This window comes from Canis lupus, chromosome 1 (assembly GCF_003254725.2).
Source record: "Canis lupus dingo isolate Sandy chromosome 1, ASM325472v2, whole genome shotgun sequence".
NCBI classification, from domain to species: Eukaryota; Metazoa; Chordata; class Mammalia; order Carnivora; family Canidae; genus Canis; species Canis lupus.
The window spans coordinates 101,912,195-102,053,749 of NC_064243.1; the positions used below are offsets into that span (position 1 = coordinate 101,912,195).

The following is a 141,555-nucleotide window of genomic DNA, read 5'->3' on the forward strand; positions in this document are numbered from 1 at the left end:
GGGTTTGAACTGTGCCTTGCAGGATGCTGAGCTGCAGTAGCCCTGTGCTCTGTCCATCAGATGCCAGCAGCAACCCCTGGTTCTGACAACCAGAAATGTCTTCACACAGTGCCCAATTGTCCCCTGGGGGGCACATTGCCCTAGTTGATAAACTTCATAAGCCGGGCTTATTTTATTTTTATTTTTTTCAAGTAGGCATGCCCAGCAGGGAGCCCAATGTGGGGCCTGAATTCATGACCCTGAGATCAAGACCTGAGCTGAGATGAAGGGTTGAGTTGTAAACTTAACCGACTGAGCCACCCAGGTGCCCAGGGCCTGGTTTATTTTTGTACATATTATTTACTACCGTTATGCATATTATGCATTTACTTGCTTATTTCCTTATTGCTGGTATCCTTCTAGTATTCACTTCAAGCTCGGTAAGATTGGTGCTATTTCCATTTACTCTGTCAGTGCTTAGGACCATGCTTGGGACGCAGAGCAGAGTTTGCACAGTAGATGCTCCAGATATAAATACTGATAAATAGATTGGATAGAACATAGTTAGGAATATAGGTAGATATATACATACATATACACACAGGTGACACAACCATGGTTCTGTGCTGTTTCTTAAGATCTTCTAATCTTGGGATGCCTGGGTGGCTCAGTGGTTGAGCATCTGCCTTCGGCTCAGGTCATGATCCCAGGATGCTGGGATCGAGTTCCACATCGGGCTCCCCTCAGGGAGCCTGCTTCTCCCTCTGCCTATGTATCTGCCTCTCTCATGAATAAATAAAGTCTTTAAAAAAAAGAAAAAGATCTTCTAATTTTTTAAGTGGCTATAAATGACCACATATAGTTGAGAATCTACTTTTCATACATCATCCACTGAGACGAATATTTGCTTGAATAGAAAATTATAGATTTACATTGTTTTCCTTCATCTCCTGAAAAGCATTTGCCTCACTGTCATCCAAACCCAGGGCTGCCACCGGAAAGCCATTTAAGCCTTCCCATGGAAATGGTTTGGATTTTTCTTTCTTTCAGGCATTTTTGGAATTCAATCTTTCGTGACCAGGTGTAGATTTTTCTTCTTCAGCCTTAAGAACACTACCGGTCTGAGAGTTCTTTCATCTTTAACATATGAAATTTATCTTTACCATTTCTTACAAATATTTCCTCCTCATGTTCACCTCAGTTGGTCCTGGATTCTTTATACCTTCTCACTGCTGGGAGAGTCTCCAATGTTTTGTTCATCTTCTCTAATTTGTTTCTGTGTTGTGTCCATCCTGCCATATGTTCCACCTGGTGTGTTCTTTCAGCTATTGTGTATTTTTTTCCTAATTAATATTCACTGCATTTTTAAAAATATTTTTTAAAAATTTATTTGAGATAGAACAAGCGAGAAGAGAGCACAAGAGGTGGGGAGGGGCAGAGAGAGAAGCAGACTCCCCTGCAGAGTAGGGATCCCCATGCAGGACTCAATCCCAAGACCCCAGGATCACGACTTGAGCCAGAAGGTAGACACTTAACCATTGAGCCACCCCGGTGCCCCTAAAAAAATATCTTCATTCTTATTTCATGTTGCTGACTTTTTTTTTATGTTTCTTATGTTTACTTATATTTCTTGGATGACAATTCTAATACCCCATTTCTGAAAGTATCAGCAATCCAGCTTTTATATTCTTAGCTGTGTCCTTATTTGGCCCCATGAATCAGTATCCTTTAGGATAGGATAATTTCTCAGTTCAGGTTGGCTTTGCCCCAGGTGAACATCCAATAATGTCTGGAAATGCCACTACTGTCTTGTATGTAGAGACCACTACGCTGTTCAACAACCTATGATGCACAGGACGGCCCCACAAGAAGAATGATCCTAACCAAAATTCAGTAAGTACCAAGGCTGAGAAGTCCTGGAACAGGGTTATTGACTTTAGCTGATAAACCTGACAGAGTCCAGAAAGCCAGAGACTAACCAGTCCCCAGCTCCAATGCCCTCAGTGACAGATTAATCCACAGTTAACGCTCCCTTTAGGATAATCCTACCAAGCAAAACCCCAGATAGATTGGGGCCTCATATTTACCCCCTGCCCCATGAAAACCAGCAGTGGAAGGAAGCATTCCTTCACCTGAGGTTCTCCGCCAGAGTTCACCAGGAACATACAGGACAAACAGGATGACCCGTGGCTTTGCCCCACCCTTGATTCATTTGGTCTGATTTACTTTAGGGTGGGGCTTAAACAGGATTTTTTTTAAGCACCCAAGAGATATGGAATATTATTCAGCATTACAAGGAAGAAAATCCTATCACACCGCACAACAGAGATGAAGCTTGAGGACACTATGCTAAGTGAGATAATCCAGACACAAAAGGACAGATGGTATGATTTAAGATAGAAAGCACAGTGGTGCCAGGGGCAAGGCCAGGATTCCCGGGAGTGGTCCTTTATTGGGGGCAGAGTTTCGGTTTTGCAAGACAAAAAGGGCTCTGCAGATGGTGGTGATGGTTGTACAAGCGTCAATGTCAATGTCCTTTATGCCAGTGAACTGGCCACTTAAACACAGTTTAGGTGGTAAATTTCAGGGGCATCTGGGTGGCTCAGTCGGTTAAGTGTCTGACTCTTAGCTCAGATCCTGATCTCAGGGTCCTGGGACTGAGCTACCCATCTGGTTCTGCACTCACTGGGGGAGTCTGCTTCTCTCTCTCTGCCCCTCCCCTTGCTCGTGTGCTGTCTCTCTCTCAAATAAATAAATAAATCTTAAAAAACAAAAAAAGAGGGATGCCTAGGTGGCTCAGCATTGAGTATCTGCCTTTGGCTCAGGGCGTGATCCTGTAGTCCAGGGATCGAGTCCCACATCAGGCTCCCTGCATGCAGCCTGCTTCTCCCTCTGCCAGTGTCTCTGCTTCTCTCTGTGTGTCTCTCATGAATAAATAAAAAAATCTTAAAAAAAAAAAAGATGGTAAATTTCATGTTACATGTATTTGCCACAACTTAAAGTTTTTAAAATTAAATTTTAAAAAAGATTTTATTTATTTATTCATGAGAGACACAGAAAGAGGCAGAGACATAGGTAGAAGGAGTAGCAGGCTCCCTGTGGGGAGTTCGTTGTAGGACTCGATCTCAGGACCCTGGGATCATACCCTGAGCCAAAAGCAGATGCTCAACCGCTGAGCCACCTGGGTGCCCCAGCTATGTTTAATCATCATATAAATTTATAAGTTTTATAAGTTTCTGGAGGAGTCTTTTTTATCATTTTATGATGCCTCCCTTTATTCTTGTCAATGCCTTTTGCTTTTGGACCTATCTAGAGGGTCACGTTTCTGGTACCTCAATGACTGTGGGTAGGAGGCTGGGTTCAGTTGGGACAGTTGACTGAGTGTCTCCATGGTAGTCAGGGCTTTGCCTTATTATCTGGGACATTCATCAAGCCAAGCTGCCATAACAAAGAGCTCCCCAAATGCAGTAACACAAACAAGATACATATTTATTCTGCGTTCACAGAATGGTCCAGAAGAAGGCAGTCTGGGGCTGGCAGGATGGCTCTGCTGTCTTCAGCCATGAAATTTCCTCTCTAGGTCCAAGGGGATGTCTCACCACCTCCGTGAGAAAGGAGGCCGGGGAAGGGGCGGCTAAGGGAGGGGGCACACTCAATTCTTCCAAAGAAAAGCCTTTGGGAGGACCTGGGTGGCTCAGTGGTTGAATGTCTGCCTTTGGCTCAGGTCTTGATCTCAGGGTCCTGGGATCAAGTCCCCCATCAGGCTCCTTCCGATGTACCTTATTCTCCCTCTGCCTGTGTCTGTGCCTCTCTCTGTGTGTCTCTCATAAATAAATAAAATGTAAAAAAAAAAGCTTCAAAATATGTAAATGTTTTAAAATGAATGAACTAATGAACAGAGAGTAGGTCAGGTATCCAGATATGGACAGCTGGTGGAACTGGAATTGTAACTGGGCCTTCTCATGAGGTCATCCGAGATCCACTGCCTCCAACAGGATATATTCCCCCAACCCCACACCTGACACTCTCAGCTTTGAACTTGCCGCCACCAAGAATTCTCATGCCAAATAACACGAGAAATCATGGATTATTTGAAATGTTTTATTCTCTCCACTCTGCTCTGGAGAACCTCTGCCCCTTCCCAGCTGGAGAGGCTCAGCTGAGGTGGGGGAATGAGGGAAGGCGAGCCCGCTACTTTGCACAATCTATTTGAGTCAAAACATCATAGACTCTCAGAGGCAAATGGGATATTCATATGCTGTTAGTCAATAGCTCATGCTATAATTGGGATGATTCCAAAAGAATATAATTACTTTACACAGGCTGAAATATTCCCTTACTTCCCCGAATCTTCTAAATGCTCCAGAATTATTCTTGAATTTGTTAACACTTTATACTTATTCCAAGGATAAATCAGTGAAACCCAAGACAGTATGGCAATACTACAAAGTTTCTGCATGGAATTTGGGGACTTAATTTCAGGATCTTAGTCTCAGTGGAGGAAGCTAGACATGGGTTCAGAAGGAGATGGAGAGAAGGATGTGGAACAGAGGTTTGGAGATGTCTAGGACCACAGGGCTTCTCCCCCCTTGAAGGCTTTCTTGCTGAGCTTGCCAGGATCTGTAGGAGGGAAAGAGGTGAATTTTGAATGGTTCTGCTCACTGCCACCACCCAAACCAGTCCAGGCTGGGAATGAAACCAGTGACAAAGATGGCTTTGGCTCATCCCATATGCAATTGCCTTCCCTGTTCTCTCTCCCTCTTTCCTTCTTGCTCTACCTTCCTTTCTTGCATTTACCCACACATCTCTCTTTTCTACCCCATTTCAATGGCACATGGTAGTGGTGGGCGTTTTCAAGAGCCAGAGGGAAGCCAAGGTAGGCATGGGGATCAGAACTCAGGAGATGTGTTACATCCAACAACCGATAGATGTCCAATCAGTGTTTTTCAGATGGATTAGTAGAGCTGGAATGAAGCATGGTGCTCATTTCCAAAAACGGAGTTAGGGTTGAAAGAGTTAGAGTCAAGACCCAGCTGGAGGAAAGATGTAGCTGGGGCTTGACCGCTGACTTAGGTCACGGTTGGGTGGGAAGATGGTACTTGGAGAGTTTAAATCATGCCTTTAGCAAATATTTTCCAGGCACCTACTATGCGTCATCCATTGTGCATAGGCAGTGAGCAAGACAGAAAGGTCCCTATAACGTGGAGCTTGGATTTTATTGGTAGAAGACAGAGAACAAGGAAATAATTGCACCATGTAAAGAAGATGCACATACTGACAAATATCACTACGAAAATTAGACGGGATGGCAAGAATAGAGGAAAAGTAGATTTATGTCAGATAAATGGTCAGGGGGAGACTCCAAGGTGGGGGATCTGGATGAAATGACCTCTGGATGACATGAAGGATCTCGACATGCAAAGCTCTAGAAAGAGAACATTCCAGACTGAGGTATCTACTGGTGCCAAGATCCTCCCTCCAGTAAAAGGGACCCCATGTTCTAAGAAAACCAGAATTCAGTGGGAGTAGAAGATGCTCGAGCATGAGTAGAGGTGAGCACAGGGTCCAGGGGGCATTTAAGTACAGGGGTCTGACTTGAAAGTGAGGGCTTGAAGTCAGTGTTGTAGCTAAAGCCTGGGGGTGGGCTGATATAAGGGAGATCAAGGTTTGGGAGCGAGGTTATCACTGCAGTGCAGTGCCACCTTGTCAAAGAAACCTTGATGTCAAATAGCAGAGGTTAGCGTATCCAACCTCTTTAGGGGAGAATGGGTGAGGTAGAAAGTGTTCTTTCTGGATCTGGATCCAGTGCTCTGGATCATGTGGAAGGCCAGCATAGTAAATGTAGTTCAATCGGGGGCAGGAGGGTTGTGAGGAAATATCTGGGATGGGATGGGAAATTTGTGTTGGGCTGTGATGTGAAGGAGGGGAGCGGAAGTGAGCCCACACAGCAGGCATGGGAGTTCACAGGTGACCCTAACTACCCCACTGTTTCTCCTGTCCCGGTCTCCTCTCGGATCTGTTTCCTCCATGTTTCCCGTGCTTACCTGCAGTCTCTGCTTTGGCAAAGGGCTCCCTCGGGCTCCTCTGGGAGGCCTGCTGAGGCTGGGGATAGGGGAGCCCATCTGGGAACAAAACCCAAAAACCAATGACCCTCCAGGCCATTTGGTTCAGTGCATGGCTGTAGTTCCCATATTTCCTTGGCATTCGTGGTGCAAAGCAGTTCTCATCCTGGGTCATTTTGCCCCTCACCTCCCCTCCGTCACCTGGGGATATTTGGTAACGTGCAGCCTCTTAGGGTGTGGGGGCCAGGGATGCAGCTAAACATCCTGCACACACAACACAGAGTTCTGGGCACCAAGTGATGACAGTGCAAGGGTGAGACATCAGCCTCAGATACACTGGATTGCCTGGGAGGCAACAGCAGCAGGTAGATTCGGTTCAGGTCACATGCTGCATTCACCATGTGCCTACCCCAGAGTCTGAACCCTGCGTGCCCTGCGATTCTTTCCCTTGAGATGTGGATGGGAAGGAAGGGGGATCTCAGACCTGTTATGGGGCCAGGAACTGTCTTGTGCAACCTCCCCCGACCAGCAAGTGACAGAGTGAGGGATGGACCCCACATCTGCCAGGCAGTGGGTGGAGGAGGAGGGTGATGGAGATGACTCCTACTTGCTCACTCCCACTCACTCACCAATGGCCTTCCACAGGTCTAGGACATCCAGGACTGTCTTCTTCCCGCTGTGGTCTGCACTCTGGGGAAGGTGGAGCACTGAGGAGAGGGGGGGACAACAGGACCATGGTCTGTGAGGTGGCAACAGTAACAGGGAATCCAGCAATCCTGTGACACTATTCACTACACGGAGCACTGTGACCAAGTCCATGGGACAGTGGGCCTTCCGAGCATCCTTCCAGCCAAGTGAGGAGGCTATGGCTCTGAGAAGTCAAGTCATTCACCCCAAGTTACCCCATGGCTAAGTGGCAGCACTGGAGCCTGAAATCACCCACATCTGGATCCAAACCTCAAGTCCTTGCTGCCACATATTCCCAGGAGCCCAGGCTTTCCTGAATTGATGAGTCGTCCCTGCCTTGAGCATCACAGACATGTACAGCTTTATTTGCCACATACACAAGTGTACCATGAAGATGCCCAGGTATTACTCTAACTCACCCTGCATTAGGCAGGGCCATCACTGTACCCATCTTCAAGGATGAGGGAAATAGGGCGTGGACACCAAGTAGGTGGCAGAGCTGGGATCTGAACACAAGGCTGTGGCCCCAGGACCTCACTCGCCTGTCACTCTGAGAGACTAACTCTCAAGATGGCTCTGGAATTAAAACCCATGGACCTTGAGGAATCTGAGGGTCTCTACAGGCTCCCACCGCCAGCGACAACACTAGAGCAGGCATACTCACCCGGACCTAGCAGATAGCCCACGCTGTTGAGGGTCCAGCCTCCTCGCCCCTGGACAGAGACCAAGAGATCAGACTCAGACAGGCAGAAAGGGTGGCAGTCATCCCACAGGCCCGGGGTCATGTGTGCCAGCTGCCACCTTCTCATGAGCCTGGTAAGTGGGTTCACTTAATCCATATTTCACCAGTGAGGAAACAGAAGGCTTCCTAAAATATAGCAGCTTGGAATGAAGAGAGGGCTTTATTTTGTTTTTTTTAAAGATTTTTAAAAAAAGATTTTATTTATTTATTCATGAGAGAGAGAGCGAGGCAGAGACACAGGCAAAGGGAGAAGCAGGCTCCATGCTGGGAGCCTGACGTGGGACTCGATCCTGGGTCTCCAGGATCACGCCCTGGGCTGAAGGCAGTGTTAAACCGCTGAGCCACCAGGGCTTCCTATTTTTAAAGATTTTATTTATTTATTCATAAGAGACATAGAGACAGGCAGAGACACAGGCAGAGGGAGAAACAAGCTCCCCACTCCGCACGGGGAGCCTGATGTGGGACTTGATCCCTGGATCCCGGGATCACGACCTGAGCCCAAGGCAAAGGCAGATGCTCAACCACTGAGCCACCCAGGTGCCCCAAGAAGGCTTTAAAATACCACTCCTACAAGCCTTTTACATATCATCACAAATCTCTCTCTCTCTCTCTCTCTCACACACACACACACGCACGGGTACATGGCTGGATGACTTTAGGCAAGCTGCTGTGTTCCTTTGATGATCGCAGCAGCTAATATTCACTGTGGGTTTACTACATGCCAGCATGTGTCCTAAGCAGGACTGGCAACCTAATTTAGGGGGCCCAGAGCAAAATGAAAATATGGGGCCCCATGCTCAAACATGATTAAAGGTTTCAAGATGGCAACAGTGGAGCACAAAACCCAGCACAGGTGCCTTCTAGGTGTGCGATCCCAGAGTCCGTGCAGGGCTGCGCATCCAAAGCCCAGCTCCGGCTCCAGGTTCTGGCAGGCTCAGAGAAACTTAACTGGCCTGCAGAGGACCCTGGCGGCATGGTAGGTAGCTAGCACCAAAACCCAGGGTGGCAGAGTGCCAGGCCTGGGTCCTCTGGATTGGGGAATTCGCCAGCTAATTAACCTGGCATGGAGGAACTCAGTTAACCCTCACAGTGCTGTGAATTTTTAAAGAACTTGGAGGGCCAGAGACATTAATTAGGCAACTTGCCGGGAGTCACGCAGCTAAAAAGGGACAGAACCGGGATTCCAAACTCAGCGGCCTCCACAGCCCGTGCTCCCAATCAGAGACTCTCTGAATATGACCCTGGGGTCAGGAGCATCAGCTGGCCTCCACAGAAACCCTTGGGGCAGGGCCACCCCTTGGTGACCAAGCAACTTAGAATGAATGACCAAGAACTCATTGAAGGCATCTTGTTGTACCCTCTGGGCAATGCTAATCCTTAGCAAGTTTTTGCTTCCCGACTTTCATGTCCTGTGGCTACTCCATGCCTGCGCCTTCCCGGGGCCAAGGAACTCACAGCCCATGGTTCCTGGCTCCTGACTCAGCCAGGAGAATTAGAAAGCTCTTCTAGGGGCACCTGCATGATTCAGTAGGTTGGGCATATGCCTCTGGCTCAAGTCATGATCTCAGGGCCCTGGGATCAAGCCCCGTGTCCAGCTCCCTGCTCAGTGGGGGGAGTCTGCTGTCTCTCTCTCTCTCAAATAAATAAATAAAATCTTAAAAGAAAAAAAAAAGAAAGGGAAGGGAAGGGAAGGGAAGGGAAGGGAAGGGAAGGGAAGGGAAGGAAAGGAAAGGAAAGGAAAGGAAAGGAAAGGAAAGGAAAGGAAAGGAAAGGAAAGCTCTTCTAGGAGGGCAGTGACTGGGGATGCCAGGGGTGGGGAGGGCTGCAGGGAAGTCTCACCTGGTGGACAGGTACTGAGGCAGGAGTCTCCGCCAGGCTGAGCAAGAGGGCTAGAAGCAGGACCAGTGGGACGGCAGGAGCCATCTGGTGGCCAGAAGGGTGGGCGCTTGGAGCTAGAGGACACTGCCAAGAGAGGGCAGCGAGTGCATTTATTTATTTATAGGGTCATTAAGTATAATTGTTATTCTTTGCATGCATTGAACATACACCTCTGGATGAATTTGGACACATGCATACACCCAAGATTCTACCACTGTCATCAGGACAGTTGGCATATCCATCACCTTCAAATATTTCCTTGCAATTTTTCGTTTTGTGAACATCAGATCAGTCCTCCTGACATATTTTTTCTTCTAGTTTTATGGAGATACAGTGGACATCTAGCACCATGTAAGTCAAGGTGTGCAGCATAACTTAACGTGTATATTGGAAAAAGGATCTCCTCAGTAAGCTTCATTAACCTCTGTCACCTCGTATGGTTACACAAAAAACTACTTTCTCTTTGTGTTGAGAGCTTTTGGGATCTTCTCTCTCTCTCTCTCTCTCTCTCTCTCTCTCTCTCTCTCTCTCGGCATCTCAAAGATACCACAGGGCAGCGGCAGCTACGGTCCCAGTGGTCCCAGTCTCGGTGCCGTCCTCGCATCCCCAGTACTTCCTCGCCTTACACCTGAGTGCTCCTACCAGGTGCCCTGCCTCTGGTGCCCCACCCACCTGATCTCTTTCCCTCCACATTCCACACAAACGTGAGATCGTACACTGCCTGACTCTTAAACTGTAAAGTCCCCAATCTGTACTATGGAACAAAGGTTAACTTCGTGTCTTTCCGCCTCAAATATATGACAGACAATAAACAATAAAGTGAACTCTTCTGAGTTTATTGCCGATTTTGGGGAGCTCCATTTTTTTTTTTTTATTTTTATTTTTTATTTATGATAGTCACAGAGAGAGAGAGAGAGGCAGAGACACAGGCAGAGGGAGAAGCAGGCTCCATGCACTGGGAGCCCGATGTGGGATTCGATCCCAGGTCTCCAGGATCGCGCCCTGGGCCAAAGGCAGGCGCCAAACCGCTGCGCCACCCAGGGATCCCGGGGAGCTCCATTTTGGAACATATTTATTTCTGTAAGACGAGAGTTGGTTGAGGAAAGCCCCAAAGGAAGTAGGTGAGCGATAGGATACCAGATAGGTAAAATAGGGCCCCTCAAAACCCCAGCCTTGAGTGAGCAAGTGTCAAGAATCACAGAGACATTAACCCCTCTCCATCCTCCCGGCCCCGGTGCCCGGTGCCGGTTCTGCCGTCCCCACCAGCATGCCCCGTTTCTCCTGGTCCTCCCAACCCTCACTCGCCCTCCCACCTCATCCATCCTCTCACCTCTCCGGAGTTGGCAGCTCTCTCCAGCTCTCTGGGGGTCCAGCTCCTCCACTGCAGCTTTTATGCCTCCAGAGGATAAAGGAGGCAGAAAGAGTAGGGGGAGAGGCCGTGGTCAGCAATTAGGGGGAAGATGGGAGAGAGGATGGAGGTGGGAGTAATCGCTGGCTCACTGGAGGGCTTTCATGACCTGGCCTGTGAGGTCAGAACCAGGACGCTCCCCGCTCCCGCTCCCCGCTCCCGCTCCCCGCTCCCGCTCCCCGCAGGGAAGGGTTTCTCTACTTCACCTGGATTTCCCCCTACAGGAGCTCTGATCTGAAATGTGCGCCGCCCCTCCTCCTCCCTTTCTGTGCCTCTTTATGTGTTCCAGGCTCTGCGTTTAGTTAAGGATCCCCCAGCCTGGGTCTGCGAGTGTCTGGGGCCCCGCGTACCCCATTTCTATCCACACCCCCTTTCTCTCTGTCCCTGCAGCGCTGGGTTCTCTCTAGTCTCTCCACTTCTGCACTGTGTCCCTTGCTGCTGTTCTGCATGATACATCTGCTCCTGTTTGTGGAGTATCTCCCCCTCCCTGGAAAAGAGGCTCAGCAAGGGGCAGCAATGCTTCTTGCTCCTCAAAATGCCTAGAGCCCAGAGGTGCTCAACCACGGAACCATGATGGTTTTGTTCCTTGGGAGACATTTGGCCACGCCCAGAGACCTTTTAAAAAAGATTTTATTTATTTATTCATGAGAGACTCACAGAGAGGCAGAGACATAAGCAGAGGGAGAAGCAGGCTCCCTGTGGAGAGCCCGATGTGGGACACCATCCAGGACCCCGGGATCATGCCCTGAGCCTAAGGCCAACGCTCAACTGCTGAGCCACCCAGGTGCCCCACCCGGAGACATTTTTGCTCATCATAACTTGGGGGTGCTTCTGGCATCCAGGGAGAAGAGGCCAGGGATGCTGCTCCACATCTTGCAGCACACAGGATGGCCCAACAGCAGAGAATGACCTAACCCCAGACATCAGTAGCACCAAGGCTGAGAAACTTTGCAGTGGTACCTAAGACAGTGTGAATCAGTATTAGTTGGATGAAGAAAAGCTTTCTGTGTGGGTGATCTCCCTCTCTGTTTCTGTTTTTTTATTTATCTGTGTCTTTGTTTCTTTCCATCTTGGCCCTTCCTCTGGAAGCTCCATCAACAATTTTCCAGAGGAAGGAACTCTGGTATCAAGGAAGGGCATGTACATCTGGTGTTGCCCTTTGCTTCCTAAAAGTCCTGGTCCTCATCAGACAAGACGTCCTCATTGGACACAGCATCCCCTTCCAACATAGTGTCCCTATCGGACACAGCATCCTCAGCCTATATGCTGTCACCATCCAACACAGCTTCCTTATCTGACATGGAGCCCCATTGGACATGGCATCCTCTTCCAACATTGTATCCCCATTGGACATGGCGTCCCCATTGGACATGGCATCTTCATCCAACATGGTGTCTGCATCTGACACTGTGTCCCCATCTCTACCCTGCAGAGCCTGTGGCTCATCCATACCTTTGTTCCATCTGCACGTCTCTAACCCACCCCTGCGGAAGGGAGCCATCTCATCTCAATTATAAAACAAAGGCCCTGGGATGGGGGCAGAGTGAGAGCAAGAAACAGGACCACAAAGACCCTTGTTTGCTCTCATCTTCATTTCCAGTCATCATCATTTCTCCTCTGGAGGAGGAGTAGAAAATGACAGGAAGGTGTAAATGGCTTTGCTGGGAAAGAGGATGAAGGAGGAGGGGTGGTGCTCCCTGGGCAGAGGAATGGAGGACAGACAATGCTGGAAGCCCAGAGGTGGTTACCTGGAGACCGATAGAGAGTCAGAGGAAAGAGAATCATAAGATCTTGCTTCCCCATTTAACCAGTTCTGGAAAAATAAATGAAGGGAGCCCAATGTCATGCAAAAACAAAACCAACAAACGAAAACAAACAAACAAAAATTAAGGTATGCAAGAAATGCTACTTCCTTCACATTTCTTTTTTTATTTTTTTTTAGATTTTTAAAATATATTTATTCATGAGAGACACAGAGAGAGGCAGAGACATAGGTGGAGGGAGAAGCAGGCTCCCTGTGGGGATCCTGATGCAGGACTCAATTCCAGGATCTCTTGATCAGGCCCTGAGCAGAAGGCAGACACCCAATCACTGAGCCACCCAGTCGTCCCTTTCTTCACATTTCTGTAACTGGGCCCATTGTCTTTCTTGGGCCTGTGTCTCTCATTTGGAAAAGTCATTTGGAAAAGTGGAAATGAAGACCCTTTCTTGGGGTGGACACTGCAGTTTCCTGTCCAACATTATGACCTCTCACCCTTAAATTCTTCCACGCAGCTTCCTAAATGCAAAGATGTTCTCTAACATGACCACCGCAAGATTATCAAAGTTGTAAGATGAACATTGGCATTGTATAAATATCTAAGGTGACCTTCTTAAAATTTCACTAATTGTCCCAATAATGCCTTTTATAGGAAAAAGAAAAAAAAAAGAAGAAAAAGAAAAACACCTCCACTCCATGTCTCTTTAGTTCTCTTTACAACTAGAAGATGGTCTTGACTTATCTTTCATGACCTTGACGTTTTTCTTGACATTTTTGTGAGCTGTTTTGTGGAATGCTTCTCAATTTGGGTTTGTCTGACACTTTCTCATGATTAGATCTGGATTATGCATGTTGGACAGGGAAGCCACAGAAGTGATCAGAGTGGTGTTGGTATAAATTACGTCCTTCTTGGTAGTATGTTCCACCACAGGAGCTCAGCATATCAGTTCATCCTGCCCCTGGTGATGTGAACTTTAATTGCCCGGCTAAGGTGATGTTGGCCAGGAGTCTCCATGGCAATATTGCTTTTGTCCCTCTGTAATTGAGAAGTGTCTTGTATGAAGATACTTTAAGACTCCATGAGTGTGTTTCTTCAGTCTTTTGAGACAGTTCCTGGAAGCACGTCTCTAGATAGATATGCATTCCTCAGTATGTCTTCCTTAAAAAGAAGCCCAAAGCCCCAGGAGATGTTCTGTCACCCTGCCACCATAAGGAGGAGCAAAAAGCGGGATTGACCCTGAAGCACAGAAGGCAGGATGGGAAGACAGAGAAACCACATCAGGATAACACAGAGCCACCGAGTCACACATATCTGAAAGCCCATCCTGTTTCTGCACTTCCAACTATCTACTCCTATGCTGTCATTAAGCCAACCTGAGTTGGATTCTTATTTTTTTTAAAAAATATTTTGTTTATTTATTTGACAGAGAGAGAGAGAGAGAAAGAGCACAAGCAGGGGGAGGAGAAAGGGAGAAGGAGAAGCAGGCTCCTTGCTCAGCAGGGAGCTCGATGTGGGGCTCCATCCCAGGACCCTGGGATCATGACCTGAGCTGAAGGCAGACACTTAACCAACTGGGCCATTTCAGGCGCCCAGTGAGTTAGATTTTTGGAAGAACAGCTTTGTTGAGGTACAACGGCTGTACAAAGTACTGTGTTTACTGATGAGTTTAGACTTGGGCAAACACCCACAGCATCATCACCACATTCCAGGTAACAGACATACTCAGCACCCCTCAAGTCTCCTGTGTTCCTTTGTTTTGTTTTGTTTTGTTTTCATTTACTTATGATAGTCACACACAGAGAGAGAGAGAGGCAGAGACACAGGCAGAGGGAGAAGCAGGCTCCATGCACCGGGAGTCTGACGTGGGATTCGATCCCGGGTCTCCAGGATCGCGCCCTGGGCCAAAGGCAGGCGCTAAACCGCTGCGCCACCCAGGGATCCCTCCTGTGTTCCTTTGTATTGGGTTGGGTGCACACGGGTGCACATACATGCGCAAGTGTGTGTGTGTGTGTGTGTTTGTGTGTGTAAGGACACTTAACATGAAATCTGCTCCCTTTACAAACTTTTTTTTTTAAAGATTTTATTTATTTATTCATGAGAGAGACAGAGAGAGAGATAGAGACATAGGCAGAGGGAGAAGCAGGTTTCCTGCAGGGAGCCTGATGCAGGACTTGATTTAGGACCCCTGCCTTTGAGCCAGAGGCAGATGCTCAACCGCTGAGCGACCCAGGTGTCCCTCCCTTAACAAACCTTGATGTAGGCAAAGCTTTGGTACAGCTTATCTGCAGAACACAGCATCTAGTGCAACTAGATGTCTTCCCCGACCACAAGGGTGTGGAATTAGATAAAACTGGAGAGTTCACAAACATGTGGAAATGAAGCAACAGGTAGTCTACAGCCAACAGGTCAGAGAAGAAATCCAAAGGGAAATCAGAAAATGTCTTCTGAGTTAGACTAGGTGAGTCAGATTTCTATAACTTACACTGAACACTTCCTGAGAAACTACACCTCCCACCTCCACTGTTCCATGCCCAGTTGTCACTGGATGGGTTTGTATGGCCAGGGTACCAAAGGTGGTGGTCCTCAGTGCTCTTATCTGAGCACTGGGGGAGCAGAACACCCATTTCGGTGATTATGATCTGCAGGCACTTGAAAAAGAGCAAATGTGGAGAGAGGCTCTCCCCACCCCCACTCCTGCTCTCCCCAACTAATAATATATTTAACTGTCTAAAGGATGATGATACTAAACTGAGAGACAGAGTTGAGAAAAAATAGAGAATTAGAGAAGATAGATGATAGATAGATATAACTGATAGATGATAGAGGCAATTGATAGATGATAGATAGATAGATAGATAGATAGATAGATAGATAGATAGATATAAATGAAGATAATTGGGGCGCCTGGTGGCTCAGTTGGTTAAGCATCGACCTTCAGCTCAGGTCATGATCCCAGGGTCCTGGGATCAAGTCCTATGTGGGGTTCCCTATTCAGCGGGGAGTCTGCTTCTCCCTCTCCCACTACCCCTGCTTGTGCTCTCTCACTCTCTGTCTGTGTGTGTCAAGTAAATAAATAAAATCTTTTTAAAAAAGATAATTGAAATCTATCTCAATAAGTAACAATATAGGGCGTTAATTGTAACTTCCTCACAGAGTTTTGTAAAGATTAAATGACTTAATATTTAAAGTAGTTAGAACAGTGCCTGCTACTTAGGGTGTGCTCAAAAATAGGAGATATGGCTAGGTAGCTACATGGATGGCTGGACGGATAAAACAGAGAGCCAGAAAAAGACACAGGGGTCAGAGAGAATACTTTTTAAATACTCTGCATTTAAGATTAGATTCATGCTGCTCCTCAGAGTTCAGGGAATGGAACAGACATTTGCAGAGCAATGCTAAACAAATGATAAAAATGATAGCTTCTATATCAGACCTTCACTCTATGCCAGGGACTGTGCTAGCATCTTTATATGGATTATTTTATTTAATCTGAGAAATAGCCCTATAAAATGGATACTATTATGATCTCATGTTAGCGGGGGAAATGTAGGTTCTAAGAGTTGAAATAAGATGCCCAAGATTACACAACTCCTAGGGCACAGGGGCAAGCTTCAACCACAGACTGGCTGGCTCTTTCAGCAACCATAACCATTGGATTAGGTATGCATTCAATTAAGTGAAATAAGCAATGAACTTTGCAGCACGTAAATATTCCTATCACTGTCTGATTCCTCTTTTCTAAATCTATTTTTGAAGAGAATCTTGAGTAGACTCCCTGCTGAGTGCAGAGCCTGATTCGAGGCTTGATCCCACAACCCCGAATTATAACCTGAGCCAAAATCAAGAGTCAGACGCTCAACTGACTGAACCACTAAAGCAACCCATGTCTGATTAATTCTTTAGTCTCAAATCCTAGAAGAAAGATAATTCAGTCAAAAGCTATACACATTTTGAAGTTCTTTTTTCCCTTGTATATATTTTTTTGAGTTCAATTTGCCAACATATAGCATAACACCCAGTGCTCATCCCGTCAAGTGACCCCTTAGTGCCCATCACCCAGTCACCCCAACCCCCCACCCACCTCCCTTGCCACCACCCCTTGTTCATTTCCCAGAGTTAGGTGGCTTTCATGTTTTGTTACCCTGATATTTCCCACTCATTTTCTCTCCTTTCCCTTTTATTCCCTTTCACTATTTTTTATATTCCCTAAATGAATAAGACCATATAATGTTTGTCATTCTCTGATTGACTTACTTCACTCAGCATAATACCCTCCAGTTCCATCCATGTCGAAGCAAATGGTGGGTATTTGTCATTTCTAATGGCTAATATCCCATTGCATATATAGACCACAATTCTTTATCCATTCATCTGTCAATGGACACGGAGGCTCCTTCCACAGTTTGGCTATTGTGGATATTGCTGCTATAAACATTGAGGTGCAGGTGTGCCGGCGTTTCACTGCATCTGTATCTTTGGGGTAAATCCCCAGCAGTGCAATTGCTGGGTCATAGGGCAATTCTATTTTTAACTATTTGAGGAACACAGTTTTCCAGAGTGGCTGTACCAGTGCACATTCCCCACCAACAGTGCAAGAAGATTCCCCTTTCTTCACATCCTCTCCAACATTTGTTTCCTGTCTTGTTAATTTTTCCCATTCTCACTGGTGTGAGGTGGTATCTCATTGTGGTTTTGATTTGTACTTCCCTGGTGGCAAGTGATGTGGAGCATTTTCTCATGTGCTTGTTGGCCATGTCTATGTCTTCCTCTGTGAAATTTCTGTTCATGTCTTTTGCCCATTTCATGACTGGATTGTTTGTTTCTTTGCTGTTGAGTTTAATAATTTCTTTACAGATCTTGGGTACTAGCCCTTTATCTGATATGTCATTTGCAAATATCTTCTCCCATTCTGTAGGTTGTCTTTTAGTTTTGTTGATTGTTTCTTTTGCTGTGCAGAAGCTTTTTATCTTGATGAAGTCCCAATAGTTCATTTTTGCTTTTGTTTCCCTTGCCTTGATAGATGTATCTTGCAAGAAGTTGCTGTGGCCAAGTTCAAAAGGGGTGTTGCCTATGTTCTCCTCTAGGATTTTGATGGATTCTTGTCTCACATTTAGTCTTTCATCCATTTTGAGTTTATCTTTGTGTATGGTTTAAGAGAATGGTCTAGTTTCATTCTTCTGCATGTAGGTGTCCAATTTTCCCAGCACTGTTTATTTATTTATTTTTTTAATTTTTATTTATTTATGATAGTCACAGAGAGAGAGAGAGGCAGAGACACAGGCAGAGGGAGAAGCAGGCTCCATGCACCGGGAGCCTGACGTGGGATTCGATCCCGGGTCTCCAGGATCGCGCCCTGGGGCAAAGGCAGGCGCTAAACCGCTGCGCCACCCAGGGATCTCCGCAGCACTGTTTATTGAAGAGACTGTCCTTTTTCCAGTGGATAGTCTTTCCTGCTTTGTCGAATATTAGTTGACCATAGAGTTGAGGGCCCATTTCTGGATTCTCTATTCTGTTCCATTGATCCATGTGTCTGTTTTTGTGCCAGCACCACACTGCCTTGATGATCACAGCTTTGTAGAACAACCTGAAATCTGGCATTGTGATACCCCCGGCTCTGGTTTTCTTTTTCAATATTCCCCTAGCTATTCAGGGTCTTTTCTGATTCCATACAAATCTTAAGATAATTTGTTCCAGCCCTCTGAAGAAAGTCCTTGGTATTTTGATAAGGATTGCATTAACTGTGTAAATTGCCCCGGGTAGCATTGGCATTTTCACAATATTAATTCTTCCAGTCCATGAGCATAGAATATTTTTCCATCTCTTTGTGTCTTCCTCAATTTCTTTCAGAGGTGTTCTGTACTTTTTAGGGTATAGATTCTTTATCACTTTGGTTAGGTTCATTCCTAGGTATTTTATACTTTTGGGTGCAATTGTAAATGGGATTGACTCCTTAATTTCTCTTTCTTCAGTCTCATTGTTAGTGTATAGAAATGCCACTAATTTCTGGGCATTGATATTGTATCCTGCCACACTGCCGATTTGCTGTATGAGTTCTAGCAATCTTGGCCGGGGGGGGGGGTGTCTTTTGGGTTTTCTATGTACAGTATCATGTCATCTGCAAAGAGGGAGAGTTTGACTTCTTCTTTGCCAATTTGAATGCCTTTTATTTCTTTTTGTTGCCTGATTGCTGAGGCTAGGACTTCAAGTACTATGTTCAATAGCAGTGGTGAAAGTGGACATCCTTATGGTGTTCCTGATCTTAGGGGAAAGGCTCCCAGTGCTTCCCCATTGAGAATGGTATTTGCTGTAGGCTTTTCATAGATGGCTTTTAAGATGCTGAGGAATGTTCCCTCTATCCCTACACTCAAGAGTTTTAATCAGGAATGGATGCTGCATTTTGTCAAATGCTTTCTCTGCATCTATTGAGAGGATCATATGGTTCTTGTTTTTTCTCTTGTTGATATGATCTATCACGTTGGTTGCTTTACGAGTGTGGAACCAGCCTTGCATCCCGGGGATAAATCCCACTTGGTCATGGTGAATAATCTTCTTAATGTACTGTTGGATCCTATTGGCTAGTATCTTGTTGAGCTTTTTCATCAGAGATATTGGTCTATAATTCTCCTTTTTGATGGGGTCTTTGGTTTTAGAATTAAGGTGATGCTGGCCTCAAAGAACGAGTTTGGAAGTATTCCATTCCTTTCTATCTTTTGGAACAGCTTTAGTAGAATAGGTATTGTTTCTTCTTTAAACGTTTGATAGAATTCCCCTGGGAAGCCATCTGGCCCTGGACTTTTGTGTCTTGGGAGGTTTTTGATGACTGCTTCAATTTCCTCCCTGGTTATTGGCCTGTTCAGGTTTTCTATTTCTTCCTGTTCCGGTTTTGATAGTTTGTGGTTTTCCAAAAATTTGTCCATTTCTTCTAGATTGCCTAATTTATTGGCTATAGCTGCTTATAATATGTTTTTAAAATCATTTGCATTTCCTTGGTATTGGTTGTGATCTCTCCTTTTTCATTCGTGATTTTATTAATTGGAGTCTTTTCTCTTTTGTTTTTAATAAGGCTGGTCAATGGTTTATCTATCTTATTAATTCTTTCAAAGAACCAGCTCCTGGTTTTGTTGATCTGCTCCACAGTTCTTCTGGTCTCTATTTCATTGAGTTCTGTTCAAATCTTTTTTAACTCTCTTATTCCACTGGGTGTAGGTTTTATTTGCTGTTTTTTCTCCAGTTCCTTTAGGTGCAAGATTAGCTTGAGTATTTGAGTTTTTTTCCAGTTTTTTGAGGGATGCTTGTATTGCGATGTATTTCCTTCTCGGAACTGCTTTTGCTGTATCCTAAAGATTTTGAATGGTTGTATCTTCATTCTCATTAGTTTCCATGAATCTTTTTAATTCTTCTCTAATTTCCTGGTCGACCCATTCATCTTTTAACAGGATGGTCTTTAACCTCCACGTGTTTGAATTTCTTCCAAATTTCTTCTTGTGATTGAGTTCAAATTTCAAAGCATTATGGTCTGAAAATATGCAGGGGACAATCCCAATCTTTTTGTATGGGTTAAGGCCTGATTTGTGATCCAGTATTTGTTCTATTCTGGAGAAAGTTCCATGCGCACTTGAGAAGAATGTGTATTCAGTTGTGTTTGGATGTAAAGTTCTGTAAATATCTATGAAGTCCATCTTAAGCCCATTCACGTTCAGAGTTACTATTGAAAGATATGAATTTAGTGTCATCATAATACCTATTCAGTCCCTATTTTTGTGGCTTATTTCTTTGGGCTTCCTCTTTCTTTTACAAAGTCCCCCCTTAATATTTATTGCACAGCTGGTTTGGTGGTTTCATATTCTTTCAGTGTCTGCCTATCTTGGAAGCTCTTTATCTCTCCTTCTATTCTGAATGAGAGCCTTGCTGGATAGAGTATTCTTGGCTGCAGGTTCTTCTCATTTAGGACGCTGAATATATCCTGCCAGCCCTTTCTGGCCTGCCAGGTCTCTGTGGAGAGGTCTGCTGTTAAACTAATATTTCTCCCCATATAAGTTAGGGATCTCTTGTCTCTTGCTGCTTTAAGGATTTTCTCTTTATCTTTGGAATTTGCAAGTTTCACTATTAAATGTCAGGTGTTGAGTGGTTTTTATTTATTTTAGGGGGGGAAATCTCTCTCTCTTGGATCTGAATGCCTGTTTCCCTCCCCAGGTTAGAGAAGTTCTCAGCTATGATTTTTCAAATATGATTTCTGGTCCTCTGATCCTTTTGGCGCCCTCTGGAACCCCAATTAAACATAGATTTTTCCTTCTGAGGCTGTCATTTATTTCCCTTAACCTTTCCTCATGGTCTTTTAATTGTTTTTTTCTTTTTTTCTCAGTTTCCTTCCTTGCCATCAACTTGTCTTCTATGTCACTCACTCTTTCTTCTACCTCATCAACCCTCGTCATTAGGACCTCCAGCTTGGATTGCATCTCATTTATTTGATTTTTAACTTCGGCCTGATTAGATCTAAATTCTGCAGTCATGAAGTCTCTTGAATCCTTTATGCTTTTTTCCAGAGCCACCAGTTTGAAATGGGCAAAAGACATGAACAGAAATTTCACAGAGGAAGACATAGACATGGCCAACAAGCACATGAGAAAATGCTCCACATCACTTGCCATCAGAGAAATACAAATCAAAACCACAATGAGATACCACCTCACACCAGTGAGAATGGGGAAAATTAACAAGACAGGAAACAAATGTTGGAGAGGATGTGAAGAAAGGGGAATCTTCTTGCACTGTTGGTGGGGAATGTGAACTGGTACAGCCACTCTGGAAAACTGGTGCTTCTGAATTGGCTTTCTGACATCGAATTGTAATCCAAATTCTGTAACTCTGTCGCAGAGAGTACTGTTTCTGAATCTTACTTTTGTGGTGAGTTCTTCTTTCTAGTCATTTTGCTCAGTACAGAGTGGCTAAAAATGAGTTGTACTGGAAAAAGGAAGAAAAAAAAGAAAAAACAAAACAAAAACAAGGAGAGGTATCCTCTGCTTCTACATACTGTAAATCCCTTGACTTCCCCTGGAGCTTTCCAGCGCTGCACGGTCAAGAACTTGCTCTTCCCCTGTCCTTCCAGCTGGTTTTCTGGGGGAGGGCCCTGCTGTGCTGATTCTCAGGTGTGTGCACCTGGGGATCTGCCCCACCCCCTGCCAGGTGCACGGCTCAGTGGGAGCTCTTTTTTTTTTTTAATTTATTTTATTTTATTTTATTTTTTATTTATGATAGGCACACAGTGAGAGAGAGAGAGAGGCAGAGACACAGGCAGAGGGAGAAGCAGGCTCCATGCACCGGGAGCCCGACGTGGGATTCAATCCCGGGTCTCCAGGATCACGCCCTGGGCCAAAGGCAGGCGCTAAACCGCTGCGCCACCCAGGGATCCCTCAGTGGGAGCTCTTTATCCAGTGAGGCCCCTGTTCTCTGGCGGTCCCACTCCATCCCAGGCACAAAGTGACACCAGGAGGGACAACAACACTGGCCTTGGCCAGCTCTCCAGCTCTGGAGTCAGCTCCCACAGTAACTACCACAGTCTCCCAGTCTGTAGTGGCCTGGATGCTCCCGGGGCGGGGGACGCTGATCTGCACAGCTTGGACTTGCTGTCCTGTGCCCTCCTTGCCTCCATCTGTCCCCAGGGGAGTACAGGATCATGGGCTGTGTCTGCCTGGCACCCTGGGATCTGGGGCCTGTGCTGCTGGAATCGTGCTCCCAGGGCCGCGGCAAAGGCGGTAGGGTGCAGCCCCCTCTGCGTGGAGCTGCCACCTGAGTTTCTCTCAAGGCCCCACTGGGTGCACTCCAGCCCTTTACCAAGCTTGGCCGGAGGTCTGTGGCGCACTCTCTCCCAGGCGCACTTCCTCTGTTAGTGACCCCAGGAACCTGGAGGCTCCACTGCCCCTCCTGCGGTTCTGCCTGGTTTCCCTGCTAAGCGCCTTTCTGTCTGGGAAGAATCCGATGTGGATTTTTAAAGTTCCTGCTTCTCCGGGGCTGGGCTTTCCTGTCCTGGAGGCTCTCACCACCTGGTCTTAGCCTGGCTCCTCACAGGGCCCCTCTCCCACTCGATTCTTTTTTATTTTATTTTATTTTCCTTCTTCCTACCTTGTTAGAAGCGCAAACTCTTCTCTCTGTAGTGTTCCAGCTGTTCTCTCTTTAAATCTCAGGTCAAATTCATAGGTTTTCAGGATGATTTGAAAGTTATCTAGGTAAGTTGGTGAGGACAGGTGACTTAGGGACCCTACTCCTCCACCATATTGCCCTGCCCCGTCCCATTTTGAGGTTCTTGACGTATTAATTCATTCTTGATGTTGTCTTTCGGCAAGAACACACCAGTTTCCCATTCCACAAGTACCAGAGAAAGCACCCATTTCATCCGAGAGTTACAATTGTTGGGGAAGGTTAGCCAGAAGGTTGGGAAGCACGGGACAGTGATAGTGCAGGAGAAAAACCTACCTGAATTACTGATCCAGAATTCACTGAATGCTCAAATTTTCAAAGGGGGTTGGGCTGCTGAGGCTGGAATTGTGATATGAGAAGGATAAAGATGCTGAAGGGACAGGATACGAATCTATGGTCAGGAAGAGGAATTTCAGAGTGGACTCCCCAAAGAATGTTTCTGTGCAAAGCTGAGGAGAACCAGACTAGAGTTTGGGCCAGTCACTGTCACCTTGTCAGCAGAGGGTGCAAGCCACCGCTGATGACCACACAGGCACAGGCTCTGGCGGTGTGGTAACTCGTGCATGGGCCAGATCACCAGAGGTGACCGACAAAGGCAGGGATGGGGAAAAGTGGAAAAGCATGTCGTAGGCTTTAAAAGGTGAGTCGATATCAAATTGAGAAAAATTTTAGAAGTGCATAAGATGTGACAGCATCCCTTGATTCAGAATCAGAGGGCATGTGGAAAATGGTATAGAGGTGGTTAAAATAAAATGAGCCAAAAGATGATAAAGAGAAGATGGGGCAAGACTGACATGGCCTTGGCAGGCTGTGCCTTTCCTGTTAATAACTCTGGTAACCATGATGGTTTGAGAAGGGTTGTAATGCAGAGGGATTATTACCAGTTACCACGGAGAAAGGGACTTCTTTCTAGATATACATGTGAACATCTTAAAATTTTACCCCCTTTGAGCTGGGCAGGCTCTACAAGTCAATGCTCACCTCCTTTGTCCAGAAATTTGGCATTCATAATACTCTCCTAAAGTCTAAAAACTTAGACCCACATTTGTCTTTTTTTAAAGATATTTATTTATGTATTTATTTACTTATTTATTCATTCATTCATTCATTCATTCATGAGAGACAGAGAGAGAGACAGAGACATAGGCAGAGGGAGAAGCAGGCTCCCTGCGGGGAGCCTGATGCAGGACTCAATCCCGGGACCCCAGTATCACACCCTGATCCAAAGGCAGACGCTCAACCACTGAGCCACCCTCATGTAGGTGCCCCTACATTTGTCTTTTCAATCTTACTAAAGAAATTCCTTCACATATGCACAATAAAGCAGAGAAAGGGAGGCCCTTGTACAGCTAAAAATGGTTTTGCATGAATGCTTACTCCTCCTCCCCATCTGAGAAAGGAGATAAAAATGGGTATGGGGGAGTCCAGTGGTATGCATCCTTCCTTCTGGTCTTTCAGCTTTGAGCAACCACCTCTGTCCATTGTGCTGAATATTCAAAGTATCCCTCAACCAGTTCTCTTGCACCAAAATTAAGGGATTACAATTAATCCTCTAAAGGACATAGGCATACTATCATTTGTGGTTGGTAGCTTTATTTTTAAGGTTTTATTTTTATTTGAGAGAGAGCAAGCGGGTGCATGCACATGTGAGCAGGGGGAGAGGCAGAGGGAGAGGAAGAAACAGACTCCCCACTGAGTGCAAAGCCTGATGCAGGGGTCGATCTCAGGACCCTAAGATAATGACCCAAACCAAAACGAAGAGTTGGACATCCAACTGGTAGAGCCACCCAGGTGCCCCATGGGGTTGGGAACTTGGTTAGGATTAAGACCTCACTCCCTTTCCTGCCCATAACCCAAAGATCAGTGTTGTTCCAATACCTTTGGGTTCTCCACCTCTGTGTCCACCACTTCACCCCACCCCTACACTCCCGAAAGGAAGGACTCGGCTAGTCGTCCTCTCTCCGACATCCTCACATCTCACTGGCCTGCCATGCAGTTGTGGGAGAGACACAACAGATCTTTGGATCTCCATTGCTTCACTGGTAAACTGAGGAATCATGTCAGATGTTGCAAAGAGGTAGCCCTGACCAGACCGTTGGGCATGCTTTGGGTGTGTTAGCTTGTTTGCTTTATGTTTTCTTTTCATCTGTTTTTGCTTCCTCTGTGGTGTTTTTGAAGAATTGCAGGCTGAGTCACCAGCATGTAGAGTTCAGGAATTTCACATAACGATCTGGATCTCTGGCTTCCCTCAATGTGTCAGAGGTCTGTAAACACTGGGTCCACCTGCCAGGGCTGAGGAGCAGATAGAGTGTGTTCTTTCTGGATCACCACAGACCTCACCAGGCCCTATTGTACACCCCTCTAGCTCCTTCACCTGTCTCTGCAGCTTCTTTAGCCCCTGTTACATCACTTGGAACCCCTGCCTTAGAAACCCTCTGATGCTCAAGATTAAAGGATGAACCTGAAACTTCCCCTTGGGTTCTGTGATGGGGGCGAGGGGATAGTCAGTGGCTTGTAACTGGCTCCCCACCCTGGAATTCAGCACCTTTACATGCCTTATTGTCCTGGCATCTCTCATTCCCTAGGCTGCTCTGTGTCTTCGGTGTGCAAGAAAGGGACATTGAAAAGAGAGCTCCAGGGACCCCTGGGTAGCTCAGTGGTTGAGCATCTGCCTTCGGCTCAGGTTGTGATCCCAGGGTCCAGGGATCGAGTTCTACATCAGGCTCCCCATGGTGAGCCTGCTTCTCCCTCTGCCTGTGTCTCTGCCTCTCTCTCTTTCTCATGAATGAATAAATTAAAAATTAAAAAAAAAAAAAAAAAAGGAAAGAGAGCTCCAGAACCAGTGAATCCCGGCTTTGCCACTTCCTAGGTAGCCAACTGTTGATTTCCTTATTTTTAGAAATGATTTTAAAAAAATAATAAATATCTTCACGGAGTTGTCATGAGAATAATTAAGTATTGAGACTCTGCCTATACAGCAGGGGGAAGGGACCCACTGTGAAAAGGTGCCTTTATCCAATATCATAATTGTATTTATAGTAATCGTAGGCACTAATTGGGCTCCAAGTGATGTGCTAAAGACGTTGTGCACCTGAACTCACTGAATTCTCCTGATAACTGTATGGGGTAGATATCACTCTTGTGGAACCAATGACAAGCATGGAGACTCAGAGAGGTTAAGTAACTTTTCCAAAATTGCACAGATAGCAAATAACCAGATCCAAATCCAGGTATTTGGACTCTGGAGCCTATTTGCTTAATCATGCAGCCATGCCCCAATGTACTACTCATCTTCCTGTTTGCATGATCAGAGACTAGGGGACATGGTTGGATCCAAGGTCATGAGTGAGGACATGGAGGACACTGTTCTTTTCCCAGAAGGGATTCACCCTCACCTGCATCTTATCAACTCTGAGCAGGACATGCCTCTGAATGTCCTGCTTTCATCCTCTTCCCGCCCCTCCACCTCCATCACCTGTTTGCCATATGGCAGCCAAAACGTTGCTCTTAAAATACAAACAGAATAATGCAGTGCCTTCCCAAAACCTTCCAGCGGCTTCCCAGAGTCCTGAAAATATAGTTAACCTCTCCTGTCAGCCCAGGCGTTCATTACTCATCTTCCCCTCCCTCCTCGCTCCAGGCACACTGGCCTCCTCCCAACACCAGGCTCTCTCTGCCCCCCAGGCCTTGGATCTGGTTGTTCCCTCTCTGGTCTTCCCCAGGCCTCACCCAAGCCTGTCCTCCGACCTTCCCGACTCCCCGGTCTCCACCATCTGCCTCCAAACATGCCCTGGGCGGTTAGAGTGTCAGCCAGACAGGGACTTCTTGATTCACAGCTGTTTCCATGGGCCACTTGACACGATACCTGTCTACAGCAGGTACTTCTTAAAGATTTCTGAACAAATGGGACAGGATTTACCAGAGGGGTTGCACATCCAACCATTTGCAACATGACTCTACGACTCCCTCATCAGGAATTGGGGGCTTGGATGCGGAGTGGCCTTGCAATTTGCTTTGGCTAAGAAAATATGGTGGAGGTGAATTGCGCTGGCTTCACACATCTCTGTTCTCAGCTCTTCCTCATACCCCAGTGCCGTCCCTGGAGCCAAGAAGTAGGTTTTAAGCAGGTAGGTGACAAAGATGAAGAAGGATGTAGCTGAAGGGTGTATCTTGGAAGTGAGATCAGAATGGATTCAAGGGACCAGTGAGCAGGCACCCACCGCACGGACCCCGATGAGGAAGGACCCGGGCACTCCTGCTATTCACCCCTTCACAAGCAAGTAAGGAGCGGAGTTGGGGTTTGCACCTGATCACGGTGGCAACTGCGGGGCATGTTGCTGGTTTACCTGCTTACTGCTTTTCGCATGCAGAGTCTGTGATCTCCATATCTTCATTCTTGCCTCCCCATCACTACCATAGCCTGTGCAGAGCCCTGTTTTGTTTAGCTCACTTACAGCCGACCAGAATGCCAGACCTCGCCAGGAAGAGGAATGCAAGAAGTGGGACCATCTGGCTGGCGGGAGAGTGTGGCTGCTGCATGCAAACTGGTGAACGCCCTGCAGGACAGGAAACCCTAACACCTGGGGGTAGCTTGTCTATCAGAGTGAACAAAAACAGACACCTGAACCGGCTTTATGCAGGTTAACCTGGGACTTGGCAGGAGTGGTAAATGACGGCTTCTAAACAATTGTTAGTTAAATGGTTTCATCTACAACGTGACCCTCAGACAGGACTTGTTAATGCTCTAGCAATATTTCATAAGGAGGCACCCCTCAATGTTACTTTCGAGTTCGGGGCTCTTCCTAATGGGGGTGCACCCCTTCTTCCCCACTCTCCCGGAGATGGACATTTAGGAGGCTCCTACTCACTGCCCCCCAAGCAACATGGAGATGGACACTGGTGCCTGTGGTGAGTTGGGGGTGGGATGGAGAACCACCATGAGGTCCTGTCTGCACCACTCTGCACCCCCACCAGCTGGCACAACGTTTGCTCGTGGCCTTGCAAAGGGGCCTTCTGTTTCAGCCATCCAGCATCTCCTTCCTTTTGAGGGGCTGCTCCCAAGTCTTGGAGACATGTCATTCTGGGATGTGGAAGCTGATCGGATGGACACACCCCCGGGTGGGTACCAAGGGGGTGAACACCCCAGTGCCCACTTCTGCATCTCCTTAGCTGTCTTGGTTCCCCAATCCTAACCAGGACCTGGGCTCATGGGGACTTTGCTTTCTGAGTGACACAAGGGGGAGCAGGGCTAACACGCCCTCATCAGCAGTCCACACTGATAGGAGGCATGTATGTCAAAGGGCTCCCCTGAGGAAATCAGGGCCTAGGGGAGCTCATCAGAAGGTGTAGAGCCTGAACAGCCAAAGGAGTGCTGGCACTGGTGATAGAGGTGGGGAGCCCTGAGTGAGCTGGAGCTGGGGGCATGAGGAGCAGGGGCCAGTGCAGTGGAGTCGGACCACCCACTTCAGATCCATGACCACGGCCAGCCACTTACCCTTCCCATGCCTCTGTTTCCCCATCTGTGTAACGTGACTACTTCACTGGACTGTAGTGATAAATCAGATGGTAGATTTCAACACTTGATACGGGACCTGCCCCACAGCCAGTGGCAGTTTATCCTGCCATCTATCACTGGAACTCCATCCTCAGACCTCACCCCACCCCTGCATGCTCCCCCCAGTATCCTCCTGAGATCTTGCAGCAGCAGACGCAGAGGCTTCTCCACACTGGTTTCCTCTGCTGGATAGTGGGTGCAGTGATGCAGTGCTGTGATGAACGTGCCTGTGGGTGTTCGTGTTGGCAAGCAATGTGTTTGTCTACACACTGCCCCCCTGGACCTCCTACCCACCCTTCCCACCCCCACCCCATGGTGCTTGTTGACACCTAGGGGCTGGACCAGGGCACCCTGGCAGACACATGGCATTCCTTGAGACTGCTTGGTGCCCAAACCTCCCCCAGCTGTTTGAGGACTGTCCTGCCTCACAGGTCATTGAAGTGGGGTGCCAGCCTCTAGCTACAGATGTCTGACAGTCTAGTTATTTGCCCTCCCAGACTCCCTTATGCTAGGGGATGGGCCATGGCCTGGGTTTAACTGGTCAGGTGCATCAGCATCTTGCTAAAGAGAAAACACCAGGGTTTGGACCTCAGGATTGTCCTGAACCAAGGAGGGGGAGGTGGGGGGCTGGGGGGGGGAGCTAGGTAGGGGTGTGGACTGATGAGGCTGGCCAGGGGAGGCTTTGCATTCAACAGTGAGCCACCCTCCCAAGTCCCCCACCACCCCCTCTCGGGGTCCCAGACCCCTGGCCCCCAAGCTCATTCCCCAGTGGATTCTTCTCTTGGCAAAGTAGGTGACCCAAAACCTACTGATACCGGTATTTTGGGCCCCCGTGAATAGGTGGCATCCCCCAGTGAAGACTCCAGCCATGGACATGGGAATCACTGTTTACAGATGTGCACATGGAGGCCCAGAGCAACTATGACCTAGGCTATGACCTAAGCTCCTGCAGCCAGGAAGCCACAGGTGGAGATTAGAACCCAGTTGGGTCTGGCACCAGGCCGGTCCCTTCCATTGATGAAACCCACTCCTGCAGCTCCTCTCCAGGCTCAAGGAGAGGAACTGGGGATCCGAGGTGGGGCCCGCCCACACAGAACTAGAACTCCATCCACACCTCTCATCAATAACTTTATTACTCTCCAGATGCTGGTGAATTGTCTCCGCGGCGCTTCCCAGGAACAGGCATCTCTGTCCATCACATGCCTTCCCAACCGCAGAGAGGGGCAAGATCAAGGAGCTCACTAGCAGAGCCTGGTCCACCCTGTCAAAGGCGTCGCCCCTTCCCCTTGCCCTCCCCCGCTGGAGAGGGGTCACCTTCCTTCGGTCTCCTCTGGATCCAGGGCCTGCCCGCTGCCCCTGCCCTGTGCTCTGCTCCTGGGCTCCCAGGCAGCAGTGAAGAGGGAAGAGGGAGGCGGGGCTTATGGACGCACCTGAACGGAATGGGAGGGGCTGGGAGGCTGCGAGAACCCAACAGGGAAGCGTGGACCAGGACAGAAAGAGCAGAGGAAACAGAAGGTGAGAGCGCCTGCCAGTTCAGACAGGAGCCAGCGTAGGAGGAGGGCTGTGGGCCAAGAGGGGCCGGCGGGCGGTGGCTACCCCAGGGGCCAGGCCGGGAAGGGGGCCCCGCTCCCAGGCCCGGGCGCCGCGCCCACACCGCCCGCCGCCCGGCCGTGGATGCGCTGGTGGCGCAGCACGTGCTCACGGCGCCCGAAGCCCTTGCCGCACTGCCAGCAGGCGAATGGCCGCGCCCCCGAGTGCGTCTTGCGGTGGCGCACCAGGTGCTCGCGCCAGTAGAAGGTCTTGCCACACTCGCAGCAGGCGTGCGGCTTCTCACGCGCGGGCAGCGGGCGCAGGGCCGGCCCAGGGCCGCCAGGGTGCGTGCCGCGGTGGCGCCGCAGGTGCTCTTTGCGCCGGAAGGCCTTGCCGCACTCGGGGCAGGCGTGCGGCTTCTCACCCGAATGGCTCTGCCGGTGGCGCAGCAGGTGGGCGGGCTTCAGGGCAGACTTGCCGCACTCGGGGCAGGAGGTAGTGCCCGGGGCAGCCAGGAAGGCAGGCAGGCCGGGCGCAGGGGGCGCCGCGGGGGCCGGTGGAGGACTGCCTGGCTCCTGCTTGTAGGGGCGCAGGGCCTGGGCGTCCCCCGTTGCCAGCACCTCAACCCCGGAGGCCGCATCTCCTGTCAGGCAAAGGCACAGAGTGAGGGCAGGTGGCTCTGCACTCCGCAGGGCGGTGCAGGGCACAGCTGGCTGGAGAAGCTCCGGGATTATGGTCCGTGTCAGGGTTGGCGGGGAAAGCTCAGTGCCGGGAAACCATGGCTGGGGAGGAGGACTGACTGGGGGCTTACCATCCCTGTGTCCCTGGGACCCAGCACAGTGCTCAGTACACAGTGCAGAGTCAGCCTAATAAATAGATGCATGTGTGGATGCATGGATGCGAGCTTGATGCATGAAGGCAGGTCAGTAGGTGGTAGGTGGATGGGGGAGGAGATGGAAGAGGGTACGGATAGTTGGCTGGAGGATGGATGGATGGATGAAGGAGTGGGCCAGTGAGTGGGCAGGTGGATGGATAGATGGATGGAGGAGGGGGACAGTGGGGAGATAGGCCAATGGATGAGCAAGGAGCCAGAGATGGGCAATAGTGGGTGAGGGGATGGATGATGGACAGATGGGTGGGTGGACAGTAGGTGGAGAGGTGTGTAGAGTGCATGGGGTGGGGGGATGGATGGATGAGAGAGAGGGGACAAAGGGGAGACAGATAAATGAATGAGCAGGGATGGGTAAATGGTATCTAGGTGGGTGGTGGGTTGACTGCATGATGTGTGAGGGGAGTGGGCATCAGGGTAGACAAATGGAGGGGTGAGTAAGTCAGTTGGTTAAATGAACCTCACATTTCCTTTTTCCAAGTTTTTAAACTGCTCTAGGGAATTCCAGGGAGATAAGCAATGGGCTTCTGTCTGATTTACTTCACAAGACCCAGCTCATGATTCAATCTACAAAAAACAGTAATAGGGCAACAAAAAAGTGTGAACCTCCTGCCCCCCACCCACACAATTTCTCCACACCAACCACCAGGTCCCAAGCCTCGGCATCCTGGCCTGTGTGGTGGGTGTAGAGACACTACTATTGGGTAGAAGCCACCATCCCCACCCTCACTCTGGCCTTGACTTGCTGTGTGGCCTTAGGCAAGCTGCTTAAGCTCTCGGGACCTTGGGTTTCTACTGTTAGACATCAGCTTACAGAAAGCAGAGTGTACCAGTGGGCCAGCCAAAGGAGGTGCTGGCTTGGTGCATAACAGCATATTTAGAAATGTAAAAAATGGGGGCACCTACGTGGCTCAGTGGTTGAGTGTCTACCTTTGGCTCAGGTCGTGATCCCAGGGTCCCAGGATGGAGTCTCACATCGGGCTCCCTGCAGGGAGACTGCTTCTCCCTCTGCCTACGTCTCTGCCTCTCATGAATAAATAAATAAAATATTAAAAAAAAAAAGACCATCTTTGTTAAAAAAAAAAATTGTAAAAAACGTTGGAAAATCATGCAGTGTCATAAAAATCCAAACTTCTGTCTTTTCTTGAGAAAAAAATGTTTATGTATGGGCCCCTTCCCATGTGGCAACATAGGTAGCAGGGGAGCTGGCAGAATGGTACCTGGCACATGCCAACAGCTGACTGCACTGCTGAGTGCGCTATCCTGTCTGACCCCGCTGTGCCCTCCACAGCAGGGACAAAGGAATGTTCACTGAGCAAATGCATGATGGGCAGGCAGGAGGGGGACCCTCTCAGGGTGGGAGAGAAAATGAGCTACTCACCTAAGGGCACCATCCCACCATCATCTTTTCCAACGCTCACCCTGGAGCCTTCTGCCACATCCTGAGGTGCCCTCACCGCTGGTCCCTGAAATGAGAGATACCACACTCAGAAATGAGAAAAACCACAGCAACAGCCTATAATTTTTCTCCCCCACAACCCCTACTACATTTAGACAGTCATCAAGTCCTATCATGTACTCCCAGCGAAGCAGTCACCAGGCCTCTTGCCAGTCACCATGGAAGGAACCATTTGGGGAGCAGACCCTCCAGCCCCCAGGTGACTCCCTCATAAGAGACCCTGAGTCAGATCAGCCCCAAATTCCTGACCCAGAGAAACTAAGACAACAAATGTTTATTGTTGCAAGCCTCTAAGTTTGGGGTGGTCTGTTATGTAACAACAGAAAACTGATAAAACTGCTTTAAATCTTACCTTAGCTTCTTACTGCCCTCTGGATAAAGTGCAAACTTCTTGACAAAATACACAAGAAAAACACATTAGCTACCTCTAACTCAGGAAAAAAAAAATAAAGTAAGCTCAGGAATGGAATTCTTACCAGCTCAAACAGTGGCCCACTTCTGAGCAGGATGGTGCCAGGTAGGAACACCAAAGGTTACTGAAAATGTTTCAGGCTATTTTAGGTGTCTTTATGCTATTGTCATTGTTTCTGAAGACTTTGTCCCCAAGGGACAGATGAGAATCCTGCTGCCGATAAAGGAGAGTTGACTCCTGAGTTCCACACATCCAATGCTCTTCTCATATTTTACTTCTTTCAATTGCAGTGATTAGGATGGAAGTCAGTTAATGCCTAAAAATCTAACAAATAGCAAGAAGATTCTACAGGGAGCTTCTAGAGCCTTTCCCAAACGTGCACCATTTGAGATCTGTGAAGGCCCATGTTTGGTGGTGGCAGGATGAATATTTTACGTGGTCATCTTTTTGCTCTAGCAGACTGTAAACTGGCTCCTGACCACTCATGCAGCTCAGGATGTTAGGGTGCCACAGATACTGACCCGCTGCTTGCTTCTGCTGTGGCCCACAGGCTAGAGTTCCCTGGCCCCACACCCTCCTGCAGCCCCACCTCTGGCCAGGTCCCTGCCTGGAAGTCCACAGCAGAAAGCTAATTGTGCCTTGAGCATGCCAGGTTCTCTCAAAGCTCCACTCTTTGGCACATTCTGTTCCCTCTACCTGGAACTCCCTCTTCCATCCCCCTTTCCCTATCTCCTATATGTCCTTCAGGACTTGACTGAAGCCCCATCCCTGCCACCACCCACAGGTTTATGACTCCATGTGATTTAGCAACAGCCCCTATATCCTGGTGCCTATCACACTGCACTTTTCAACAGCTTTATTGAGGTTATAATGGATGGACAATAAATGCATACATTTAAAGCATACAGAAAGCAGAGTGTATACTTATGAAACCACCATCATGTATACTTATGAAATATATTTCATGTATACTTATGAAATTTCAACATGTATACTTAAGAAACCACCATCACAGCCAAGATGGTGACCCTATCTATCAGCCCCTGAAAGTTTCCTTATGTACATTTGTGGTGTCTCTGCCTCCCCACCATTACAAGACAGCAAATGCTGACACGCTTTCCATTGCTAAAGGGCTGTTTCCATATTCTAGAACTTTATATAGAACCACAGAGTAAAGAGGTACTCTTACGGGGGAGGTTGGGGGGGGCAGGGGTGTCTTTCATGCAACATAATTATTTTGAGATTAAGGATATCGGCCTATAGTTTTCTTTTCTCACAGTGTCTTTGGTTTTGCTCACAGATGGAGCTGGGAAGTATACCTTCTTCAATTTTTGGAAAGTTTGTCTGAGTTGGTATCTCTTGTTCCTGAAATGTTCGGGAGACCTTCCCAACAGAGCCAACTGAACTGTCATATTGTATTTTTATGCCTGTGCTTGCCTATCTCCTCCTATAGACTGTGGGCCCCAGGAGGTCAGGGACTGGCCTGCCTTCCGTGGTATCCCTAGTGCCAATTCTTTTAATACCAGCTATACTGAGACATAATTTATCTACTGCAGAATTTCCCCACTGGAAGTAAAATCAGTGGACTTTAGCATATTCAAAGTTGTGCAACCATCCCCATTTTTGGAATATTTTCATCACCTGCACCTAAATCTCAAACCCAATAGCAGCCACTTCCCTTCCCTGCCCCAACCTCTGGGAACCCCCAGGTCTTTTGTGTGTGTGGAATTGCCTGTTCTGGATGTTGCAGTAATGGAATCTTGTAGTCTGCATTTCCTTCCAACTGGCTCCTTCCCCCTTTCTATGTCACATCTTTGACGGTCACTCCAGCAGGGCATCAGTGCTTCAGTCCCTCACGTGGCTGAATAATGTTCCCTTGTGAGGCTGGACCACATTCTGTTTATCTATTCCGCCAGCAGACACATGGGTTATTTCTACTTTTTGCCTTAAATTAGGGAGGCTGCTGCCCTACTGCCATTCACCTCGTATCAGGCACAAGTTTTGTGTGGACATGCATCAAGGAGTGGAACTGCTAGCTCACACATTTCCCTTGGGGCTGCTCCATTTCACATTCCCACCACCATGGAGAGGGTTCCAATTCCTGTGCCTCTTACGACAGTCCTCAGATACCAAGCAAGTGAACAATGGATGGGTAAAAGGGTCAAACTGCCTTTGCTCTGATGAAGAAACATTCCCTGAGGGCAGCCCCGGTGGCACAGCAGTTTAGGCACAGCCCCGGTGGCACAGCAGTTTAGATCACACCTGCAACCCAGGGTGTGATCCTGGAGACCCGGGATCGAGTCCCACGTCCGGCTCCCTGCATGGAGCCTGCATGGAACCTGCTTCTCCCTCTGCCTGTGTCTCTGCCTCTCTCTCTCTCTCTCTGAATGAATAAATAAATAAATCTTAAAAACAAAAAGAAAAGAAAAGAAACATTCCCTGAAAAGGGTGTTAAGGGGGTCCCGAAGCATAGAGTCAGGGTTTGGCACAAGGCCAACTAGATCCATAGATGTCTCCAGCCACAGAGCTGCCGCTGCCTGTGGGACCCTGAGCAAGGCACTTCCCGCCCTGGGGTCAGTGCCGAGGGGCTGAGGTGGTACTCGGTCTCACCCTGAGTCCTGACACAGGCTGGCAGATGCTGAGGGCACAGCATAGGAACCCCCCAGCTCCCTGACCCTCAGTGGGGCTCCTGTAACCCACTGGTGACATCTTCCCAGGTGCAGCAGGGCAGGAGCAGGACGTGTGGCAGATGCCCGCCATTCCTGGCCTCTGCTGCAGCTAGGTCGGCACACCCGTGAACAGAACCTGGGAAGCAGTAGTGCAAGCAGGTTCTCCAGGAGATTCTTTTTTTTTTTTTTTTTAGCTGTTTTATTTATTCATTCATTCATTCATTTATTTATTTATTTATTTATTTATTTATTTATTTATTTATGATAGTCACACAGAGAGAGAGAGAGGCAGAGACATAGGCAGAGGGAGAAGCAGGCTCCATGCACCAGGAGCCCGACGTGGGATTCGATCCCGGGTCTCCAGGATCGCGCCCTGGGCTAAAGGCAGGCGCCAAACTGCTGTGCCACCCAGGGATCCCTCTCCAGGAGATTCTAGGGTACATATAAGTTGGAAACCTTCCCTCCTCTGAATGTCCTGGGGTCTTTGGTTTGGGGTCCCAGACATGGGTTGCTAGACTGCAGAGACCAAATACCATCCACAAGAAGATATCCAGGCAGAGTGGCCACAGGGATGAGGTCGGGGCCCTGAGGCAGGCACTGAGGGCTCAAATGTGGCACACAGCAGAGGTTCAAAGCAGAATCTAAAGCCAGGGTCTGTGGGTTATACTCCTCCCACTGCCCCGACTAGCCCTGTGACCTCAAGCAAGTTGCTTGCCTTCTCTGGGACTCACACCATCATCTGGCAGACAGAGGCTAACAATATGCAGTACTGGCCCCCCAGGGCTGTGTGGAGACAGGCAGGCTGTGCTAACAGTGGGATTTATGGCGGGGGGGGGTGTTTAGCCTCCAGAGGAGCTGGAGGCTAGCGTCAGCCATGGTGCAGTCAGCAGTGTTTATACAGCTGACCCCAAATAAAAACCCTGGACACCAGGCTCAGGAGCCTCCATGGTCAGCATGGGCAACACTACTTGGTGCTGTTCCCATGGTGCCGCCTGGAGAGGGTGTCTCCTGCATCCTGCCCTGAGTGCCACTCTCCTCAGTTCATTGTACTCTGCATCCCTTCACGGAAACAAATCTGAATTGTGAGCACACCAGCTCTCATTAAGTCCTGAGTCCTTCGCATGAATTCCTGAACCCAGGCTGGTCCTGGGGACCCCTGAACTTGCAGGTGGTATCAAAGCAAGGTGTCCTTGGGGGAACCCCTGAGCGTGACACACTGAGCTGCCTGGTAGCCAGCAGAAAGCATCTGTGGCACCTAGGACACAAGTTCAGGTGTGAACTTCCTACCTGGGAGCTCGGTCACATATTTATTCCAGCTCCACCAGGCTGGGGGGAGGAAGAGTGGGGAGGAGTGGGGGAGTGAAGGCAGGAGGCCAGACCACGGCCCTGGCAGGCCATGGTGAGTCAGCAGGATGTTTCTGCCCCGTAGATGCAGGGTCTGGCCCAAGTCCTGCAGACCACCTGGCTTCATCACTGCAGCAAGCTCTGCCGGATACCCGGAACCCCGAGCAGGCTGCCCACCTTCACCACTCCAGGCACGCTGCCCCCCTCACCTTCCGGTGTACTAGCCCTGCCAGTTCCACCAACCTTGGCTTTCACATGTGACAGCTGAACCGTGCTCCCTTCCTATGCTGCGGCCTGCCCTCACAGCCCCAGGAGACCCCCAAGTGCTGACCTCAGAGGTGCAGACCAGTGAGCGTTTCCTGTTGTGCTGACCAGACAGAGTTCTTCCAGCACCCCCTGCCTGCCTGCCCACCAGCTTGCCTTTGGGTTTCTTGGGCCAGCAGACAGGCGACCCCTTGGCTATTGTGTGCCTGAGAACGAATGCAGGTCACTGACCACAGCCAGGTTGGTCCTGCCCCGTCCATCTCCCCGCACCTCCTTCCCTCACCTGTGGAACAGACCAGGCTCTCCCTCCACTGCACACTCCCTGCCTGAATCAAACCTCTTCTCTAAGGGTGGGATGAAGAGAGGCCTGGTAGGCTACTCACTGCTCCCTGGCAAGCACTTTTTTGAGCACCTACTATATATCAGGTACTACCGAAAGGACCAAGTACACATTGGAGAACAAGAAAGACATGGCCTCGGAGCCTGAGAGCCTACGTGCTAGTCACTGCTAGACACACCATGAAAAAGTAACGAGTTCCATGAGGCCAGCTCAGCCATGGAGGGATTCTCTTGGCCCCTTGGAATCTGAGGAGCCAAGAAGAGCCCTTAGAACTGTGGAAGCTCACACACTGCTGGGGTGGGGGACAGATGCCACAGCCCCTTCAGGAAGCAGTTTGGCAGTTTCTCCTAAAACCACACACACCTGCTATAAAACTCAACCACTGCACTCCAGGCGATCCACTCTGGAAAAAAGAAAACTCGTGTTCACACAAAGATGCACACCCAGGTATTTAAAGCAGTTGTATTCAACATCACCCAACACTGGAGACCACCTTTGAGCCTTTCAATGAGAGGAGGACAGAGAAATTAGTGTGCCCACACCACGAGATTCTATTGGCATGAAAAAGGAATCAACTACTGACCCATTCAACCACCCGTGTCAATCTCACAGGCATCCTGCTGAACCAAAGACCAGCCCTCAAAGCTCGCACACTGTGGGTCCTTTATGTACTTCCCTAGAAGACGGACTGTGGACTGGTGGCACATGGGACCCAGGGGTGAGGAGCCTGTGAGGGTGGCATGCAGGGTTCTGGGGTGAGGGAGTCCCATGAGGGTAACACGCAGGGCCCACAGTGAGAGCATAGCACTGTATCCTGACTGTGGCAGTGGCTACAATTAGCTACCATGTATTGACATGGCAAAAAACTGTACACCCCCCCCTGACAAAACAGTTAAAAATACACTGAAACCATGGCCACTCGTACCTGGTAACAAGAGACTAAGCACCTGAGTATGAGACCCTGCCACAGTGTCCCTCAAGGTTCCCACATGTTCCAAGTAGCCAGGGTCTGGAGCCACAGCCTGACACCAGCACATACAAAACGCATCAGGGAAGGCTCTGCCGAGCATAGGCAAGAACCCACACACCAGAGACACCCTCGTCCTGAGGCGTTTGTCAGACTCCAGCTTTACAGGTCCTTCTGCCAGAGTCTGAGTGCAATAGCCTAACACCCAGGCTACGGTCACTCTTCACGCCTTTTGCTTTAAACAGCAGCAGAAGGGGATCCCTGGGTGGCTCAGCGGTTTGGCGCCTGCCTTCGGCCCAGGGCGTGATCCTGGAGTTCCGGGATCGAGTCCCGTGTCGGGATCCCTGCATGGAGCCTGCTTCTCCCTCTGCCTGTGTCTCTGCCTCTCTCTCTCTCTGTCTCTCATGAATAAATAAATAAAATCTTAAAAAAAAAAAACAAAAAAACAGCAGCAGAGGTGTCACCAACAGTTCTGTGCGATCATGTAGGACAGCACCATCCTGGTCCACCGCTCCTGTGGACAGCTCCAAGCCTGAGAGTGCTCTCTTACCAGAGAGGGAGAGAACAACGCCCTGGTGTGCAGGGTCATTTTCTCTTGAAGCAGTTGGAAAATCACTGGGAACCACGATCCCGTGAGACTCTGACACCATGCTCCCACACCACTTCCAACTCCTCTGCAGCAAGCACGGACGGTGCCCTGAGGGTGTCCACATCCTGATCCCAGAGCTCCTGACTCTGTGACCTCTGTAACCTCATGTGGCAAAGGGCTGGGACTCTGCAGGTGTGACTGAATTAGGCTCCTGATACTAGGCCCAGTACCATTGTGAGGGTCAGGGTCAGGAGAAGATGTGACCTTGGAAGCGGGGACAAATTCTTCCCTGGAGCCTCCAGAAGGAACAGCCCTGCCCACACCTAGGTTTCAGGCGGACCCGAGTCAGACTCCTGGCCTCCAGAACTCCAAGTGAGTCTGGGTCATCTTTAAGGGGCAGCGTCAGTGGTGATGTGTTAAGGTGGTGTCTGGTGGCGACAGGGAACAATGACCCAGAGAAGAGCCGCAAGGGGAGGACACAGAGGGGTGAAGCTCATCCCAGGAAGTGGGGGAGAGTGTATCAGCCGGAGCTGGACCAGAAAAGAGAAAGGGGCCAACAAGACCACGGCTGCGTCCCTAGCACCTAACATGGGTGCCATAGGCACTCACAGTGGATGTTCTGCCCTCTTTCTGACTCCTCACCCCCCTCCCCACCGTCCCCTGGCCTCCAACCTCATGCTGTGCACACATCCATGCCCGCCAACCTCTCCACCACCTTGAAGCCCATGCACTGGCTGCTCCCTCAGCCTGGTCACCCTCCTCCTGGCTGTCTGCACGCCTGGCTACCGCTCACCGCACGGACACATGTGGCTGCTGAGCACTCACAAAGGTGACAAATACCGCCTGCTGAGATCGCAACAGCTTGGCTACCCTGAGTTCAATAAATTAAATCCCCTTCTTCCTTTTCACTCTTTCTAAAGATCCGCTGGAACGTTCAGGGTTACTGACAGGGCTCACATCCTGTTTCTCACTGGACAACGTGGCTCTAAAAGGAATCAGTGGACTGTTCCTACAACAGACCAAGAGTAAAGGTTTTTAGTTTTACAGGCCATCTGTCTACTTCCACACTGTCCCACTCAGTCCTTGTGAAAAAAGAGCCACAGGCACTGTGTGAACACATGGGCCGGGCTGTGCACCTGTGAGGTTCTGTCACACTCCATAAGAATGGCCAGGGGACATTCAGGCTCCGGTCAGGTGACCCCTTCTCTTCAGTAAAGCGTTTAGCCTTGTCCAAGGAGAAGACTGGCCTCTGCCCTCAACCACCAAGAGGTGACCTCTAAGCCCCTGGAGCATTCTACCTGACAGGATGTTTGTGTGGGGGCCTCAGGCCACACTGGACAGTCCAACAGCATAGGTTATGACGGAGACTTTCAGACGCCCAGTATCTGCTCGGCCTCCAGGGGAGTTTGAGGCCAAGGGGTCATGCTGGCAACCATGGAGCTCCAACAAAATACTCACAGCACCAAAGCTCAAGAAGCCACCCCAGCTGGCATTATTGCATGCACATGCTGCAGCCAGGCCTCAAGGCTATCCACATCGCTGTGAGAGGACAGCTGGAGGCTGTGCACAGGGCTGTCCTGGAGCCCTGCACCTCCACCCTTGGCTGACCAAATCTGCGTCCTTCTGCCATGAAAACTCTGACTGTGAGCAAGATGGCTTTCAGACAGTTCTGGGTCCTTCTCCTGAATCATTGAACAGGAGGGCAGTTTCAGGGACCCCAAACTTGCTGGGAGAGTCAGGGGGGTCTCAAGGACCACCCCTTTGCACTGTGCTCCCAGCTAGATGTTCACACAGCCCCAAAGCCTCCCCACCCTCATCAGTTTGCTTACAGGGACCAGCAGCCCTCTGGAGAGCAGAGGCAAGGCGGTGATGGGGGAGGCCAGCATCCAGCCAGGCAAGGTGGCAGCAGAGGGACCTGGGCAGGAGCAGCACCCCCAACCACCTCCCCATCCCCTGCCAACCCTGCACTCACCCAGAGCTCCTCCAGCAGGGCCACAGCCTCCTCCCCACTCTGGGGCTGCCGGCTGCACACCCAGGCCTGGATGTCAGCAGGGAGGGCGCTCAGGAACTGCTCCAGCACCAGTAGCTCCAGCATCTGCTCCTTGGTGTGCACCTCAGGCCGCAGCCAGTCTCGGCACAGGGCGCGCAGCAGGCCCAGGGCTTCACGGGGGCCTGGTGCGTCACCCAGATGGAAGTGGCGAAAGCGGTGCCATGGTGAGTCCAGGGTCAGGCCCTCGGCAGTTTGGCCTTCCTGCTTCACAGGCTGGGGAGACAGGACTTCCATGGGGTCCGTAAGCCCCACAGGGACAGCAGCGCCTGTGGGGAAGGAGGTTCAGCGCTGTGAGAGCCTGGCTCAGTGATTTAGAGACCACAGCCTCCTGCCGGGTGCATCCCTAGCAATGCCCACTAGGAGCCGAGTGACCTGGCTTAAGTGCTGGTGCCTCTCTGTGCCTCAGTGCCCCCTTGTAGTTGAAGTGCTCCCCTACCTTGTACAGCCAAGGCAGGAGTGCCTGAGAAGGAAGGTGCCCTACACACAGCAAGTGCCAAAGGAGGGGAGATTCAGATCCCCGTCCTGGAATGAAATGGGCTCAGATCCTGGCCTTGCGCTTCCCTGGGAGTGACTGTGGGTCCCACTATTCCTCAGTCTCTTCTCGGCTTCATGTGAGAAGTGAGCATACAAAGAGCTAGGAACAGAGTGCAGCACCAGCCAGAGCTCAAAAGTCCCAGAGCTCTCATCAGAGCCACTGTCATCGTAACTGCTCACCCCACATCCCCAGCGTCCCCGGCAGCAGATGCTTCAGGATGCCAGGTCCAAAGCCACCTGAACCGCTTCCTGATTTGCGATCCCCCAAATCCATATGGAGTTCTAACCCCAGCACGACGGTATTTGGAGGTGGGCTCTGGGAGGTGACTAGGAGCACTCGATGTTGGGTGAAGCAGGTAAAAGCTTTGGTTAGAGCACAAGGACGCTGTGGGGAATCTAATGCACGGCATGGTGGCTGGGGTTCATGAGACTGTGCTGTCTGCCCGAATGCTGCCAGGGGACTGAACTTATGAGTTCTCCTCACAAGAAGAAACAAGTGTGACTGTGCGAGTTGACAGACGTGACCTGAACTCACCACGGCGACTGCGTCACAATGTACTCAAGTCCGATTGTCATGTGTAACTTAACACAACGCCGTAGGCCAATCCCATCTCAGTGAAATGGGGAAAAGAGACTAAGGGAAGCCATAGGGATGAGGCCTGAAAGGGATGGGATTGATGCCCTTAGGGGAACAGAAATCCTCCGTGAGACACAGGCTGGATGCCTGTGGTTCTGTGCCTATGGTTCTGACACCGAATCTGCCTACATTTGCCCTTGGACTCTGGTTCCAGAGCTAAGACATAAATGCCTGTTGCTGAAGCCCTTGTCTGTGGTATTCCCATGGCTCCCTATGCTGACCCATACACCAATGGCCCCTGATCACATCTGGGGAAGGGGAAACATGGTGGACTGCAGGGCTTCACCTACACCCATTCTCCCCTTCCTCCTTGGTGGAATCCCTCTACCCAAGAGGCTGTATGAACACAGGCTCAATGCAGAAGCAGATGTGAAACCCCACAGTCCTTTTTTAAGTCATACATTAGAGAGATTTGCAGAAAAATGTCACATTTCCAATTTTTTGTTTTAAAAACATGGCTATTTTCCATTTAAAATGTTATTTGTGGGCAGCCCCCGTGGCCCAGCGGTTTAGCGCCGCCTTCAGCCCAGGGCATGATCCTGCAGTTCCGGGATCGAGTCCCATGTCGGGCTTCCTGCATGGAGCCTGCTCCTCCCTCTGCCTGTGTCTCTGCCTGTGTCTCTCTCTTTGTGTCTCTCATGAATAGATAAATAAAATCTTTAAAAAAATAAAAATAAAAAAATAAAATTTTATGCCCATATATGAAAAATTCTTTCTATTTCTGAATGCATTAACAAACACTTAAAAATTCCTTTGGCCTTACTCTTTAATATGATACGGACTCAGATACAACTGCTATAATTAAAAATACTTTGGGGGCCCTCTCTTCCCCGGCGCCACCTGCAGAAGTGGCAGCCATTGATTGCTGGGCATCATGGCTGCCCTCAGACCTCTGGTGAAGCCCAAGATCGTTAAAAAGAGGACCAAGAGGTTCATCCAGCACCAGTCAGACCGGTATGTCAAAATTAAGTGCAACTGGCGGAAACCAGTTGCATTGACAATAGATTACGCAGAAGATTCAAAGGCCAGATCTTGATGCCCAACGTTGGTTACGGGAGCAACAAGAAAACAAAGCACATGCTGCTCAGTGGCTTCCAGAAGTTCCTAGTCCACAACTCAAGGAGCGTGATGTGCTGCTGATGTGCAACAAATCTTATTGTGCAAAGATTCTCACAATATATCCTCCGAGAACCACAAAGCCATTGTGGAAAGAGCAGCCCAGCTGGCCATCAGAGTCACCAATCCCAATGCCAGGCTGCGTAGTGAAGAAAATGAATAGATAGCTTATGTACGTGTCATATTTGTGTTAATAAAACCATAAAACTGTAAAAAAAAAAACAACTTTGGGGGATGCCTGGGTGACTCAGTGGTTGAGCATCTGTCTGCCTTCAGCTCAGGTCCTGATCCTGGGGTTCCAGGTTCGAGTCCCACATCAGGCTCCCTGCAGGGAGCCTGCTTCTCCCTCTGCCTATGTCTCCGCCTCTCTCTTTCTGTAAATAAATAAATAAATAAAATCTTAAAAAAATAAAAATAGGGCAGCCCGCGTGGCTCAGAGGTTTAGTGCCGCCTTCAGTCCAGGGCGTGATCCTGGAGACCCCAGATCGAGTTCCGCGTTGGGCTCCCTGCATGGAGACTGCTTCTCCCTCTGCCTGTGTCTCAGCCTCTCTCTCTCTGTGTCTCTCATGAATAAATAAATAAAATCTTTAAAAAATAAAATAAAAATGCTTTGGTATCTTCAATAATTTTTAAGAATATGAAAAGGTCCTGAGTTCAAAATCAAAGAGCCATCCATGGGCCAAATCTGGCCTGCAGCCTGTTTTCTGTTTTTTTTTTTTTTTAGTTTTATGACCGGGGCCAGAGCTAAGTCTCCCAAGATGTACAGAAGCCTACCCTGCTATGAGAAAGCTCCCTCCTGGATGAGATGGGAATCTGACCTGAGGGAGCTAGGCCTCAGGCATCAAGCTGAAGGGCCCTGCAGTCTCAAGGTGGGTCATGGAGGTTCAGGGATAGCCATCAGCTGCCAGTGAGTCCCTAGGAGCTGGGCCAGTTGGACCCTTTTATGGATCCTGGGGTCAATACCCTGAGAAACCACACACTAAGTGCTAAGTAAGGTCATTCTACCACGTGAACCAATCCTTATCGTCCACTGAGGTCCAGTGCCACATGCTACCTCCACTAAAGCATCTCTACCACTGCTGTGTCCAGCCCAACCAGGCATCCTGGAGGCTTCAGGGACAGCTGCCGAGTGGCATCTGTCTCACACTGCGGGCACACACACACACACACCCCGGAACTGTCCCAACAGCTCTGTGCATTGGGCACCACTGTGAGGAGGAACGCACACTCAAAGGCAGGATTCAAACCTGGAATCGCGTGACTCCAGAGCCCACGTAGGTTGCAACCAGCACTTCTGCAGGGCGCCTTCAGGTAATTAAATGGTTAAGAGGTGGGCTCTGGACCTTGGCTGCCTGGCTTCTACTTTCAGCTCTGCCATTTATCCACTGTGTGACCTTGACATGACCTGCCCCTGTGTGGGCTGAATTTCTCCACCTGTAATACAGGACTGGTAACTGCTCTTCCCCACTAGGGGTTGCTAGGAATATGAATTAGAAGTGGCCTGTCATACAGCAAGCGCTCAATGAAGACTTGCATGTCCACTGTCCGGTTTGCAAACCTCTGCACAACCCACATGTGGGGCTGGATACCTCCGTACTGTGGCAGCTGCCCCATGGCGTGTGAAAGGTTTATCAGCATCCCTGGCCACTTTCCACCAGATGCCAGCAGCTATCTCCCCGACTGTGATATCCAAATAGGTTTCCAGATATTGCCACGTATCCCCTAGGAGGCAAAATTGCCCCTGGGCTGAGAGCCACTGGTCCACAGGACAAATATTTTCTCATGGCACAGAGTTTTGGAGCAAATCCCAGTTCTGCCGCCTACCAGTTATTTGTCCTTGGCCTAGGTACAACATCACCTTTTACACGCGGGCTCTCCGCTTTCCTAGGCTGTAAAATGGGGAGAAAAACCCTCCATGCAAAAGTCACAGTTGAGTTCAAGACGAGGAAAACAGTTCCTGGCGCTAAGCAGGCGCTCAACCTGAGTCGGGGCTGCACTTAACTGCTGCTCCGGGACGTGCTGGGGGACAGGGCACCCACGGAAATCTAAACCAGCATCAGAATAGGGGATCAGCACTCCAACGGGGGACACTGAGGCTCAGAGACTGACTGGAGGGGGAGCTTTGGGAGGCGAACCCAGCCCCATGGCACAGTACACCTGCCGGCCAACCGCCTCCCGTGCACCGGGCTCCCGACGCCGGCGCTCTGCACCCAGAGAGGAGCGCGGCGGGCAGCCCCACGCTCGGACTCCCCGAATCCCGCCCCCTAGGACCGCCGCATCCCCGACCCCCCGGCGTGGGTCCCGGCGCACACGCCCGCTTCCCGCCCGACCCCACCCCGGCTCCTCCCCCTCCCGGGCCCTCCCTGCACCCCGCCCCCGGTTTTCCAGTCTCCCGCGTTCTCCACCGCAAAGGGCCGCAGCCCCCTCCCACTTCCCGACCCTCCCCCAGCCCCTCCCCCTCCCGTTCCCTCTCCCATCCCCCTCGCCTGCCTCCCGCTTCGCTTGGCCCCCTTCTTCTCTCCTCCCCCCCGCCCCCCCATCCCACCGCCCTCCGGCCTCCAGCCCCCTCTCCCCAAAGCGCGTCCAACCGCCCCCCAACCCCCCTTCCCCCCTCGCTCACCTCACTCTCCCAAACGAGGCCCCCCAAGCCCCCCCTCCTCACCTCGTCGCACATGCGCACAAAGCTCACCGAGACTCCATGCCCCGGCAGGCTTTGCGCCAAACTCATCCTTTCCCCTCCCCCAGGCCTCAGACACCAAGTCCGTTCCGCGCCCCCTCCCCGCACCGACCTCACCCAGAACTACATTTCCCAGGAAGCACCGCGGCAAAAGGACGCTTCCCACTGACCGCTCGCCGTGACGAACCTCGCTTGCCTGTCTTCCAGTAACTCTGAACTACACTTTCAAAGGTGCTTCGAGCGCGGCCAGCGGCCTATTTGCCCAAGCAAACAAGGCCTCTCAAGGTGCCAGGCTTCGAACTACATTTCCCAGAATGCATATAGAGCTTCCCATTGGCTCGCGCCCGGGCTCGGACATGCGTAGACGTGCCAACGGGGAGGCCGAGGGAGGGAGCAGGAGGGGTCATGGCGGCGTTGTCTTGAGGCAGGTGGAAGTTGGAGATGGGCTGTCTGGGCGGGCAGGCGAGGAAGAGCGGCCCCACCGGAGTTCTGCGCCAGTCAGGCTTTCCGGGCGCGTTTCCGTGACGACGGGTCGCGATTCGTCCGCTTCCCCGCCCCGACGGCGCTGACAGGGCCCGAGTTGGCGCGCGTTGGGACGGGCGCGGCCGGGCCGACCTGGGCTCCCGGGTTGGCTCCCCCCGCGTGAGCCTGGCGCACAGCTTCTGGCCTCAGTGCCCCCCCCCCCCCCGACTCCTACGTGCATCGGGAGAGGGTGCTCCGGGCACACGTCTTCGCCGTGCTCCCATCGGACAGGGCACCTGCCTCAGTTTCCCCATCTCGGAGACGGGAAGATGGGGTTTTCAGAAATCTTAGGAGATGGGCCGAAGCTCTGTGTGCAGGTGGACCCAGGGCCGACGCCGACTCACAGGCCGCGTGGGCCGCGGCGCAGCGTTGGACGTAGGGCGTCCCCACCTCCTTGATCCTGTTGTGAAGACCCTTTGGTTAAACCGAGTAACACCACCACCACCCCCGGTTTACCAGCGGCTAGGGGCTGGATCGGAACTTCCTGCTGGGCCCACCTCTCTGCCCCCACCCCCCTTACTATTGCCTCGTGAGTTCCAGCCAGAGAGGCCTTTCTGCTCCAGGAACACGCCGGCTTGTTCCCACTCACATCCCATCGCCCACTTGACTCAAAGCAGAGGTAGGCAGGAGCTATCGCTCCCTACTCCCAGCAGAGAAGCGCTTCTTCAATTCTACTTGCCTCGGCCTCTGAGAAGGTGAACCTGGCGTGGGCCCAGATGTCCAGGCCTGACATGGAAGGGTCACTCTTGGTTCTCCTGTTCCATCACCCCCCAACGTCCAGTCTAGTCTATTCAGCAGGCCCTGTTGGCGCTGCCTTTAAAGTGCTCACATTTTGTCCACTTTCCCGCTGCTGTCACCTGGCCCAAGTTCCCTTGACGTCTCACCTGGACAACAGCATCAGCCTCCCCAGAGTGTCCTGCTTCTGCTCCAGCCTTCTCCCATCCCTGTACACATGCACACGTCCCTTCACACAGCAGCCAGAGGAATCATTTTTGCATGTGATAGGATACATGTAAAATTTACCATTTTAACCACGTTTAAGTATACAGTTCAGTGGCTTTAAGTACATTCACGTTGTTATGCAACTATCACCACTGTCCATCTCCAGAACTCTTGCAAAACAAAGTCTGAGGGTACCTGGGTGGCGTGATCCTGGGATCCTGGGATGGAGTCTTGCATCCCTGCAGAGAACCTGCTTCTCCCTCTGCCTATGTCTATGCCTCTCAAGAATAAATAAAATTTTAAACAAAATTGAAAGTCTGTTCATTAAACAACTCCCCATTCTTCCTCTCCTAGGGCCTTGTACCCCATGTAAGTGGAATTATACAGTATTTGTCTTCGTGGGACTGATTTCATGTAGCATAATGACCTCTGGATTCATCCATGATGTGACATGAATTCCCTTCCTTTTTAGGGTTGATTAATAATTCATTATATATATGCATATTACATTTTGTTTTTCCATTCATCAGGGGACTCGTAAATCTTAAATAGGAACATGTCATTCTTTTGCTTAAAACTCTCCAGTGCAAACCCTTGACTGGCCACTTAATTGAACCCCTTCAGATCCACAATTCCTCTGGCTTATATGGTGCTTTGATGCAAAGCAGAAAAGGTGCCTTCAAGGACTTCAAGGAGCACCAGGGTGGCTCAGGGCATGATCCTGGAGTCCCGGGATCGAGTCCCACATTGGGCTCCCCGCGTGGAGCCTGCTTCTCCCTCTGCCTATGTCTCTGCCTCTCTGTGTGTCTCTCATGAATAAGTAAAAACTTAAAAAAAAAAAGGAAAAAAGAAAAGGTACCCTCAAAAGGACTGTGGGCCTGAGCCAGGGCATGGGTGCGCAAATAGATGGAGAGCAGCCACCTTGTCCCACAAGGCCAGGCCCTCAGCCCAATACCACTTTCCTTCAGGCATGATCACTGCTCCACCACAATGGTCCAAGGGTGCTGAGTCAGGTCCCAGACCAACCACAGGGCACCACCTGGGTGCTTATTAGAAATGCAAATTTTTGGCCCCCACCTCAGACCCACTGAATCAGAAACTGGTGGTGGGCCCCAGCACCTTGTTTTAACAAGAACTTCAGGGGATTGTGATGTACTCCCCAGCATCCATAGGTCTGGCACTCAGCAGCACATTAGAATAGTAACCCCTTCACAGGATCCTGATGTGGTTTCATGGATGAATACACACAAAGCACTTAGATCATTGTCTGGTAGAGTAAGGAGTTGGTAAACAGCTATTTTTTTACTCTACCTACAGTTAACTGATAAATGCAAGCCCATCCTAGATGCAACGATGAACACGACGCTTGCCCTCTTCTGTTTACATGAAATAAGTCCACTCAACCCTTTCCAAGTCAAGTTGTCTATTCAAAAGTGACAGAAGTCACACAAACATATCCGGGGCCAGATTCATGAGATTGCAACCTGTATAGTTGCACAGGGTCCCATGCTCAGAATGCCCATGCTAGAAACAAATGCTGGTGAGGATGTGGAGGAAAGGAAGCCTCTTACACAGTTGGTGGGAATGCAAAGTAGTGCAGCCATTCTGGAAAACACAGTATGGAGGTTTCTAAAAAAATTTAAAATAGAATTATTCTATGATCCAGAAATTGCACTACTGGGTATTTACCCCCAAAATACAAAGATACTAATTCAAAGGGATACATACACCCCTATGTTTATAGAAGCATTATCAACAATAGCCAAACTATGAAAAGAGACCAAATGTGCATGGACTACTGCTGGTTAAAGAAGATGTGTTATATATACAATGTAATACTACTCAGCCATCAAGAAGAATGACATCTGGCCATTTGCAACGACATGGATAGAAGTAGAGGGTATTAAGCTAAGCAAGATAAGTCGGAAAAATACATACCATATGATTTCACTCATGTGGATTTTAAGAAACAAAACAAACGAGCAAAGGAAAAAAAAAGACAAACCAAGAAACAGACTCTTAACTATAAGAACAAACTGATAGTTACCAGAGGGGAGGCGGGGGGCGGGGATGCAGATTAAGGAGTGCACTTGTCATGATGAAAAATAAATAAAATGATTAAAAAAAAAAAAAAGAAGCCCCCCCCCCCCCACCTGCTTAGTGGGGCCCTCCTGGTCCATCTTGGGATTCTTAACCTCCTTTTTAAATTTAACTTTTAAAAAATATTTATTTATTGGGGGGAAGGAGGGCAGAGGGAGACAGAGACTCCTGAAGTAGACTGCCCACTGAACGCAGAACCTGATGTGGGGCTCATGACCTTCAGATCATGAGTGAGGAAAAAAAAAAGGAGGGGGGCAGCTCAGGTGGCTCAGTGGTTTAGCGCCGCCTTCAGCCCAGGGCGCGACCCTGGAGGCCGGGATCGAGTCCCGTGGTGGGCTCCCTGCATGGAGCCTGCTTCTTCTCCCTTTGCCTGTGTCTCTGCATCTCTCTCTCTCTTTCATGAATAAATAAATAAAATCTAAATCTAAAAAAAAAAAAAAAAGAATCATGAGTGAGCCAAAATCAAGGGTCGGCTGCTTAACCAACTGAGCCACCCAGGTACACAACCCCCTTTTAATTTTATTTTAAATTTTTAAAAGATTTTATTTATTTGTTCATAATAGAGAGAGAGAGAGAGAGAGAGGCAGAGACACAGGCAGAGGGAGAAACGGGCTCCATGTCGGGAGCCCGGTAAGGGACTCGATCCCGGAACTCCAGGATCGCGCCCTGGGCCAAAGGCAGGCGCCAAACCGTTGACCCACCCAGGGATCCCCCCAACCCTCTTTTTAAAACATGGGGCCCTGCATTTTCATTCTGCACTGGGCCTCACAAATTAAGTAGCGATTCATGTCAGTGTCCACACACACAGCTGTTTCTCCAGCATTCGAGTGTACCATAAATATTGCTGAGGAATAGAAAGAAGGAATGACTCCCAAGATGTCTTCCTTCCAATTCTTCACCTGGTAACATCCTACACTCCTCAGCAATCCATTCAGTTGCTTCCTCCTCCAGGAAGCCTTCCCAGACCACTCCCACCCCAATAAATCTGGGTGAAGTGCCTCATCTGAGCTTCTACATCCAACCCCCTCACCTCCCCCCACCCCCCACCCCTGGCCTCTCCATCTTGTGCTTGGACTACTTTTTGTATCTGCCCTGTTCATGCTCTGGTGAGCAGCTCAGGAACAGACACCCAGCTGTTGCCAGCTCCCAGCTTGGGGCCTGCCTGTGAATGAGTAAATAAACATTGAAGGAAAGTGGTTCTTACCTTACTTCCCAGGCCTGAGGGCAAAAATTCTTTTGGCAGCAAATTTGGCCCATATCCTACCAAAGCTTCTGGGCTCCTTGTAGCACTGCTATAATTATTGCTTAAAATAATAATTAACATTTTCTCCTTTGTATGGTGCTTTAAAGCAGGGAGATCCTCCAGGGTGGGGAGGGGATTTGGTTCATCCCTAGGTGTCCAGTCCCTGGCACCCGGAGGCTCAGGTAATGTTTATTGGATAAACGGGTGATGGATGAGTGAGTACAGAGTGAGCCAGTCAGTCTGGAACCCCACAACAAGGGCTTTTGGGGGCTGGATTGTGAGTGTGAGTCACCTTCCCCAGGCCTCAGGAAGCACTTGGGAATGAATAGTTAAATTATGAATGAATTGCTTAATGACGGGCACACACTGCCTATTATGTTATTCTGCACTATGCCCTCTCTGTGGGACTGCAGAGCAGATCAAAGCATCAGCCTATTTTACAGCTGGGACAAGTGAGGCCTTTCCCCAAGAGACAGAGTGAGAGAGAGGCATGAGACGGAAGTTTCACAACCAGCACTGGTGTGGTGAGACTCTTTTCCATTTCATGGTCCTTGGTGGCCCAGGTGACATGTCTTCCACTGGCCGAGAGAGGTTGGAAGTGAAAACTGCCTTCCCTGCCTCCCTGCGGCCAGGGCTCTGGGGTGAAGTCAGTTAGATGTACTGGGACATGGGTTGGAAAGCTGATCAACGCCACCAGAACCGTCTTCATTTGAAGATTGAATGTTCTGGGGAACTGGTCCCAGAGAAGGTTAGTGCAGGGCAGGGTGGTCAGGGAGTCATTCATGCTGAGGGGGAATGCACAATTTCTGCTGTCATGGTGCATTGGTCTGCTGGAGCTGCCACAGCAAGATAGTGCAGACCTGGGGGCTTAAGCAGCAGAGATTTATTTCCTTTCAGTGCTGGCAGCTGGAAGTCCAAGATCAGGGTGTCAGCAGGGTCTCACAAGCACTGATTTGGAGGTAACACATTTTCACAAATAGGCAAATCCTCAGGTACAAAATCCATATAGAATGAGGATCGACATTTTTTTGGAAATAATTATTAGTTTCATTTTTTCAAGAGAGAATTACAACCAAGCTTGAAAATAACATTCTTGTATAAATATGAAATGCAGGTTGCTGTGTGATGTGGTCTTTCCCCAATGCCACTCACCCTGGAGTGCTGAGGGCCTCGTGTGCTGTTCTGTGCCATTCTGCAGAGGCCTGTGGAGGTTGAAAGGCCCTCTCTAACACGTCTGCAGCCTCAAGGGGAGGGCTGAAGTTTCGGTCCAGAGGCAGTCTGGGGGGGGGGCAGTGCTCCTCATCTTCAGAAACTAGGCCCCGCCTACCTCTGGCCCCAGGAAGATGTGAGATCAAATGTGGAACCAGCAACTCAAAACATTTGATGTTCTGTAATAATACCAGGAAAAACTGCCCCATATAAATACACCGTTACTTAAAACATGAATCCTGCAGCAACACAAAGTGTTTCTCATAAGCTTATGCACTTGGTATTTATGATGAACTTTTATGGCTCTCAGAACAATTCGCAGCCAGGAGAGGAAAGTGAACAGGTTTTACAGTTGTTTACACCAAGTGATACCACTCATCACCCCTTGTTAATTTTCTCTTCAAGCAGGTTTTACCTGAAATGGATGAAACCTAGAGGATCATAATATCTTTTTCTTATTAAAATAAGGTCACCACACATTTTAAAAATCAAGTTTATTAAAGCTTTTTGGCTTTATGGAGGTCTTCATGTTTTTATTTGGTTTGTGTGTGTGTGTGTGTGTGTGTGTGTGTGTGTGTTGTGTTTTGTTTTGGTCATCTTTTTCCTCTCTGGGTGTCAAGAGTTTTAGGAAAACAAAGCACGGTGTAAAGCCAGTTCCACTTCAGCGAGTGTGAGGGGAGGCTGGAGGCTGGGAGGACAGGACAGAGCCTGGAGTAGAGGTCCAGGAGCTAAGGAAGGGCTCAGCAGCTGCTCTCAGATCCCAGTTCCCACCTGCCACGTGCTCTTGATCACATTATTCGACATCTCTGAGTCCCAGCTTCTTTGTCTGGAGCTCAGACAAGAATCTCTCCTACCCCCTTCAAGCAGCACTGTGAGTTTGAAAATGAACGTCTTTGAACACATGAAAGTCTAGAGCACCTCCATTAGCACAGCACTTCCCCAAACTAGGTGAACAGGGAAACAGCTACCAGCATGGCCTTGGGAGTCAGACAAAGCTAGAATTAGTAAGGCAGCAGGGTGGCTTTGGGCATGCCAGCTCCCCTCCTGTCACCACGTTTTTCCTGCATGAAATGGAAGTAATGATAGTTTCTATCTCTCTTAGATGAGATGTGTCCAGCTAACGTCCTGGAAACTTGATTCCAACTTGCCTAAATGCAAGGGATGATTTATCAGCCAGCAGGAAAGTCCTGAGGAGACCAGTTGCAGGGTCACTTTGATTCAGTCACTTAAAACTGTCATGAGGGGCTTGTCTTCTTTTCTATTCTCTGCTCTGCTGCCTGTGGTGTTGACTTGTCCTCAAACTGGTATCCCTTGATGTGGGGCCATGAGTGAATGGTCAAGAGAGAATTCTTGAGATGTTTTTGGCTCAAGAGGATGTTTTTATTCCAGCACAAGATCAGGAACCATGGGCAGAAGAACTGAACGTTGGCTGCATGAAGCTGGTGGTTATAAGCTCAACTAAGAGGGGATGTAGGGAGAATCTGATTGTAGATGTCTCCTTCAAATTTCTACTCATAAAACTACCTTCACGAGGTTTCTCCAGTGCTTATCATTCAGTCTGATATTTACTACCAGTGAGATGTACAGACAGTCATGAGACCCTTTAAGAACATAGCAAGTAGCACGTACTTGATCCTTATGGGAACCATGCAGGCATTAGGTCAACCTTCTGGGCTAAAGGTGAACATTTTTCTGCCTCTATCTCTCATCATCCCTCATTCCAAGCATCACATCCTGTATTCTGCCATCCAGGAAGAGAGCCTGGGTAAACTTATTTGTTATCACACTGGCCCATGTTGGGCTACATCCTACCCAAAAGATAGAGGCCACAGGATAGGAATTTGCTTTGATTAGCTTGGACCTAAGGCCAGTGTTACTTCCACTTTTTAAAATCCAGGGGTGGAGCTGTTCCCCTGCTTTCCATGCACATTCCTGCACCCCAGCACCTGAGATGCAGGAGGAGGTGTGGAAATCTGGGGAAACCCTCAGTGAGGAAGGTGTCTGCTGTTATAAAAGCACCTACAGTATTCTCTATGCAGGTCCACCAGATTCAGCAAATAAAAATATAGTATGCACAGTTCCATTTGTATTTAAGATAAACCATAAATAGGGGGATCCCTGGGTGGCTCAGTGGTTTAGTGCCTGCCTTTGGCCCAGGGCGTGATCCTGGAGTCCCGGGGATCAAGTCCCACATCAGGCTCCCTGCATTGAGCCTGTTCCTCCCTCTGCCTGTGTCTCTGCCTCTCTCTCTGTGTCTCTCATGAATAAATAAATAAAATCTTAAAAAAAAAACATAAATAGGGGTACCTGGGTGGCTCAGTGGTTGAGCATCTGCCTTTGGCTCAGGTTGTGATCCTGGGGTCCTGGGATCGAGTCCAACATCAGACCCCCACAGGGAACCTGCTTCTCCCTCTGCCTGTGTCTCAGCCTCTCTCTGCATCTCTCATGAATAAATAAGCACAATCTTTAAAGAAAAAGGATAGCTATAAATAATTTTTTTGGATAAGTATCAGCACACTTTTAGTATACTAAAAAATAACATCGTTTACCTGGAATTCAAATTTAATTGGGTGTCCTGTGTTTTATTTGGGACTAAGTCTTTGCAAACTTTCTTGTGGGTGAGAATTGCTCATGGACCAGGTTAAAATGCACATTCTGCTTCGGTGAGTGGGAGCAAGGCCTGGGATTCTGCATTTCTCACAGGGCCTCCAGGGATGTAGTGTGGAACCCTGAGGCCCACACTTTGAGGACACTGCACTACCTCAGGGGGATGAGATGAAGAAGAAGCACAGGGGATTGGAACAAAGCACTCCAGCCCAGGAAGAAGACTCTAGAAGGTTGCTCATCATCATAACAATGAGCAACGTAGAAGTGTGACTGTGTGTGTGTGTGTTTCTGTGACTCGGGCTCCTCAGTGATTGTACAAAACTGCAAACTCTGTCCACTCTGCACGCTGCAGCTGTTCTGACCACTCCGCGGTGGAGGAGGATCATCAGGGGAACTCAGGCGGAGGTGTGAGGGGCCCCAGAGTGGCAGCTGGTGTTGGGCTCCTGCACCCCAACATTTCTGCAAGCACAATGGTGTCACCTCGTCCTGCCCGCCTTCATTCTCTCATTCCAACCCCCGAGTGAGGCTTGTGTGTGCATCGTGTTCAGTCACAGCAACACAAACTCAAGTGGCCAAAATGGGGATTTCCTGGAAGGAGTCTGGAGGGACTCAGTGGAAGGCAGAGCTGAACAACCACAGGTCAGGAAGGTTAGGCGGTCCTGGGAGCAACTGACTTCAGTCAGCTCCTTCCATCCCCACCTCTCATCTCTCAGGGTAGGGTATTTTCTCCTTCTGCAGACCGGCTTCCTCCACATGGTGGGAAGCAAGGCTGCCAGATCCATCTGAGAGAAGACTCCCAAGTTAGGGCATGGATTGGCCACTGTCTGTTTCCTTCTCTGCAAGCATGCCCTGTTCTCTCTCTTTCTCCCCTCCCGCACCACCTGATTCAGTACAGTGCCTTTTAATTCCATCTAGATGCTGAGGCATCCCTGAGGAGGAGCACTGGCTGACATCTGAAGGCCCCATGCTGGTTAGGGTTGTGGAACCTTCCATAAGAAAGAAACACATGGTTTGGTCTGTAATATATATGGTGACTAGGGATGCTTATGAACTTTGGAAAGTTATCGCTCACAGTTCTGGAGGCTGTGAGGTCCAAGATCTAGGCACCAGCATGGTCACCTTGGTCCCTTCCTGGTTCATAGTTGGCTTCTCACTGCATTGTCATGTGGTGGAAAGGGTTAGAGATCTCTCTGGAGTCTCTTCTAAGGGCGATAATCTTGTTCATGAGGGCTCCATCCTTGTGATCTAATTCTATCCCAAAGGCACCATCTGTTAACAATATCCTAATATTGATATCCTGATATCATTTTGGGGGGCTACACCTCGACATGAATTCTGGGGAACATAAATATCCAGGCTACAGCTGGGTACATTATGATGGCACTTCCTATTAGGCACTTCTTTTTTCTTTACTTGAAAAAAAAGTTTTTTTTAAAGATTCTATTTATTGGGCAGCCCGGGTGGCTCAAGCGGTTTAGTGCCGCCTTTGGCCCAGGGCCTGATCCTGGAGACCCGGGATCGAGTCCCACGTCAGGCTCCTTGCATGGAGCCTGCTTCTCCCTCTGCCTGTGTCTCTGCTTCTCTCTCTCTCCTCTCTGTGTATTCTCAGAAATAAACAAATAAAATCTTAAAAAAAAAGATTCTATTTATTTATTTTAGAGAGAGAGAGAGAGAGAGAGAATGAGCGGGGGGAGGGGCAAAGGGAAAGGGAGAAGCAGACTCCCCACTCAGCAGGGAGTCCAACATGGGACTCAATCCCAGGACCCTGAGATCATGATGTGAGCCAAAGGCAGATGCCCAACCCACTTAGCCACCCAGGTGCCCCTACTCAGAAAATTTTTAAGTGTGATACAAAATACATAGCATAAAATTTACCATTTCAACCATTCTTTGGTTCCCATTGTTGTGCAACTATCGCTATTCATTTCCAGAACTCTTTTCATCTTGCAAAGCTCAATCTCCATACTCGTGAAACTAACTCCATCTTCCCCCTTGCTTCTAGCCCCTGGAAATCACCATTCTATTTTTAAATTTAATTTATTTATTTGAGAGGCAGAGTACAGAGAGAGAACAAGCAGGGGGAGAGGCAGAGACAGAGGGAGAAGTAGACTCCCCGCTGAGTAGAGAGCCCAATGCAGAACTTGAGCCAAGGACCCTGGGATCGCTACCAGAACCGAAGGCAGACGCTCAGCCATGTGAGCCACCCACGTGCCCCATCATGCTTATTTTCTGTCTCTGTGAACTTGACTACTCTAGGTACTTCATAGAAGTGGAATTATTATTTTTTTTAAATTTTTTTTGTATTTATTTATGATAGTCACACAGAGAGAGAGAGGCAGAGGCACAGGCAGAGGGAGAAGCAGGCTCCATGCACCGGGAGCCCGACGTGGGATTCGATCCCCGGTGTCGAGGATTGCGCCTTGGGCCAAAGGCAGGCGCTAAACCGCTGCGCCACCCAGGGATCCCCTAGAAGTGGAATTATACAGCATTTGTCTTATTTCACTTGGCATAACATCCTCAAGGCTCATCCATATTGTAGTGTGTGTCACAATTTCCTTCCTCTCTAAGGCTGAATAATATTTCACTGAATGTATAAACCACATTTGTTTTATTTGTCAGCCACTTGTTTTCATGTTTTGTGACTAATGCTGCTATAAACACGGGTGTACAAATGAGATATTGGCTTCTTGATGATAGAACAATCTTGGGTGGGTATTGGGCACTGGGTGAAATGGCTGCTGAGGGACCTGGTTTTCTTGGGGCTCTACCATGCCCTAGGACCTAGTTATATTCTGTATCCAGTCAGCAGGAGGGAAGAGAGCACAGAGCGGTGCCTCAGAAATGGTCTGTGTTCCTCTGCCCCCATCCTAGTGATAAGAACCAATCACGAGGCCACACTCAGATACCAAGACTGGGACCTGCAGTCCCTGGACAGGAAGAAGCATTCCAGGGGTAATTCTATACTTTGAAAGGGAAGGACAGGTTTCTGTGATTAATTAGCCATCTCTACTGCAACCTCATCATATGTTTTGGGAATATCCCATGATTGGTTTGGCTGTCTTCAGAGAGACTCAGAATTATCAATGGTTTCAATCAGAGAGAAGGTAGTTTTTCTCACATAATAGCTCAGCTGGCACAGAACCTGTTTTACACAAAGTGTGAAAAGTGTCTGTCTTGCCCCTCCTAGCTTGTTGCTCCACCATCCTCAAGAGGATTCTTTGGTCTGGTGATCCAAGATAGCTGCTCCAGATCTCACCAATTTGGCCAGCTGGGAGGGCTGAAAGGGGAGAGGGAGGAAGCTCTACCAGGCCATTGCAGACACACGCTAGCTCACTCGCTCACTGAATGATCGGAGTCAGAGGAGCATAGATGCGTCTTACACTCAGGGTTCATGATGCAAAGTTTATACCTATAATAATAATAATTAGTTTCAAAAATTTACCTTTGTGATATTTCTGAAGGGGAGACGCAGGCATATCTTAGTATTTACATGTACACTTTATATTTATATTTACATGTACACTTTTACTTTTTTCTGTTGTTGTTAAATATTTTATTTATTCATGAGTGACACAGAGAGGCAGAGACACAGGCAGAGAAAGAAGCAGGCTCTCTATGGGGAGCCTGAGGCGATACTCGATCCCAGGGCCCTGAAGGCAGATGCTCAACCACTGAGCCACCTAGGTGCCCCGTTTTTTTTTTTTTTTTTCCTGAAAGGATATTATTAGATCAACAATGCACATCTCATGATGGATGCAGACTGAGATGTGAGTGTATACAGCAGTCAGAGCAGAAGTAATAACACTAATAAGTCGTACTAATTACTAGCACTTTTATTGAGACCTTCCTAGAAGTCAGGTCCTGAATGAATCAAATTTGCACAGATTATCTTACTAAATTGAAGGTTGAGAGGTGTCATTCAACAAGTGAATTGTACATCCCATCATCCTGACTCCCAAACTCGGTGACTATTCTTTTTTTAATGCATCGTTTATATTTATTATTGGTGACCGTTTCAATGAGGACGATAATAAAACGGTGATGAATAATCAGGGTAAGTTATCTGCCACTTACCTGAGAGCCAGTCACCTGCACAGGGGCAATGACTGGAGGGACTTAACCTTTCAGGTCACTATGGTGTAAATAACAATTATATCTACTTTCTATGAGAACACTGAAATAAAAGCTAACATTCCAGGAGTGCTTCCCAGGTGCCTGCCTCACAGGAGGGAAGCAGGTGAATCCCCAGCTGCTAGGATCAGTGGTCTCGGATGGGGGGCAGTGGCCAAATACAGGACTCGGGAGGGAGCCACCGCTTGGAGTCCAGGCTCTGCGTTCTGGGCGTGTGACTTTCGGCAAGGGCTGAGCTTTCTGTACCTTGTTATCTGCAAACCGGGAATGTGTTATTAATGGGACCTCGAGCATGCAAAGCCCTCGCAAGTGCACAAAATGCTACTACCTGCTGAAAAAGGAGAGCACTGAGGCCGAGAGTCAGTGCCCGAGGTGCACTCGCTCTGTTCGGGGCCCGGGGACAGGGAGCCTTCCCAGCTCCAGGGCTGGCTTTGACCCTCTCCGACTTAGAGGGAAGGGACCCAGGGCAGGAGGGGGCTGGCCGTTCGGCAGGGCAGGTGGCAGGTGCAGCAGGCTAGGGCACTTGTGGGGCTTGCCTCGGGGGCGGCAGGATCCCCGTCCTCAAAGTTCACTCCGGGACCCGGCAGGGCTCCTCGGGGCTGTGCCCCGGAGTCGCCTCTGAGCGCGGAAGCCGCACCCACCACGGGCCCCGGCACCGAAGGGGTTATGGTGATAGAGACGACCGGAGGACCTGAGGTGGCACGAGCGGCGCTCGCCGCCACTCTCCCCCACACCTTTCCGCCTCAGGCTGGCGCGGAGCGTTGACCGCGCAGGCGCGAGCGCCGGGCGCCGGGCGCGGGGTGGGGGACTTCTCGAGACACCCGGAAGTCTCCGCCTAACGGGCCGGGCCCGCGCCTCCTGTCCTGGAAGGGGGCGGGGCCCGAAGCCCCTCGGCGCGCGGCGCCATAGAGCGGGCACGGAGGACCTATGTCCTAGAGGCGTCCGGAAGTAGCTCCCAGGGGCGCCCGCTCCGCACCATAGAGCTGGGGGGGCGGTGGCTAGGGGGTCGCCGGGCTTGCCGTCCTAGAGCGGCGAGGACGGGGTGGAGGCTGGCCGGGGGGCTGTGAGAAGGGGAGGGGGGAGCAGCGCGGGCGGAAGCGGCCAGGAAGGTCACTTCCGGCCTGGGCGCCCGTCCCCCTGACCCCAGGGTCTGAGTCGCCGCTGCCGCCGCTGCCACCATCCGCGAGGGAGGAAAGAGGAGGAGTGCGGCGCGGCGGCCCCGGGGCCGAGGAGGTGAGGGGAGGGCGCGGAGGCGGGGGGGCGTGAACACGGGGCCGGGGTGGGTGCGCGCCTCGGGGAGCCCGGCTGCGGGCGGGGGGCGGGCGGGGAGGCGGGCGGGCGAGCGCGACTGGGCGGGCGAGTGCGCGTGCGCGTGCTGGGGGGGCGTGAGTGGGCGCGCGGCCGGTGACGCGGGCGGGCGAGGGCGCGCCAGGCGGAGTCGCGGGGAGCGCGCGTGCGCGGCGCCGCGGCGCGGCCGCGCCAGGGAGGGAGCGCGCGTGCGCAGCGCTGGGGCTCGGGCCAGGGGCTCGGGGGTGGGGCCGCCGCAGTCTTCTGGCAGGTCGTGGCCGGAAGTGGTGGCGATTCCCGGGGGAAGTTGAGGCCCCAGTGGGGGAAAGGGACAGGCGGGCAGGGCTGGCTTGGCCGGAAACGGCGGCCTGGGGGGCGCGTCTGGTTTCCTGGCCTGCTCCCCCTAACCTTAGCGCTCCTTCCCCTTTCCAGAGGAGCCCGGGTTCCGCTGCCGTCCCGGGCGGGCTGCGTGCGGCCTTTCATCCGGCCGCCGAGGACTGGCTTTGGGTCGGCGGGAGGCTCATTCATTCGCCGCGGCGCGGGCTGCGGGCAGGAAGCGCGTGCGCCGGGCGGGGCTGGGGGAGAAGGGAGGAGTGACTCGGCCAAGGTCGGACACCGCTTGGCCCGAGGCCGCGGGGGGCGGGGGGGGTACGGGACGGCGACGGCGGACGGGCCCCAAGGCCACCTGAGGCTGCTCCCATTCCTGGCCGCCAGGGGGGGACCCCCCAGTTCGTGTAGATGGGGGTCAGGCAGGCTCCGGATGGTGGCTTCGCAGGCTCTCCCTGTGCCCCGCCCGTGAGCAGAGTCCCGGAGCAGGCGCGCAGAGATGCGGACCCAGACACTAGAGCCCCTCCCCTCCCCCAGAGCCCTTGTGCAGAGGTCAGGAAACTGTGGGAGCCCAAGAAAGACATCCCTACACAGCCCAGTCCAGAGGGCTTCAGACGCGGGTCCAGTTGGGAAGGAGCTGGCCTCCTCCCTGGGGAAGCACAGTTGCTGTTGATCCGGGCTTATCTCCTCTCTGAGAGTGTAAGCCTCTTTGGCTGAGTACAGCTGGCATTCAGCTGCCCTTGCTGCACCCTACTCTGGTCTTCCTGCTTCTGCCTCAGCCCCCAGAGCGTTCAGATCAGATTCCTATTTCATTGTTTCTTGTCATAGTTTTTTTCCCCCTTAGAGGCCTTCCAGATCTAACTCCCACCCCAACCCCAGTTGAGCTAAGGAGCCACAGAACTCTAAGGGCTATTCTCCATGCTGCCCCATGAGCAGCACTGTGGTGTGTTAGTGTGGAGTGTCTGGGGTCAGACAGAATCGAATTCAGATCCAAGCTCCATACCTGGTACTTTGTGATCTTACAGCACAAATGAGCATGATATCTCCGTTTTTGCCTGGGTAAAATGGAACAATATGATAGTTTTGACTTGGTAGGGAAACTCTTAATGCTTTGCTTTTAAAGCCAGACCATGTCTCAGAGAGGTGAGCAAAGGTATATGGGAAGGGCTCTGTAGCCAAGCATTCCTAGGCCAGGCCTTGCCTCCTGTCTCTTCCAGCATGGTGACCTTGGACTTGTCACTTCCCCTTTTCCTCCTCAGTCTCCTAAGGTGGAGAGCACAGCCAGCATTCCCTACCATGTGCTGGGCCCACAGGCTCAGTTCCCTGCCATGGGGTGTGAGAGGAGGGTCTCTTGACACATGTTTCTTGAGGCTCCTCTGGGCCAGACTCAGAGCTGGGCAACACTGGGTGGCAGTTCCTATCCTGCAGCAGCTTGGAGGGCTGTTGGGGAGATACACACAGAAGCACCAGGCAGAGGGCTGGGGGGATTTCCAGAACAGCCTCCGGGGACTATAGGAGCCCGGAAGCATGTCCCTGGGTGTGTGTGTGTGTGTGTGTCCTGAGTCTTAAAGGACAGGGAAGGATTGGCTAAGAGGACCCTGGGCCTAGGTGGGGGAGGATGAGGGTGACTCGCAGTTCTGGCCCGTGGCCTCCAGCAATGGTCTGGCTGGCCCAAGATCCTTAGGAGTCACTGCTGGGCACACAGCTCTCAGGGCACCTGTGGTCAGACACGTCTCAGCCCCCAGACCTCGCTCAGTTGTTCTCTGTGCTGCCCAAAGCCTTGCATGACTCTGAGAGTCAGCTGTGGCTCTGGCCTCTTGGTGGTGACAGACTAGATTTTTTTTTAAGACTTCTTCTTCTTGGGCAGCCCCGGTGGCGCAGCGGTTTAGCGCTGCCTGCAGCCCGGGGTGTGATCCTGGAGATCCAGGATCGAGTCCCACGTCGGGCTCCCTGCATGGAGCCTGCTTCTCCTTCTGCCTGTGTCTCTGCCTCTGTGTGTCTCTCATGAATAAATAAATAAATAATCTTAAAAAAAAAAAAGACTTTTTCTTCTTCTTTTTTTTAATTCATTCATGAGAGACACAGAGAGAGCAGAGACACAGGCAGAGGGAAAAGCAGGCTCCCTGTGGGGAGCGTGATGTGGGACTCAATCTTGACTCCAGGATCATGCCCTGGGCCAAAGGCAGGCACCCAACTGCTGAGCCACCCAGGCGTTCTTACAGACTATAAATTTGATGGCATTTGCTTCCTGAGCACTTGGTCCTGTGCCTGGTCTTCACTGTCCTGAGCTCTCAGAGGTCCTGGGATCGGGGTGGTTACCCCCCAGTTCAGGGGCATGGCATTGAGCCCCAGAACCCATAGCTGTACAGAGGACACGGGCCTGCATGTGATTTCAGAGCTTGGCCCTTTGCCATAATGCCACAGTCTCTGTTGACTTCTTTCTTTTGGTCAAGGCCAGGGGTGGGGAGGAGATGGGAATTATTGTGAAGGCCTCTTTGGTGTCTGTCATTGGGTTTGGGACTTGGAGCCCCCCCCACCCCCGGCTTGGGGTGCATTGTCATGAAGGGTCATTGGTTTGGGGTGCTCTAAGACCCAGCCTTTCATTTCAGGTGTGACTCGTGCTAATAGTGTCAGTAGCTTTGTTGTAGTGCAGAGAGCTCTGACCTCATAATCACAGAGCAGCCAGCCGAGCAGGGCCTGGGTGGGTGGATCAGGGCCCTGTGCTGCTCCACCCAGCCCCTGGGGCTGCAGGACTGGTCTGTAATGATGGCAGTTAGGGTGCCAGTGCCAGCATCCTAAGAGAGGAGGAAAGAAACGACCTTGGAGACTGGCCGACCTGGCTGGAGGCTCTGCTCATCTACTGGGTGGCTTTGTGATGTTGGGTCAGCCACCGAACTTGTCAGAGCCCCAGCTTTGACAGTCCTCATCAGGGGTCACCAGGCCTGTTCTGGGTGCCTGGCTTCTGCTGGACACACGCGCTGGCCCTTTGATCGTGACGCCAGACCCGTGAGGGTGAAGAGACACCAAGGCCAGAGCACCTTGTCCAAAGTCACATGGCTGCTGGGTGGTGGGGCTGAGTTGGGCTCTGGCAGCCTGCCCAGAGAGCTTGTCCTCTCTTCTCTGGCGGAGGTTGTGGGGGTGTGGATTATGAAGCCATGGCACCCTATGCGTGGGGCTGAGATGTAGCCTGTGCTTGATGAATGGGATCTGTTACTAATTTGAAAAGAGGACAGTTGAGCTGAGGGAAGGGAGAAGTCGGGAAGGCTTCCTAGGGGAAGTGCTACTTTCACTGGGCCCTGGCAGCAAGTCTACAGGGAGAATGGGCAAGGTGGAAGGATGGGAACACACCTACCATTGAATGAGGGTCTGGCCCGTTGATCTGATTGAGGGGTGACCTGTAGATGGCCTGTAGGAGTTCTTTCATCTGTTTTTTTTTTTTGGCCTGGAGGATATTTTTGCTTGTTGAAGCAATTTTCGGTTACTTGCCAAGACTTAAGAATTGGGAGTTTTCACAGACATCTCTGAAGATCTGGACACTGGGTGTTTCTGGATGGTGGCAGGTGGTCTTCCCGCTGTCCACCATGCCTTAGCCATAACAGTATAGGGAGGTTCCAGGAATTATAGAAACTGGCTTCTCTTGGAGATGGCAGGGAGTGGGGTCTAAGGTTTGCCACCTCCTGGGCTCTGGAGGAGGGCAGTGCCCCTGAGGCTAGGGTGAGGGTGGCTGAGGCATGCCTGGCCAGGTGGGAGGCAGCCAGAAGAGTGAAAGTTAGGAAGTAGGCTTACTTTGAGGCAGCCTAGTCAAGGAAAAGAGGAAGAAAAGTGGGGTTGGGGGCACAGGGAAGCAGGATCATAAGGGACTGCTTTGCTCAGCTTTTTCAGTGCACTGGAAAATCTGAGTGAGGCATAGGTTGCATTCTGGGGAGGTATGACCCACCCACCTGACTCCCAGTAAGATGGAAAAGATCTGAACACACTATCATTATGGAAGACGTGAGATAAGTTGACAAAGGGCTCCCCTTCCCCCCTGAGAAAGGGCTTAAGCTTCCAATGGCGTTGCAGACTGGCCCTCAGTGTCGAAAGCACAGGTGAGAGCTGGCAGGACCAGCTGTGGGTGCGGGACATGGTCTGGGTGGGGAGCAGAGCAAGGAACGGATGGGTGTTCAGGCCTGGAGCAAGGGATGAAGCCATCCACAGAAAGGGAAGTGGGTAGAAGCTGCTGAGGAGGGGGCGGGTGTCTGCCTGCAACCCCGGTGGGCCAAAGAAGGGTCTGAGGTCTAAGTGGCCCCTGTCCAGTCAAGCCTGCAGGCACCAGGCTGCTTCCCTTTAGTGAGCTGTGGGTGCTGGGTGGCAATATGTGCTGGGGAGGAAGGAAGCTGGGCCATTGAGGTGATAGGTGAGTGTGATAGGTAAGTGGACCCTTGACAGGTGAGAAAGTGCTACTAGGCAGCTGGAGGATAGGCCGCAGGTCAGAAGTGGGCAGTGGGATTGAGGGCCTGGACAAGTTATAAGAGTGGGTGTGGATTTGGGGTTCAGCAGGGTGGTGGTGTGAGTCCCCTAGCCTACAGCACCCCCTTCAGAGTGCATGTGGAGCTGTGGTTGATGTGCTCAAAGAATATTGGCAGCACCCCCAGAATAGACTGCACCCACTGCCCTTCCCTGCCCCTAGCCCCTGGGAGTCACTCATCTATATTTCGTTTCTGTGGCTTTGCCGTTCTGAATATTTCATGCAGAGTCATGCTTGATGCGGTCTCTGTCTCTGTCTGATTTCATGCAGTGTGATGTTCTCAGGGCTTGTCCACCATGTGGCATGAGTCCATGTTTCATCCCCTGTGTGACAGAGTAACATTCTGTCCGATGATCGGGCCAATGTATATGTCTGTCCATTTGATAGGCATTTGGGTTGTCTCCAGTTTCTGGCTATGGTGATTTACGCCTCTGAACGTGTGTACAGATATCTGCGCGGGCATGTGTTCATTTGTCTTGGGTACACAGCCACAAGTGGAGTTGTTGGGTCCCACGATGATTCTGTACTTGACCTTCTGGGGAGCTGCCATCTCTCTTGCACAGTGGCCACCCCACTTCACATCCCCACCAGCAGTACATGGGTGTTTCACTTTCTCCACATCCTTGCCAGTGCTGTTTCGTATTTTCTGTTATATGCGTCCTGATACCCTGGATCTCATTGTGGTTTTGACGTACATTTCCCTGATGGCAGATGAGGTCAAGAAACTTGGTACATGCTTATCAGCTTTTCTTTAGAGAAATGTCTGTTCTGATCCTTTGCCCATCTTTAGTTGGGCTGTTTAAATTGAGTGACTTGAGATGAGTTGGTCTGCGATGTGGGGAACAGACTTTACAGAGGTTGTTGGGAGGGGGTGGGCACAGGAAGGCAGAGTAAGGGTGGGCGGGGAGGGGAGTGTGTGCTGGACTCTACTCCTGCCAGCATTAAAGACCCCTGGGTGATCAAGAGCTTGATGGGGGGAGTTGGAGCCTGGGTGGGAGGTAAGGGCAGGAGGTGGAAGGCACAGGCTCAGCTCTGAGGGAAGAGGACAGGACAGGACACGACGGTGAAGTTAGGCAGAGCAGAGAGAGCGTGGAGGGGTGTCCTAGAGGGAAGGGCCTAGGGCAGGGGCTCAGGAGAGGCCTTTGTTCTGCAGGAGTTGTTGGAGCATCTGGCTGCTGGTGCGGGGGAGGGGAGGCAGTGAGATTGGCAGCAGAAGAAAGAGGGGCTAATTGGTGGGCTGGCATCCAGAGGAGGTGGGCGGGATCTAATAACAACAATAATAACAATAATTTGTCTCCAGCTTAATAGCAGCCGGGCCTTGTCAGCTCCTCTGCTAATTGGATCGCTCAAGGGCCTGGCTGGGGTGGGCTGAGGGAGGCCTGCCCTTCATCTCGGGGTCTGGAGGTCAGAGCTGGGTGAGGTGGGGGGGAGGGTGGGGAGGAGCCAGGAGGGAAGATGGGGGGAGGTAGGGCCTCTGAATGTGTAGGATGGAAAGTCAGGCTTGGTCCAGAGCAAGTATGGGGCCTCCTGGTTGTGGGAGATGGTTGGGGGCCTGTCTGAGGCCACACCCCACTGTGCTTCCTCTCTGCACGCACCTCTGTGGAGTGGGGCCTGCAGTGCTTCCCCCACAACTCAGAGATCCTGGGTGCAAGGCCCAGAGGCCCACAGGGCTAGCCTGGAGGCCTCAGCAGCTTCTTGAGTGGTGAATGAGTAATGGGACAGGAAGGGACCTGGGAAACATTTTGGGAACACTCTTCCCAACTCTTCATCAGGACCCTGGTTAACCCCTGACCAGAGTGCTCTCCTGACTGTCCCCTGGCCCTGGGCCCTGGTACTTGCTGGGCTTTGTGGGGAGCCACTGCCAAGCCAGAGCCCAGCTTCCAAACCAGGGTAGCTCTGCTGTGGGCAGGTCTCACCAAGATGGTTGGTTTAAATCTCCCTGGGAGGTGCTGTAACCTGGTAGTGTGCCCTATGCCACCTGGCCCCTGCCTGGTAGCTCTGGTGGGAGACCCTGCTGACCCATCGAGGGTCAAAACAGGAAAGGATGCATCTCTGCCTTTCCAAGGCCTCTGTAAAGTGCCACTGTGTTTGGAGTCACGTGCAGACTCTGGCCAGGGCCCTCTGTGACCTTGTGCTCTGGACCCAGTGCCTCTTACGCCTCATTTGTGACCCGCAGGGCCTTCATTTTTTCGGACTCTGCAAAATGAAGAGGTGAGCACCTTGTGCAAAAAGAAAGAAAAAAACCCTTTTCTTCTTTTGGGGTCTCTTGTGATCTTTTTAGGGTGATTTTGCTTAGTGTTTCATGTTGTGGTTTGTTGGTGCGGGGCTGCCCCCAGGGTTGCCATGGAGCCACTGGCCCTCTCTGCTCAGGTACTGGGAGCCATATGCTGGGGGAGGAAGGACTGTGCATGGCTGGGCACCAGGCCCCGCTGCCTGCCCCCTTGTCCTGTCACACTTTGTGTGCAGAACACAGATGGAAGGTCACTTTACTGGGAGTTTCAGGAGGTGACTGCAGGGCACCGACCCCCAGGCTCAGGGCTGCCTCCTGACTGGCATCCCTGCTGTGGCCCCCACCACCCCCGTGCATGCTCCTTCTGCTCCCTTCCTGCCCATTGGAGGCTCAGCACCTCCAGGTTTTCCTGTCTGCTTGGCCTGGGACATTTCCCCTGCATCTTGGCAGCCCTTCCTGCTTTATGTTAGGGTCAGCATATGTTTTCTGTAACAGGCCAGGAGGCAAGTATTTTGGGCCTTAGGGGCCTGGGGGCAAAACGGAGGATCTAGTGTAGCTACTTAGTTATCTTTTAAAGTGTGACCGTTTAAACACACAGGTGAAACCGATTCTGAGCAGAGGTGGCTTACACAGCTCCAGCTGGTTCCCAGAGGGGAGGGCAGGTTTTCCTGTGCCCTCTTCGGGTTTCCGGCTGGGACTGACTAAAACAGATTAACAGGAGGGAAGCACACAGATTGTATTTCCACAAACATGGGAGCCTGAGCAAGAGAGACCTTCACGAAGTGCTTCTGACCCTTCTGACCTGGAGTGTGAAGTGGATGCGGCCTGGGGGCTCTACAGGAGATGGTCTGTTCATGCAGGCGGCTTTCTCCAGGTCCAGGGAGGGCCCTGTGCTGTGTGGCTCTCATGTGCTCTCAGGAAGAAAGGCGACCTGAGAGAGACCGGGCACTGCTCTGCAGCCATGGGCCCTCTCACTTGCCTCTGTAGGGGCTGTTGTTAGCTGCCGGCTGGGTAGGCTGGGTACGTGGGAATCTCATTGGCTGCAGATGTTTAAGGAGTGCCCCTGCACCCCGCCTCCTGGCCATGGGTGTTTTGAGGAGAGGACAGGGACAAGGGGGTGGTGGTGATGGAGTGAAGGCCAAGGCCCTCCTGCAGGAAACTGGTCTGAGCTGGAGACTCGGGTCTGGGAAGTCCCTGCTTTCGGTGACTTCCATGTCCGTGGGGGAAGCACAGCACACCCACTTGGCAAACAAGTTTCCGCACGCAGAGGAGGGTAGGGGAGCCAGCTTTCCCAGCACACCTCCTTAGCCCCGCTGTCCCACAGCCCTGTTAGCACTGTCTCCTTTTTTTTTTCTTTTAAAAGTTTTTTATATTTGAGAGAATGTGTGCATGAGTGGGGGAGGGGCAGATGGAGAAGCAGGCTCCCTACTGAGCATGGAGCCCCACATGGGGCTCCATCCCAGGACCCAGAGCTGAAGCCAGATGCTTCACCGACTGAGCCGTCCAGGCACTTCTTGTTTTCCTTGAAGATGTAATTGGCTCTATTAAGTGGGGGAATGGGGGAACGCACCTCATTTTCAGTGTTGGTGGCCTTGTAATCAGAGGGCCCCCATGCAATTTTTTAAAGTCTGTTTACTTTTTTTTAAGTCAGTTTTTTTAATTTACTTGTATCTTTTTTAAAGCATTCTACCTTTATTCTTTTTTAATATTTTATTTATTTATTCATGAGAGACACAGAGAGAGAGAGAGGCAGAGACACAGGCAGAGGGAGAAGCAGGCTCTATGCAGGGAGCCTGATGTGGGACTTGATCTGGGAACTCCAGGATCACACCTGGGCCGAAGGCAGGCACTAAGCCGCTGAGCCACCCAGGGATCCCCGTCTGTTTACTTTTTAATTGAGATGTAACTTACATGTCGTGAGGTCCACTCTCTTAACGTGTTCAATTTAGTGGTTTTTAACACATCAACAACGTTGTGCAACTATCACCACCATCTGATCCCATGATACTCTCATTGTTCCAAAAGAACCTCCGCACCCATTTGCAGTCCCTCACCATCCCCTCTTCTAGCCCCTGGCAGCCACCGTCTCTGTCCTGGACGTTTCTGGACGTTTCACAGAGATGGAATCTGCTCTCTGCGGCCCTTTGTGACTGCCTTCTCCCTCTGGTGTTTGCACTGTGAGCAGCTCTGCTGGAAACATTCGAGATTGAACCTGTTTGTGGACACTTGTTCTTGGGTACATGTCCCTTGGCTGTGTACCTGGGAGTGGATTCCCGGGTCACAAGGTAGGTCTGTTTATCGTGTGAGAAGCCGCGGCTGCTCGGCTCGTTCCACATGCTCGTCAGCTGTGCACTGGGGGTTCTGTGCCTCACGGTTACTGTGTGTGACCCGAGGGCCAAATGATGGTGTCCCTGCCTTGCCCCCTTAACACAGTGATTTTCCCATCGCAGTGCACAGTCCTTATGGCGATCCAAGAAAGAATCAACGTGTAGTCTTTTTTCCCTTATTACAGAAGTAATTACTTATTCTGAAAAATTAATAAGTTGAGAAAATGAGGATAAACGAGAAGAAAAGTTAAAAGCATTCTTCCTGCTATCAGCAGGGGGCGTTATGACCCCTGTTTCTGAGGCTGTCGCTTCTGTGGGATTTTCTTAGGCTTTCTACCACGTGGTGCTGACGGCTTCTTTCCAGTTTTTTCCCTGCTCTAAATCTGGCTGTGATGAACTTCTTTTTTTCCCATAAGAAATATTTTCTGAGGTTTGGGTTTCCCCTCAGATGAGCTTCTGGAGAAGGGGGTGGCCTGGTCAGAGCCCTGAGCACCTGTTTGCGGCTCCACAACTGTGTGGCCAGATTGTGCCTGAGTAGCCCGGGCTGTCAGGTTCTGTGTGGACTGTGTGTGGCACCACCTTGTGGCTTGGGGCTCTTCGGGCTTCCTGGGGGTCCGAAAGTGTGGGTGGGCAGGGGGGACAGAGTTGCGTTGCATTTATCTCTTGAGCCGCTGTTCTGTTCAGACCCTTCATGCAGGCATCACATGCCCATCATAGGCCCTGTGGGTGCTGAGCGCTGGTGTGGGTGCTGTGTACCTAGTGGTCCCAAGGTCAGGCTGATTGGGGGCTGGGAGGCCTCTGAGGGGGTGATGCCTCAGGCAGACAGAGATGAAGACTGCTCTGCCCTCCTAGCTTCTGGGCGTTGCTGCGGCTGCCCGCCATTGCTGCTGCTATCCGATGCGCCTTGCTGTTGGTGCTGGGCCCCTCTAGGATGTGGCCTCACCCATGTTTGTGAGCCCATGTCCTCTATAAAACATGTGTTGTGTTGGGGCCCACCTCAAAGAGGTCACCGCATTTCAGACAACTCCTCAATGCTAGGTCTGGCCTTAGAAGCCCTGCAAGAGAGCCCTCCCACTCCTGCATCTCTAGCCTCTCCTCAGGGCCTTTGCACTTGCTCTCCCTGCTGCCTGCATCCTTCCCTCTCCACACTTCTCATGAGGGCCACTCTTGGTTCCTGTGGCTCCTCCTCCTGGGAGATCTCTGGCTCCCCCCTCACCCCCCACACGAATCTTCACAGAATTCATTGTCTGAAATCACCTTTTTCATTCAGGTGCTCATTCATCACTGGCAGGGCTCTCCTATGTGGCTGGAGCTGTGGCCATTCACTATAACATCCGCCCGTGTCAGAGCAACATCTGCCCCTTGGGGAGACCCACGCCTGTGGGGTACCGGTGACGGGGGCAGGTGGGGAGGAAAGGCGTGTGCCATTGAGCACACACCAGCACCTGGGCAGCTGCTGACATTCCTGCCTTATCTTCTCGTTAGGCCAAGTGAGGATCCAGTGAGACAGGGGCCATGTGTAGAGGGGGAGCTTGTGATGTGGTGGGTACTTCCATTTCATAGCGGGTGCTGTGATGATGTCTGTGAGTGAGAACCTGCACAGGGCACCCTCTGCATGCTTTCCTCACTGACCTGGCCTGACCCCGTGGTAGCTCCCTGCTGAGGTTGGTGGCAGGGTGGGTGGTGAGGAGGCCTGGCCTTGGCTGTAGCCTCCAGCCAGCCTTCCCCGCCCAGCCCTGCTTTCCTCCAGTCCACTCAGCAGCGCCTCTGAGATGGCCGCTTTCCATCTCCTGTTCAGTGTACCCCATCTTGGCCTCCTGGCCCCCTAGACAGGCTAGTCTTTGGCCTTTTTTTTTTTTTTTAAATTTTTATTTATTTACTTATGATAGTCACAGAGAGAGAGAGAGGCAGAGACACAGGCAGAGGGAGAAGCAGGCTCCATGCACCGGGAGCCCGACGTGGGATTCGATCCTGGGTCTCCAGGATCGCGCCCTGGGCCAAAGGCAGGCGCTAAACCGCTGCGCCACCCAGGGATCCCCTAGTCTTTGTCTTTGGTTGTGTCCTTGTTAGGTGTCAGGATGGCAGAGCGTTTGGGAGTGAGGACTCTGCAGTGACACTGTTGGTGTCCTATCCCTGCTCCTTGATGACCTCATGTCCTCTGCTGTGACATGGGGGCCGTTCAGAGCATGTCAGTGCAGGGTAATGCAGGGTGAGGCTAGGGCAGAAGACAGAAGGTGATTGGAGCCTGAGTGACAATATCGCCCGCTCAGAGGGCTGTGCCAGAATCGAAGGCTACGGTAATGGCATCTAAACCACGTAGAGCAGGGTCTAGACCCGGGGAATGTTGGCTGAAGGAACTGCTTACTGTATCTGCAAATGTTTGTTAACTTTTCATGGGTTCTTGGAGTTCCTCACAGAGGTTAGTAGAGATTATGGAGGGGCGGCCTCATGCTTCCCAGCAGTGGAATGGGTTCCATTTGGTCCCTGGATGGTGGTGACCCCCTCTCATTGGGGGATTCAAGAGAAGTGGGCTTGGCATGTTGTGCCAGGGGGCAGTTGGCCATGATTCACAGGTGCTATGGTGAGGTCCACATATGCAGTGAGGGGGGAGGGACTCTGGAGATTTGCTTAGAGCTGTAAGCACTCAACTCAAGGGACCAGGTTGATAGTGTGAGGCCTAGAAATAGGGCAGGGGGACCAGGTCGCACCACCTCCTATCAGAAGTCTGCACCACCTCCTGTCAGAAATCTGGCCCACCTGCAGGCTTCCTGTCAGGGAGTGCTGTCCCACCAAGGGACAGGTTCCCCCAGTGCTGGGTGTTGGTGCAGCACAGGACTGACGAGCCCGCCTGGGCCCAGGGCCTGCCCGGTTCTCCCTCCCCTGCCAGCCGACTCCAAACATGGGGCAGAGTGGATGGAGGCCAGTCAGGAGGTGGAGGATTTCTCCCCAGCATGGCCTGTTGCATGGGGTGAGCATGGGGTAGGCATGGGGTGAGTGTGGGCTGTGCAACAGCTCCTCTCTGGGCAAGGTGAAAACATGTCCCCTACAGTACATGCCCTCAGATGCACATTGTGGCTTTACTCCTTGGCCCCAATCCAGACGCCTGTCAGTGTCGGCTGGTGGGCTGGCATACAAGGTGTTCGATCCTTCCGTATGGTGGAGTGTTGTTCAGCCACGAGAAGGAAGGAAGCTTGGACACATGCCAAGGTGTGGACGAGCCTTGAAAACGTTACGCTGAGGGAGAGAAGACGCAGACACGGCCCCCAGGAATGTAGTGTGCCGGTAACGAGACCTCCAGAATGGGCAGCCCCTTAGAGACAGTGAGAGGGCCAGGATTGCAGAGAGCAGAATGGATGGCCCTCCATCCCCAAATGCCAGGGTTGTCTGGCCACCCCTTTTGTACAGGCACTCTGGAGGGTCAGCGATCAGCGCCTTTGTCCCCCAGGACCCTGATTCAGGGAATTGTTCAGTTCACGCATGCTTGAGGAGACCTGAAAGCGTGAACCCCATAGGTGACCTGTGTGCCTGTCTGTCTGCTGCATCATTCCGTGGGGGTGGGCTTCCAGGGCACTGGCAGGAGGAGCTGGGTCGGTTTCCTTGCTCCGGGGCTGGAGCTGCTGCTGTGCTTTGTTGTTCGATCTCATGGCACATCGGACAATCCAGGTGCCAGGCGGTGGCTGTGGAAGATGAGGCAGGGACATGGAGTCTCTCCCCGGGCTCTAGCTAGGATCCATACCTGGGTGGCTGCTCCCCAGTGCTTTCTCCTTGCCCAGACTGTGCATGACCTTGGGCTGGTCCCCCATCCAGGGGGAAGGTGAGGGCCATTTCGCCTTTGTCCCTCAGGTACCTGCCATGACCGTCTGCCTACCAGGGCCAAGCTGGGAGCTCGGAGCTTGGGCACCGATGGTTGCCAACGTGGGACCTGCCTTCCTGGGGCCCTCCGTTGAGTCTGGCATCCTATAAACTCTGTATTTCCATTTCCTCCCGTTCTAACAGGGACCCAGACATGGAGCTGCGGGAGGAGGCCTGGTCTCCGGGGCCGCTGGACTCTGAGGACCAGCAGATGGCCAGTCATGAGAACCCAGGTGAGGTGACCTTGGGCGGCGGGGCTTAGCTGATCCCATAGCCCTGGACCCCAGCTTGCTTCTCCTCCCTGTCCCATGGCTCAGGGTTGATGTGTCCTTCCTCCAGAGGGTTGTGGGTGCCCTTGGGGGCCGCTTCTGTCTCTCTGTTCCCCCAACTCCTGGCCCAGGCCCTCGCTCCCCAGCGTCCTGGGCCCCCTGCCCTATTTCTAGGCAGTCCGCATTCTCAAGCAAGAAGCCATAGAGTGGGGTGGGCATCCCAGGGCTGGGGAGACAGCACGATAGGACGGTGTGGCATGTGCCAGTTTTTTTTTTTTTTTTTAAAGATTTTATTTATTTATTCATGAGAGACAGAGAGAGAGAGAGGCAGAGACACAGGCAGAGGGAGAAGCAGGCTCCATGCAGGGAGCCCGACGTGGGACTCGATCCCGGGTCTCCAGGATCACGCCCTGGGCTGAAGGCAGCGCTAAACCGCTGGGCCACCGGGGCTGCCCATGCATGTGCCAGTTTTGTGGGGAAAGCCTGCATCTGGGTTTTCAGGGGAAATCTTTCACATTTTAAGTATTGGTGCTCTGTTTTGTTGAATAAAGCATTCCTTGGGTTGAATAAAGCATTCCTTGGGCTAAATAAAATTCACCTTTATCTCATGGGGCCGGGGTTTGCTTGCCGAGACTCTACTTTCCCATATGGCACTCGAGAAATAAAGCATGGACTTGGCTTTCATGCTGCTCTTGGTGTGTTTTTGTGCCAGGCATTATGCCAGTATGGAATCAGCACATTTTTTTTTTTTTTGTAAGGGGCCAGAAGGGAGATACTTCTGGTTTGCAGACCATGTGCCCTTACAGCAGGAAGGCAGCCAGACAGGATGGAAGTGAATGGGTGCGACCATGTGCCAGCAAAAATTGACGTACAGAACAGTTGCTGGGTTCAGCCCCAAGGCCAGCATGCCATAGTCCTCCTTAAGAAGGCCCATGGGATCTGCATGGTGATGGGGGTAGTTTATGAAGCCTTGGTTACAGAGGAGGGAACTGAGAACTGAGGGCTTTGTGCAGGGGGACCATGACCGTCCTTCCCTGCTGCTCCCGCTATCCCCTCCCTCTGACACACGTCCTTGGCCTCCCAGGCCTTTTAGAATTAACTTAAAATCCTGTGTCATTGTGGGAATGTCAGACCTCGGTAATGTCATGATTCTGCCCTCAGCTTTGGGGTTAGAGACACCTCACCAGTCCTCCTTCCCACTCATGCCTTCTTCTCCTCCCAGAGAGTTTAAAGAACATCTCAGATTTGTGTCATTGTACTCCTAGGTCCTCCACACGAAACAACAACTACAAAATGCTTATTACTTCACCCAACAAAACATCCAGGCTACCTTAACAACCCCAGTTTTCTTCAAAACATACATCTGCCATGGAGTAAGTCAGGTTTAATCTTAACGAGTCCTCTGCTAACTTGTTCTCTTTAGAAAACCTGTAAAATGTATGGGTGAGTGCTCATGGCCTCTTTGTCCAGCCCACTGTCCTGACCTGTTCTTCCTCATGGGAATCTACTGGAAGTTCCTGCTCCAGCCACCACTGCTGTGGAGCCACCACATGGTGACACCCCTTCACTCGGTTCACAGGCCGTGTGCCTGGAGCTTCTAAGCTGCTGTGTGTCCCGTTGTTCTGGGCCTGCCACTGTAGGTCCTGCCTGCCTGTGGGGTGACTGTGCTAGACTCCTGCCCTGGGACCCTGGGCTGATGCCCTGGTAGCTCTGGCCTGCAGGGCAAGGGCTGATGTCTGTGCTGACCCCCTGAGAGTGGGGCAGAGTGGGGAGGCAGGCAGGATGGGCTTATCCACCTGACCCAGGGTCTGAAGATGGCGGACAGAAGGTGCTTTTGGAGCCCTGACTTGCATCCACATGGCACAGGCGACCATGGAGGCTCCCTAGGGTCTGCCCCATCCCCTTTTTGACTTTTGGTGTGTTGAGCACCCACTCACAAAATACATTCTGGATGTGGCCACAGAGCCTTCCCGGCCCTAGCAGTCACAACCACCACCACTGCCTGGCACCTGGATTGCCACTGACCTCCACATGGTTCCTGCATCCCTCCTTGTCCACAGCCACCAACTTCTTGAGATGGATGTGAGGTCCTGGCTTGCCCAGAGTGGTCCCACATCCTGCACCACATACATTGCCTGGAGTTAGCTGGCCCGCCGTCTGCAGCGCGGATGCAAGCTATGCCCTCTGGGAGCCTGCCTCATGCCCTTGCCCCAGAGCCTTCTTCCCATAGCTGCTCCCGCCTTGCATTCAGCTCTGTTCAGGTGCCCCTGGGTCACCGCTTCTGTTGGTGGGGGGGCTAGATTGGGGGCTAGGACTGTATGCCTGAGGTCCCTGCCTCCATGAGGCCCGTAGGCTGCCAGTTGTCATGGAGAGGACTCCATTAGAGACCACCTTGCCAGAGGGCCTGTCTGATGGGGGCAGGGCTGGCTTCACCAAGGAAGGGCCTGCCCACTGAGGGCAGCTGGCTGTGGAGCAGGGGCCCTGTGGACAGCTGGAGGCAGGGGCTGGGGCAGTGAGGCTGGACTAGAAGAGCCCTCTTGACAGCAGCCTTACCTGGGACAGCGGGCTGCAGGCATGGTGGTTCCAGGGCTGGTTAGTGCAGCCATTTCTCTGTGAGCCACCAACCTTCTGGTTCTTGGTGGCCTTCTGTGTGCTGTCCTGGCCATCCCTGCACTCCTGAGGTGGTATATCCGCTCTGGCCCTTGAGTCCTCCCAGGCACCTGCCAGGGATTGCAGGTCAGGGAAGGGGGTGGGGCTGAGGCCAAACTGGCTCCTCTGGCGTTTCTGCCTGGCAGCTGTGTTTGGGTCCTGCTGGCCTGGTTGGGGGCGTATGATGTAGGAGGTGGCTTCAGGCTCACCATGTCTGCTGTGTCCCAGCTCAGTCCTGTGCTTGGGATTTTCTGGCGAGGGAGAGGGCACTGACTGGGCAGCCCCCGGCAATGTCACCCCAGGGACAAAGCGTTCCTTTGGGGCTCGGGTATGTTGGAAAGCTTTCTGGGGCCTGTTATGGGGGCAGTAGCCCCAAGCCCCGTGGCACTCTGTTTCCCTGAGGCAGCGAACTCCTAGAAGCTCTGGTGGCTGTGGCCCGAGGCTCCTTCCTTCCCTGAGTCCCGTGGACTGCACAGGTTGGGTGGTGGGCCCTGGTATAGGATGTTGTCTAACGGACACTCCAGCCCTCTCTGTCCCCTGAGCATTAGCCTTCCTGCCACCCCACGATGAAGACATACCCTGAGACATATGGCAGAGGGTGACCTGTTTTCTGACTGCTATCAGGGCCTGCATTGTCACTAATATGCCCCCTGCCCCGCATGTGTTATGGGGGACTGAGGTCAAAGTCTCAGACCCATTGTCCCTGCTGGCAGCACCTGCTCTGTGGTTGCTTCTGCTGCCTGTTGGTTTGGCAACTGCCCTGCCTCCTCTGTGGCGAACTGACCCTGCCAGGCTGTGACCCAGTGGGAAGCACGCGGCTGCAGAGAGCAGGTGGCTCTACATACCTGGGACTAAAGAGACCCAGAGAGTCATGTTTCCTTTCCAGTGCCTTTGTGAAACCTCAGGAACTTTCTCATTTTCCCCCTGTGCTTGGATGTTTTGGGGAATGGTGTGCAAACCAAGCTGGTGCTGCTGTTGGCAGTGGCGGGTGCTTCAGAAGCACTTCCTGGCTGCCCCATGCTCCTCTCCAGCCACTGGGCCATCCTGTGCGGCTGGGTTGCCGGTCAGAGAGCTGGAGTGGAGAGGCCAGGCCACCCATATGGGCCAAGGTGGCTGTGGGAGGACAGCCAGGCTCTGCACTGTCCCCAGGCAAGGGTGGCCCTTCCCACCCTGCTGTGTGTGGCTCCTGACGGCCCCAGGCTGGCCGGCCAGATGGAGCGGTCAGAGGCCTGGGGTCAGGCGGTGGCGAGGTGGGAGAGCTATCTAGGCCTGTGTTGGGGCTTTAGGTACAGGGTACTCTGAAAGGGAAGCAATCTAAAAAATTAATACATAAATAAAAATGACATCGTGATGCTCAGGAGGTAGCTCTCCCCACAGGAAATAGTCAGCTGGGGTCCTGGAAGTCACTCCCTGGAGGACAGGGTTCTGACCTCCCTCTGCCAGGCTCTGGCTCTCAAGTCATTATGGAGAACTCATCCAGAATGATGGCAGCCCTTAAACCTCCCCAGATCCCTATGTAAAAACCCAGATCCCTAGGGCCACACGGATGACCATACACTGTAGGTGTGATGGTGCCCCTGTGACCCCAAGATACAGTCGGATGGGGACAAACCAATGGCCACAGGCCTCTGTGGTGTTGGCATTGTGCTGGAGGGAAGGAAGCAAGAAGAGACCCAAATAGCCCTCGGGTTCACTTGAGGTTCCCACTGAGGCCACCGTCTGAGATTGAAGGTGTTCTGTCCAGACTGGGAGCAGGGAGCTTAGGGCCACAGGAAGATCTGGGGCTGGAGTGGGCTCTGGTGCCAACCAGGTCAAGCGTTCTGCCAGGACAGGACACACTCCGAGCAAAATCTTCCAGGAGGGAACTCCAAACTGAATGGGACCCCTGTCCTTGACCACAGGGAGGAAGGAAGGAGCAGGTACAGATAAAAACAGAGTGGCTGCAGAGCCAGGATTCTTGGGAGAGTGTCACGGACTCTCAGCTATGATGTGAGAATGTCAAGGAGGGAGCTCTGCAAACCTTGTGCCCCGGGAACTGGGGATCACTTGCCCACGAAACCAAGCAACAGGAACAAGCTTGCTCGACACCGTGTTCCCCCACCCTGAAAGCTATTAGAATAAAAGAGAAAATGGGCAGATAACAGCTACCCCCAACAGGGAGGCCAGGTCAGAGAGAGGGAGGGAGCACAGAAGCAGCACAGCAAGGAGCTAGGGTGTGTGGGGCTCAGCAAAAATTGGAGCAAAGTCACTTTCCAGTGAAAGCTGAAGGCAAAAATTCCAGAGGGAATAAAAAGAACACATTCCCTAAGGAAAGTTGGAGGTATCAAGGAGGGATGTTTAAAATCAAAAAGAAAAAAAAAATAAAATCAAAAAGAAATGAAAGAAAGGTTAAAACAGAGTTAAATTTTTTTTCAAGTTTTTTTTTCCATGTAGACCGGGAAGCCCTTGCAAGAAATCCAGAGCAAAGGAGGAGAACAAACAGTAAACACTCCATGCCAAAAAGACCTTCCTGAAATGTAAAAATTAGGTCTTGAAAGAGCAAATCACCAATGAAAATATCTCAGATGAACAAGCCATGTTTTGTCCGGGTCACTGGACAGTGAGGAAGGAAGCCGATCTTTGGGGCAAGTAGGCAGACATGGTGTCAGCCATGCTTAATGCCAGGAGAGGGGGTGATCGGGGCACATTAATCATTCCCAGGGGTCTGTTAGTGGGTGAGCAGAGTGGGGCCTTGTGGGGCCACGGGAGATTCCATAGGTTAGACTGCATGCAGCCCGTGGGGGTCCTGCAGTGAATGGACTAGTGCATGCAAAGCGTGCACAAAGCCATGCTTTGTGTTTTCAGAAATTGTAGCTGGCAGTCGTGGTGTTAGGGTGCTTATCTCAAACCTGTTACGGGAGTCCGCAGATGAATAATTACAGGGTATTCAAATTCTCTTCCTTTCCTAGAGGGGAGATGGCAGACGTCACATACAAAGGACTCAAGAAAAAACCTGTAGGCCTGGATTTGTCTGGGAAGTGTCAGAGTGAACTTGGAGCAATTTTATTAATAATAATAATAAAAAAAACAGTGACCATTTCCAGATTTTGGTCTTGAAGTACTTTTTACCAGAAGAAACCAGGGCCTCCTGGAAGGGGTGATTGCACGTCTGGGCAGCCCATGTAGGTGCACCTGGAGCATCCTGAGGCTGGATAGTGGGGAAGCCTCCAGGAGCACCAGGGTCCTGCCCCAAGGATGCGGAGGGCAGAGGGGGGCCTGAAATGGAAGTGATGGGACCCCTGCAGCTCCAGTAACCATAATGACAGCAGTGGACCGAGACCCACCAAATATGTTTAAATCCAGGAGTTCAGAGCGATGTTAAGAAAGGGGACAGTATTTGGAGTATGATAGAGGACCAGTTCATTATTTTGAAAACTGGACCCATGAGGGGAAGTGAGCGTGTATTCTGCCATGGCCACATGTGTTTGCTGTGGTGATGGGGAGTGTTTGGGGACCCTTCCAGCTGCCAGGGCCATGGGCAGCTCCGTCCTGCGCCCCTTGGGATCAGCCAGCGTAAGCACCACGGAAAGAGGCATGATGGCCACCATGTGTGTCCCATCGATGGAGCAAGAGCCTGATGTTGCCTTGAGGCCCAGCTGCACACTGGCTGCCGGTGCGGACACAGAGGCATCCCCCAAACCACATGCAGCGGGCAGAGGCCAGGTGGACTGGCAAGGCACAGGGAAATCTGGATGAAAAGAGACTTTCAGACACCCTGAATGAAAAAGTAACGGACCAGGGCCACCCCGTAGCATCTGGGGGTGTGCCTGTGGGCACCAGAACCCAGGGAAGGGGCGTGCAGGGTGGCGGGGGGAGGGAGGGTGGATGGGAGGAGGGGCTACCTGGTGGGTGGTTAGGTTCTGGGTCTCCATCTGGGTGGATTCTATTTACCACGGCCGGCTTTGCATTCCACCTGGGGCTTTCTGAACCTGTCATGTATTTTGCAACAGAAGGGCTAACGTGGAATTAAACCATATTCCTGTTTAGCTTCAGAAGTTCAGCTCGAGGGGCTCTGTGGTGGGAACCCTGGAGCTGGGCCCACCCTGAGTGAGAGGACAGTGAGAGTGCGGTGGGGAGCCCCTCCTGCCCAGCATGAGAGTGCCAGGGGACCCCCTCCCTCCTCCTTGAAGGGCAGTTACTCTTGTTTCTGTTGAGTCAAGGCTTTGTGCTCATGGTCACTGGGCTCCTCTCTGCAGCAGTTCCTTGAACCCTTTGAGTGCTAACACCGTGAGGCAGAAAGGTCCCTAGCCTTGTCTCCCCTGTGAGGAAGGGGCCGGCCACAGGGAAGCTGCTGACTGCCTGCCTGCCTGAGCAGGAGGCCGGCCCTTCTCCATCTCCACCAAGCCCAGAGCCAACCAGTGCTTGGAAGCAGAGACCTGGAGCCCTGAAGGTCTGTGGAGGGCCAGGAAACCACCTCCACTTAGCAGTTTGTGTAGCACCTGCTTAAAAAGTAGTAGTACACATGGTGGACCAGACACAGGCCTGGTGGAATAGCATGAGGTGTCCCCAGCCCAGCTGCCCCCCTACCCCAGGCAGTTCCCATCACCTGTCTGGATCCCTCTCCCTGATCCTAGACCAGGCACCCAGGCCTCTGGCTCCAAGTGATGCAGCCATTTGCTGCTGTGGGGGTTGGGGTGGAGGGGAGGATGTGCCCTGAATGGGTTCCCTGGGTCTCTGGAGCTTTGGTGGTACCACTTCACATGGCAACTGTGTAAATGTTCTTCCTGGCTGACAAGTGGTAGTGAACACAGTCTGTTGTTAATTTTCTTGACAACTTTGAAAACAAAACTATTTTCTTTTTAAAATATTTTATTTATTTATTCACGAGAGACACACACAGAGAGAGAGAGAGAGGAGGAATGAGGAGGCAGGGACACAGGCAGAGGGAGAAGCAGGCTTCATGCAAGGAGCCTGATGTGGGACTTGATCCCAGGACTCCAGGATCATGCCCTGGGCCAAAGGCAGGCACTAAACCACTGAGCCACTCAGGGATCCTCAACAAAACTATTTTCATGAAAGGAGTGTGAGCACTGGTGGTGAGTGGGGTGATGAGGCTTATTTCCCTACCCTGCCACCCAGGGCATATCACTTTCCAGGTCTGTTTTATTTTTCTCTTTGCTTTCTTGGTTTATGCTGACCCCAGATGGGCTCCAAGCCAGTTCCTCCGAAGCCCTGCACCTGCCTGATTTCCTCCCCGTGTAGTTTTGCTCCAGGTGATTCCATATCCAGTACAGGCCACTCTTCAGTAGTCTTCCCTCTGAGTGGTGGTTCTTATGAGTCCTGGTCTCCGGCCCTAGAGCTACTGACTGGATGGGTCTGGGGAGCCAAGCAAGAGCGTTTCCAAGTTCCCTGAGGATTCTGATGCTGATGGTTGGGCCTCTTGGAGGAGTGTTCCGTTAGTGTAAGGTGCTGTGGGGTGGCTCGGGGTGGCTGGTTTGAGACCCATACTGCTGTGTAGCTCATGGCTTTGCCTCTCCCAGGTTGTGATTCATCTTCTGGTGCCTGGGGTTCTGTGCTGTAAAGACCCGAGTTCCAAAGCACCACTCTGACAGGATGTAAACACATTGAGGCTTAACTACTCAGTGCCAACCTTGGTGCACATCCTAACACCTCTGCGTATTTGTGTTACCTGGGTCAGTGTGAGTGTTTTGGGCCTGGCTTCTGCATGTGTTGAAGGGAAGCTGTGGGCACCCATGGGGGGCCACCCTGGGCCGTTGGGCAACATGAAGCAGTTCCCAGCTGAGGCTCAGGCCCTGCCAGATTGGGGGAGCCAGGTGCACACAGGCTAGTCTGAGCTGAGTAGGCTGGGGGGCAGTGCGTCGCTCATTTACCCTGGGAGATGACTTAGGGCCAAGTGTGGTGCAGATGCCGGACAGGCTTTGAGGGCAGCCAGCATGTGGCTGAATCCTCATCTCATAGCTGGTGAGACTGGGCCACATGATCCTCTGTTATCTGCACTGGGCAGACAGGGACCAGGGACAGGTTTGAGGATGTCTGTAACAGAGGCTCCACAATGTGGGGGTCGCACTCCCAGTTATTGGGGCAGGTGGGATCCAGTGCCAGCCGGTGATCCCATTAACGAGTCCCATTCCTCCTTCCTCTCCTCCTCTCCACCTGCACTAAGATAGCCTTTCTGGAGCCCAGGTGTGATGCCATCACTCCTGGGCTTGTCTTTGCTCCTGGGCCAGGGTGTGAGCGGCCTGTCCCCACCAGTGGAGTTCTCCCTGGACCCTCCCTGCCCCACCCTGGTGCCTTGGGCTCCAAGCTTTCCTAAGCTCGCATCTGTGTTGTGTTCATTTATGTTGATGCTGTTTATTTCCCAGACATTTTTGGAGTCCCTGCTATGTCCCAGGCATTGTAACAGGTGTGGGGGGCAGCATCTGGGTAGGAAAAAGTCTTGAGGGGTGGGTAATGACCACATGAATGTTCAGTAAAATGCCAGGGAGTGAGCAATGCTTTGAGGAAAACGGGGCAGGTGAAGAGATGGAGAGACAGGTGCATCTGCAGACTGCCTGTCTGTGTAAGGGCTTCACGCTGACCCGACCTAGCTGTCCTCCTAGGTGGGTGCCACAGGGGACCCTAAGGGGGCAGGGCTGTGTGAGATGCCCAAGGCTTTGTGCACACACCCTGTGGAATGTGGCAGGTGACAAGTGGCAGGGCTGGCTCAAAGCTCCTGGCACTGTGTGCAGCCAGGGCTTCTCTGACTCTCCTCCTCTCCTGCCCTTTTGCCTTCTAGTGGACATCCTCATCATGGATGATGACGACGTCCCCAGCTGGCCCCCAACCAAGCTGTCCCCGCCCCAGTCGGCGCCCCCGGCTGGCCCCCCACCCCGGCCTAGGCCACCGGCACCTTACATCTGCAACGAGTGTGGCAAGAGCTTCAGTCACTGGTCCAAGCTGACGCGGCACCAACGCACGCACACGGGCGAGCGGCCCAACGCGTGCGCCGACTGCGGCAAGACCTTCTCACAGAGCTCGCACCTGGTGCAGCACCGGCGCATCCACACGGGCGAGAAGCCCTACGCCTGCTCCGAATGCGGCAAGCGTTTCAGCTGGAGCTCCAACCTCATGCAGCACCAGCGCATCCACACGGGTGAGAAGCCGTATGCCTGCCCCGACTGCGGCCGCAGCTTCACGCAGAGCAAGAGTCTGGCCAAGCACCGGCGCTCGCATAGCGGCCTCAAGCCCTTCGTGTGCCCGCGCTGTGGCCGCGGCTTCAGCCAACCCAAGAGCCTGGCGCGCCACCTGCGGCTGCACCCTGAGCTGTCGGGCCCTGGTGTGGCGGCCAAGGTGCTGGCGGCCAGCGTGCGCCGGGCCAAGGCGCCCGAGGAGGCGGCGGCGGCGGACGGCGATATTGCCATCCCGGTGGGCGATGGCGAGGGCATCATTGTGGTGGGCGCACCAGGTGAGGGGGCCGCGGCAGCTGCAGCCATGGCGGGCACGGGGGCCAAGGCTCCGGGGCCCCGCTCGCGGCGTGCCCCGGCCCCCAAGCCGTACGTGTGCGTGGAGTGCGGGAAGGGCTTCGGGCATGGGGCGGGGCTCTTGGCCCACCAGCGCGCCCAGCACGGGGACGGGCTTGGGGCGGCGGGGGGCGAGGAGCCCGCACATATCTGTGTGGAATGCGGCGAGGGCTTCGTGCAGGGCGCGGCGCTGCGGAGACACAAGAAGGTGCACGCCGTGGGCGCGCCGTCGGTCTGCAGCCACTGCGGACAGAGCTACTACCGGGCGGGGGCAGGCGGGGAGGACGACAAGGACGATGATGATGAGGCAGCTGGTGGGCGCTGCAGCGAATGCCGCGGTGGAGAGGGCCGGTAGGGGCGGAGGCCCGGGGGGGGGGGGGTGCGGGCAGGGCCCCTCGGGCTTGGCGGGGAGGATGGCGCAGGACCCTGACGCCGGAGAGACTTGGACCAGAGAGACCCGGACCAGAGAGACCCAGAGAGGGACGGACAGGGGCACGACGGCCGGTGCCGGCCTCATCATCTCCCCTGCGCCGCCACATGGTTCCCATGGTCCGCGAGGTGCAGAGGCGGCGGCCCGCCGGGGCCCTCCTGCGCCCCGCCATACCCCTGCCCCCTGTCCTTGGCCTGGCCTGCCCCCCTGGTTCTTGGAGAGCCTCGGGGAGCCAGAGAGAGGACGGAGCCCACAACTGAGAGACCGGCCTCCGGCCCCCTTTTCTCTTGCCGCCCACCCTGGGTGCTTGGGAGGAATGAGCAGCCTGGCTCTTCTTTAGGAGGGCTGCAGGGAGGGAGGGGGAGACAGCCCTTTCTCCTTTAGAGTTTTCTTTTAATCACACCACCTCCCGACTGCACCTTTCCATTATTTTGTCTTCTTCCTGCGGGTCCTGTTATTTTTCGTGGCCCTCGTCCTTGCCCTTCCCTGGATTTGGGGTCATGGAGGAGTTCTAGTGTACCCCTTGGAGACTGGGGTCCTGTCTGTTCCTGGCCTGGACTCTGCCAAGGAAGGGTGTGGGGGCAATAAATGGCACTATCTGACTATCTCTGCTATGCGTGTTTCTTGAGTTGGGAGGGAGATTGGCTAGAGCAAGAATGCAGGGCCCCCACCCTGCAGTCCTGGAGGGGACACCAGCCCTGGGCTGGGCCCCAGGAGAGCCGCTTGGGGCTGAGCAGCCTCCCACCCCTCGCCAGGGTGTAGATGGTGTGGTCCTAAAGAGTGACCCCACTTGGTCACCTGCATGGGCTGTGGGCTTTCCAGACAGAAGATCACCACACTGGGAATGTTCCACCAGCTTGTGAGGAACTGGGGGGGTGGCTCAGGGCAGGACCTGCTTCCTGCTGTTTTTAGGAGGAATCTCATTGTCTTGGGTAACAGGGCCGTTCTGCACTCCTGGGATGGTGGGTGGTCTTACACAGCAAATGAGGTGCCGGTGCTCCAACTGTGGCTTCTGCCACCAGCACCTGAAGCCCCTTCCTGCATCCAGCTTCTTGGAAAACTTGGTCTGGAGATGACACATGTCTTCCCCTGCTCATATCTCATTGAGTGTATGTATATGTGTGTGTGTGTGTGTGGGCGGGGTGGGGGAGGGGGCGTCACAGGGTCATGTCCCACTGCAGAGGAGGCTGGAAATGTCCCTGGCCAGACCACTACTTCCCAGTGACAGAACTCTACTGTGGGGGGTGGAAGAGGGACTGGTGGGTAACTGTCTTGCCTATGGGGGTCCATGTACAGGAGCCAGCTGAGGGGCTGGGTGGATGAAGACCAGGATATTGACAGTTTTGGGGTGCTTCCCACGCCCTAGGCACTGACAGACACTAGACAGAATCATTGCAACAGTCTTGTGAGGTGAGGCCTGCTGGGAGGCGGCCCATCAGGATAGGGTCCCCAATGCCAGCTCCTGTTTCCTGGGATCCATGGCCAGAGTCCTGGGTGCCCCTGTCCCTGGGTTTGTGAGAGGCTGCAGGGGGGTTCCTGAGGAAGAAAGATCCCCACCAAGGGGTATTTTTGGCCTGGCTGTTTGGCCACGGCTGGACTCTGTCCTTTTACCTCTGGGGAAAGAGCTTATTAGCATCAGGGAGCTGAAGGAGGAAGCGAGGTTTCCAGTGTGAAATCTGCCTTCAGTCTGCCACTAGGTGCTCCCCTGTCCTTGAGCAGGTCATGCTCCTCCACACCCCACCCCAGCCTCAGGTCCTTATCTGGAGGATGAGGGGTGCAAAACCAAGGTCATGGATGTGGGAATCTTCCTCCTGGGAGGATCCTTTAGACCTTCTTGGTTGTGATTGCAGGTCAGATGAGCATGTTCTCAAGTGGCGTTTCATTGGAAATTGGTTAATGTGGTTCAATTTGGTTTGAAATCTCAGATCACTTTAAGAGGGAGAGGTGTGAAGCTCTTGTTTGTTCAGAGAGCACATACATAAGCAGAGTTGAGAAAACATTGCCTAACGCTCTTGGGTCCCTTCTGTGAGGTGCTAACCTTGGGTGCCTTGGGAGGCAGGGGTGGGAGGGAAAGGAGCTGTGGGAGCCTGAGTGGTGGCAGGTGCCCCGTCACTCGGGTGGAGGTAAGCAGTTGGGTTTCTTCCTTCCTTCCTTTTTTTTTTTTTTTTTTTTAGATTTAATCTATTTATTCATGAGAGACAGAGAGGCAGAGACATAGGCAGAGGAGAATCAGGCTCCCTGTGGGGAGCCTGAGCGGGACTCCATCTGAGCGGGATCACTACCTGAGCACCCCACTCAGGGGTGACACTCTGAGTCACTCAACCCCTGAGCCACCCAGACCTCCCAGCAGTTGAGTTTCTTGTACCAGTTTAGGGTAGGTATTATCCTCTCGGGCCTGCCTCTTCTGCTCCCTACCCCAGGAGGTGGGGCAGGAGCTGACACCTAGGGCAAGAAAAATTAAACGTTAGTTTCCACTCTGTCACCTACAGGCCGTGTGACCCTGGGCAAGTGAACTCTGACCCTCCGGTTCCTCTGCAAAGATCTTGACTGTCTCACTGGAAGGGATACCTGGGGGCATCTGTCCAAGCCTGGTGCAGACTCACTGACAGTACCTTTCCTGGAAAGGAGCTTACTGCAATGTCTAGAAGCCAAGGTTCACATCTGGGTTCTCCCTAGGAATGTTACTTGCTTTGCTCTGAGACTCCACTCTTTTTACTTAATGCCAAACTTGGTGAGCTAACATGACTATGTACTTAGACATGTGTCCCTTCGATATTGATATTATCATCAGGGCACCTGGGTGGCTCAGCGGTTGAGGGCTGCATCTCAAGCCATTGGTTCAACGTCTGTTCATCCCAAAAGACAATGTAAGTGCTCATTCATGTCACCCTCATCTGTTCCGTGTGCACACGCTCTGTCAGATGTGAACACTGGTGTAGCTCTGCCCATGTGGAGAACTAATGCCCTGCACCAAGTGGATCAGGCCCTCTCAGCTTTGGCACTGATGACATTTTGTTTTTTGGGGGCATGCTTTGTGGTGGGGCCGTCTCGTGCCCTGTAGGGTGTTGAGCAGCCTCTCTGGGCTCCACCCAATCGATGCCGGTAGCTCCCCCTACCTGTGTCAGTGAAACATACCTCTAGACATTGCCAGAGGTCCTCTGGTTGTGGGGCACAGTCATCCCTTGTTGAAAATCACTGAATTAAAGAAACCTCACAGCCCTTAGCAGCTTTTTCCTCCCATGGAGGGAACACTCCACCCCCTTCTTTCCTGCAGCCAACACTGCCTTTCTTGCCTCTTGTACCACATGCTTGATGTCTCGGCTTCAGGTCATGCTAGGGCCAGTGTGTTTCCATTCTCCTAGTCTCCTAAAAGGTTCACCTGCGAGCTGCAAGCTTAGATTCTTGTAGGGGCCAAGATTCTTGTAGGGGCCAGGCAGGGGACAGAAGTGAGAAAGGGCTTTGGGAAGACAGTCCCCCAGAGAGCCTGTCCCCAGTCCAGAGTGGGCAGCCGCCTCTCAGCTCAGCTGGCATGTGCCCTGTGGAATGTGGATCTGGCTTGGCCAGGCCTGATTTTCCAGGAGAGATCAGAATTAGGATTTTTTAAAAAGGGAACTCCATTTTTTTTAAATGTTAGCAACTAATTAAAAAAAATAAAACCCAGCGTAAACCAACCTAAAAACATTGGTGGCCAATTTGGGTTTAAAGGCTTCAGTTTCTAATCCTCTCTTTAGCATCGACTCAAAAGAATTTAGTTCTCACCAAACACAAAACAAAACAAGCCCCCAAACAAAAAAGAGGTAACCGGGAGAGGTGAGGGATGTGTTAAGAGGTGGTGGGAACTCTTTGACAGTGTACATGTGTATCAAATCAGGATGCACACTTCAAACATCTTACAACTTGTCAATTTTACCTAAGAGCTGGAAAAAAATTTTTTTAAGGGGGAATTAAGATTTTGGAGTCCTATATCAGCAACCTTTGTCTCGTTTTTCATGATCTTGAGCCAGAATTTTAAATTGGAACATATCATGTAAAAACAATGGCTTTCTGGCTTCTCTTGGAAGTTCTGGCAACACCAGGTCTTAATGTTGTGTGGAGATGGTTGGCTGGAGGTGTGGGTATATGTGTAGTGTGTGTATGATACACACCTTTGCACACCCAAAACCCAGGGTTAGGGACAGCCTTTGTGCTTGGTCACAGGATCCCTGGGCAGGTCCTTATAGTGTACTGACCCATATGTTTCAGTTTCCTTTTGAGCCAGTGGAATTGGTTCTGGAGATCAAAGATTTTGACTCTGGGTTAAACACTCTGCATTGCAACTGGGGACAGCTATGGTGGCCATGTTGCCCCGGGACTGTGCTTAATGAGCTTTGTGGGTGCTTTTGATGGCTGCCCTAGTAGGGAAGCTGCCTGCCCCAGAAGAAACTCAGACATTCTCCACTGGGAAGGAACACTTGTCTTTGTCTGTGTCTGCTGTCCTTGAGCTTTGACAGGCGTATGGTGTGGAGGGGTGTTGCTGATCAGGCAGATGCCTGGGACCTGTCCCTGGGGGTTTGTATTCAGTGTCTGCACCCCAGGGCTTGATAACCCACAAGTCCTGGATTTCCAGCCAAATCGGTGGGTGGCATTGGCCTCCCCAGCACCGGGCACCTGACCTATGCTTTCACGCCAGTTGTGCTGCTTATCTATCTGTCAGTGCACGCATGTATTTACTCACCCCTTCACTTACCCAGAAAGTATTTACCAAAACTGTCAGGCACTGCTTTGGGTGCTCGGGTAAAGAAAGAAATGCCTGTTCTCTTCTCATGGGTCTTGCCATGTAGTCCTCACGCTAAGCCTACATTGCAGCCATTCACCCACGGCAAAGTTGAAGAAATCAGGGGCAGGTGAATTTGGGCAGCCTTTCCAATCACATGAACCCTAGTGGGTTCAAATCACATTTGCTACCATGTAGTTTAGCACCCACTTTGGTGCAAGGCTGACTTCCTGTCCTTCACTTAACCCAATCCTCACAAAGGCCCATGTGGTTGGGATTACTTCTCCCTTGTTGGTGATGGAACTGCTACCAGATCATGGTCTGTAAAGCAGTATAACTGAGATCTGAGCCCAAAGCCCCAAACTTCACACTCCTACTGTGTCCATGTCTCCTTCCTTGTTCATGTTTTCCGAGCACTTATTCCTTGTCTGGGACCCTGCCAAACGCTGGAGCCTTGTCAGTGAATGTGACAGGCACACTCTGCCCCTCGGAGCTACCTTCTAGTATGTGTGTGGTGGGGAGGGGAGTGACACACAGGCAAGGATTGATGTGGAGAAGGTCCTGGGGTCAGGAAGGTGGAATAGGAGGCTGTCTGGAGAGGTGAGGTCTCAACATGTGGAAGTCAGACTATTATGAGATGACTATGTCCAACTTCCCTCTGTGAATGCAATGATCTGGGAATGTGTGCTCCATGTATCCCTACATCAGGACTGTTACATGAATATTTATTAAGTTGAGCACAGAAGGTGAGCTGTGACTCAACAGATCACAAGACAAACTGAAATAGAGAAGTTTATTACTTACGGGTCCTGGAGGAAGGATAACGCATTCCTGAAGGGGCCACATGGGGAGGTCAAGGCAGAGTGCAGAGGCAGGACCTGGGGCATTTGCCTTTATTGGTGTCTGTGGGTGGAGTGCCCTGGGGTTCCTGGGCTGGGGCTGGAGTGGCCAATTCAAACCAAAGGAGTAGGGTTTTGGGGAGCCCCCCAGGGGTCTTAACCGAGGGGGTATATAAGGGATATAAGTGCTAGGAGGCCGGGGAGACTTACTCACAAGGGTGGTTGTGGGAGTTACCAGGACTTGCCTTTGCGTATGACACTAGGACATGTGCTCAAGGGAGGGGCGAATGTCAGGTTTGCTCCCACAGGCCACGTGGCTACACAGAAGGGATGCTGAGGCAACAATTTCATGGACCAGTCTTAGCTAAGGTCTGGAACCACCCTTTCCAAAATGTGCCCTGGGGAATAGGTTCCAGGGAATGTTGATGAGGTGTTTGGAGAAAACAGGATCCTATGTTCAAGTAATTCAGGAAAATGTTGTATTTGAATTTTAAAAAAAGATTTATCTATTTTAGAGAACGAGAGAGAGAGAGGTGGGGAAGGGGCAGAGGAGAGGGAGACAAGCAGACTCCCTGTGGAGAGGAGAGACTATGGGGCTCAATGCCAGAACCCTGAGATCATGACCTGAGCCGAAATCAAGTGTCAGACGCTTAATGGACTGAGCCCCCCAGGTGCCCCAGTATTTGAATTTTCTAACACATAGAGCAGTGCTGGGTACATGGTAGGTGCTATGCTGTCTTTTCTGAACATGTTTGATCATGAAACCTTCCACTAATAGAGCATCTTGGGGGCTAGTGTGCTCCAAGCCATCGTTAGAGAGGTGGGTGCTGTGTGTAAGTGTGTGCGTGTATATGCACATGTATGTGTGTCCTTGTGTGTCTTTATCTCTGCATGTCTGTGTCATTGTGTGTGTTATTGTATATGCATGTGTGTTTGTGTATCTGTATGTGTCTGTGTCTCTATGTATTTGTGTGTGTATCATACATACATCCACTCATCTTTTCTTTTTTTTTATTTATTTATTCATGAGAGATACAGAGAGAAGGCAGAGACATAGGCAGAGGGAGAAGCAGGCTCCTCACAGGTAGCCCAATGTGGGACTTGATCCCGGAACTCTGGGATCACGCCCTGAGCCGAAGGAGACGCTCAACTGCTGAGGCACCCAGGTGTCCCTCATCTTTTCTCTTCCACTTACCTTCCAAAGGGGCTATAGGTGGGAGGGGATTGTTTCTGACTGCATCGATTTCGCCTCCTCTCCGGCCTCAATGGACAAAGAAGTCTATCCACAAAACCTCATTGTTATCTCTCGGCTAGATCCTTCAGCACCACGGACAGGGCCCCATTGCGGGTCTAGGGTGTTGGAGCTCAGCTTAATCCACATGCATCATCTCCTCAGGCTTCCTAACCACCTAATGAGGAAGTATCATTCCCATTTTACAGATAAGGAGAGGTTCAGGGGGGTATTTTACCCAGACTCTCCCAGCTAGTAAGTAGCAGAACTTACTAGTCCAAATTGAATACCCATACTCACAGTGATCTATACTTCATGCAATATTTGTGAAATAGATGTGGTCATCAGCTAGCAAAGCAATGAATATGTCGATGGGCAGTTATGGCTACTGGGGGCTACACCTAAGGAATTTGGGTCAGGAATTGATATATGTTTGATCACAAAATCTTTAAAAAAATGGATACTTGGAGGAAAAATAGCAAGTGTCTTTATTATTTTTTAAAGTTTTTATTTATTTGAGAGCAAGCAAGCACACAAGCAGGGGAGTGGCAGAGGAAGAGGGAGAAGCAGGTTCCCCACTGATCAGTGACCTCGACGTGGGGCTCAATCCCAGGACCCAGAGGTCATGGTCTGAGCTGAAGGCAGATGCTTAACCAGCTGAGCCATCCAGGCACTGCCCCCACAAGTCTCTTTTACACCAATTCCTAGATTCCTCATTCCTTTCCTATATTATTTTCTGGGATACTCAATGAATATACAAATGTTTAAAAAATATTTTATGAAATGGGAGCACATCATGCATACTATTATGCCACTTGCCTATGTATGTATAAATGATATATCTTTCTACCTATGCATCTACTCCGTGTATCTATGTTTCTATCAGCTATGTATCTATCCTTGTATCTATATATCTATGTATGTATGTGTCTGTCATCTATCTATCCACTACTACCTACCTACCTATGTATCCAAGATTGTTCCAGAGAGGCCTATATAGATCATCTCATTCCTTTCAATATTTTCACATTTTATTACCTAGTAGTTCAGTTAGAGTGTCTCTTGTCTTCTGCTATAACAATGTGCCAGCAAAAGTCACTTCTCCTCTCCTGACATCCAGGAATAGCATGAAGGGGAATGTGTGAATTTTGTCAGCTGCAGCATCCCCTCAGAGGTTTGATGATTGTGTCCTCAACAGTGTACCAAGTGACTCTTTCTGCCTGCCCTCCCCAGTAAGGGTGATGTGGTTTGGGATGTTGGGGTCCAGAGCCAATCACCAAGAAAGAACTCCTAAGAGGTTTTTGATGCAAAAAAAAAAGGTGGTTTTATTAAAGCACAGGGACAGGACCCATGGACTGAAAGAGCTGCATTATAAGTGTGAGGGGTGACTGATTATACATTGGGAGATGGAGGAGGTGTCCAAGAGGACTTTGACATGCTAGAGACTTGCCGGATACTGGAGGCCTGGTTATGATCAAAAGAAGGTTGTTTTTCCCTCTAATAAGGCATTGAGACAGTCGGGAGTTTCCTGGAGGAATGTTATACTCTGCCTATCTCAAGTATTTATCAATGGGCTGCAGGTTTTAAGGGAATTTAGTTTTATTTACATTCCTTTCTGTCTTTGTTTCTTACATCACTATGGAGAGGCAGGTGATGTAAGGGCTCCAAGAAATGGAGTCTATGGGTTTCTATGGGAAGTTAGGCTAGTGGTAAGAATGCTTTTTTTCTTGTAAATCACTAAGACATTTGTAAACTGATGGAGACTCTTGTCCTACAGGATAGTGATCTCTATGAGTTAACCATTTGTTTTTTTTTTTCTTCCCTTAGTTTTAGGGCAGCCAGGAGTGCCTGAGGAACGTCACACACATCCCTGAGGGCCAGGGGGGTGGTTTGTGGGGGTGTCAGCTTGTGCTTGGCCCTCAATTGGCCTTCTCCTCCCTCATCAAGGGAACACATGGGTGAGGGTTTAGAGATGGCCATTATCTGAGAGATACTAGGGAGATACAATTTCAGGTGCACCTACTGTGCAACTGGTGCTTCTTAGGTATCATCTTGCCTAATGTTCACAGGGACACTAGGAAGCAGGAGCTAGTTTTTCCACTTGACAGAGAAGCAGCCTCAGAGAGGTAAGGTGACATATCCTAAAATTTATAAGGAGACGTAGTAACACTGGGTGTCAGTCACTGGGTTCTGCCATGCCCCACACAGACGCAGCTAGATTTTGTTACTGTTAAGTGAATCCACTGGTCCAAGATCTGGTGATCCATTATCATTCCCGGTGGGGTGGAAATACTGCCCAGAACTCCACCTAGTTTGGCAGCTTCCTCCATCCTGCCCCTCTTGTCCTGGACCTCAGAGGCTCCTCCTTCTTCTTAGCTGCGATCACTGCTGTGAATAAATCCAGAACAATTGATTTTTATTTATTTATTGGAGAGAGCGAGAGAGCGAGAGAGAGAAAGAGAGAGAGGGGGAGAGAACACTGCGCGAGAGGGGGGAGGGGCAGCAGGCGAGGAGGGGCAGAGGAAAAGAGAGAATCTGAAGCCGACTCTGGCTGAGCACGGAGCCCTGGCCTGGGTAGGGGGTATGAGGGTGGGCTCTATCCCACAACTGGGAGATCATGACCTGAGCCAGACCAAGGCTCTGATGCTTAATGGAGTGAGCCACCCTGGCGCCCTCAGAACAATTTAACAATAGGCTTCCACACTGCAGAAATGCTCTGCGCAATCTGGCAAGGCTTCCTAGGGTCCTCGAGGAAAACGCTGGTCTCTGCTGCCACTGTCTGGATTCTTGAGAACAGCACAGTGTCTGTGAAATAATGAAAAGATGGGCTCCAGGATGAAGAGCAGTAGAGTGTTATTTTATGTCACATCATTTATTTTTTGATTTTTAAAAAAGATTTTATTATTTATTAGAGAGAGAGAGGCAGAGTCACAGGCAGAGGGAGAAGCAGGCTCCATGCAGGGAGCCCCGACATGGGACTCGATCCCAGGTCTCCAGGATCACGCCCTGGGCTGAAGGTGGCACCAAACAGCTAAGCCACTGGGGCTGCCCTATTTTTTGATTTTTAAAAAAGATTTATTTGTTTTAGAGCAAGAGAGAGCATGATGGGGGATGGGGAGGGAGGTCAGAGGGAGAGAGAAGATATCAAGCAGACTTCCTGCTGAGTGGGGAACCCAACCTGGGGCTTGATATGGGGTTGGATCTCATGACCCTGAGATCACGACCCTGAGATCATGACCTGAGCCAAAATCAAGAATCAGAGGCTTAACCAGCTGAACCACCCAGGCGCCCCTATGTCACATCATTTAAATGCATGAGTCTGAGTTAGACGGACCTTGTTTGGTTTATTGAGGCAAAATGCACATAACCCAAAACTAACCAATTTTCTAAAACTTGGTAAAATTGTTTAACCAAAAGATGAACAAAATATCCTAAACCATATTAATTTCACTTTATAAAATGTGTACATGACCTCATCATAACCTCATATATCCTAATCACCTCCCAAAGACCCCACCTCCTAATACCATCACATTGGGAGTTTCAACATCTGAATTTGGGTGGGGAGGACCTAGACATTCAGTCCATAACAGCTATAGAAGTTCTTTTTTTTTTTAATAAAAAGTTTTCTGGATTTTTGTCTCTCCTCTCTCCCTTCAACTTAAAAAAAATCTTTTATTTTAAAATTTTATTTAAATTCAATTAATATGTAATGTATTATTGATTTCAGATGTAGAGTTCAGCGATTCATGTCTTATACAACCTCCAATGCTTATTCCATCAGGTGCCTTCCTTCATGCCCATCACCCAGTTACCCCATCTCCCACACCTCACCCCTCCAGCAACCCTCAGTTTGTTACCTATGATTAAGAGTCTCTTGGGACACCTGGGTGGCTCAGTGGTTGAGCGTCTGCCTTAGCTTAGGTTGTGATCACAGGGATCCCTGTGAACCCAGTTTTGGGTTCACACAATTTGTGGAAGGCATAGATTTCCCACTTACTGCCTGACCTGCTCACATGCACAGCCTTCTCCACTACCAACTCTCCCCCCTCCCAGAGTGGTACATTTGTCACCTTTGATGAACCTGCAAGACACATCATTATCATCCAAGCCTATAGGTTACATTAGGGTCCATTCTTGGTATTTATATTCTACTGGTTTTGGCAAACATATAATGTATCTATCATTCTAGCCTCACACAGAATAGTGAAGGCATTTAAGTTTCCTCTAAGTCTTGGCTTGATAGCTTTTTTTTTTTTTTCTGGTGCTGAGAATATTCCATTATCTGGACCAACCACAGTTCATTTATGCATTTAACTCCTGAAGGGCATCTTGATTGCTTCTGCAGTTTTGGCAACTGTGGATAATGCAGCTGCCCTCTTGGGTGTCCAGTCCATGGCTGTCCCTCTCTGATAGAAGCAGCCAAAAGTGGTGGTAGTCTCGGCACTGCATGCTGACATTGGATTGCCTATGGATCAGTCAGATGCATCGGGGTTCAGGGGATGCCAATGAAGGAGGTTTCCCTGTGTAATGTAGAATGGTGGTCTTCAGATGAGGGCATTTGTGCCCCAGGTGACATCTGGCAGTGTCTGGAGCCATTTTTAGTTGTCATGACTGGGGGGCAGGCGGGTTCTCCTGACGTCTTAGTGGGTAGATGCCAGGGATGCTGCTCAACATGCTAGCATGCACAGGACAGCTCCCTCTCCCACAACAACGCTAACAATACTGAGGATGAAAATGCAGTATTGGGAGGTGTGAGCAGATCCTACTGGCTGGTTTAGCTGTATAAAGGAAAGGATGGTGCTCTACTGCCATCTAGTGAGCATCAGAGGGACATTGGAGGGCATTGCACAGCCGCAGAAAGGCAGGTGGGGCATCCCCACCCCAAGCTGTATCCATTGTGATGCTTTAGGATGCACTCAATAATGACTTGGCGGTTAGCTAATTCATGTTTAGTGAATTCAGCAATGCCGGGAGGTTGTGGGGAAGAAGTGTGGGGGTACAAATGGGCATGAGGGATTTTGTTTTGGAGGACGAAGTGTTCTGTATATTTTGGTGATGGCTATCCAACTGCTTGTCAAAACTCAGAACTGTACACTGAACAAAGGGAAATTTTTACTGTATGTAAATCATATCTGAGAACCAACTTGAAAATTACAAACGATGCAGAAAAAACGTAGCCTTCTCATGCTCCAAATTTAAAAGCAGCTGGCCCTCTCTTGCTAACATACTCTTTGTAGGATGTATTGACTGGACATTTGCAGCTCGTACTTGAAACCACCCCACCACAAGAATGTAATAAGCTCTGAGAGAGCAAGGACATTGCTGGTCTTGTGTGCTGTTGAACTGCCAGCTCTGGCCTGGCAAGGGCTGGGCATTTTTTTTTTCTTCTTTAGATTGAATTTAATAAAAAAGTTAATTTGCCAACATATGGTGTTGTGTGCTGAACTGTCAGCTCTGGCCCAGCAGCCAGTGCATGGGGGCTGCACATTTCTAAGAATAATAAGCACCTCATCGCCTCCTTTTGGAACTTGGAATCAAATGAGAAATCAGGAGTTAGATATAGATCAAGATGTTGCCTCTATTACTCAAAGCTTCATTGGTCCTATGGCCTGTATTTGCAGGTTCCTTTTTTTTTTAAATAAAGATTTTGAGAGAGCAAGAAGCAGAGGGGAGGGTAGAGGGAGAAGCAGACTCCCCTCTGAGCAGGGAGCCTGACGTGGGGTTGGATTCCAGGACCCTGAGATCATGACCTGAGCTGAAGGCAGTAGTTTAGCCCACTGAGTCACCCAGGTGCCCTTGTATTTGCAGATTCCTAACACTTTGCCTTCATCAGAGCCCCAGGAAGCATGTGGCATGGAGGAGGAAAGAGTACACATGTCCTAAGGATAGGCTGCTTAGAAGGAGTGCCCAGAGGCGCTAAGCCACACAGGCCTGGGGTCTTCCTTCTGGCCTCATCAACTTGGTAAATTCTTTTGTAGGCTTGGAGATAGCTGGGGGAACAAGACATTAGCTGCCCTTTCCAACATGGAGGAGTTGAGAGTAGTTTCCCTCTAGAGCTAGAGCTCAGAGCAGAGCATCAGACTATAACGTGGCCCCATGATCCCTTCATCCTGGTGTTCATGCGCTTGTGGGGTCTACTCCCCTCAAACGTGAGCAGGACTTGTGACTTACAGCCAAATAGAATATGGCAAAGATGGTGGGATCTCACTTCTGTGTAACATGGAGTTGTAAGTTTGCTTTGCAGTGAGACTCTCTTTCTTGCTAGCTTTGAAGAAGCAACCTGTTATATAGAGCGGCAGCACAAGTAGCTGGGAATACCCTCTGGCTGACAACCGACAAGAATCTGAAGCCCTCCATCTAATAGCCTGCAAAGAAATGAACGGTTCCAGGAACCACGAGTTTGAAAGAGGTTCTTTCCCCCAGTTGAATCCCCAATGAGACCATGGCCCTACAGGACACATCGTGACTTTGTGAGACACTGAGGTGGAGGACCCAGCTAAACCGCACCCAGACTCCTGACCCACAGAAACTGTGAGGGAATGTGTTTTAAGTTGCTGAGTTTGTGACAATATCGTGGACTGCCACAGATAAATAGGTATCCAAGAACATATTTGTGGAATGAATGTTCTAGCTTTGAGAGCTTTCCAGGAATTCATCTTTTCAAACTGCCCATAAGAAGTAGGTATTTTCCTTATTTTACAGATAAGGAAATAAAGGCTGATGGAGGTTGACATTTGTCTCATGTCACATAAAAATCATTTAAGAGGGCCAGGACACCAACCGATCTGAATAAAAAAGACAGTGCCTTCTCTTTGATCTTCCTTTTCAGGCAGCAATTTTCCAAAATGGGACATATGTACTGTCAGGGGAGATGGGGGACATGTAGTGTTCAAGAGACTCCATGAAACACAGAAGGAAGGGATTAGGTATTTTTAGCTCTATGTAAGGTGATATCCTTTTAAAAAGACTAAAATAGTAATGCTTTATTAGTATTTAACACACACATCAGTGGTGCTGCCTCACCGGACCAGATGGTCATGTGCCCCATGTGGGAGAACAGTTTTTTTTTTTTTTTTAAAGATTTTATTTATTCATGAGAGACACACATGAGGGAGAGGCAGAGGGAGAAGTAGGCTCCATGCAGGGAGCCCAACCTGCGACTCGATCCTGGGTCTCCAGGATCACACCCTGGGCCGAAGGCAGCGCTAAACTACTGAGCCACCCAGGCTGTCCAGAGAACAGGTATTCTGAAGACTGAGATCTCTAATTTAGGAGGTGTAACTGTGACACCTCTGCCCCATTCACATCACACACACCATGCCCCACTGGTCCAATGCACAAGCATTATGTAAGGTGAATACTCCCAGAACATGGGTTTAAAAAAGTATTCCTTCAGAGACACCAAAGATTGAAGATGATGCTAGTAACATAAGGCCAATGAAACTACAGGGCTGGCATTTCCCCATGCCTGGCATAAACTTTTCAAGCAGCACATTACAGGGGTAAAGAGGAGGCAGGCAGATCAGAGAATGAAAACATTTCCAGGTTTGAAAAATGCTTTAATTTGAAGTCCAAGTGAGTTAATTTGTAGATTGTGCTTAGAGTAGAGCCTGGCACACAGTAAGGGCGGTGTTAGCTATCATTATCATAGACTAGAGAAATAAAAGGAAGGACTAATAAAAAGTACACATTGGTGAGAACACAAGAATTTGTGTTCCCTCTTTCCTAGAAGGAGACTGATGGTTCTGTAGTCATAGTAAAGAGTAGTTAACCAACCAGGTGTAAACCCATGAACTGGATCCAAGACAATTTACCCCAGTGAACATGCTTTGACAAGCCAACGAAGGACTCCCCTCAGCTTCTGAGATTCAGCCAATCAGGAAGAGATTCACCCCAGTAAACACACCTGTGACTGCTAAGCAGCCTTACTGAAGAGACTACAGATCAACTCATTCCGAAGATTCACCAATCCCTGAACTCCATGCTTCTCCCACATCCCTACCTACATAAGATCAGCAGTCTGCTCTTCTCAGCGATGGTGGTAGAGCAGTTCATTAACTACACTAAGAAACATGTTCAGTTTGTGTTTCTATACATGTTTTAAATATTTTTTTATGAGAGACACACAGAGAGGCAGAGACATAGGCAGAGGGAGAAGCAGGCTTCTCGTGGGGGAGCCTGATGCAGGGCTCAATCCCAGGCCCCCAGGATCAGGACCTGAGCCAAAGGTTCAACCACTGAGCCACCCAGGTATCCCTGTGTTTATTTATTTATTTTTTTTTAATTTATTTATTTATGATAGTCACAGAGAGAGAGAGAGGCAGAGACACAGGCAGAGGGAGAAGCAGGCTCCATGCACCGGGAGCCCGACGTGGGATTCGATCCCGGGTCTCCAGGATCGCGCCCTGGGCCAAAGGCAGGCGCCAAACCGCTGCGCCACCCAGGGATCCCTATCCCTGTGTTTATATTTAGATAATGATAGTCACACCATCCTTTGACTTTCAGATTGTACTTTGATTTTTTTTTTTTTAACACCAGCAGAGTTGTGTCATCAACATTTGGGGGCCACTTTTAGGACTAAGCCCTCCCACTCTTCTCTTGGAACTACCCAAGAAGGTCACATTGTAATTATTCCTTGAATGCTCTCCATGTTTATTCAATTTTCTCTATATGCTCCAAGATAGGACAGACATTTCACAGATACTGAGATCCTAGGATTTGAAAGTCACAGCCTATGTCACTGAGGGCTTTGTGAGAACCAGAACTAATATTCTATCCCCAAGAGGGAGTTTCTGGGACAGCTTACCCCAGAAGACTATTTTTAATGTTCTTCCATCAGAGTGGGTGGGGTGGGAGGAGTCTTCAGCTTTTCCACCAGTACCGGTCATCTTCGTCAAAAGAATACCAATCATCACCAATGACAATCTGTGGCTTGACTAGCTGGACTTCCTTCAGCAGCTTCCTTATTTGAGTGGGATACTCCCATTTCCACAGCCTGGAGAAGAGAGATACATTACTCTGGGAATTTGCTTCTGACTACTTCTCCTTTCCTTAAAATTTCCTTAGTGCATCAAGGATCTAAAACCTCTTCTTGTACTCTTGAGGTGCTCCATAGAATAAGAGTAAATCCCTACCTGTAAAAGCACGCTTAGATGTATTAGGTGCTACACTGAGCTTTTATAGGCATCTGCCCCTCACCATGGTCCTAAAAGGCAGGTGTGATAATTCATCTATCCATGAACTCTTTCCTGAGAACCTACTTTGTGCCAGGCCCTATAATAGTGTTTTGAGGCAGTGATGAGCAAGCCAAAGTCCCTAAACCTCATGAAGCTTATATTCTAGGACAAGAGAGAGAAACAGGTATTCAAATAGATACACAGAATCATCTCCATTTTGTGGATAGGGAAATAGGCTTCTGAAAGGTCCATTAGTAAAATCAAGGTCTGATTCCTCTTTGCAGGTTCAAGTGCTAAGTTCCATGGTCACAGGCTGAACTTGTCCAAACATGCTCTTTCAACCCAATCTTCTGCCCTTCTAGCTCATTTGCAAAATAGATCACTGTGACAGTTCTCCTTGGCCATGTTGGGATCTCCAAATCCACTGAGCCATGCCTTCCAATCCATTTTGCTCCTCAGATCCCACACTACAACCACCCTGTTACATCTATATACTGACACTTGGCTCCTGCACAAACCCAACCACTGGAAGCTGGGTCACATAGAAGAGTTTCTCAGGGAAGTTTGCTATTGAAATAAATATGGGAAAACCAACCTCAATGTGCTGTCCGTCTTAACCGTTTTTCAGTGTGTAGTTTGGTGGCATTTATCATACTCACACTGCTGTGCAGCCACCTCCACCATCTATCCTTGTAAACTTTTCATCTTTCCCAACTAAGACTCTGCCCATTAAACACCAACTTCCCATCCCTCTCCCACAGCACCTGGTGCCACACCATCTACCTTCTGTCTGTATGTATTTGGATGCTCTAGGAACCCCACTTAAGTAGAATCACAGTATTTGTCTTCTTGCATCAGACTTACTTCACTGAGCATAACGTCCTTAAGGTTCATCCAGGTTGTAACATGTATCAGAACTTCCTTTTGTTCCAATGCTGAATGAGATTGGACTGTGTGGATATACCACATTTCATTTACCCTTTCACCTGACAACAGATGCCTAGGTTGCTTCTACTTTTTGACTACTGTGAATAGTGCTGCTATAAACACAGGTCTACAAATAATTCTTCTAGATCCTGGTTTCCATTCTTTTGGGTAGGTACCCAGAAGTAGAATTGTTGGATTATATAGCAATTCTATTATTAGCTTTTTAAGGATAAACATCTGATGTGTATGTGGTCTCTCCATTCTTCCTAAATCCATCCAAAAGTAAGCCCCATGATATCAGGAACCTCACACCTCCATCTCTATCCCTGTATCCCCAGCACAGTGCCCGGAGCACAGTGGGCACTTAGTGGTTGAAACAAGGACCTAGTTGCTAAGCCACCATATCAGCTTCTGGGTTTCTCCACCAACCAGCATGCCTGTAGCAGAAGGTGGTTTGCATCTTGGAAGACAATCGCCAGGTACTCACCCGATTATTTGCAGGTTGGATGTGGGTTGTGCAAAGGCTGGGCACAGCTTCGTCATTCCCATGGGGCTGAAATCATTCCGCATCAGATTCAGGCTGGTCAGGCGCTGGCTGCAGAGGAGAGCCGAGGCAAGGACCTCACAGCAGCCGGAAGTCAGTCCACATGCCTCCAACCTGCAGGGTCAACACAAGAAATGCCTCCAAAGTTCAGTGACTGACCCCTCAACTCATTGGACTTTCACATTAATGCTTAAAATGGAGTGGTGGGCTCTACCCCTGGCATTTCTGGTTCAGCAATTCTGGGGAGGAACCAGGACATTTGCATTTCTAACAGATTCCCAAAGGATGGTGCTACCACTGCTGCTGGTTCTCCTGTTAAGAGCTGCTGGGTAACTTAATTCCAGTTGTGAAAAGAATAAAAGATCAAAGGTGAGAGAGCCTGTAACCAGGGAACAAGAGAAGGCACATGGAGGAAGACTTGCTGAGAACCTGCATTTCACCCGAAACCCAAGAGAAAAAGGAACCAGGGCAGGAAGTAGCAAGGAGGGCTTAGGAAATTGCACGTACTTGGCTCTTGTGGAAGGAAGAGTGGGTCATATATGAGACACGGAGAGTGAACCAGATGGCTACAGGGGAGCCAGAGGCCATCATGTGAGAGGAGGCTAGCCACTTTAGGTCACATTAAGATTTAGGATTTTAGCCTAAGAGCACTGAGGGCGAAACAATATTGTTAGATGTAGTAATTGGATGGTAGCCATGTTCCCCTATGTTGGAGATGCATGTTGAGGTATTCAGAGGCAGAACAACTATAACTCACTATGAAATGGTTCACGCCATAGAGCAAAATATTGAGAATCATTTAAACCTGGTGGTAAGCATAAGATTTTCAGTGCCCCAATTGTTCTAGATTTTGTGTATTTGGGAATTTCTTGTGATAGAGTAAAAAGTCGTGGGACATAGCTCAAGTAGGTATAACTGCCTATAGTTAGGTGGTAAGGTGGGATTGAATAAACATTATTATTGGTTTTGCTTCTAAAATAATATCTAAGCATCTATGAAAACAGGAAGTCTCTATTAGGGAGGCTGTGGAAAGAGGCAAGGGGAAGTAATTCAGTGATAGTGTAAGGCAGTTCATAGATTCCCAACATGAATGAGGTTAATCTGATAGATGTAGGGATTCTTCCTTTATTGTTTCAGAAGGAAGGGAATATTCAGAAGGAATATATAAGTGGTTTCACAGTAGAAAGCCCAGAGCTATCCTATGCAATGTCTTAAGGTTGATTAGAAGTGGGGCGGGGGCGGGGGGGGAGGTCCTTTCTTAAGCACCAGGAGGAACAAAGGCAGGTTCAAATGGAGGTGTGAGAGTTGGAACGCTGTTTTGTTCAGCAACTTCATGCTCTGATCTCCCTTGTCACCCAGGCCTCATACAGGGGACCCCGGGAACTCACCCAAGCCTCTTCAGAGAAGCCTTCCTGTGCTTCAGCCCCTCACACAGGGCTGTGACGCCATCATCACCCAGGGCATTCACGGCCAGATCCAGGCTCTTCAGGTGTTTGTTCCTCACAATCACATGGGACAGTTTCTTGCAGCAGCCGGCAGTGAGATGACACTTAACCAATCTGCAAGAGGAGAACCTGTGTCATTTGAGGAGAGTGCCAGAGGGGGATGGTGCCCAGAAACATCGGTGGGGCTTTCCTTGACTCTTTCCTCACTGATAACCTTTTTGTCTATCCCTGGGAATGGCTTAGGCTGTGCAGCATCCAGTGGTTCAGGTGAGGAGGGATGATAGTGGTAGGTGGGGAAAGCATGTGATGTGGCTGGAGGTATCTTTAGAAAAAGAAATAAGCACATCAGAGCTTGCTTCCCACCTGGAGATGGGATAAAGATTCTCCTTAGTGGACGAACAGAAAGAAACACACACACACACACACACACACACACACACACACACACACACGAGAGAAGTTGATAGAGTTCCTGAGAGGGTGAGGAAAGATGACAGAAGGTGCTGAAATGCTAGATGGGTTTGGGGTACCAAGTACACAAATATTTACAAGGTACACATGACCAAACCATTGGGCACAAGCTCAGTGTCTAGTTTTAGGGGATTTTTAAAGTTACCATGCATCATTAAGTGGAATACCATGCCATACTTTGTTTACTGTTATGGTCTGCGATCCTTAAGGGACAGAACGTGAGACCAAAGGCAAGGTTTTGGGTTCTAGGGAGTTCTGGTTTCCCCTGGAAATGATTGGTAGGGAACTACATGAGTCTAAACGTGTAAAATATTTAAAGTCCTGTGCCTGCCATGTGGCAAGAATGCTTTCAGTGGTAACTGCAGGAGGAATTTGTCAAAGTATTAACAGCATTTATGGATTGGTTGTTAGATTGGAGATTTATTTCTGCTCATTGATATTTGTTAACTTTCCTATAGTCTGTTCAATGATGGAATACTCTTATTGAGTAGAACAGTCCAATAAAAGGTAAAGAAATTTGAGCCTCAGAGGGAAAAGGTGTCAGGAAAGCGCCCCTCCATCTCTACCCTCATTCTGTATAGAATGAACAGCTGAAGAGTAACTCAGGGCAAAAAGAGGTCTTCTGAGAAGTGAACAGGTTTTAGAAATCAAGAGTGACCTAAGCTCCAAAAATCCTGCCACGGGGCTCCTGTGTGGACTCATTTCGTGTTCTACCCACACTCATTGCAGTGTCCCCTGGAAAACACGAGCATCATCTGACCTAAGAACTAATCTTGGGTACCAGTCTTCCTGCTCACATCTCTGGATTTTCTAGGAACTCCAAACCCCTATATAGTAGAGCTGACCCCCAACAACCATTGAAACTTACTCTAGGTCCTGGAGGTGACAAGATGGTTCCATGATGACTTCACACAGAAGGTTCATCCCATCATCTTCCAAGGGATTCATGCTAAGGCTCAGATGTGTCAGATGTCTGTTGCCCATAAGTGCAAATGCAAGAAAGCCACAGCCAGCAACATCCAGGTTGCATTCGTTTAGTCTGTGGGGCACACACAAGGGAAAGAGGTCATATTCATGACTTGGTGTAACCTCAGATAAGCCACTTCTGCTAGCTTCAGTTTGCTCCTCCTTTGGGAGAGGATTATTTAAGGAGGACTTTAAGAAGGTTTTGGCTTGGGTAATAGGACAACCATGGAGTGCTTAGCACAATGCCTGACATAATGCACGTGGCTGAATGCTGTTCAGTACCTAACCTTGCTTTATGCATTTCTTTATTCAATACATATTGTTGATTCATTAACATTGAACTTGGGGTCAATAGCACCATAACTTGTCCCTGAATGAAGCTCATTTATGAAGCATCTTCTCTACCCACACAGCATGGCTTTCTTGTGCATTGGAACACTGGACAGCGCTACAGCTCTACACATTAAAATATCGTGCTAAAAAAAAAATGTGCTAAACAGCAAGATCACCAATGAAAACCAAAGAATGTGGAAAATGTGATACTAACTGGACCATGAAAAGGATATTGTCACTTTTTAATTTTTCTTCATATTTGAGGTGTTATTTTCCTATTCCTGCTGTAACAAATACCACAAACTTAGTGGCTTAAGATACACATTTATGATCTTACTGTTATGGAGTTCAGTATCTTACTGGGGTAAAAATCAAAAGGTCAGCAGTGTTGTGTTCCTTCTGGAGGCTCCAGGGGAGAATTGGTTTTCTTGCCTTTTCTAGCTTTTATAGTAGGCAGCGCATAGTCTTTAACTCCTGGTCTTCAGTCAGCAATTATATCTACCCTCTGTTATCACACCTCCTCTCCTGCTTCTCTTTCCCTTATAATGCCCCCTTTCATTACATTAGGACTACTCAGATAATCCAAGATAATTTCCCCATCTCAAGATCCTTAACTTGATCACACCTGCAAAGTCCCTTTTGCCATGTGAGTTTACATATTTACAGGGATTAGGACATGAACATTTTGGGGAGGGTTCACTATACTGTTTACCACTCAGACTCTTCTCATCACTTATTCACTGAGGCACCTTGCAACTCACAAAGTAGACATGTATATTAAAGTTATATTCTTTAACAGAATTTCTGGCTACAGGTATACCATTAACATATGTTGATTTTAAAAATTATTTATAGGGTTATTGGTGAACTAATTGGTCAACGGGGTAAAATGGCTGAAAGCAAAGTGGCCCCAGCAAGGCAAGCTGACAGTGTGGAACAGATGTAATAATCCTTTGATCTCAGATGAAAGATGAAAGATGTAGGCTAGAAGGGTAATCTGGCGATGGGGTACTTTTAAAGAACTTACTGAAACATCTTGCTGTATGCTAGAGTACACAGCATCCCCTAGCCATGTGCATGGTACTGTCTGGAGTAGTGGAGCATCACCCCTGTGGCTACCAACCCTGTGTCACCATTACCATCATCTAAAAATCTCAATTACCCAGCTCTCCCTACCAAAACCTAAGCTCTGTAAACTCAGAGACCACATTGGTTGCCTGTGCATCCCTACCAACTATGTGTTTGCCTACATTAGGTGTTCAGTGAGTATGGTTGATCCTCATTCATGGATTCTGTGTTTGCACATTTGTCTGCTTGCTAAAATTTATTTGCTGCCCTCCAAATCCATACTTGTGCTCATGACTGTTCATGGACATGCGTGCACGGGCAGAGCAGAGAAATATTTGAGCTCCCCAATGCACACGTTCCCAGCTGAGGCTGGCCTCATTTCAAATTCATCATAAATAAGTATCCTTTTCATGGTCCAGTTATTGCCACGTTTTCTGCATTTTTGTGGTTTTTGTTGATGACTTTGCTGTTTAAAATGTGGCGCTAGGGATCCCTGGGTGGCGCAGCCGTTTGGCGCCTGCCTTTGGCCCAGGGTGCGATCCTGGAGACCCGGGATCGAGTCCCACGTCCCATGTGCATGGAGCCTGCTTCTCCCTCTGCCTGTGTCTCTGCCTCTGTGTGTGTGTGTGTGTGTGTGTGTGTGTGTGTGTCTATCATAAATAAATAAAAATAAAATGTGGCACTAATGTGCAGAGCTGGAGTGCTGTCCAGTGTTTCCATGTGCAAGAAGGCAGTGCTGTGTAGATGGAGAAGATCCGTCATAGATGAGCTTCATTCAGGCATGAGTCGTGGTGCTGTTGGCTGCGAGTTCAATGTCAATAAATCAACACTATGTATTAAATACGGAGTCTTTAAACAGAAACGCACAAAGTAAGATTAGGTTCTGGTTGGTTGAAAATGTGACCAGGGGCTCACAGGAACCTAATGCTGTGTTTACCCAGGGAGAAGTGGTTCAGTGTTTGTGGTGACTTTACAGAACATAACTGCAGGAAACAACGAGAAACGTCTGTATCTGGATGAAGGATGACTTCTCACTGTAAGAAGATGGGAACAGAGATAGAATTTTCCACGGAAGGAAGAAATGGGCGGGGACAAAATGCAGCTCCTATCAGCTACCTTCATCATGACAGCTTTGTTCCTGCTACTTTGTGTGTGGCAAGTGGTACATACTGTTTGTAACAAAACAATGCAGTCCACCCAGGGAAGTGAGCTGGACTCACATCAGCCTCTGTAGTCCACAGTTGGGGAATTTTATGGCTCGACCCAACAGATTCATGCCTTCGCTCCCCAGGCTGTTGCTTGACAGGCACAGGTGTGTCAAACTCTGGTTGCTGATGAGGGCTGAGGCCAGGTCCTGGCAGTCGGGAGCCTTGAGGCCACACTTCCCCAGTCTGCAAGGAGAGAGCCCCCAGGAAAGAAAGGATGAAGGTCTATTCCTAAGGTTCTACCCCTCCCTCCTTGTAAGGACGGGAAAGAAATACCACCCCCATGGCTGACCATGGTCTTGCAGACATATGCTGAGGTCACACTGTGTCTGCATTGAACTTGCAAACCCAACCCTAATAGTCTAAATGGTGTAGGTGACTAGATTAGCCATCACCCATAATGGGAAACACATGGACAAAGTCAACCTGTTCTCCATCCAGGTATCTTTGCTCCTCGTGTGTACTATGGTGTGAGGTGTTGCCAAGATTAGGGACCTTCCTATTTAGAAGGTGACCTTCCACCTGTTTTTCAAAGATTAATATGCAATAGCACTTGAAATTAAGAGCCTAATAGTACTACTCTCATTGTGACAAAGTTAAATAAATTAACTCCATCTAAGTGCATAGAGAAGTGCATATAGCAACCATTTACTCCATTTACTGATGGAGATGTTTGGATGAAGAAATACTGGCTGGGTCAGATTAGAAGGGGGTCAGGATATGTAAGCCCGAAATACGCCATTTTAGTGTAAGGATTATCTTGAGCTGAAAGCAACTAAGGAAAAACAGACACAGGAAGGGCTCTCTGCTTTTTCCCATCTGTCTAAAAACAGGGCATGAACTACCCTTGTACATGTATCCCCCCCTTTGGTACAAGAGAATGACTTTTGTCACTGGAAATGGACATGACATGGAGATGAATTAGCATATAACTTTTACCCCTCATATTTCCTAGTTGCCTACCCACAATTTATCAGTCCCTAAAAGCCTCAAACTCCTTTTGTCTAGTTACTTCTCCACAGTTTAGCATAACTTTGTTAAAATGATATAGAAGCTTGATTCTAACCACTTTTAGGGTTTCTCACATCTTTTCTGTGAAGCTTCCATGCATTAAAAAAAAAAAAAAGTAGTACCCATAAAATATGTGTGCCTTTTCTCCTGTCAATCATCAATTTAATTTGCAGGCCTCAGATATTTAACCTAAGAGGATAGAGGGAAAGTTTTCCCCCTCTCCTATAGACTGAGGGAGAGAAGATATGTTGGCTTCTAATGCGATTTCCTGCCTCCAACCCTCCACCTCAGGACTTTAAAGGGTAATTTGTGCCATTTTGTTTTCAATTTTTGTTATGACTTTAGAATCAAACTCCTCATGAAAGAGGTAGGTTATTGACAAGACACGTTTTGGGAATAGTGGGGGAAGCAACTTTGCCCAGATTGTAGGTCATCAAGGGGGAGATTTCTAAGCCTTAGTTATCAAGCCAGGGGTCATATTTTAGCTTTGTCTCTTATTCCCTATATGGCCTTAGATAAGAGATTTCCTTTCTTCTGGATTCTGTTTTCCTTATCAGAAAATGAGGTAAAAATAATTCCTACCTAGCAGGTTGTTTGTAAAGTTGGCATTAATGGGAATAAACAGCACAGAGCTTGGTGCTCAAGGACGCCAGGGATGGCAACTCCAACCATAAGCTAAGACTCTCCGGGATTTGGGCATTGGTGAAACTTTCCAGTATACAACACAGCATTGCTAACTATAAGCAGAATGCTGTATATTAGATCCCCAGGAGTTCTTTAACTGTACATCTGTACCCTTTAACCAACTTCTCCCTATTTCTTTCCCTAACTGCCAGCCCCTGGCAGCCACCATTCTACTCTCTGGTTCTATGAGTTTGGGTTCTCTCCTAGACTTTTATATATTGTTCAGAGTTTGGTAGCAAAGACACAGATGTTATTTACTGGTCTTTTTTTATGCCTCAATATTGGGGTACTCCCATAGGGTCAGAACTCCCGTTCTAACCCTTGGCTTAGGTACCCAATGATTCCACTCTCTCCTTCCCCACCACTTGGACCATGTCAGTTAAGAGAAAGGAACCCTGGGTGGAAAGAAGTGCAACTCACATCATTTTCTGCAGCGTGCACTGTGAGGCTGTCAAGGCGTCACAGAGAGGCTTTATGCCCTGGTTTGTCACCTTATTTCCTACCAGGCTGAGAGATTTTAGGCTGATGGATGTAACAAGGATTTGGGAGATCACCAGGCAACAAGCTGGGGTTAGTCCACAGTGATCCAACCTGCAGAGATAAACAATGTGAAATACATTCTCCTCTCTTCCCCAGAGCAACCCATTTCCCTGTGCTCCAGCTACTCTGGCCCTTTTGCTGATTTCTGGACACTGCTCCAGGCTCAAGGTCTGAGCATTTGCTAGTTGTTCTGTTTGTAACATCCCTCCTCATCCCCAGCCCCATATCTTTATGTGGTTCAGTTTTTCATTTAAGTCTCTGGAACATCCCCTCTTCTGAGTTAGCCAGTCTCAAAACCTTACCTAACTGTGCCTGCCCCACCCCCATTTTACCCAAATCCCTATCTGCCTAAAAACAAGGCATGAATTTCCCTTGTACATGTGTTCCTCCAGCGTTATTTTGTGCGTAGCAATGGTCTCCAGCATTATTTTATGCATAACAATGATCACCAGCCAATATTTCACACATTTGCACTTAAAAACTTGAAATATATCTGACCTATAAACTGTATACATTTAAGGTATAAGCACATTGATTTGAAACATTTATATACTGCAGTATGATCGCCATTGTAGTATTCTCAAGCACCTCTATTGGGTCACATAATTATTTCTTTTTTGTGGTGGGAATAATTAAGATCTAGTTTCTTAGCAAGTTTGAGTTTTGTAACACAGTATCTTTGTCTATATATATACTGTGTGCTAGGTCTCCAGGATCTATTTACCTACTAGTTGCAAGTTTGTACCTTTCAACAGTATATTTCTATTTTCCCCCACTCCTCTAGTCCCAGATAACCACCATTTTACTGTTTTTGAGTTTAGCTTTTTAAAAATTTTGAGAGACAGAGAGAATGAGAGAGACAGAGAGTGAGATCACAAGCAAGGGGCAGCGGGGAGGGAAGCAGATAGAAAGGGAGGAGCAGGCTCCTCACTGAGCCGGGAGCCTGACGTGGGGCTCAATCCCCAGGGCCCTGGGACCATGACCTGAGCTGAAGGCAGATGCTTAACCAATTGAGCCACCCAGGCATGAGTTCAGCTTTTTTTTTTTTTAATTCCGTATGTGAGGCCATATGGTATTTGTTTTGTTCTCTAGAAAGTCATCTTGTCATCTCGATGAGGGTAGGCACCTGGCTTGGGATGGCAGCTCACAGGTTACAGAGCAAAAATATTCATGTGGTGCAAAGCAAAATACTCTTCCACAGTTGCTGTGTGTCAATTAAAGCTTAAAACAGAGCTCATGTTTCTCTGTCTCAGCATACCAAAAGCATCCAGTAGCAGTGTCTTTAGCCCAAGTTAATCTAATTGGCAAAACACATGCTTAGGATCTACAGAACTGTGGTAATAGCCCCAAACTGGAAAGGACCAAAACATCCCTGGACAGGTGAATGGCTATACCAAATGTGGTGTATCCGTCCTATTGAATAGTACTCAGCACTAAAAATGAATGTGATACACAGAACAGGACAGATGATAGATCTGAGGGCATTTGCTGATTGAAAACCGCCAATCTCATGGTGTCTGGGTGGCTCAGTTTGTTAAGCATCTGACTCTTTGGCTCAGGTCATGCCCTTAGGGTCATGAGATTGAGCTCCATGTCAGGCTCCACACTAAGCATGGACTCTGCTTAAGATTCTCTCCCTTTCCCTCACTTCCCCCCATTCCTGCTGTGCTCTCTCAAAAAATACAAATTAAAAAAAATAGAGAGGGGCACCTGGGTGGTTGAGTAGGTTAAGCATCTGCCTTTGGCTCAAGTCGGGCCTTGAGTCAGGCTCCTTGATCACTGGGGAGCCTGCTTCTCCTTCTCCCTCTGCCTGCTGCTCCCCTTTTTGTACTGTCAGATAAATAAAATCTTAAAAAAAATAAAAAGGGAAACAAGCCAATCTGAGGGTAGTGACATACTGTGTGATTCCACTGATAAAGCATTGTCCACATGACAAAATTATGGAGATGGGAAACCTCAGTTACTTTCAGTGATTAGGGATGGTGTGGCTGGAAAAGGGAACAGAGTGGTGGCACTTCTGGATCTTGGGGATGGCATGCTTTTATGAACCTGCACATGTGATAAACGACACAGGAGGACATCCACATGTTGGTTAGTGTCCACAGTTTGACACTATACTATAGTTACATATACTGTCCATTACACTCCATTATTGGAGTTCGATTTGTCAACATATAGTAACACCCAGTGCTCATCCCATCAAGTGCCCATCACCCAGTCACTCCATTCCCCCTGCCCACCTCCCCTTCCACTACCCCTTATTCGTTTCCCAGAGTTAGGAGTCTCTCATGTTCTGTCATCCTCTCTGATTTTCCCCATTTTCTCTCCTTTCCCTATAATCCCTTTCACTATGTTTTATATTCCCCATATGAGTGAAACCAAATAATGTTTGTCCTTCTCCGATTGACTTACTTCACTCAGCATAATACCCTCCAGTTCCATCCGTGTCGAAGCAAATGATGGGTATTTGTCATTTCTAATGGCTGAGTAATATTCCATTGTATACATAGACCACATCTTCTTTATCCATTCATCTTTCGATGGACACTGAGGCTCCATCCACAGTTTGGCTATTGTGGACATTACTGCTATAAACATTGGGGTGCAGGTGTCTTGGCTTTTCACTGCATCTGTATATTTGGGGTAAATCCCCAGCAGTGCAATTGCTGGGTTGTAGGGCAGGTCTATTTTTAACTCTTTGAGGAACCTCCACACAATTTTCCAGAGTGGCTGTACCAGTTCACATTCCCATCAACAGTGCAAGAGGGTTCCCCTTTCCTCACATCCTCTCCAACGTTTCTTGGTTCCCGTCTTGTTAATTTTCCCCATTCTCACTGGTGTGAGGTGATATCTCATTGTGTGTGTTTTTAAATTTTTTTATTGGAGTTCAATTTGCCAACATTTAGCATAACACTCAGTGCTCATCCCGCCAAGTGCCCTCCGCTCAGTGCCCATCACTCAGTCACCCCAATCCACCGCCCACCTCCCTTTCCACTACCCCTTGTGGTTTTTATTTGTATTTCCCTGATGGCAAGTGGTGCAGAGCATTTTCTCATGTGCCTGTTGTCATGTCTATGTCTTCCTCTGTGAAATTTCTGTTCATGTCTTCTGCCCATTTCATGACTGGATTGTTTCTTTGCTGTTGAGTTTAACAAGTTCTTTATAGATCTTAGATACTAGCCCTTTATCTGATATGTCATTTGCAAATATCTTCTCCCATTCTGTAGGTTGTCTTTTAGTTTTGTTGACTGTTTCTTTTGCTGTGCAGTAGCTTCTTATCTTGATGAAGTCCCAATAGTTCACTTTTGCTTTTGTTTCCCTTGCCTTCATAGATGTTTCTTGCAAGAAGTTGTTGTGGCCAAGTTCAAGAAGGGTGTTGCCTGTGTTCTCCTCTAGGATTTTGATGGATTCTTTTTTGTTTGTTTTTTATTTTGATGGATTCTTGTCTCACATTTAGTATTTCATCCATTTTGAGTTTATCTTTGTGTATGGTGTAAGGGAACGGTCCAGTTTCATTCTTCTGCACGTGGTTGTCCAATTTTCCCAGCACCATTTATTGAAGAGACTGTCCTTTTTCCAGTGGATAGTCTTTCCTGCTTTGTCGAATATTAGTTGACCATAGAGTTGAGGGCCCATTTCTGGGTTCTCTATTCTGTTTCATTGATTTATGTGTCTGTTTTTGTGCCAGGACCACACTGTCTTGATGACCACAGCTTTGTAGTATAACTTGAAATCCAGCATTGTGATGCCCCTGGCTCTGGTTCTCTTTTTCAATATTTTCCTGACTATTCAGGGTCTTTTCTGATTTCACACAAATCTTAAGGTGATTTGTTCCAACTCTTTGAAGAAAGTCCATGATATTTTGATAGAGATTGCATTGAATGTGTAAATTGCCCTGGGTAGCATAGACATTTTCACAATATTAATTCCTCCAACCATAGGCATGGAATATTTTTCCATCTCTTTGTGTCTTCCTCAATCTCTTTCAGAAGTGTTCTGTAGTTTTTAGGGTATAGATCCTTTACCTCTTTAGTTAGGTCTATTCCTAGGTATCTTATGGTTCTGGGTGCAATTGTAAATGGCATTGACTCCTTAATTTCTCTTTCTTCAGTCTCATTGTTAGTGTATAGAAATGCTACTGATTTCTGGGCATTGATTTTGTATCCTGCCATATTGCCGAATTGCTGTATGAGTTCTAGCAATCTTGGGGTGGAGTCTTTTGGGTATTCTACATACAGTATTATGTCATCTGTGGAGAGGGAGAGTTTGACTTCTTCTTTGCCAATTTGAATACCTTTTTGAAATTTACTTTTTTTGTAGTAAAATATGCATAACAAAGTTTACCACCTTGATCATTTATAAGTACCCAGAAGGGTGGCATGAAGTACATACACGCTGCTGTACAACCACCACCACCATCTCCAGATTGTCCTCTTCTCTGATACATTTGCAACTTGCTGTGAACAATTCTTTAAAAAGGAAAGACAAGAAAGGAAAAACCAAAGCCATAAAAGCCATAAGCAGAACATACCTCAGAGATTCCAGCAAGCAGTTTGGGTGTCTTAATGCTTCACACACCATCATCAGATCTTCATCCTTTAGGTGAGTGCTTTCCAAGTTAAGGCATTTAATATTGCGGTTGGTGATGAGAGTCATCCAGAGATGACGAAGACCCAGGGTAACCTGTGCACCTTTAAATCTACACAAGAGAAAGCAGAAAATATGCATGAGACACAGGTGATAGCTGTATCCCAGTTTTTTCTTTTCCCCTCTTCTCCCATCCCAAATCTCTTATTTTCACTATTTGCATTTATTTAAAGATTTTTAAAAATTTTTATTTATTTATGATAGTCATACAGAGAGAGAGAGAGAGAGAGAGAGAGAGAGAGAGGCAGGGACATAGGCAGAGGGAGAAGCAGGCTCCATGCACCGGGAGCCTGACGTGGGATTTGATCCCGGGTCTCCAGGATCGCGCCCTGGGCCAAAGGCAGGCGCCAAACCGCTGCACCACCCAGGGATCCCCCATTTATTTAAAGATTTTTAAAAATTTTGAAAGTGATCTTTACACCCAACATGGGGGCTCAAACCCATGACCCCGAGATCAAGAGTTGCATGCTCCACCAACTGAGCCAGCCAGACACTCTACAGTTATTTAATTTTAAAGCAACAAATACTTGAGCATCTATGATGCATCAGGCACTGGAAATAGTATTAAGTGACACTGATGCTTCATATTCTCATAGAGCCTGATCTTATGGGGAGACACTTAAAGAGCTGAATAAGAGAGTTATGCTGGAGAATGAAATATGGTCAGTCCATTAAGAACAGAGCTATAGGGGCACCTGGCTGGCTCATTCTGAAGAGCATGCAACTTTTTAAAAATATATTTATTTATTCATGAGGGACACAGAGAGAGAGAGAGGCAGAGACATGGGCAGAAGGAGAAGCAGGCTCCCTGTGGGAAGCCTGATGCAGGACTCCATCCCAGGATCCAGGGATCATGGCCTAAGCCAAAGACAGATACTCAACCACTGAGCCACCCAGATGCCCCAGGCATGCAACTCTTGATCTCAGGGGTCATGAGTTTGAGCCCAATGCTGAGTGTAGAGATTACTTAAAAAAAAATAACAGAACTAAAAAAAAAAAAAAAAAAAAAAAAAAAAAAAACAGAACTATAAACAGATGTGGTTAAGTTCAGGCTGAAGAAAGTCAAATGTCAGAAGACTGTGTATAATGTAACACCACTTGGATGGAAAAAAAAGTTATTTGCCAATATATAGATATAATGGCATGGAAAGTTTAGGAGATGTGAAAGCTAATTAGGGAAATAGGAAGTTTAGGAAGTTGAAGAGGCATTAGAGAATTTACTTAAAACCCTTACAATGTCCGAATCTTGTGACCATTATGATGCCTTACTGCTGTATTACGATATAGTGATGACACAGACTCAGTTTCCTCACTGTGTAGCAGGAGCTGAGAGCAGGGACAGCTGATGGGAAGGGGGGTTCCTGGGGGGAAATGCTAAGGTAAAGCCGACAGAGGGGTTTGGGGCAGGATGGAGGAGAACAGAACATTGCAAAGACTCTGGCCTTGCCAGGCTCCCTGGCACGGTGCAGCTTATGAAAACTACTTAGGAGATGGAAGTGGCAAGAAAGGGAAGATGTTTGCATGGAGAAGTTGACTTGCCCTAGTCTTGGGTGTCACATGTGCTTCTCTCTTGGTCTTGTAGGAAAGAGTCCAGAATAGAAGCTTTGTCTGCAGAACTAGCCCTTCATCTACTCCTGAGGTCTCTCACAGACCCAGGCACCTACTGTGAATTCAAATATTTGTTACGTTAATGAACCAGAAAGCATTAAGAACTGATTTAAAGCCAAAGTCTAGCACTTTGATCTTGCAATGGCTTCATGCTCTACCCATTTGCCTGTAATGAGCCCCCCTTACCTTTGCCCCTACTAGCACTCCTATTCATCCTTCAATACCCAGAGTAAAACCCTGCTAGCACTCCTATTCATCCTTCAATACCTAGAGTAAATGAACCCACCTCAATAATCCCTTCACAGGGTCTTTGGTTACTCCCTATTGCATGCTTTTGGGAATTTATCTCCTGTATCTTCCACAGCACTTATCCCCTCTGATTCCAAATGCTTAGATGGATATTTTCTCATAGGTGGGAGAGGAGCGTGGTAACATAGCCATGCAAAGGGGCATGTACCAGGGCAGCCTTACATCAGATTCTGTATTTTACAGGTTGGCTGTCTCAGCTTGATGCAGAGGGTCTTCATGGCCCATTCATTCAGGGTGCTGCCACTCAGGTCGAGCTGCTGCAGACTCGGGTGGGTGCTAAGCACCAAGCAGAGACTTTCCCACCACTCATCAGCAAGGGTCTTAATCGGCATCCTATATTGGAGAAGGAAAAACACTTCCACAGGATGGAGTTTAACAGAAGCAACTGCCGTAGCAGTGTCAGAAGAGAAAAATAAGTCTATTATGGCAAGATAGGGATGGCTTTAGAGGTTCTCCGGACAATTTAATATTGTCGCTTTGTGCTGGGACTGTGCACTCTCACACCCACCTTGTCTCCTGAATATTTTTTTTTATGCCAGGGGGAATGTATGAAGATGATATAGAGCCACCAGCTCTTGGATCAGGTTTGCCTTGCAATTCTAGCTCTCCCTTGAATGTAAAATGGTGCAGCCACTATAGAAAACAGTATGGAAGTTCCTCAAAAAATTAAAAATAGGGCTACCACAGGATCTAATAATTGCATTTATACAAAAGAACTGAAATCAGGATCCTGAAGAGATGTGTGCACTGTCATTCACAACAGCCAAGATATGGAAACAACCTAAGTGTCCACTGATGGCTAAAGCGTGAATAAGGAAAATGTGACACACACATGTCAGCAAATATTACTCAGCTTTCTTTTTAAAAAGATTTTATTTATTTATTCATGAGACACACACACACACACACACACACACACACACACGGAGGCAAAGACACAGAGGGAGAAACAGGCTCCATGCAGGGAACCTGACATGGGACTCGATCCTGGGTCTCCAGGATCACACCCTGGGATGAAGGCAGCACTAAACCACTGAGCCACCCGGGCTGCCCATACTCAGCTTTAAAAATAAGGAAATCCTGCCATTTGAAACAGCATGAATGAACCTAAAGGACATTATACTAAGTGAAATAAGCCAGTAACACGAAGACGCATATGATCTCACAGAATCTAAAATAGGCCAACTCATGGAGGCAGAAGACAGTGGTTTGCCCGTGGCTGGGAAGCAGGAAAGCAGCAATGTTGGTCAAAGGGTACAGAGTTTCAGTTACTCAAGATGGTTATCTAATGTACAGCAATGTGATTGCAGTTAACAATCCTGTATCGTATATTTATGATTTGCTAGAAGGATAGGTCTTAAGTACTAGCAACACACACGAAAATGTGAGGTGTAGGTGAGGTGATGGATATGCTAATTAGCTTAATCGTGGGGATTGTTTTTACCAAGTTGTACATCTTAAATACGTAGTTTTTATTTGATTATAACTCCATAAAGACGGGAAGAAAAAAGAATAAAATGACAGAGGTAAAGGACTCACCCTTGGGGAGCTAGGGGATGTGCCTCAGTGAATTCATCCTTTAAGAAGCTTTCACAGACATCCATCCGAATTTTCTGCAAATACTGGCAACGCTGAAGGCAGAAAGAGGACACCATCAAGTCCATACGCCGGTTTATTGGAAGCCACACTTCCTGGAAGCTGTTCAATGCCAAGAGAACAAATTCATCATCCTGAGTCTCAAAAAGACAGTGGAAGGCATCTAGGGAGTCTGGTGGGGTGGCAGTGCTGGCCTGCTGACCCAGTAAAGAGATCCAGCACAGAAGCCCCTGCTTCATCACCAGGGGGACAGGACATCCAAGCAGGACCTCTAGGGCTCCCATCACCTCTTTGCTCATGAGGCCAAACAAGAAACGCTTCATCTGGAACAAGTGGGCATTGGAGCTGATCTGTTTGAGCTCCACCAAACTCCTCATGTTCTCCATGAACACAGGGTAGGGATCCCACTCCGTTTCTAGTCCTTCTAGAATATAGTACAGGGCAGCACAGAAGTCTTGGAGGCTGACATGCAGGAACGTGTAGCACCTTTCATGGCTGCCATCTTGGAGGAGGATGTTTGTCTGAAACAGAGCAGAGAGCTCCGACTTCCTGAGCCTGTGAACACTCAGGTCATCTCTGTAAAACACAAACTTCCTATTCCACACTCCCCGCATAGCCATTAGGCACAGGTTCTTCAAGATGGCCCTCTCTTCCTGGTTGAGACAGCGCCGGGATGCATCTCGTGGAGTGAGCTGATGGAACACAAAAGTGGCATACAAGCCCGTGAGAGTTTGGCAGGTAGGGGGAAGGCTCTTTCCTGATGCCTCCTGCAGATTCAGAGCCTCACAGATGAGTGACCCCAAGATGGGAGCCTGGCACTCCTCAAATAGCAGATGGTTGTCTACCACTGAATGCAAGACTTGTGTCTTTAGATGCTCATTCTTTGTGTGCTGACAAAGCAACTGAATCCTTTTCTCCACTGAGATGCCCCTGACTAATAGGTAACGGGGGGATGTGAGCATGGATTTTAACTTCTCTATGCCCGTGTCTCTGACAGTGATCATCAGGGAGGACTCCGGGAGCAAGACTTTCTTCAGCAGACTATGCATCAGAACAGATGTGGGTTGTTTGTCTGTCCAGTCTTCACAGAGATTCGGGTCATTGTCTTTGAAGGCAAAGTCCAGGTCATCAAAGCCATCAACAACAAACAAGAGCCTTTCTGGTTGGGACATGATATCCATCATTGGGACCTGGTAGTCTGGCCATTCCCTGGAAATCAACTCTGCAAAACTGCCCTCCTTCATGCAATGCATTTCTCTGGCACCGAGGAAGAAGACATAGGAAAACATGCCCTGGTAGAGTTTACCCTGTGCCCAGGACAGCAGGACCCTTCTGGCCAAATCTGATTTCCCAATTCCTGATTTTCCGTGCAAAACCACAGTGCGAGGCTGGAAGCCCCTCTGGTCTGGATTAAAAGCACCAAGCAATGTTTGCATTTCTGGATAGTCTGAGGCAAAGTTTTCAGAACCATGGTATTCATCTAACTTTGTAGCAAATTTTGTCATCACATAGTCCTTGTAGTTCCATGTGTTACCTCCACGGCCCAAGTTGGACAGGGGAAGGGAGAAGAAAAACAGGAGACAATGTTTGAAGAAAGTCTGGAATTTAGGGAAAAAAACCCAAACAGAACAAACCCCAAATCCTGGATGTAGAATCAGAGGATCCTAAGTCAGACAGGCTACCCACATGGTTCTTTTGTTCCTTCCTAGCAATGTACTGATAACAAGTTCCATCCTTCAAAGGTCACTTCCGCAATGCTTATGAATATCCTACAAAATAAGTATTTGTCACTTTAGCCTGATCTTTATTCTCAGCATTTACTACCTACTTGACACATTACATTTTTTTTGGCTTACTATCCTACTCCCCTCAGTAGACTATGCAGGGACTTTGTTATTTACTGTCATGTCTTCATTATTTATGATAATGCCTGGCACTCTGTGGACACTCCAGTATTTGTTAAATGAATAATATATAACAAACACTCCTATGTGGTCTCTGAAAGACAGATAGGCTTAGGGAAGCTGAGGATGTGTGCACTGTGGCCCTGAATTCTAGGCTTGCAGGACAGGTGGGCATCTCTAGGCTGCTGTGGAGAAACACCTCCAGTCATGGGGAATCCAGCTCTGCATAAAAAGGCAATCCTGGCCTTTTAAGTCAGCCAGATCCTACTTGAAATTCCAAGTTCTACTGTACAGGGTCAGTTGAGCCTCAGTTTCCCTGTCTCTGAGATGGGATTAACATCATATCTTAAAGTGTTGCAATAAACCTTTAAGGGAGAATGTGCCTTCAAAATTCATTAGCATGGGGCCTAGCAAAAATGATCAATAGCCACTATCGTCATTACAAACCATAATTCTTTCACATTATTTTAATCATAGCACTTGTCATAAACAGTAATTCTTTTATGCATATTATTGTCTAGTTCCTAGATTGTGATTTAAGTCCTATGAAAGCACTTTACCTCCATACCTCCAGCCTCTCTTCAATAATCTCTGACATCTGCTAGGTACTCAATAATATGGGGGAAAAAAAAAACCCAACCCTCCAATCCTGGGTCCTTACATTTGCTGGTAGTACTATTAATATATATATATTTTAAAAGTCAGCAAGATTCTCTTGTGTATAAGGCAATTGCTATCTGTACATAAAATCTCTACAGAGAAGTTCTAAATCTTAAACTCCATTATCCTGTATCAGAGACAGATATTAAGAGACCTGTATCAAAACCACAGGAAGAAGATCTTGAGATATGAACAACTTCTTTTTGCTGAGCTCAAACCAATACATTACCCTCAAAGGACAGACTATGTTCCTGGGCTGTGGGTTTTCAGAGAGGTAAGGCAGCCCCAGAAAGGTAAGCCTGCAGTTGAATTCAGGTCTTCCTTGGCCACTTCTCCTCCCACGGACTCAAGTGTCACACCTGTGACCAAGAGTTTCAAATCTCTGTCTGTGGTGCTGACTTCTTTCCCAAGGTCCCAGGCTCATGTGTCAAACTCATCACCTTAACATGTCACAGGAACCTCAAATTCAATGCATCAAAAACTCATGTTTTACCTCCAACCAGAAACTCCTTCTTATACATTTCCTATAAGTGATAATTACAAAAGTTTCTCTTCATGAACTTCCTTTGAACTGATGTTTGCTTATTGCTTTCTCCATAAGCCTAATTTTAGCCCCATCTCGCCCTCAATGGTGGTTTGTTCATCTACAAAATGGGGATATTAATACCTCCCCTATGAGACTGCTGTAGGATGCCACAGCATAGTTGTAAGATGTGGAGAACAGCACCTGGTCTGTGGCAATTATTCTTGAGAGGTCGTTAATACTGGCATTTATTATTACTCATCCCAAATGAAAATGGACAATTCTGGCAACCACTAGGTCTTCAAGCTTTTGTCCAGTGAAAGATTACATAACACACCTAAGGCTAACATAGGTTGGGTCGTAGAGGTAGAATAAAAGCCTAGCTTGAAAGGCACATAAATCACTGACTCTGGGCATCACCATCCTTCAGGTTGTCTAATTAGAAGGGCAGGAAGCATTCCTGAACCTTTTTTCCCCCTCTGAAACCCCAAACACCAACTTGTATTAAATATCTCAGAAATCAAAGCACTAGGGATGCCTGGGTGGCTCAGTGGTTGAGCGTCTGCCTGCAGCTTAGGGTGAGATCCTGGAGTTCTTGGATCAAGTCCCACATCGAGCTCACTGCCTGGAGCCTGCTTCTCCCTCTGACTATGTCTCTACCTCTCTCTCTCTGTCTCTCATGAATAAATAAAATTTTTAAAAAATGAAATCAAAGCACTTCTGTCCATCAGCACTTCCTTGTACATGAATGTTCATAGTGGCATTATTCATGATAGCCAGAGAGCAGAGAGAGCCTAAATGTCCATTGTCTGATGCACAGATAAAGAAAATGTGGTCTATCTACACAATAGGATAGTAGAAATGAGCCAAGTGCTGGTATGCGCTACAACATGGATGAACATTATACTAAATGAAAGGAGCCAGTCATGAAAGGCCACATTTGTAGGATGCCATCTATCTATCATCTATCTATCATCCATATATAAAAGTCCAGATTAGGCCAATTTGTAGAGGCAGAAAGTCTATTAGTGGTTGCATAGGCTTGGGGAATTAGAGATGTAAAGTGATAATGGGTTTTGAATTTCTTTCAGGAAGAGAAAAATTTGGAATTTCTTATTTGGGAAGAGAATAAGAGAATGATGATAGTTGCATAACTATGTGAACATACAAAAAAAACCCCACTGTACACTTTAAAAGGGTGAGCTTTTTGGAACATGAATTATAGCTCAATAAAAAAGACACAAGTAATATTCCTCAGGAAAGCCTACTGTCACCTCCTTGACAGGCTGTTTGCCATGTCATATAATCATGGCACCTGGTATCTCATCTTCATTTTGTATTTTTAGTTAACATATAATTCTACATGGCCATATATAGATATTTTACCACTGTGTTCCTGTCACAGTTCTTTAAATGGTACGTATTCACGAAACAAAGGTTGACAGAATGGAGAAAAAAAGATCACCACTAGCCAAGTAATTTTGAACAAAGTGCTTGACTACTCATCTCTATATTTAGTGCCTATCAAATGAGCTTGTGCTTGATGCCCAAGTTCACTGGAATCACAGGTCTTTGGAATTTATCTTCATACCCAGTGACTGTAGATGATCACAGTGAGCATACATGACTCTGTCCTTGGTGATGATTCTAGGAGCTCTTGGGGAAGAGGCTGATGCATCAGAGACAAATGTGGATTAGCAAAGGGGCAGTGGACTCCTCTGCCAGGCAAACTCCATAGACTGGTTTTCACCAAGTTCTATTCCAGGATGAAAAAAAACAAAGTGAATCAGTTTTCTTTACCTTGTTCTTTTGTCTCTGCTGCTCTGGCACCATCTTGTTCTATAGCTTGAGAAATTTCTGTAAAGAAGAGAGGGAAGAATAAACTCCCCCACTCATATAGGAGTATGTGAATCAGAGATGGTACAGACCCACATCTCAGGACCAGTTTGAAACATGACAGTCGCTGGCTCAGCTAGAGAGATTAACTATAAAATGAGCACTTGATTCAAAAGTCAGAAGATATGAGGTTCTGGTCTCATTTTTGCTTTTAATTCTTTGGAGACCTTTAGGCAGTCATTAAAATGAGGGATAGAACGTGGTGGATAAGAACCAAGGGTCTGGAGTTAGACACAGGATTTAAGTGGGAATTCTGTCGCTTTCTGCTTGTGAGGTCTTAGTTAACTTGCTGAGTTTACAGGCTTCTGTATGTTCATCTATAAAACTGGGATAATGGTTCTTATGTTGTGGAGTTGCTTTGAAGATAAAATTGGGTGTTTTGGTAGAGAAACAGCACAGCCTCTGGTGTGTACAACTTATCAAGAATAACCATGGTGTCTGCTTATTAAAAATTAGTTCTCATTCATTTGGGGAATATAAATAATAGTGAAAGGGAATATAAGGGAAGGGAGAAGAAATGGGTAGAAAATATCAGAAAGGGAGACAGAACATAAAGACTCCTAACTCTGGGAAACGACCTAGGGGTGGTAGAAAGGGAGGAGGGCGGGGGGTAGGTGTGAATGGGTGACAGAAACTGAAGTGGGCACTTGACGGGATGAGTACTGGGTGTTATCCTGTATGTTGGCAAATTGAACACCAATAAAAAAAAGAAATTTATTATTAAAATAAATAAATAAATAAAAAATAAAAATTAGTTCCTTAACATGACTAAGTACATATTTGACTTAGGGGATGTGAGAATGACCTTATGGTATTTAAGGAATAGTCATAAGGTGGTGTTTGTTGCAAATTAAAAAAAATAATACAATAAATGAACAATAAATGAACAAAAATATAACAGAAAACGACTTAAGCATTTTGAAGCAAAGAAGTTATTAGATGTAAATTTCTAAAAGATCACTTTGGTTATTGTGTGGCAAATGGATTGCATATAAGCAGAGCAGAAACAGATAAGAGCTTCAAAGGTAATGATTCTTGCATACAGGATATGGATAGAAAAGCATAGAAATGGGTCATACTTTAGATGTAGAGCTATAGGATTTTGATTCATTGGATGGAAAGTAGAGAAAGAAAAAGTCTAAGTCAGATTAAAAAGGGACTAGGCTTTTGGAATGAATAACCCAGTGGATAACAGTGCCATTTACTGAAATAGAAAATATTGAAAACAGATATAGAAAACCAATAACACCAATAACACAAAAATGCATGGTCTCCTGGAACGCACATGTAACTTTCTCCAAGATGGGCCACAAGACATAATGTGAGGATTTAACAACATCCCAAAACTTCTGGCATACAGATAAAGCAGTGCTTAGTGTGTCTACACCCGTAGGGTTTGGGCATATTCTTTAGCCTCTGGATCTGTTTTGTTGCTGGACAATTGGAATTACAGTTACTACCACACAGGATCCTGATGAGATTTCTGAGATTATTCTTTTTTTCTTTAATTCAATTACCCAACATATAGTATAGTACCCAGTGCTCATCACACCAGAGATTTAGGAGATTAAAGCATATGGCACTATGCTTGACCCATAAGGTCTCTACAAGTGGTAGTTCTTGTGTACAATGGTAATTTAGAGGAGTTTCCCCAATGTGGCAGGGTAAGACCCCTGCTGTTGTCAGTTTTGGTCCTACTACCAAGATTAGCCGGGCAGTGTCTTTATTTCATACCTTTGCTACATCCCTATTTAGTGATCTATAAATGCATAAGACATAATTGTATCCACGGAAAGATGATATATAGGACTACCCCGCTAAGCCCACATTTACATTAAAATTGGAACAATTTATAACTTCTGGTAGTATGAGACTGACTCATCAATTTCTCAGACTTTATTTTTTTGTATATTTTTTATTGGAGTTTGATTTACCAACATAAAGCATAACACCCAGTGTTCATCCTGTCAAGTGCCCCCCTCAGTGCCCGTCACCCAGTCACCCCATCTTCCCGCCCACCTCCCCTTCCACTACCCCTTGTTCATTTCCCAGACTTAGGAGTCTCTCATGTTCTGTCGCTCTCTCTGATATTTCCCACTCATTTTCTCTCCTTTCCCCTTTATTCCCTTTCACTATTTTTTATATTCCCCAAATGAATGAGACCATATAATATTTGTCCTTCTCCAATTGATTTACTTTACTCAGCATAATACCCTCCAGTTCTATCCACATTGAAGCAAATGGTGGGTATTTGTTGTTTCTAATGGCTGAGTAATATTCCATTGTATATATAGACCACATCTTTATCCATTCATCTTTCGATGGACACCAAGGCTTCTTCCACAGTTTGGCTATTTCAGACTTTAGTTTTGAAATAGCCTGGAAAGTAGAGAAAGAAAATATCCTATCCACAGCCTGGACCAAGCTGCCCAACACAAAGTTGACCCTGATTCTTTTGAGGTATTAGACTTCATGGTCAATGCCCATGCCGGAAGATTAGCAATATACAAGCGGTAGCGTGAGTAACAGTGGGGAATGCATGCCGACTATGCAAACCTACATCTTTCCTTCTATGTTTTGGCTTCACTGCTTTGACCCCTTTTGTTGCTCTCCCTTTTCTTCCACTGAAGTATAAGTTTTAAGGTCTTGAAGATGCCCAAACTGAAGATGGGAACCCAAAGTTGTAAGAAAGCTTTAAGATCACAGAACTCTCTTGGACTTAGAATAAGAAAGACTGATTACTAGGTACTCAGAACCCATACAACCAGCTAACAACAGGATGCTAAACTAGAAAGAACACTGGATTATCAGGTGTCAAGTTCCAGTCCTGGACATGTCACTAACTAGTCCCATGTGGCTTTCAACACATCCATTTTTCCAACGCATTCACACTGACCTGGCCCTTCTTTCATGTTTGGTTCTTGGTCATTCTTCTTTGGTGTAGAATTTTCTGGTATTTCAGTCAGTGAATATTCTGCAAAAACAAGGAGAGGACATATTAGTCTCAATAAAGGCGTAACAGTTACTGAGACTAGGGATGAGAACATCTCCTGGCCAAATTACTGAGGGGAATCAAGAAAGCCTCAGGATCGCACAGTTAATTCCATGACTAGCTGATAATGGAGAGAGTAGAGTCAGATCCTCCAGTACCATCAGTACAGAGAAGCAGCAAAGATTTGTCATAAAGTGTGCTTGGAGCTTGAACTGGTAAATTCTAGTCCCATTTTTGCTATATGACCTTGGGTAATTCACATGACGAGGCAGTATATTACAGTTATCAGGAGTTCATTTTCAAGAGTCATTCTCAGTGCCTTTCTTGGAACTTCAACTAGTTAAGTACTCACTAGAGGCCTGTGAATTATCCAAATAGAGGTGTTCAACTCATGAGTTCTAACACTAATCATTCTTTCTCTCGTCTAGTTGTTGCAAAACATTTCTTCCTGTATTTCCTGGGGTGAGATAGTAGAACCTCATCCACCCAGTTTTTCATGCCAGAATCACGGGCGCCATCGCTGATGGTCTATCCTCTCTCTGCATTAAGTCCTATAAAACTGTTGTGTCTGCTTTTGAAACCTATTCCAATTACATTTCTAATGGCCACTGCCACCCTGGCCCAAGACACCTCTATTTCTCCGTGGGATACTAGAATGGCTTCATAGCTTGTCTTTTCACTTCTACTCAAGACTCTTTCTGGACCACACAGCACTTCAGCAACAATGCTGAAATGCCAACTAGATTATTTTTATCCCCCACCCCTTTTTAAATGAATTGTTTATCCTTTTCTATTAAAGTTATTAAGATTCTGTGTTGTTGGCTTTGTAGTCCCCCCCCCCCCAAAAAAATCTCTTGACTTGTTCCCTCCTGTTCTCCATGGTCTAACCATACTCTCTGCTAAAAGCCTTCATAAAGCTATTTCTGCTGCTCATCATGTTATTCTCTACCATGTCCAGTTAGCATGGCTAGCTTCTTTGTTTAATATTTGTTCAATTGAACTTCACTTCTTCTAGAAAGGGAGTCTAGTCTTCACTCTGGTCTGGAATAGGGACCACTTAAAGAGGAAATTGTTTATCTACACCATTTAAAAAGAAAATTGCCATCAATCCCTCTTCCCTTCTGCACTGGGAGCTAGAAATCTTTGGTACATTACCCATGAAAATGTAAATATATGTTAAATAGTGAATCTCATCTTTGTCACCCACTAGCTCATGAACTTGGTTAAGTTTTATAACTTGGTAGAGCCTCTGTTTTAGTTCTGCCGTAGGGAACCTATTTCATTGGCTGGGTTTGGGACTTCATTGCAGCAGTTTCAACATAGTACCTCACCTAGAGTACTGACTCAGTAAATATCAGCTATCATTTTAATTTTATAACCCTCATTTCCTGTGAGTAATATCAACATGTTCCCCATACAGGTTTGTTTTTTTTTTTTTTTTAAAAAAAAAAAAAAAAAAAGCTCAGAAGAGATGGCTTCTCTTATGGTCCCTTGCAGCTGTAGATGCTGAGTTACATCTAGGAATGTCATACCTGTAGTCTTTGGGGCCAGTCTGACTGCTCACCCTTGGGACTCTAAATTTTCTGTCCACAGTTGAACAGGAGAATTTCTCCTGATAAAAGAGAGCTATTTTCCCCACACTACCTTTCTCCTACTTACCCTAAGCTCATCACATACCCAATTTGATCTGAGTACATTGCTATAATAGGGACACCGGCAGTCTGACAAGATCAGTCTTTTTTTGGGGGGGGGGGGCTGCCTATTTTTATTTCCTTTAAGACCACCTCCTTGCAATTTCCAGAGAGAAAATACAAAACAAGAAACAGACTTCGGGGGATCCCTGGGTGGCGCAGCGGTTTGGCGCCTGCCTTTGGCCCAGGGCGCAATCCTAGAGACCCAGGATCGAATCCCACGTGGGGCTCTCTCTCTCTATCATAAATAAATAAAAAAAATTTTTAAAAAAGAAACAGACTTCATTTCAAATACATAAACAATGTGCTGGAGTTTAAAGCATTACTGATAACATTGTTACAGAAGAATGTCAGCTTACTCCAGGGTACTTCAGTATTCCTGAGTAATAAACAGGATTTTTCTTTTCCTCCCACTAGGATGTTCTCAGGTGTAAGTCACTGCTCCTGCTCTTTGACATATTTTCCATGTAGAAGATATGGAGCCTGGAAATCATGCTGACAGTTGGAGTAGGCCATTCCCAATCCCATGCCAGAACCAAAGGCTAATGGCCACATTCTTCTTTAAAGAAGGTAAGTGAGAAAACAAGTCCTAATCCAAAACCAGTGCCTATCTTCATGACTGCATCCGCCATGCACCAGTCCCACTTCCTGCCGAGCTCTGAATCGACATGTTCCCCACCCGCGGCTCTTACTTCCCCAGGTCAGTCTTTAGAAGGGTTCCTTGAGCTGGGGTGAGAAATATGGGAGACACCCACCATACAACCACCATAGTATTCTCAATAAACGAATGAAGTTTTGTTAACCACTTTATATACATTATTTTACTGAACCTCTGCAACAGCACAGGTAAGCATCACAGTTACTGTTCTAAGATATGGATCCGAGGGTCAGAGTAAAAAGGGATTTGCCCAAAGTCACACATAGAACAAGTTGAAGTCCAGAGCTCAAGCTTAGCACTTATGACTCCAAATTCTGTCTGCAAACTTCAATGAAATTTTGTCCAGGTAGAGGGTCCATCTACTCATTTCTTCTCCTTCACTGTTCCACAGGCTGGAGACTACTCTAATTTCCAGCCAGGAAGGAAAACAAACAAGTGACTTCTCACATTTCAGACTCATGCCATGGAAGTGGACCCAACTAGGGAACAAGGATAACTTCCCCATTCCCATGTAAACTTGAAGTCACCTCCCTTCTTTCCCACCCCCATATTTGCCCCCAATCTTACTCACTTTTCATTTCTTTCCTTGCCTTCTCAGAGAGCGTGGACAGGTTCATCTCTTCAAAGATGTGAATGGATATTTTCCAGGCAAGAGATTCTTTATAATGCTCATGCAAGAGGGAGGCTAGATGTTCCACATTGGCGTTGCTCACTTCAACCCATGGAAAGGAGCACACTGCCAATTCTGAAGCTTTTTCCATGAGCAATTCCTTAAATGTCTGAAACTCTTCCTTGCTTAGCTGCTTGAAATACCACTGCAGTCCGTAGTTGGAAAAACAGGGTAATTTGGCTTCTCTCATCTTAGTACAAGGCTGAGGGCTCGAGTTTTGATGGAAGAGTGGATTCTTTAAAATATGGAGCAAATGGTGCCTGTGAAAGAATAAGGGCATCTGCTCTTTGCTCCTTTGACCCACACACTGGTTCCTGGTAATTAGTTCCTCTCTGTCCCTCCACCTGCTGTTTTCTACATGTAATTTTAAGGGAGGGGTTGCTAAGATTATTTCAATTTACTGTGTGAGAGAGGTTAAAGAAATTGAAGATTGTAAAATACATGGAAGGAAACTCAGAAGGGCTCTGTGCTGGTGGAAGAGGGGGACATAGAGATGCCATTGTGACAATTTAGATTTCTTGAGTATTTCAAACACTGCTTTCAGAGATGAAGTGGCCTACATGGGCACAAGCTTTTCCTCAGTATACAGGAGATAGGTTATCACAAATGCCCGATTTATGGGAAGTGCCTCTCAAAAACAGTTCAGAGGTAGCACCCCTCAGACCATTATCATGAATTGACCAGCTGCCTAGAGAAGCTAATACAGGTTTTCCCCTCTTGCATTCTCCAATTTTCCCTTTATATCCCAGAGAGAGTTCTGCTACGATGAATTGCTAATGATAATATTGTGGCAGAGGGCAGCTAATGGACTTGACTAGATCTGTATATTCGTGTGCCAAGTCTGAAGGGTCAGCTGGCACAGAGGAAGCATCTAAGGAAGTAGGACTCAGGGTGCCTGGGTGGCTCAGTCAGTGAAGCATCTGCCTTCAGCTCCTGGGATCAAGTGTGCATCGGGCTCCTTGCTCAGTGGGGAGCCTACTTATTCCTTTCCTTCTGTCAGCCACTCTCCCTGCTTGTGATGGCAAATAAAATCTTAAGAAAGAAAGAAAGCAGAACTCACAGAAGCAGAGTAGAGAGGTGGTTGCCAGCAGCTGGGTGTGGGGGAAATGTGGTGGTTTGCAGAGGGCAAACTTCCAGCTACAGGGTGAATAAGTCCTGGGGAATCTAATGCACATCATGGTAATGATAGATACCAGTGCTGTATTGTAGAATAGAAATTTGCTGAGATTAGATCTTAAATGTTCTCACCACACACAGGTGATGGATAGGTTAATCAGTTTGATTTTGGTGATTATTGTACAATGTATACTGTATTAAAACATTAGATAACTTAGATATATAATTTTAATTTGTTCATATCTCCATAAAGATGAGGAAGAGTCCATGTAGGTAATTAGATGTTAAGAGTGTGATTACTTGGGGGATCCCTGGGTGGCTCGGCGGTTTAGCGCCTGCCTTCGGCCCAGGGCATGATCCTGGAGTCCCAGGATCAAGTCCCACATCGGGATCCCTGCATGGAGCCTGCTTCTCCCTCTGCCTGTGTCTCTGTACCCCTCTCTCTTGCTGTCTCTCATGAATATTTTTTAAAAAAGTGTATACTTCTGTGATTATGAGTACAGGCTCCCAGATGAAGTGAGAGCTCCAACTTTAATTTCTGCTTCCATGACATTCATGAGGTGTCTCCTGGGGCAAGTAACAGCCTCAGAGTGGTTACTGTCTCCCCTGGAAGATAGGAATTGGTACCCATATTCCTGGGTGTTTCTGTGAAGTGACACAAGTGGGGAGTCAGCATAAGGACCAGCCAAGAGCATGCGCTGAAATCCTGAGTACCATCTGCTCTAATTATCCCATGCTGGGAACAAGACGTCCCCAACAAAGTAGTATATGTTAACAACTGCTCAGGGCAGTTAGATTTAGGATTTAATTGTTTATTTGTGCATGTGAGTGAGGCTAAAATAGCTTTATCCTTTGGTAATTTCAGAATGTCTAGAGATTAGGACATAGGACACTTAAGGCTACTCTAATCCAGTCTTTGGAATTCCTGATTTTGTCAAATGAGGCAAGATTTCTATTAACCTACTTACCTTCTGGGGAAAATTTTTTTTTGTGCTACTATGTTTGTTATTCACACAATTAAAACCTTTATAAGAGTGATTAGTAATCACTCCCTTTCCTAGTCTGGAACAGAAACCTTAGTTCTATAGACAGAATAAATGCCTACAGTTTGTTTTAAATTTTAATTTCAGTATAGTTAAGTTTCTGCACAGCAAAGGAAACAATCAGCAAAACTAAAAGACTAACCTAGGAATGGAGAAGATATTTGAAAATGACATCAGATAAAGGGTTAGTATCCAAAATATATAAAGAACTGATACAACTCAACACAAAAAAATTCCAAATAATCCAATTAAAAAATGGCAGAAGACCTGAACAGACATTTCTCCAAAGATATGGGTGGCCAACAGATGCCCAATATCCTACAGTTTTTACTAAGGAAGTTTCATTTGTGTTTGTACCACTCTTCGCATATCTGAGCAACCTCAGGTTTGAAATATTTGTAGCATCTCTTTACACTGTAATCAATTTTTACCAGTATTTTGTGGCATGAGGAAAACACTCCTTTATTTGGGGAAATCAACTATCATCCCCTAGTAGAAAGGCTTTATTCTATAAAGGGGTGAGCATGAGTAGTGAGAATTAGGATTTGGAAAAAGGATAAAAAACCCACCACACACATGCACTCGAAAACAGATTCTATTTAGGGCAGAGTAGAGACAAAGAGCCAAACATAGGCGAACGAAGCTCAATCCTGATGAAACTGAGCGATAATGTTAGTTTAACAACAGAGTTCCACATTCCCAGAAAAATTAAGCAATTAAGCAGCAAAAATCACATGGTCTCGTAAATGCATAAGTAGTATGAAGACACACTTTGCAAACTAGAACTAGACATCCTTCAAACTATTTTCTGCTAGTAAAAGCTCCAGCAAATATTATTGGTGAAACCTAAAAAGTCAGAGCAGAAGTCAGCAGACTTTCTGCAAAGGGCTGGCTCTTTTTGGCTTTGTGGGCCATTAGCTCTCGGTCTCAATCACTCAGTTTGGCTGCCATTGACGATAGATAAGTGGGAAAGCTGTTTCCAATAAAACAGGTGATGGGCTGGATTTGGCTCTCAGGTGGCATGCAGTTCACTGATTCCCAGGGAGGGAGATTGAGCATTTCTCCTCAGTTTTCTACTCTCCCCTAGCATTTACTATATTCTCCTTTCTTTATCCAATTGCTTTGCTACGGAAGTATAAAAGTGGCAAAGAAAGGTAAAATAGTAACCATTGCAGGTGGGTTGAAAAACCACCATAAATCATATCATTGAATTGAGTTGGTATTCAATCCGAGATATAAATCCCCACCCTAATCCTATTTTTAGTGTATGTGCTATTGAAGGAGCACTAGAACCTCATCCTAATCTTAATAGCCAGTCAGGAAACAATGAACCATCAGATTAGCTACAGAGATAAAAACGAGTATTATTTAGGAAAGTGAAGTGTCTGTTTTGAAAGCTTTAGCATGTTCATGATAAAACCCTTGATGGGAAAAGACAGACTGTATATTTTCAGAATACCACTTCTGAAAGTCATCAATATATCACCCCAGAAGTTCTGATATATTTATGGTAATAGACACTCATTAAAGTTCTTAGAAGCAGCCAAAAATGGATAAGAACATTTTTGGGGAAAATTACTTCATTGATGTCTCAGCTAGGTGGGGACCTCCATGAGAGGTTATGGTTTCCTAAGGTCTAAGACAGTACAAGTTATGCTACATCTTAAAATGTATAGGTTTGTGAATTCCTAAAACAAAATAATTTGCAGATGGAACAGAAGTTCTTAAGAGTAAAAATAAGACAAATAAGATGACAAAAATTCATTCAACTCACTTACCTCCCTACCCCCCCCCCCACCAAAAAGCCACTTGGTTATTTTAAATTCAGTTAGCCAACATATTAGTTTCAGATGTAGTTTTCAATAATTCATCAATTACCTATGACACTCAGTGAAAAAAGCCATTTTAAAGCTCATCTAAGAAATGAACTGGTATAAATAAATATGAAACACATGACAAAGAAACCATTGTCATGTGTTTCTATAGAGAGTGCTCTCTGGTCAGTGGAAATGATCAATAGCTCAATTTATTAAAAATGAGCAAAGGATATGAATAGCTTAAAAAACTGGATATGGCTTTTAAATGTACTTGAAATCAATGGTATAATATGATCAATAAAAATTTCAATGTTGTCCCATGTTTGACGTTATGGCAGTGCCCATAATGTTTCATCATTGCACTGCTTCCATACAGTGTAGGAAAAAGGTACTCCTACATTTTTGGTGGAAGTATAAACTTGAGCCATCTCTCTGGGGGGACAATTTGGCAAGATCTGTGCATTTTTTGATTTTTATTTTTTAAATGCAAATGTTAGTAGACAAAGGCTTGTAACAGCAAGACCAAAGACCACTGATCCATAACAGGTGGGTTAATTTAAGCAATTAAGCTTTCTGCATCCTTAAAAATGCTCAGTCAGCACAAAATGGTGCCCTGGTCTGTAGGACATTAACACAATCCACACACAGGATTTTGGGGGATGAGCAGAAAGTGCGTTGTGCTGGGGAGGGTAATCTCACCGGATCATGGGAAGTGTTAGGAATTAGGTGGACAGTTCGGTAGTCAGGGCCAGGGTTCCCCAACAAGTAAATGTGGGATTCAGGACAGCTAAAACAGCACTGACATCCTGTTTTGCAGCTTAGACAGGACTTCACTAACATGGCTTTATAGCCTTTGCAAAAATGACTTCTTGCAAAATGTCCTAAATTAAGACAAGTCAACCACAAAGCATTTGTCACTATCATGGGGAAGGAGCACTTAAGACATAAGCCCCCAGAGGTCAGCCAAAACTGACCATCAGCTGACATGATACTCTACATAGAAAACCCAAAAGCCTCCACCCCAAGATTGCTAGAACTCATACAGCAATTTGGCAGCGTGGCAGGATACAAAAATCAATGCCCAGAAGTCAGTGGTATTTATATACACTAACAATGAGACTGAAGAAAGAGAAATTAAGGAGTCAATGCCATTTACAATTGCACCCAAAAGCATAAGATACCTAGGAATAAACCTAACCAAAGAGGTAAAGGATCTATACCCTAAAAACTACAGAACACTTCTGAAAGAGATTGAGGAAGACACAAAGAGATGGAAAAATATTCCATGCTCACGGATTGGAAGAATTAACATTGTGAAAATGTCCATGCTACCCAGGGCAATTTACACGTTTAATGCAATCCCTATCAAAATACTATGGACTTTCTTCAGAGAGTTAGAACAAATCGTTTTAAGATTTGTGTGGAATCAGAAAAGACTCCGAATAGCCAGGGGAATTTTAAAAAAGAAAACCATATCTGGGGGCATCACAATGCCAGATTTCAGGTTGTACTACAAAGCTGTGGTCATCAAAACAGTGTGGTACTGGCACAAAAACAGACACATAGATCAGTGGAACAGAATAGAGAATCCAGAAGTGGACCCTCAACTTTATGGTCAACTAATATTCGATAAAGGAGGAAAGACTATCCACTGGAAGACAGTCTCTTCAATAAATGGTGCTGGGAAAATTGGACATCCACATGCAGAAGAATGAAACTAGACAACTCTTACACCATACACAAAGATAAACTCAAAATGGATGAAACATCTAAATGTGAGACAAGATTCCATCAAAATCCTAGAGGAGAACACAGGCAACACCCTTTTTGAACTCGGCCACAGTAACTTCTTGCAAGATACATCCACGAAGGCAAAAGAAGCAAAAGCAAAAATGAACTATTGGGACTTCATCAAGATAAGAAGTTTTTGCACAGCAAAGGATACAGTCAACAAAACCAAAAGACAACCTACAGAATGGGAGAAGATATTTGCAAATGACGTATCAGATAAAGGGCTAGTTTCCAAGATCTATAAAGAACTTATTAAACTCAACAGCAAAGAAACAAACAATCCAATCATGAAATGGGCCAAAGACATGAGCAGAAATCTCACAGAGGAAGACATAGACATGGCCAACATGCATATGAGAAAATGCTCTGCATCACTTGCCATCAGGGAAATACAAATCAAAACCACAATGAGATACCACCTCACACCCGTGAGAATGGGGAAAATTAACAAGGCAGGAAACCACAAATGTTATGTTAGAGAGGATGCGGAGAAAAGGGAACCCTCTTACACTGTTGGTGGGAATGTGAACTGGTGCAGCCACTCTGGAGAACTGTGTAGAGGTTCCTCAAAGAGTTAAAAATAGACCTGCCCTACGACCCAGTAATTGCACTGCTGGGGATTTACCCCAAAGATACAGATGCAATGAAACGCCAGGACACCTGCATCCCAATGTTTATAGCAGCAATGTCCACAATAGCCAAACTGTGGAAGCAGCCTCGATGTCCATCGAAAGATGAATGGATAAAGAAGATGTGGTTTATGTATACAATGGAATATTACGCAGCCATTAGAAATGACAAATACCCACCATTTGCTTCAACGTGGATGGAACTGGAGGGTATTATGCTGAGTGAAGTAAGTCAATCGGAGAAGGACAAACATTATATGTTCTCATTCATTTGGGGAATATAAATAATAGTGAAAGGGAATATAAGGGAAGGGAGAAGAAGTGTGTGGGAAATATCAGAAAGGGAGACAGAACATAAAGACTCCTAACTCTGGGAAACGGACTAGGGGTGGTGGAAGGAGAGGAGGGCCGGGGGGGTGGGGGTGAATGGGTGACGGGCACTGAAGGGGGCACTTGACGGGATGCGCACTGTATGTTGGCAAATTGAACACCAATAAAAATAAATTATTTTAAAAAAAGACCATCAGCATGTAGACAGTAACCTAATAGGTAGATACGTCACTAAAGCTCTGATTGACATGACTCACCACAGTCTGATTGCTAAGATAGTTCTGCAAAAAAGCTCATTAAAAAACCCTAAACCTGTCACTTTATGCCTTCTCATACGGTTTGCATTTTCAAAATACTACCACCATTAGAAATAATTTTAGAAAAAAAAGAATTTTATTTTATTTTTTAATTTTTATTTATTTATGATAGTCACACACACAGAGAGAGAGAGAGAGAGAGAGAGGCAGAGACATAGGCAGAAGGAGAAGCAGGCTCCATGCACCGGGAGCCCGACGTGGGATTCGATCCCGGGTCTCCAGGATCGCGCCCTGGGCCAAAGGCAGGCGCCAAACCGCTGCGCCACCCAGGGATCCCAAAAAAAAGAATTTTAGAAGCTAGTAGAAATGTATTTTAACAACACAGTTCTTACCATAACCCATCTATGAAGGGCCAAAAAAGAAAAAAAAAAAAAAAAAAGACTAGGGAGAGAGTGAGCCAGGTAAACATTACTGACAATGGGAGAAGTTTATGTGATTACTTTAAAGAACATCCACTTTTCTGCACATTCGTATATAATATTTATGAAGAATACTGACCATATTGGTGGAAAAAGGGAAAAATACTTATTTCTAAGAACATGCTAAAGAGGTTACATCCTGGGGTGCCTGCATGGCTCAGTCGGTTAAGTGTCTGCCTTTGATTTCAGGTCACGATCCTAGGGTCCTTGGATGGAGCCTCTCCCCCCCCCCCCCCCCCCCCGCTTCTTGGGGCTCCAGGCTCAGTGAGGAGTTGCTTCTCCCTGCCCCTCCTTCCTGCTCAGGGGTGATCTCTCAAATAGATAAATCCTTAAAAAAAAGTTACATCCTAACCACAGAGAAATTGCAATTTTAAACAAAAAATTCCTAGTTTTCCCTCCCAACATAAAACAACCTGGATACATAGGGATTGAAAACCAAACAAAATAACCCCCCACCCCAAATCTCCCAACTGTTTGGTTAAATGATTAAATGAATATGGGAAGCTCAATGAAAAGAGAATGAACTTCAGATTGCCATACTTGAACACTGATACAGACACAATTTGAATTCAACATTTGCTATATGGCACAAAGCAATCACTAGAGGGATTAGATAAACAAGAGAATCAAGGTTGTAAAAAACATCCACAAAAATCACAGTGGTCTCAGGAAGATTATCTTTAGGATGAGATGACTGACAAAGTTTATATGTTCAGAGCAAAGAGTAAGTAAAACTACAAGTCGCAAACCAAAAAATTAAATGAGTACTTCCCTAAATCCGTTCTTAGATACCTCATAGCAACTCCTTTGAACTTCCCATAAGTAATGTCAACATACCAAGAGTATTATTACGTTCGCTTTACAGAGTTGAAAGCTGAGGTTCTGTAAAATTGAACAGCTGTTAGGAAAAAGCGTCCTAATGCACACCTGATCATAATGCTCCACCTCTTCCAATACACCCCAGAGAGGGAGCTGATAATCAAACCCAACTGAGTAGGGAGGAGCCCAGCTGGAAGGACTCGCCTCGGATAGGCAGATGGACACCTTCTCCTATAAACCTGAAGAGGGTTTGGGGAGAAGGTAAGGACATTATTCTCAGAGAGGCAAGATTGTAGGTTGGAAGGTTGTAAATTAAGAGTGGTGGTTAAGGTTATTTTCTGGAAATGAAAGACTAACCAAAGTGCTCGCCCTCTAGTCTCTATCTTTTATAACCTCTACCTGCAATAGCTTTCTGCACAGGGGTCTTGAATGATGCCATAGAAGCAGTCAAGATTACAGGGCTGGGGATTAGTCACATGCAGTCCTGAATAGGAATTCCTCCCTTGCTACCCCAGGCAAAGCCATTTAATTAATCTGTGACTCAGTTTCCTCACTTGACAAAGATCATAAGGACCGTATAGCATTTCAATAACCATAACCTATAACACAGAATTAGCACGATGAACACAGCAATACCCCTGAACTTCCCCAAGTCCAGACATCAGCCAGACTTTTTTTTTAAATTTTTTTAAAAATTTATTTATGATAGTCACACAGAGAGAGGGAGAGGCACACAGGCAGAGGGAGAAGCAGGCTCCATGCACCGGGAGCCCGACGTGGGATTCGATCCCGGGTCTCCAGGATCACGCCCTGGGTCAAAGGCAGGCGCCAAACCACTGCGCCACCCAGGGATCCCTCAGCCAGACTTTTTAAAAAGATTTTGTTTATTCATGAGAGACACACACACAGAGAGGCAGAGACACAGACAGAGTGAGAAGCAGGCTACCCGCAGGGAGCCTGATGTGGGACTTGATCCCTGAACCTAGGATCACGCCTTGAGCTGAAGGCAGTTGCTCAATTGCTGAGCCACCCAGGTGTCCCCCCAGACATCAGCCAGTCTTGAACTTGAAACCATAGCATTCTTGACTCTGTTCTTTATTTTAGACCTAGAGACTGGAAAGGATTGAGGAACGTACCATAAGCAAATGTGAAAAACACTTTATTCAAATGGGTGCAATGGGACACATCATTCTTTCAAAAAGGGTCTTTGGTCCTTGGGCTCTGGCTAGTCAAAATGGTGAGTGTGGGGGAACAGAGCAAAGCTCAAATAATAGATCCTAATCAGTCACAGGGAAAGGAGAGAGGAAGGCACTAGAAACAAGATGGGATAAAATACTCACCAACTCACCGAGTTGCCTCCCAAACCAGAGCCTGCTCCCTGGCTCACGGGCAACCACAAGCTAGTGATGGTCTTTTGGGAATCCTGGGCCAGTGACGTTGTTGCTTCCCATTGGCTGCCCTGGGCTTGGAATGGCCAGGCCCAGCGTACAATGTGGAACAGCTGCTTTCTGTGCCTATCTTTATGCTACTGGTGAAGATGCTGCCTCCCCGTAGCACACCTGCGCCCAGCCTTCAGCAGGCTGTCCCACAATGATAATTGTGCGTGTGTCCTTATTTTACACAGTCTGCATTTACTGACCACAGTCTGATGCCACACTGCCATTTTTTGTTTAATCTACTTTCTCCATAGAACTTTTATCTGGATTCCCTGTGAACTCATAGTAAGCATTCCTGTCTGTTGTCAGAATAACGTTTTCTGAAACAATGTTCTTGCCTTCAAAAGTGTCCATCTTGGGTGACAGAAATATGAGCCACTTTGTGCCATGAGTCTCCACATTAATGGTGGTCTCCTAGAGTTTTTCCTCTCCCCCGCAGCTTTATTGAGATATGATTGACAACACTGTAAGTTTAAGCTAGAGAACATATTGAGACATTGATTCATTGCAAAGTGATTCCCAGCTATGCTAACAGATAGCTCCTACTTCAGCTGTTCCCAAACTTCACCCCAGGTTAGAATCCCAGGGGGAATTTTTAAAACCCGTTGCCTAAGCCACACACTATTCCAATTGAGTCTGGAGGTGTGAAGCCCCCATTCCCCAGCTAAGACACTGTACCGTACCACAAAGCCTGGGGACACTGTCATACCTTCAAGCCCGGCTCTTCCCAAGGTACATTCCCCTATTGCTTTAGCAAAGGAGTGTCTCCAGGGCCTTATGGGGTACGTGTCAGTGAGTGGATTCTCTGGCTTTCTATTGCCCATCTCTGAGCCTCATTCACTGTAGACTGTAGTGGTGGTAGCTCACCATTGGCTCCAGCTGTTTGACATTGATGGACCTTTATTTTTCTCTACTCCTGACATAGGGGTGGGTGAGGGGTTGAGGATCCCAACTGCTCTGACTTTTGTAATGAAACCCTTTTGGAGAGCAGATAAACCAACACAGGTGATACCTGATCATTATACAGCATAGAAAAAGATGATTTTTCAAAAGAAAAACGATTATATGACTGCTTCTAGATCTTTGAGTTCCAAATGCTGTTCTAACTACTTCAATCATGAATGGCATAGTTTAGACCTGAAAGAGTTTAGTCTGTGATGTACAATCCCTCCCCATGAGGTTGGAGGGGAGATCACTTGCATGTTCCTATAGCTTCTTGACATCCCGTGGACCAATCTCCATAGCAAGGCTCTAGTTCAGCCTCCTGTGTGTCCAAGAAACCTCTCCTTGAACTTATTCTATTGCATTAATGCACTAAACTCATTAAAAAAAAGCTAGGAGTCATATTTAATTTTTAAAGAGAGTTCTTTAAATATGAAATGAGGGGTACCTGGATGGCTCAGTTGGTTGAATGGCCAAATCTTGGTTTTGGCTAAGACCGTGATCTTGGGGTGATGAAACTGAGCCCCGTCAGGCTTTGCACTCAGCACAGAGCTTGCTTCAGATTCTTTCCCTCAAGTGCACTCTCTCTCCCTCAGGAAGTAAATAAAATCTTTTTAAAAAATGAGGTGCTTTTCCTTTTCCATTTCTTGCTGTAGTATCTTCCTTGGAAATGTCCCCTGGACACTTTTTTCAGACAAGGAACAGAGTTCTTTTTTTTTTTTTTTTTTTTTTTTTAAGATTTTAGTAATCTCTACACCCAACATGGGGCTCAAACCCACAACCCTGAGATCATGAGTTGCATATTCCACCAATGGAGCCAGCCTGGTGCCCCTGAGATCCTTCCTTCTAAACAGTTTGATATACTAGTCTACAGGTAAATAAATAACACTTGAAAAGTTTTCAGATTGCATTCATGTATACATTTTTAATTAAATTATTCCAATATCTTCATAGGCCAGTCAGATATTTCCCAGAGACAATATTAGCATGACAGATTCAGAGATATCTGGAAGCCAGGGATGGAGATGGGCTGGCGCTCCCAACTCAATAACTAATCTGCACCTAACACATGGCCTCAACATCTCAGAGAGATGCTTAGAGGTCATGCCCCAACCATTTTCCAGAACCAACTGGGCCATTCCAGACTGAGAATGGTCCACAATACGCCAACATTTCCCAAGGAATAAAACAGCCAGGGGGGCACCAGATCACTCCATCCATCTTGCTTCATCCCAGCAGTCAGCACTCCAGTCTTGTATGATCCTCAGGCTTTCATTCTTCACAGCTGGGCCCTCCAGCCTCATCACCATGTCTGGGGCATAATTCTGTTTCGTCTCCCTGTGAATAGTAAGAGTTAGGTTTTGTTCTCTCATGTTTGGTTTTCTTCTGAGGTTCTAGAGAATTATGTAGAACCTCGAGGACAGAAATTCCCCACCCTGGAGACTACTCTGGTCCCATACAGCAGACTGAGATCAATGGTGCTGCTCCTGGGAGTCACAGATGGAGTCCGAGGGCTGCAGTTCAACCACTTACTGAGTGTGGTATGAAGCCTCAACCAGCCCAGTGATTCTGTGCCCTGTTACTCATACTCTGGTGGAGTCTTCTCCCTCACTATGGTTGGTCTACGTGACCAAGAGAGTAAGGCAGAAGTGGTAGATGCCACTTTCTACACGAAGTAATCAAAGACTAGGGAGTCTTTTTTGGGTTCTCTCTCTCTCTCTTGGAGAAAGCCAGGTGCTCTGTCATAAGCAGCTCTACAGGGAGCATTGGGGTGACCTGCCAACAGCCACATGGTTTCAGCATCGAAACCGATCTAGTCTCCGTCAAACTCTAGTTGGTGGTTCATCTGATGAGTGGCCATTCTCTGCCTCAGGTCTGAGGCATTCTCTCTGGTCTGCCTCAGGAGAGACCATGAACTAGAGCCAGCCAAGCTGCTCCCAGATTTCTGACCTTCAGAAATTTTATAAAGAAATTCATATTACAACCTCCACCCAGAACCCACTGCTGACCAAGGACATCGTGGTGTCAGGCACTGTGCCACGTCCTCACAGACAAACTTCCTTCTATCCTCATAACACCTCCATGGAGGAAGCTGCCATCCCATTTCACAGATGGGGAAACAGACTCAACAAGGTAAGAGAACTTGTTCACAGTCATACAGCTGGTAAGTGGTGATTAATCAGTTAGAACCGGGGTAGAAGGTGAAGGATAGAAAGAAGTTAAAATCAGATGGGAGACTCTAGGTCAGTTTTCCCATTAGGCACAGGCAGGGCCTAGGGGTATGATCAGTCACATTAAGGTGAGTATAAGTCCTCAGGAAATGAGAGATGGACATTAGCAATATCTGCACTTGCTTTTTGGGTCTAGAGTCTCCCTCTTTACAAAAAGCCTTGCTTGGGCTGCTGTTTCTGCATGGGAATTCAGTAGAAACTTACAAAACAACCTTCTTTTTCCACTTGTGCTGCTGGAAGGCCTCCCGCAGGAGCAATATGCCCCTGAGCCCAATGTCATTCTTGCTCACGTCTAGGTACCTCAGGCTCTGGTTGTGGAGGAGCATGGAAGCCATAGCCTGGCAGCAGAGAGAGGTGAATAGGCACCTTTCCAGCCTGCAGGGTGGAAGCAGACAGGAGACAAGTCACCATGCCCCACACCGGAGAGCTCAGCCAATCCTAAC

The 141,555-nt window shown here is 48.4% G+C and overlaps 5 protein-coding genes and 1 pseudogene across 27 annotated transcripts in view; 1 reads left to right on the plus strand and 5 right to left on the minus strand.

Moving 5' to 3' along the window:
- Positions 1-4,154: 4,154 nt before the first annotated feature.
- LOC112643670 (galanin like peptide) lies at positions 4,155-10,960 on the minus strand. The gene is made up of 6 exons (XM_025421827.3): positions 10,679-10,960; positions 9,310-9,432; positions 7,393-7,441; positions 6,671-6,748; positions 6,024-6,101; positions 4,155-4,599 (listed from the first exon to the last, which is right to left on the minus strand). The coding sequence occupies exons 2-6, from the start codon at positions 9,391-9,393 to the stop codon at positions 4,544-4,546; spliced, it is 345 nt and encodes a 114-aa protein (XP_025277612.1). The 5' UTR covers positions 9,394-9,432; positions 10,679-10,960; the 3' UTR covers positions 4,155-4,543.
- Positions 10,961-29,379: 18,419 nt separating this feature from the next.
- ZNF444 (zinc finger protein 444) lies at positions 29,380-47,515 on the minus strand. Of its 6 annotated transcripts, none has more exons than XM_025423798.3 (4): positions 45,929-47,515; positions 40,700-41,043; positions 32,065-32,149; positions 29,380-30,437 (listed from the first exon to the last, which is right to left on the minus strand). In XM_025423798.3, exons 2-4 carry the CDS (start codon positions 41,009-41,011, stop codon positions 29,857-29,859), a joined length of 978 nt encoding a protein of 325 aa, XP_025279583.1. In that variant the 5' UTR covers positions 41,012-41,043; positions 45,929-47,515; the 3' UTR covers positions 29,380-29,856. The 6 variants fall into 6 exon arrangements, with proteins under 6 accessions (XP_025279583.1, XP_025279585.1, XP_025279586.1 ...); XM_025423800.3 differs by having other exon boundaries at positions 45,912-47,515; XM_025423801.3 differs by having other exon boundaries at positions 45,854-47,515.
- A 10,642-nt stretch (positions 47,516-58,157) lies between these two features.
- Positions 58,158-84,479, plus strand: ZNF787 (zinc finger protein 787). Of its 18 annotated transcripts, none has more exons than XM_049099628.1 (5): positions 59,243-59,728; positions 70,659-70,715; positions 73,170-73,258; positions 74,560-74,667; positions 82,719-84,479. In XM_049099628.1, exons 2-5 carry the CDS (start codon positions 70,711-70,713, stop codon positions 83,795-83,797), a joined length of 1,281 nt encoding a protein of 426 aa, XP_048955585.1. In that variant the 5' UTR covers positions 59,243-59,728; positions 70,659-70,710; the 3' UTR covers positions 83,798-84,479. The 18 variants fall into 18 exon arrangements, with proteins under 18 accessions (XP_025279574.3, XP_025279573.3, XP_025279580.3 ...); XM_035712635.2 differs by lacking the exon at positions 70,659-70,715 and adding an exon at positions 72,273-72,455; XM_025423783.3 differs by lacking the exons at positions 59,243-59,728; positions 70,659-70,715 and adding exons at positions 63,144-64,197; positions 72,273-72,455.
- Positions 84,480-99,377: 14,898 nt separating this feature from the next.
- On the minus strand, positions 99,378-128,451 carry NLRP5 (NLR family pyrin domain containing 5). Its single transcript, XM_049111239.1, has 12 exons — positions 128,124-128,451; positions 125,104-125,185; positions 124,768-124,781; positions 117,172-118,762; positions 115,795-115,965; positions 113,600-113,767; positions 108,949-109,119; positions 106,849-107,019; positions 104,130-104,300; positions 102,734-102,904; positions 101,289-101,459; positions 99,378-99,693 (listed from the first exon to the last, which is right to left on the minus strand). The coding sequence occupies exons 1-12, from the start codon at positions 128,410-128,412 to the stop codon at positions 99,561-99,563; spliced, it is 3,303 nt and encodes a 1,100-aa protein (XP_048967196.1). The 5' UTR covers positions 128,413-128,451; the 3' UTR covers positions 99,378-99,560.
- LOC125755275 (MICOS complex subunit MIC10-like) lies at positions 127,180-128,012 on the minus strand (annotated as a pseudogene).
- Positions 128,452-139,803: 11,352 nt separating the features above from the next.
- Positions 139,804-141,555, minus strand: part of NLRP8 (NLR family pyrin domain containing 8) — a 23,042-nt gene continuing 21,290 nt past the window's right edge. The window contains exons 9-10 of the mRNA XM_025421893.3: positions 141,317-141,487; positions 139,804-140,219 (exon numbers count right to left, since the gene is read on the minus strand). Coding sequence (XP_025277678.1) covers positions 140,090-140,219; positions 141,317-141,487 — 301 coding nt within the window. The 3' untranslated portion in view covers positions 139,804-140,089. The remainder of the gene's footprint in view (positions 140,220-141,316; positions 141,488-141,555) is intronic.

Excerpts from the sequence above, each read along its gene's own strand:
- LOC112643670 (XM_025421827.3), bottom strand. The coding sequence starts at position 9,393 with ATGGCTCCTGCCGTCCCACTGGTCCTGCTTCTAGCCCTCTTGCTCAGC. Across the intron at positions 7,442-9,309 it reads CCTCAGTACCTGTCCACCAG|GGGCGAGGAGGCTGGACCCT; the intron begins GTGAGACTTCCC and ends GTCTCTGTCCAG. Across the intron at positions 4,600-6,023 it reads TGCCAAAGCAGAGACTGCAG|ATCCTGGCAAGCTCAGCAAG; the intron begins GTAAGCACGGGA and ends TCCCTCCTACAG.
- ZNF444 (XM_025423798.3), bottom strand. The coding sequence starts at position 41,011 with ATGGAAGTCCTGTCTCCCCAGCCTGTGAAGCAGGAAGGCCAAACTGCC. Across the intron at positions 32,150-40,699 it reads CCCTGCTGGAGGAGCTCTGG|GGACCAGCGGTGAGGGCACC; the intron begins GTGAGTGCAGGG and ends CTCTCATTTCAG. Across the intron at positions 30,438-32,064 it reads TGGTGGGATGGTGCCCTTAG|GAGATGCGGCCTCCGGGGTT; the intron begins GTGAGTAGCTCA and ends TTTGCCTGACAG.
- ZNF787 (XM_025423776.3), top strand. The coding sequence starts at position 66,661 with ATGCATCTCTGCCTTTCCAAGGCCTCTGTAAAGTGCCACTGTGTTTGG. Across the intron at positions 66,828-73,169 it reads GGACTCTGCAAAATGAAGAG|GGACCCAGACATGGAGCTGC; the intron begins GTGAGCACCTTG and ends CCGTTCTAACAG. Across the intron at positions 73,259-74,559 it reads GGCCAGTCATGAGAACCCAG|GTCCTCCACACGAAACAACA; the intron begins GTGAGGTGACCT and ends TTGTACTCCTAG.
- NLRP5 (XM_049111239.1), bottom strand. The coding sequence starts at position 128,412 with ATGAGAGAAGCCAAATTACCCTGTTTTTCCAACTACGGACTGCAGTGG. Across the intron at positions 125,186-128,123 it reads GGCAAGGAAAGAAATGAAAA|AATATTCACTGACTGAAATA; the intron begins GTGAGTAAGATT and ends TTGTTTTTGCAG. Across the intron at positions 99,694-101,288 it reads TCCAACCTGCAAATAATCGG|GCTGTGGAAATGGGAGTATC; the intron begins GTGAGTACCTGG and ends TCTCTTCTCCAG.